The sequence below is a fragment of the Schistocerca americana genome, chromosome X, assembly GCF_021461395.2.
Source record: "Schistocerca americana isolate TAMUIC-IGC-003095 chromosome X, iqSchAmer2.1, whole genome shotgun sequence".
Classification (NCBI taxonomy): Eukaryota; Metazoa; Arthropoda; class Insecta; order Orthoptera; family Acrididae; genus Schistocerca; species Schistocerca americana.
This window is the reverse complement of record NC_060130.1, coordinates 124,251,470-124,370,895: the sequence shown is the minus strand read 5'-3', so window position 1 is coordinate 124,370,895 and position 119,426 is coordinate 124,251,470. Positions and strand designations below refer to the sequence as shown.

Here is a 119,426-nt window from a genome sequence, read left to right as displayed (position 1 = left end):
CGTTTCTCCTCTCCTGCCTCCCCTCGTTTCTCCTCTCCTGCCTCCCCTCGTCTCCCCTCGTCCCCTCTCCTGCCTCCCCTCGTCCCCTCTCCTGCCTCCCCTCGTCTCCTCTCCTGCCTCCCCTCGTCTCCTCTCCTGCCTCCCCTCGTCTCCTCTCCTGCCTCCCCTCGTCTCCTCTCCTGCCTCCCCTCGTCTCCTATCCTGCCTCCCCTCCTGCCTCCCCCTCCTGCCTCCCCTCCTGCCTCCCCCTCCTGCCTCCCCCTCCTGCCTCCCCCTCCTGCCTCCCCTCCTGCCTCCCCCTCCTGCCTCCCCCTCCTGCCTCCCCTCCTGCCTCCCCCTCCTGCCCCCCCCTCCTGCCTCCCCCCCTCCTGCCTCCCCCCCCTCCTGCCTCCCCCCCCTCCTGCCTCCCCCCCTCCTGCCTCCCCCCCTCCTGCCTCCCCCCCTCCTGCCTCCCGCCCCTCCTGCCTCCCCCCCCTCCTGCCTCCCCCCCTCCTGCCTCCCCCCCCTCCTGCCTTCCCCCCCCCTCCTGCCTCCCCCCCCTCCTGCCTCCCCCCTCCTGCCTCCCCCCCTCCTGCCTCCCCCCCTCCTGCCTCCCCCCTCCTGCCTCCCCCCACCCTGCCTCCCCCCCCCCCCACCCTGCCTCCCCCCCCCCCCACCCTGCCTCTCCCCCCCCACCCTGCCTCTCCCCCCCCCACCCTGCCTCTCCCCCCCCACCCTGCCTCTCCCCCCCCACCCTGCCTCTCCCCCCCCCACCCTGCCTCTCCCCCCCCCACCCTGCCTCCCCCCCCACCCTGCCTCACCCTGCCTCTCCCCCCCCCCCACCCTGCCTCTCCCCCCCCCCACCCTGCCTCTCCCCCCCCCCCCCCCACCCTGCCTCTCCCCCCCCACCCTGCCTCTCCCCCCCCCACCCTGCCTCTCCCCCCCCACCCTGCCTCTCCCCCCCCACCCTGCCTCCCCCCCCACCCTGCCTCACCCTGCCTCTCCCCCCCCCCCACCCTGCCTCTCCCCCCCCCCCCCCACCCTGCCTCTCCCCCCCCCACCCTGCCTCTCCCCCCCACCCTGCCTCTCCCCCCCACCCTGCCTCTCCCCCCCACCCTGCCTCTCCCCCCCACCCTGCCTCTCCCCCCCCCACCCTGCCTCTCCCCCCCCCCACCCTGCCTCTCCCCCCCCACATTGCCTCTCCCCCCCCACCCTGCCTCTCCCCCCCCCCCACCCTGCCTCTCCCCCCCCCCCCACCCTGCCTCTCCCCCCCCCACCCTGCCTCTCCCCCCCCCCACCCTGCCTCTCCCCCCCCCCCCCCCCACCCCCTGCCTCTCCCCCCCCCCCCACCCCCTGCCTCTCCCCCCCCCCCCACCCCCTGCCTCTCCCCCCCCCACCCCCTGCCTCTCCCCCCCCCCCCCCCACCCCCTGCCTCTCCCCCCCCACCCCCCTGCCTCTCCCCCCCCCAACCCCCCTGCCTCTCCCCCCCCCAACCCCCCTGCCTCTGCCCCCCCCCCACCCCCCTGCCTCCCCACCCCCCTGCGTCCCCCCCCCCACCCCCCTGCCTCCCCACCCCCCTGCGTCCCCCCCCCACCCCCCTGCCTCCCCCCCTGCCTCCCCCGCCCCCACCCCCTGCCTCCCCCGCCCCCACCCCCCTGCCTCCCCCGCCCCCACCCCCCTGCCTCCCCCGCCCCCACCCCCCTGCCTCCCCCGCCCCCACCCCCCTGCCTCCCCCGCCCCCACCCCCCTGCCTCCCCCGCCCCCACCCCCCTGCCTCCCCCGCCCCCACCCCCCTGCCTCCCCCGCCCCCACCCCCCTGCCTCCCCCGCCCCCACCCCCCTGCCTCCCCCGCCCCCACCCCCCTGCCTCCCCCGCCCCCACCCCCCTGCCTCACCCGCCCCCACCCCCCTGCCTCACCCGCCCCCACCCCCCTGCCTCACCCGCCCCCACCCCCCTGCCTCACCCGCCCCCACCCCCCTGCCTCACCCGCCCCCACCCCCCTGCCTCACCCGCCCCCACCCCCCTGCCTCACCCGCCCCCACCCCCCTGCCTCACCCGCCCCCACCCCCCTGCCTCACCCGCCCCCACCCCCCTGCCTCACCCGCCCCCACCCCCCTGCCTCACCCGCCCCCACCCCCCTGCCTCACCCGCCCCCACCCCCCTGCCTCTCCCCCCCCCACCCCCCTGCCTCTCCCCCCCACCCCCCTGCCTCTCCCCCCCACCCCCCTGCCTCTCCCCCCCACCCCCCTGCCTCTCCCCCCCCACCCCCCTGCCTCCCCTCGTCGTCTCTCCCGCGCCCCCGCCCCATCTCGTCAGGGACTGGCACATGGTTTTGCAGAGGTTGAGGTGCTGGATATCTGATGAGGACCTCACAGCCTCTGGGGTGAGTAGGGCAAAGAACAGTTGTAGAAATAGGGAGAGCAGAAAGAGATCATACTAAAGGTTCATGAACTCAACCAAACATTACACTAAACTAACTCATGTATGAGAAATCATTGGGAGGATTTCAGGTAGTGGTTGGAGGTGCCCTGTTATGCTGTAATGAAGAATGTGTGTCTCCTAACCAGCAAGAAAGATACTGTGCAGACTGTAGTGGAATATTTAACTCAAATCACTGTCACTCCCAGTCAAGATCCAGCTTTCTATTGCTACCAAATGCTTGCTGAGAGGGGCAGTTCGGACTTAACTGAAGCAGTTAAGAAATCTATAACTGCCCCTTCTCTATGTGGAAGTTCAAGCCAACATAGGCTGCATTATGTGACAAGGTGCCACTTCATGACAATATCCTTCACAGAAAGTTGTGGCATCACACTGAAGCTGCTAGGGAGATCCTACTTTAACTTTTTAACTTAATATGATTAGATTAGATTAGATTAATACTAGTTCCTTGGATCATGAATCCGATATTTCGTAATGATGTGGAACGAATCAAATTTTCCAATACACAACGTAATTAAGTTAATTTAACAACCTAATTAAGTTAATATACAACTTTTTTATTTATACTTTTATTTTATTTTTTCTTCATTTATATCTAAAAATTCCTCTATGGAGTAGGAGGAGTTGTCATTCAGAAATTCTTTAAATTTATTCTTAAATTCTTGTTGGTTATCTGTCAGACTTTTGATACTATTTGGTAAGTGACCAAAGACTTTAGTGGCAGTGTAATTCGCCCCTTTCTGTGCCAAAGTTAGATTCAATCTTGAATAGTGAAGATCATCCTTTTTCCTAGTATTGTAGTTATGCACGCTGCTATTACTATTGAATTGGGTTTGGTTGTTAATAATAAATTTCATAAGAGAGTATATACTGAGAAGCTATGGTGAATATCCCTAGATCCTTAAATAAATGTCTGCGGGATGATCTTGGGTGCACTGCAGCTATTATTCTGATTACACGCTTTTGTGCAGTAAATAGTTTATTCCTCAGTGATGAATTACCCCAAAATATGATGCCATATGCAAGCAATGAGTTAAAATAGGCGTAGTAAGCTAATTTACTAAGATGTTTATCATCAAAATTTGCAATGACCCTTATTGCATAAGTAGCTGAACACAAATGTTTCAGCAGATCATCAATGTGTTTCTTCCAGTTTAATCTCTCATCAATGGACACACCTAAAAATTTTGAATATTCTACCTTATCTATATGCTTCTGATTACGGTCTATATTTTTTAATGGCGTCATACCATTAACTGTACGGAACTGTATGTACTGTGTCTTATCAAAATTCAGTGAGAGTCTGTTTACAAGGAACCACTTAGTAATTTTCTGAAAGACATTATTGACAGTTTCATCAGTTATTTCTTGTTTGTCAGGTGCAATTACTATACTTGAATCATCAGCAAAGAGAACTAACTTTGCCTCATGAATATAGAATGGCAAGTCATTAATATGTATTAAGAAGGACCCAAGACTGACCCTTGTGGAACCTCATTCTTGATAGTTCCCCAGTTTGAGGAATGTGCTGATCTTTGCATATTATGAGAACTGCTTATTTCAACTTTCTTCACTCTTCCAGTTAGGTACGAATTAAACCATTTGTGCACTGTCCTACTCTTGCCACAATACTTGAGCTTGTCTAGCAGAATTTCATGGTTTACACAATTAAAAGCCTTTGAGAGATCACAAAAAATCCAAATGGGTGGTGTTCGGTTATTCAGAACAGTTTCCTTCTGCTTGGAATGAAACTATTTTAATCTCACTTCTTATAACGGACAAGGACCAAAGATATCCAAGTAGTTATCACTATGTTGCAATCACCAGCTATGACACATGTGGTAGTGAATATTCAATGCTGCTACTTTCAGATTTTAGAGTCCAGGAAGTTTCTTAGTCACTTTCAGTATTGTTACAGAAGAAGTTGCTCCACTGTTAATAACCTGACCCTGCTACAGACAGCTAAACAGAGTTTCTTACATAGCCAGCACATAACTATAAGTGTTTCTTCGTTTTTTTTTTAAACTTAAGAACCTATGATACTACTTGGAGGCATAATGTCCTCAGACAACTACATGTATGGGGATATGCGTGATGCCTCCAATCTCACTGTATTTGTATGGTCCTTCCTCTTCTCACATAATTTTAGGTACTGAGTCAATTATGTTTTATCAGATCTTTTTATACAAGAAAATTTTAATCTCGCTTCTTATTCTAAGGAAGGACCAATGATGCCCCCAAGTAGGTATCATAGTTGCACTCACAGCAATGTGCCTTGTTAAGTGCTTTTTATTTGTGGATGACATTCCAGTTTTTATTCATCTTCCAATTTTTCAGCAAATACATGCCAGCTGCAGATAACCATAGAGAGACTGGAGGAATAGGCATGAAAAACTGGTTTTAAGATTTAATCAGGCAAATGAATGAATGTTTATAATAATCCCCATTATTTATTGTTCCAGAACTGAAATTGAGGGAAACCTTTTTAAATTTTAAAGTCAGTGAGGTGCAAATGTGTTGCATGCCATGTGTATGGAGCAGACCGTGCAGGTCCCCCCCCCCCCCCCCCCCCCCCAGTTTTATTGTGTTTCTGTACAGTCACAGCATGATTATTGGTATATGGTTCTGTTAGACAATCGTACTGTAAGATCCAAGGTCAAGGATTCACACCACCATCAGGGTATCAGGTTTTCTAGAGGCTCATTTAGAATTATCCTCATTTCAACCTCTGTGCTCAAGTTAGTGAGGCACTCCACCACACCCAATCAGGCAGTAACTACTATTTTTGTGACAAGCATCAAAAATGTATTCAGTTACCCAGCTGCCTGCACACCATACTGTTGTTTGCTCACAGAACAACTTTTCAATAGTCATCTGTGAGAGAGGGGGCCAGTTAGGATCCAAGCAAAGAACCATAATTTGAAAGCAGATGTGGTGAACATTTTTTTACAGTAAGGGAGGTTTCTTTGGAGGCCCAGAGTTGTTTCAGATTTGACTAATATTTAAAAAATCAGCACCCAATATGTGGTTTTTGTACATACATTCAACAATATTTTAGATGAGTATCACATTTTTAAGACTGTATATATGTATGGGAAATCTCTTGGCTGCTCAGTAGCTTTCCTTAAACATGTCTTTATGCAGTGAAATAGCTATTGAACCAGAAGGTGAAGTCCTACTCACACAGATATCTGTGTGATGGTAACCAAGCAAACAGAAGACACCTGATTTCTAGTGGCAGTGAATGTGAACTAGACAACGTATTCATTCTCCCAATATCAGAGCTGTGCTACAGTAATCGATAGCAATATCATTCATCACTTCAGTTCTGTTTACTTTTCTCCACTCATGACTACAACTTGCAAAGTATATTTTTATCTGACAGTGCTGTTATTTCTGTGGTATAATGGTATTATTGTGCTCAGTGTATCATGGTATGCAAAGAAAATATACACTGAAAAATGTTTACCCGGGTGGTACTTACTGTCTAATAAGATCCTGTGACAGTTGCATTGGTGCCATACAATTGCTCGCACTGTGTGCTGAACAGTGAATTACCCATCAGAGGTGTGTCTTCCTCAAACAGTACAATCTAACTCCTGTTTGTTAGATCCCCCAGGTGGCCCACAACTCTTTTGTGGGTACATTTGTGGCACGCACAAGGTGCTGACCTATTGCAGCCTTTCTTCTCTCTTGTGCTGCCTTTTGTTTCCTAAATCCACTCCTTCCCATCCTAGCTTCCCACCTTCCTGCCACCTTTCTCCCTAGGTGCTCGCTTTATGATGACCCAGCTATTCCCTTGGTTTTGCAGTTCCTTTTATGTCTCATGTTTCCACTCTCCCTTTTCTCTCTCCTTATTTTATGTTGTTTTATTTTAAATTTTACATTATTTTATTTTATTTTTTGTCCTCCATAGGATTTGACCTTCCTTTCTAAGTTCTGTTTCCATAGCATGAGTCGTTTGGGGTAGAGCTCCCACCCTAGTGTCTCCAGCATGGGTTCCTCTCCCTCCCACTCCTTCTTCCCTTCCCATTGTATCAGCATACTCTGAAAGGAACCTAACTGGTATACAGTGTGGACCAGAAGAGGTGCTCCAAGTTCTTTCACTACTCTGAGGATGTCTACATTTACCGAGCGAGGTGACGCAGTGGTTAGCACACTCGACTCGCATTCGGGAGGACGACGGTTAAATCCCACGCCCGGCCATCCTGATTTAGGTTTTCCGTGATTTCCCTACATCACTTCAGGCAAATGCCAGGATGGTTCCTTTGAAAGGGCATGGCCGATTTCCTTCCCCATCCTTCCCTAATTTGAGCTTGTGCTCCGTCTCTAATGACCTCATTGTCGACGGGACGTTAAACAGTAATTTCCTCCTCCTGTCTACGTTTACATTACTCACGTTGGCAGCTGTTCTTGATTTGAATTCTGGAATATTTACTTCACTTTCTTTCGTGAAGGAATTTCAGAAGGCTGTGTTAAGTAACTCTGCTTTCACAGCACTGTCATCAATAGTATTTCCAATGCTACCTTGCAGAGAAGACATTATGTCTTGCCTCTAGCGTACTTCATGTATAATGAGAATCTCATTGGATTTTCTCCCAGTTTGAAAACAAAGTTTCATTGTGGAAACCATTATAAGCATTTTACATTGAAGTCTGCATTACATTTTGTTAATTTATTTGGTATAAATTTCTAAACTTCTCTCAATACTATTTCTTTGAATTCAAGCCACATCTGATCTACACTTACATTTTTAATTCGGAAGGAGTGGAGATTGGCCTACGGGAAGGTGTCAAATGAATTTTTATCTGTTTTTTTGAATATGTATATTTTTCATTACTTTTTGCAAGAGTTGGGGTTTCAATACTTAGTCTCACTATAACAACCCTGTGTTGACTAATTCCTGTACCCATTTAGATGCTGGTTATTAGCTCGGGATTATTTGTTGCTAAGAGGTCAAGTGCGTTTTACTACTCGCATGGGCTCATGAACTAACTGCTTGAAATAATTTTCAGATAATGCGTTTAGTACAATTTCTGATAATGTTTTATGCATACCTCTAGATTTAAAGACGAATTTTTGCCAGCATATTGAGAGTAAATTAAGATCACAACGAACTATAATTATTTGAGTGGGGTAAGTGCTTGGAATTAAACTCAAGTTTCCTTTGAACCTTTCAGCAATTGTATCATCTGAATTTTGAGGTCGGTAAAAGGGTCCAATTATTATTTTATGTTATTTGCTAAGAATGAACTCTGCTCATACTTACTCACAGGAGCTATCTACTTCAGTTTCACAAGAAGTTAAATTACGTCTAAGTGTGACAAACGTGGCACCACCAACTGTGTTTAGCCAATCCTTTTGGAACACCATTAGGTTCTTCACAAAAAATTGGCTGATGTTACCTCTGGCTTTAGCCAGATTCCAGTGCCCATAACTATTTGAACATCAGTGGTTTCTATTAGCACTTGGAGCTCTGGTACTTTCCCAACATAGCTACGACAATTGACAACTGTTATACTGATGGTTCCTATATCTATGTTCTTCCTGTATTTGGCCTGCACCCTTTGTGACTGAAGCCCTTTTCATGTTTCCCCGAGACCTTCTATCCCATAAAGCCACCAAGTCCTTGCCACACAGCCCCTGCTACCTGCATAGCTGCCTCCTGCGTGTAGTGGACTCCTGACCCATTCAGCAAAACCCTAAACCCAACCACCCTATGGTGCAAGACAAGAAATCTGCTGCTTACATGGTTGCAGAACCACCTGAGCTTCTGATTCTGATCCTCCACTCGACTCTGTCTCGGTGGTCCACAATGAGTCCTGTCGACTATGCTGCAAATGGTGATCTCTGCTTTCATCCCTCAAGCAATACTGGCAGCCTTTATCGCTTCTGTTAGCTGCACTAAACAAGATAAAATCTCTTTCGATCCAAAGCAACATACATCACCGGTACCAATGTGTGCCACCACGTGCACTTGGCTGCACTTGGCTGCACTTGGCTGCACTTGGCTGCACTTGGCTGCACTTGGCTGCACTTGGCTGCACTTGGCTGCACTTGGCTGCACTTGGCTGCACTTGGCTGCACTTGGCTGCACTTGGCTGCACTTGGCTGCACTTGGCTGCACTTGGCTGCACTTGGCTGCACTTGGCTGCACTTGGCTGCACTTGGCTGCACTTGGCTGCACTTGGCTGCACTTGGCTGCACTTGGCTGCACTTGGCTGCACTTGGCTGCACTTGGCTGCACTTGGCTGCACTTGGCTGCACTTGGCTGCACTTGGCTGCACTTGGCTGCACTTGGCTGCACTTGGCTGCACTTGGCTGCACTTGGCTGCACTTGGCTGCACTTGGCTGCACTTGGCTGCACTTGGCTGCACTTGGCTGCACTTGGCTGCACTTGGCTGCACTTGGCTGCACTTGGCTGCACTTGGCTGCACTTGGCTGCACTTGGCTGCACTTGGCTGCACTTGGCTGCACTTGGCTGCACTTGGCTGCACTTGGCTGCACTTGGCTGCACTTGGCTGCACTTGGCTGCACTTGGCTGCACTTGGCTGCACTTGGCTGCACTTGGCTGCACTTGGCTGCACTTGGCTGCACTTGGCTGCACTTGGCTGCACTTGGCTGCACTTGGCTGCACTTGGCTGCACTTGGCTGCACTTGGCTGCACTTGGCTGCACTTGGCTGCACTTGGCTGCACTTGGCTGCACTTGGCTGCACTTGGCTGCACTTGGCTGCACTTGGCTGCACTTGGCTGCACTTGGCTGCACTTGGCTGCACTTGGCTGCACTTGGCTGCACTTGGCTGCACTTGGCTGCACTTGGCTGCACTTGGCTGCACTTGGCTGCACTTGGCTGCACTTGGCTGCACTTGGCTGCACTTGGCTGCACTTGGCTGCACTTGGCTGCACTTGGCTGCACTTGGCTGCACTTGGCTGCACTTGGCTGCACTTGGCTGCACTTGGCTGCACTTGGCTGCACTTGGCTGCACTTGGCTGCACTTGGCTGCACTTGGCTGCACTTGGCTGCACTTGGCTGCACTTGGCTGCACTTGGCTGCACTTGGCTGCACTTGGCTGCACTTGGCTGCACTTGGCTGCACTTGGCTGCACTTGGCTGCACTTGGCTGCACTTGGCTGCACTTGGCTGCACTTGGCTGCACTTGGCTGCACTTGGCTGCACTTGGCTGAACTTGGCTGCACTTGGCTGCACTTGGCTGAACTTGGCTGCACTTGGCTGCACTTGGCTGCACTTGGCTGCACTTGGCTGCACTTGGCTGCACTTGGCTGCACTTGGCTGCACTTGGCTGCACTTGGCTGCACTTGGCTGCACTTGGCTGCACTTGGCTGCACTTGGCTGCACTTGGCTGCACTTGGCTGCACTTGGCTGCGCCCTGTGCTCCTCGTGGCATCTGGAAGAACCCGTTCCACATCTGGAAAGACTCAATCCAGTATGTACATAGAGTACACATTAGTTTTCTTCCCCTTCCTGGCATCTGTGTCCCTAAGGGCCCCATAATGCACCTAACATTGGAGCTCCCAACTACCAATAATCCTACCCTCTGTGATTTCCCAGATCTTGCTGGCTGAGAGGTTTCCTCTGAAACAGGACAGGCGACTGCATCTATCTGAGATAGTGTCATCCACAGGCAGCATTTGAAACGTGTTTGTCAGACTAACTGAGGAGGTCTTATGTGCAGATCCCTGGGAAGTCTTTCACCATCTGGCATGTGCTGAGGCGACATCCCATTTGACCACAGGTGAGAGGTCAACCTCAGTGCAAGCAGTCACTGGAATGGTCACTGGTGAGGACTGATCAGAGGATTCTGATGTGCTGGACGTCCATTGGATCCCCATGGCCGGCCCCCAACTGTGGTGCCCATACACTGCAGCTTCAAGCTGTTTGCCGGCCACGGTGGCCGAGCAATTCTAGGCGCTTCAGTTTGGAACTGCGCGACTGCTACATTGTGGCCCCCATTGCACTTTCTGCCTCGAGGTGGCCTCCAGCTGCTCCATGGACAGGGCACCTCTCATGCCTTTCTTTCTTCCTTCCCCCCCTTTTCCTTCCTCCTTCCTCCTTCCTTCTTCCTTCTTCCTTCTTCCTTCTTCCTTCTTCCTTCTTCCTTCTTCCTTCTTCCTTCTTCCTTCTTCCTTCTTCCTTCTTCCTTCTTCCTTCTTCCTTCTTCCTTCTTCCTTCTTCCTTCTTCCTTCTTCCTTCTTCCTTCTTCCTTCTTCCTTCTTCCTTCTTCCTTCTTCCTTCTTCCTTCTTCCTTCTTCCTTCTTCCTTCTTCCTTCTTCCTTCTTCCTTCTTCCTTCTTCCTTCTTTCCTTCTTCCTTCTTCCTTCTTCCTTCTTCCTTCTTCCTTCTTCCTTCTTCCTTCTTCCTTCTTCCTTCTTCCTTCCTCGTTTCTCTTGGGCTGGAATGCCACCCTTCAGCATTCTGGCCTGATATGCTGGAGTTGGCACCTATTTGCATATGCAAGTGTTACAGAAATTACCAAATCATAAAACACAGGACTGTTACATTTTAGATATTGCCATGCCATAATAAGAATCAAATCCAGATTCAAACACCCAATGTCAGTGATGCAAAACTCTTAGCCCTGAAGGCACATTTATTATTAATACCAGCATACAGCCATAACCGAACACCTGGACAGAGAGTGATAATATTTATACAAACATAAAGTATCTCAGAATATACAAACATTACAAATGAAATAAATGGCAGAAACTTGAGTTTGAACTGGTGAGCAGCGTCCTGCATCCAGCAATGCTAACTACTACATGTTACCTGGTTCATAGCATTGTTTGCTCTCCTGGTGAAAGATCAACTCACTTTTTTGAAAGTTCTCATCTTAGATTTCAATCTTTTGTGGTCTCCTGGTAGCACTGGGGATCCTTGCATTCTGGTTGTGTTGTCATATTTTCTATAGTGACAAGTGTCAAACATAGCTCCTCCCATCAAAGCTTCACAATAACTGAATGGATCTTCAGTTTCCATGAATAAGATGCCACCATTGCCTATCTGCACATCAGGGTTGTGGTAGGGATTTGTACAGAAGACATTGATGATGTCTCTGCACATTTGTCTTCTTAATGAAGGGTTATAATCCTCAGTTTCATGTATGATGTCTGACACACAAGGAAGTGTATATATACAGCAGAGTAGCACTACAGTATCTTTTCTGAGTGCCTCAGTTTCTGTACATGCGTGAAAATCCATGCAAGCCTCTCCTGGGCTGTATCGCACTAACCAGTCCCTGAAATTGCTGCATTCTGTCTTCCTCCTGAGCATCCAGGCTTCATATGCAGACCAACTCCCTTGCTACCTCAGTCCTGGTTATGTAGTCATCCTGTGTATTGCCCCATTGAAACTGGAACAGTGTATCAATTGTTGTTTTGGTCTCATGACTGTAGAGCAGAAAAAATGGTGCATAGGCTGTAGTGTCTTGCTTTGCTGTGTTGTATGTGAACCTCAAGATGAGCAGTGTAGTATCCCAATCTCTCTGTTTGATATCAGTCTGCATCAAGAGAGTATCTGCTAACATCTTATTGAAGCATCTTGTGGGGCCATTAGTCTGTGTTTGGTAAACAAGTGTCATCCTGTGGGTGATGTCATAATATGTAATTACCTCTGATTCTTCTCTTGACTAAGAAACTTTACACAATCACAAATCATCACACAGGGAGCTCCATGCTTCAGAATGATGATGACCCAGCCAACAGAGAGAATTGTGATCCATCTCAAATGAGAGTGGTTTGCCAAATAAACATGGCAGGAGCTTGTTGATGGCACAAACAACTGCAAGGTATTCTTTCTTGGTTACAGAGTAGTTCATCTCAGAATTGGAGAGTACTTCAGGAGCATAAACTATCATCTCTTCAGTACCTTGTTAGATCTGTACTAAAACTGCACCTATCCTGTAACTATATTGCTAGGGTAAAGCTCCGTCTTGGCATTTTTGCTGTACAATGCCAGGGCTAGAGAGATGTAAGCACCTCCTTAAGGATAAGGAATGATCTTTCTTGCACCTAATTTGAGAAAAATTTGGCGTCTACCTGCAGTAGGTCTAGCAAGGGATGTGCCTAGGTACAGAAGTCATTTGTGAATCACAGGTAACATGAGCAGACTCTCAGTAAACTTCTGACATCATGAACGTGCCAAGAAGTCAGAAAATGAGAGCAGTCACTCATTTTCCCTGGATCTTGAAGAACTCCATCAATGTTCACTAAGTTCCCCCAAGACTTTCACTTCCTGGGTGCTGAAGAGGCACTTTTTTCAGATTCAGGATCACATTTATCCTGCAGGCTGAACACACTTCAAAACTATTGTCATGGAGCTACGATTTTCTTCAAATGTTGTTGAGAAAATGACAGTCATCCAGACAACAAAAATATGTAGTTCATTTAAAGTGTAGAAGCAGGTTGTGCATCATATGCTAAAGGTTGTTGAACCATTACGTAATCCCAATGGCATAATTTTGAACATGTAAGTGCCTTTGGGAGTTACAAAGGCAGTCTTTCTCATTTAGCCTCATCAACCTCGATTTGCCAGTAACTTCCTCCATGTCCATACTAGAGAAATGTTTTTCTGCTCTCAAATAGTATAAGGTGTCATCAGGGGATGACAATGGATAGAAATCTATATTCATGAATTTGTTCTGTCATCAGGAGTCAACAGAAATGCCATGTGCCATTCTTTTCATTCACGAGGATCACAGTAGATGGCCAAGGCCTCCGTTAAGATTCAATGATGTCATCTTGCAGCATCTTCTCCACTTCCTCTTGAATTGTCTGTAGTTCATCTGGCAACACACACTATTTGGTATACTATCCCCAGTGTTACTCTGGTGTTTTACCATGTGCCACTTCATCTGTCTCTTCTCCACTCTGGATTTGAAAGCATTTGAATATATGTGCAGAATGTCTGACGGTCACTGATGTTTATCAGTCAGGCCAGATCCTTTGGCAGTGATAGTAGCTTCCGCCAATATGCCACATGTAGTGGTAATGGAGCAAGATTCTTCATTGATGGACCTAAGCTGTCCTTCCTGGACTGGTTCATCTGTCCCTGTGCACATATATTTAAGGGCACATTGGAGCTGCCTTTGAAAGTTTGGATCAAAGGTCTTCCTTGACCACATATGATGCTTATGATCATTGCTCACATGAAATTTCTTTTGTTGGACTGAGTAGCTTTTGGATATTAGCAAAAGTTTTGTAATTTAACTCGGCATCTAGATTGATTACAGGTACTTGTCTTGCTGATGACGGTGATATAACAGTTTTTTCAGTGGTAAAAACCCATCCAGAGCAATCTTTGTTATGTGTGGTTGTTGAGACAGCTTCATTCTTTTGGGTGTCTGATCTTCCACAGACTATGAATTGCTGCTGATGCCAGCAAGAAATCCAGTCTGAGAATAAAATTCTGACACAATTACAAATTTGGTCCGTATTCTGTCATTGATAGTTATTCTTTCAGTACAGATTCCTGTCAGCTGGACAGATTTCTGATTTTGCAACTTCTATCACAATTACTTTTGCATCTTTTTTAGTGAGCAACAATAACCCTGGGTCAGCGAGTCCCCAGTCAGGTTGGCAATTACTGATGACATCAGTGAGATTTCCTGACGTCTTGGCAACCGTCATCCATGGGGAAGTTTTGCTTGTGGCAGCCTCACCTCCATGGATGGTCACTTTGCTTAGTTTTCCTAAATCAGGCACCCAGGGGATTTGTTTTAATTCTTTTAATTGCTGTCATTTACAAATGGCCTGCCACCTAGTTACTAAGGCAAGTCATATTTTCACAATATGAAATTGTATATGTACAGGGTGTGAAACTTATTTGATGTTTTATATTTATCATCATCCTCGTCATCACCAGTATTCTGCTCTAGGGCAGTTCTTCACATGTAGCTCTTTATGCAGTCCTGTCATTTGCTACCCACTTAGTTATCATAATTGTTTCCTATCCTTATACCATCCACTGTCTGGTTTCTTCTTCTTCTTCTTCTGTTACTGATCCTTCCACAGCATCCATCAGTAAGAAATCCTTTCTCATCCAGGGTCCAAACCCATTTTGTTTCCTCTTCCTGATTACTTTTAAAATTTCTCTCCCTTCCCCCACTATTCTCAACACCACCTCATTTCTTACTTTGTCTACACATTTTGTTCCTTCCATTCACTTCCAAATCCACATCTCAAATGCTTCTATTCATATTTTTTATCTTTCCTCAGTGTCTCTGTCTCACTTCTGTATAATACCATGCTATGGATGAAGCACTTCAGTAGTCTGTTCCTCAGCACCCTGTCCATCCACCAACACAGAACCCTCAGCTTCTTGTTAAATGCATCATTGGCAGTTGCTATACATGTTTTCACCTCCTTATTAATCTCTTGACATTTGTAAGAATGTGTCCTAGATATTTGAAAGCACTAACTTGCTCTATATCTTCCTGTGATAACGCTATATTTGTTCTTACTTGTCTTTCACTTATCTCTATACATATTCTCTTATTAATTCTCATTGTGAATTCCCCGCAGGCCTTATTTAATTCTTTAAACATTCTAGTCATAGTTCTTCTGTTCTCTGCCAATAACACCATATCATCTGAAAATCAAATGCATTCTATCCTCCTCCTACCAACTGCACTCCTCTAATTTTTTTTTCAAACATTTGTGAATCATGTGCTGCAGATATATGTTAAACAGTATTGAGGGGGAGAGAAAAAGCAGCCTTCCCTCACTCACCTTCCAATTGTGTTTTCATGTCTGCTTATTCCTAATTTGTACTCATATTTTCTGTCGCAGGTAAAGATTTTTAATCTGCCTTCAATCCCTCCTGTCAACGTCATTCTCCCTTAGAATGTCCATTGATTTATTCCACTGTAACGTATCCAAAGATTTTTCCAAGTCAATGAGAACAATATAAACTTCTCATTCTCTCTACCTATATTTCTCAGCAGTCCAATTGCATCTCTTGTACTTTTCCCTCTTCTAAATCAATACTGTTCCTCTGCAATACCATTTTCCTGTTTTGCTTGAAGTCTTCTATTTATCATCATTAAGGAAACTTTAGCTAGATAAGAAATCAAACTTCTAGTTCGAAAATCTTCAAATTTCTTGGCATTTCTTTTTTCTTTTCAATTGATAACTCGGAGAAACTCATCCAGTCATTCACCATTTTTATACGTGTTATTACATCGATATGATAACTCTTTCACACCACTATTCCAAAGGTTCTTTAACAATTCTGCTGCCATCAATTCCAATTGATAGATGATTCTTCACCTTTAAAAATGGTTCAAATGGCTCTGAGCACTATGGAACTTAGAATCTGAGGTCATCAGCCTCCTATAACGTAGAACTAATTAAACCCAACTAACCTAAGGACATCACACACATCCATGCCCGAGGCATGATTCGAACCTGTGACCGTAGCAGTGATGCGGTTCTGGACTGAAGCGCCTACAACCGCTCTGCCACCGCGGCCAGTATGCTACACCACTCTTAAAGCCTTTTCTACTTCTCCTTCCAAGATTCAGCATCTTTTGTCCTCTTCTGTAACTCTCATCTCCCCTTCTAATTCAATATCTTTTTATTTTTGATCAGCCTCATCTAAGCACTCTACATGTTCTTGCCACTGTCTCAATACTTCCTTTGGTTTGTGAAGCATAGTACCATCACTTCTTTCTATTCCCTTACTTGTCCGGCTTTGCTTTGCTTCTTACTTGTAGTAAGGATTAAAAATATCACAGCTTTAAATATTTATAGACTTAAAAATAATTTAGAAATGAAAATCTTAAAATTAATGGTTCATGAATAGAATATAGGAATTTAGGAAGGCAGAAAAGAGGTTGACATATCATTATTCTGACATATTATCAATTTAGGAAAAAAATTCTGAAATTGTAAGATGCTTACATTTAAGAAGGAGAAATAAAAGACAATAGACAAGTACATAGATTTCTGTTAGAGATCCCACTACCAAGCTATCTTGTGTGTGAGAGCTTGGTAAATCATAAAGACTATCACATTTAAGGTAGTATAGAAAATAGAGCTTTAATAATCATTTGATAAATTTATATGCACAGGCATGTGTTTGTATTACCCTTCTATTACATTTGCTACAGGTCATATGTGTTTTACATGGGGCATAATCAGTACATTTTATTTGTGCATCTTTGACTTCGTTATTTTGTGTTCCTGGTGTTTGTGTTGTTTGTAAGGTAAAATATTACCTAAGCACAACAACCTTTTGCATCACTTTCATTTTAGGTATTACTTTACCTAAGCTATGTGATTCTACCTAAGCTACAGTATATCTTTTAATTTACACATATTGGTCAAGACGTTTCCACATAGTTTAAAATATTTTATGAAAGTTTATCAATTTCTGTGTTTCTTTATTTAGTCTTATCTTACATCTAGGACTGTACATTAATCTCATTGTATCTGTTTCAGCATCTGAGTTTGTTTCTGTGCTTGGATCTGTGTCATCTCAAGTATCCTGTTCTTGTGTTTGCATGTTTGCTCTTATCTACGTATGTGATTGTTCTTGTTTGTATAACCTGTGTAAGGTACATGACACATTATCGGTTATGCCATTCAGTATGCACCAGTCATCCAGCTGTTACAGAATTTGTCCTATGTTGTCACATTCAGTTCAGGGTCATGTGTGTGAGAGATCATCACAGTGTAAAGTGGCATTTTCTGGAGTTCCTACTCCTCCACAAGTGCACATGGGTGTTTGGCTGAGACCAAACCAATAGAGGTGTTCTGGGTATGAACTATGCCATGTCTCTGATCCATATGTGTAAACCTTATTTGTTCCTTCATGTATAGGAAAAAAGTGTAGATGTGATGCCCCTTTTCTGTCGAATCCCTCTCTATCTACCAGGTATTATTCCACCAGTGGTTTAGTTGGCAACCCCCCCCCCCCCCCCCCCCGCCACTGCTGCTGTAAAAAACACCATTCATTGATGTCTATGAGAAGCTGTGAAGTCTTTTGTTCTGTCTTCTGGAGTTTCCTGATACCACTATGAGCATATCATCAGTGTAGGCTACTACTCCCATTGCTCTACCATTGGCTCAGTAGCTATGTCCTAAAATATGGGCCCACATATGGATCCCTGTATGCATCCTTTGAAGATTTAGCTGGGAGTAGCTGGTACCTCTATTTGTCAGTGTGGGACAGCTACAGTACATTGGGGACTGACCTCGTCCAGGGTATAGTGATTGGCTTCACTCCACAGGTCAACTACAATCGTCTGCAGTTGACTGGTCTGAATAGGTGTGATGATTGATGTTTGGTGATGTAGTAGTCAACACAAACTTGTCCTCTTTCTCTGCAATGGTGCACAGCCTGATCTGGTTGCTAAAAAATACTTTCTCTCTTCCCTTGCTTGTGGTGTATGAGAGAGAGGAGGTCCAGTTATCTTACACAACTCCCGTAGGGACCGCAGTCAGGATTCATTCATACCCCTTTATCCTACTCTCTTTCTGTTGCATTTCCTTGACATGCTGGCACCACTTGATGGATTCCTCAGTTATTGTGACATCCTTTACCAAAAGAGCTTGGTACAGGTTTCCTGCAACTCATAAAATGCAAGATTTTGTCAGCTTCTGTCATATTCAAATTCAAAATCTGATATAAGGCTAAAATATTATGTAGGTTGGTCTGTGTTGTTTCCCCACGAAGATGAGCCCTGTTCTTCAGTTGTTCTTACATTAAGTGGACTTGCTGCTGATTGTCATTAAACATTTTCTTCAGTTCAACCTGGAATTCATCACAGCTATTGAACTTCTCTTCATTACGGTTGAGCGACTGCTGGATTGTACCATCAAAGTAAAAGTACCCATTTGCCATCACATCATGTCATCCCACCTGTAGCATTTTGTGACCCAGTCAAATCTAGTCATGCCCTGACTAGCATCTCCAGAGAAGCACTGATGGATCCCCAGCATGCTGCTGACTTTGCTGCTCATTTGGAATCCATTTTCTCCTGAATATATGGCCATTGGGAATGAAGTACTGTTTGTATTCTGTTCCTGTTGATTTAGGTGATAGCTCCAGACAGGCAATGTAAAAGCTATGTTGATGTAGATGTTTGGAATTATCCAGTGTCTCCACCAAGCAATGACATTCTTAGAACTGAGTCCAAATGTGAAAGCAGAGTCATCAGTGAAGTGTAACACGCAGCAATGAAAGCACATTTATTATGAAAATCAACATACAGCCAGAATAATACCAAGCCCCGGATGAAAAGTGTGGCTATTTATAACACCATTGAATGTTACAGACTATACAAACACAAGACCTTTCCATAATGGATGAATACAAAATAACAAATAATTGCCAGTGGTTGGGTTCAAACTGGTGACCCACAGCACACCACCCAGCAATGCTAACTACTACATGAAATGCATTCAACATACCTTGCTGCATTAGTATTACCCTTGTCTGCTGTGCCCAGAAAATGCTAGTGTGGATGAGCAACTCTTATCTTAACTGCACCTTGGAAGAAGAAGAAGTTTAATTGTTTCTGCAATGAGCTCAGAGAATATTAATCTAACATTCATAAACTAGCTCTAATAGCTGGGCTTTCCTCTGTAAGCAACCTTTTTTAAGTATCTTCTTCAATATTAAAAATGCCTCCACCACCACGTGATGGAGGGGGAAAAAAAAAAAAGACATTGCCCACTTACATGCACAGAGATTCCATGGTCTTCCCCCTGCCTTTGTATGGTTGTTGCTTGTAATATGGTATTTCAGATAAAGTCTAGAACTCATTTCCAGACTAGAGCATGATTTAAGAATCACTTTACTTACAGTAGCAATGAACACTGTCATCAACTGTTGGGAAACCCTATACAAACTCCACCTTACTTGCGGATGATTCCTCTACTTCTCACCTCACATGGCCTGTCAGTTACAGTTGACATTAAAAGTGTGAAACACCAGACTGCAAAAATAGTTTCAATTTACATCTTGAGAAAAAGGTTTGTGTTTATTTCAGTTGGTCTTATTCATTCTTTTAATTTACCAAAATTAACATTACTTAATATTATTCTGTATTCAAACAATTTTTTGAAGTTTCTTGGCTTAGTATTTGCTGCATTGTAATCTTGGCTACCCAACCTTTTCCTCAAGCTTATTTTGAATGTTTATGTACAACTGTTTCCCTTTTGCCTTTCATATTGTAGTTCGATTTAGATATTTAACCATGTTTATGCAATAAATTAAAAACATGCCAGAGTCTTTTTCTTCTTGAACTAGATCATACACAGTGAGGTGAGCAGGTGGAGTGTTTCTGTTCCTTAAGCACACCATTAGCCACGAGTGATCAGAAGTTATGCAAATACATTAATAATGTTCCTCTTTGCAGAAAAGATAATCAAGAGTTAATTGATAAAGAAGAACAAGAGAAGTCTGAACTTCAGAGACTGCTAGGAGAGAAACTGTCACAAGCAGAAATCATTCAAAAAGAAAAAAAGAAATTACTTGAAAATATTGATGAATTAAATCAGTAGGTATTCAATATTATTAATTAACAGGTTAAACATAATTGAATTTGTTTTTTGTTAAAGTTAATTAATTTTACAGAGAGAGAGATCAGCAGGTAATGAAAAAAGACAAGTTGAACCAAAAGTCTGGAAGTTATAATAATGAAGGTGCTGGCCTGAAAGCAGAGGCTGAAGCAGCTGCAGAGAAGCAGGCAAGAATGAATGAATTGCTGCAAGATGAGAAAAAACAGGTGACTGATAATTTCTCTTGTATAGAACAAAAGTATAAACTAAGTTAAGAATCAACCTTTCACCTTAATGTAAGTTGCACTTGTTAATTTGTCCATCCTAATTTTACTGGGTTATTCCTTGAAAAATTCGTTATATTATAAAAATGTTTCATAATATTAAATAGATAACATAACTCAAAATGGAACTATTAGTTTGTTTCAAGTCGTATGTCTCTCTTCCCTATGAAACACTATGAGAGCTTATGCCACATAATCTATTGAAGGAAACTAACTGGACAATGCCAGAAAATTTGCCTGACCTTGCATAGAAAATCACTCAAGCTGCCATGGAGGAAATGACAGAATATGAAAGGTTTATTGCAAATTGCATTTATTGATTTCCTTGCATAATGCACATGGCTAGTGAGGGCAAATGCCCTTGGACAAGATGATGTTCAAGAATGATCCAGGCATAGGTTAAGTGAGAAAAGTAATAATGTGAACGGTAGTCCACCAGAGACTGGTCTCTTAGGAAACAATTTGTTCACTCAGGATGTTTCCATACTGGTAGTATTATGATGATACTCATAACTAGTATTCCGGGAAGCATCAAGCTTAATCTACATCTTGTAAAGCATACTGTGGAAAAAGATTCAACCCCCATATTGCTACAGATGCTTTTTCTTAGTGATGCAACTTATTACAATAGTTGTTTACACAGATGCAGTGTGGTCCATATACCTTTATCAGTCCACAGTCTAATGTGTTGTACTATTATGCAAAGAAGAAAACTGCTCCTGAATGACAGACCTATTTACATTTATCCATATAGAAAGTTTTTGTCAGAACACTAATTCTAATTGTATGTTCACACACATGCCACATCGTGAGAGTGAGTTATTTTCATATTACACTTTACATTTGATGGGCACTGAAGAATTTTGCCATGCACCAAAACAAGTTTTCCTTTATCACCACAACCAGTATCAGCATTATCTACGTGGAAATACTACTGAGTGGATGATCAGTAACCACCTTCTGTGGATTTTGGAAAAGGGAAACATTTCACTTCTTATGTGTCAACCAGAGGTGCGACCCTCCTCTGGTCAGTGATAGTAAACTGAACATACTTGCTGAAGAATGTACCATATAGTCATCTAGAGGTTTCCCACATTTTATCTAAATTGTTTAAGCTGGGAGTAGCTGGTACCTCTATTTAGCTTTCCGTCCTTCCCAACCCCAGATAGTGATCTGCCTCTAATAGCTTCATTATTGACAGGGCATTAAATACTAATCTTTCTTCTTGTATCACCTATGTAAATAATACCTCACTGACATAATCCTTGACCAAGAAAAGGCACATTGCTATATCTCACATTGGGAGATGCTTGATAAGAAATAACAAATACAGGTAAACAAGAACAAATGTTTATTATGACTGCAGTGGAGACATTTAATAACAAAGGAAAACTTTTTTTCAATAAAAATAATAATACTTCTCAGACACTAACAGGTGTATGCTTGGAACACGCAGTGAATAAATGTAGTGGGATGTGAAGACTATGCCACTGATAATCCTTAATGATGGAAACTAAGATTTTGGCATAGTTGGCCAACAGGTACATCTTGGGATGTTAGTGTAAAGTCATAGGTCCCACTGTGTTGGCTTCTGAGCAGACTCTGACTGATGTTTTGCTAAGAGCCAGGGTATGAATTGGTCCATAGCTCCAGTGGACCGAACTTTCAAAGTTTTGACTTGTACTGCCCTATATAGCTTGGCCATGGAGGAATTCAAGCTGATCCAGTTCTGCACACATGGCACAGTGGAGGAAGTAGGTCCCTGGCATGGATGATCTCTGGTGGTGCTTGTCCTGGCATCTGTTGCCCTTTTTGTGATCAATGCAGTCTGGGGAGGCAATATTATCATGTACATATGCAAACCCTTGATGCCTCAGTGTCTTCCCTTTAGGTAATGGTGGGTACGAGAGAGAGATGGTAGTAAATTTCAGTCATTGTTGATTTCCATGGTGTCAGCAGGGCCCCCTGTAGGGTGTGGGTCCCAAGCACTCTAGTTGACATTCATCAGTGTTGGCAGAGGGCAGGGTACTGGGAGAAAAAGGGACCACAGTGTCCCACTGTGGTGCAGATGAACCTCAACATGAGAAAGTCCTGAGTCTGTGTAAGTTTCCAATGGTGGTATCCTGTGGCAGACTTGGTTCAGATGTCTGCAACAGTGCAAACCATCAATGTGTTGTACTGTGACCCATTGCCCATCCCAACTGCTATGTCACTACTCCCGGAGTCCAACAGTGGCCTTGTTGTGAAATGTCAGGACCCAGACATCATCATGGATGCGAAAGTGTCTGAAAGACCATGTGGTACAGGCTCCTGTGGCTGCTGTGGGTGGAGGAGGGAAAGAAATAATCGCTGCAGCCATCCATGGAGTCGTTCAGTTGGACTGGTCCCTTCCTGTGGTGTTGATAGATAGGAGACCAAAAAGGTGGAGAGAGCATCACCAAGAGAGTGGGAATGGTGAAGCTTTGATAGCTGATTCTTAAATGTTCAAACAAACTGCTCCACCAGACTATTGGATGCCCAGTGGAAAGGCACTGTGTGGACAAGACCAATTCCATTGGACTCACAGAAGGATGTGTCCTTGATGAATGTAAACTGAGGCCCATTGGCTATGACAACTGTTTCTGGCTGACCTTCAATCATGAAGGTGTGGGTCGAGGCTTGAATCACATGCTGAGGTGGCATAGAAGACATCTGGGCGATCAGGATGAACTATGAATATGGCGAGGAAAAAGGTGTGCAAAATCCAAGTGGAGTCATGACCATCGTGTCATTGGCTCCAGCCACAGAAAACAGCATCTTGGTGGGGCTGCTTGTTTGATCCGGCAAGATGTGCAGGTATCCACCAAGCAGCAATGTTACTGTCTATCCTGATCCAATATACTTTCTGCCGCACCAGAAATTCAGTCAGTACGATGCCCCAATGTAGCAGGTGTAGAATCTGAACCCATTGTTGGTGGTGAGCCAAAGTCTGTGGTCAGTCAATATGGTAAAATGACCACCATAGACAGTCATGGTATTTTGTTAAGGCAAAGACAAGCCAGAGCTTCTTTTTCTATTTGTTCATAGTTGCATTGGGTCTGCAGCTCGTGGTCTAGTGGCTAGCATTGCTGCCTCTGGATCACTGGGTCCCGGGTTCGGGATTTTCTCTGCCCGGGGACTGGGTGTTTGTGTTGTCCTTATCCTTTCCTCCTCCTCATCATCATCCATGACGGTGGCTAGACTGGACTGTGTAAAGAATTGGAGTGTGAAAAAATTGGGACTTCATAAGGGTGCTGATAACCGCACAGTTGAACACCCCATAAACCCATCATCATCATCATCATCATCATCATTGCCATCATCATAGTTGCATTGGGCTGATGTCAATGAAGGCAACCTGTCCTTCCACTCCATTGATTCTCACACCATAATCAGATACATCGACCACAATGACTATAGGAAGTGATGGATCGTAAGCCATCACAGGTGGTTGAAGCAATGCCCACTTAAAGGCCTAGAAAGCACAGTCACATGTCTTATGCCAGTGCCATGCCATCTTCTTGCATAAGAGATGCTGCAGTGGAGCAGCTATCATTGCAGCATGGGAAATGAATGTACAATAGTGTTACGGCATGCAGTAAGCACCAGCATGCCAGTCAGGAATGGCAGGGAAGAGAAGGCTGTGAGGAGAGATCAGCCAATTGGCAGTTATAGATCAGCAGTCACTGCAAAGGCTGATTATTTTATGTGTTGCCCTTTGCTTGTGACACATCTGTGTAACTGCCAGAGTTAAGTATTGTATTTCAGTAATTGTAATAAAACTCATTAATACAACTTGTTTGTCTAGCAAACCCAATATGCAGTTGATGACAAGGCTGGACAAAAGATTGGCAATGAGGTGAATGAATACCAAAGTGACAACCTGTTCACATTTTGCACCCAGATCCACTAGTTGCCACAGTTTTGTTTTGCCATGGTATTTTGTGTTTTGTTGGCACCTTAATTCTACCTTGTCTTTTCTTTGCAGGGGTGTTTACATGTTTTAATGGAGTCTTATGGTGTTTTTTCTATTCAGTGTTTTCAGGTGGGCATTGTAGGCACTTACTTTATTGCTTGCATTGTCTGTTTATTGCATTTGCTTATTCCAAAATGAGCAACCCATCTTCCCCCCTCTCTTGCTCAGGCACCTCAGCTGCAAACAATAGATGCAATGCAGCTAACACAGATGTTGCAGTTTCAGACACAGCAGATTTCAGTCCTTCTAAGCTCGGTACAGCAGTTATTGGTGAACCAAACACCTGACACAGCCAAACATGCAACAACTGTAGCTCTGAGTGCCATACTGCCTTTTCACCAGGTTAATGAAAAAGAAAGAAGAGGAATGGCTCAAGCGGTTGACACAGTATGAAGCCCACATCATTTCTCACAAAGTATCAGATAGTGTGAAACTAAATTACTTTTTTTCATCAGTGAGAAGTGCAGTTTTTTGCCTCTTTCAGAAATTGTTCCCTAACGTCACTCTGAGTAAACTTTCGTATAACCAGCAAGTGAAAGTGGTGGCAGCTAGGCACAAATTCTTTCATTGCAAGAAAAGGTCAAAACAAACTTATCGTGAGTGGGCAACAGATTTGGAGGGTATGATGAGGAAATGCAAATACAAATGTGCTTGTGGTTCTTTATATTCAGATGTTACGTTGCACGATGCGATCATGTAAAATCTAACTGATGTCAAACTTGGAGAACAGATTTTTAAAGAGTCAGGTCCATCATTTCATCATGTACTGCAAATTCTAGATCAGTACGATTCAAGTGTCATAGCAGACAATAAATTTGAGCAGCCACAAATTTGTCTGGCTGAGTTGTCCCTTGCTCATGACAAGCCCAGTAGGCAGCAACAGCATGTGCGTGCCAAGACATGTTAACAGTCCTCTAAATAGGTGAATGGAATTAAGTCATATCCTCAGTACTATTCACAGCACAAATGCCAAGACTGCTCATCCACACAAGGACAGTGTTATGTTTGCACCAAGAGAGGTCGCGTACAATCCATATGTTTGCAACAGAACTAACATAAGAATTCTGCCCACTCACACATATCTAATTGCAAGGCCCAGTTCAGTGTATTCAAAGCATGCTGCAGACATCAGCAAAACTAGCAATCAAACAGTTTATTCAGTGCTATACCAGTCCAACAAACTTTTTGTTCACTTGCATATTAGTGGAAAACGTGTGAAATTTCAGTTGAACATTTATGCCTCTGTTACATTGCTGAATCATAACACACATGAACTATTAGGCTCTCCACACCTGTCTAAAACTAGCACACACCTGACGGCTTACAATGGACAAGACATTCCCGTTCTTGGAAAATGTACCTTGCCTGCCATGTATCACTCGCATGCATGAACTGTGACTTTCACTGTGGTACAATCACATGGTTGTGAGAATGTATTTGGCCTTGATTCATTTGATTTGTTTGGTTTTCACATCCAGGACAATGTGTTGTCAGTGACTGCATTCAATGCCAAAGACAATGCTGCTTGTTGGAAGAATTCCCTGAGATCTTTTCTGAAGGTTTAGCCAAGGCTAACAATTTTGTGGCACAATTACTACAAAAGACAATGCTCAGCCAAAATTTTGCTGGGCCAGAACTGTTCCCATTGCATTACAGGATAAAGCAGCTGCTAAAATTTAAGAATTACAAGATAGCAGAGCTACTGCATCCATATAAACTAGTCAATGGGCAAGTCCACTGGTTTTTCTCCCCAAACCTTCAGGTCACATTCACCTCTGTGTTGACTAAGTCTGTGGTCAATCCACAAACTGTGAGTGATACCTACTCATTGCCCTGCCCAGAGGATCTTGTGGGCAGATTAGGTTCTGATCACTACTTTTCAAAAATTGATTTGCAAGATATACACTCCTGGAAATTGAAATAAGAACACCGTGAATTCATTGTCCCAGGAAGGGGAAACTTTATTGACACATTCCTGTGGTCAGATACATCACATGATCACACTGACAGAACCACAGGCACATAGACACAAGCAACAGAGCATGCACAATGTCGGCACTAGTACAGTGTATATCCACCTTTCGCAGCCCCCCCTGCGGGTCCGGGGATTAGAATAGGCCCGCGGTATTCCTGCCTGTCGTAAGAGGCGACTAAAAGGAGTCCATCCCCCTCACGGGGGTAGTTCGCGCCTGCGTCCGGAGACGGACGGTTCCACGACCTATCATCGTGGTCCTTTTGGTTTTTTCACTTCTCGTTTCTTCCTTCCTTTTGTTGGTTCCTTTCTTTGCTCTTCTCCACCTCACTGTCTTCCTTACTCTTTCCCTTGCCTTTTTCTCCTTGCCTTCTCATTGCCTTTTTCTCCTTGCCTTCTCATTGCCTTTTTCTCCTTGCCTTCTCATTGCCTTCTTCTCCTTGCCTTCTTCTCCTTGCCTTCTCATTGCCTTCTTCTCCTTGCCTTCTTATTGCCTTCTTCCCCTTGCTTTCTCATTGCCTTCTTCTCCTTGCCTTCTCTGGTCTCCGCCTCGGCGTTTGAGACAGTCTGTCCTCTTTCTCCCTCTCTCTCTTCTTTTTCCTCTTCTTCCTTCCTCCCTGTGCGTGTCTGAAGGCCGACCCACGCGTTCGCACGCGTAGCCGGTGACGGGGTAACGCGTAAGTCCCCGCCCTGGGTAGACATGTAAGGCACGCGCGTACCCCCTGGTAAAGGCCAGGCCCGGGGAGGGGTGATTGCCTGAGCTGATACCTTCTGACCATGCCGATTGGTCCCTCCGTCTGTTTCTCGGGAGGTGTGACCTGAGGTGTAAACATTCACCTAAGGCGGGAGTGCCCTCTGAGAGGGTCCCCACAAGGAAGGAGCGCGCCATCGGAGACGCTGGCAATCATGGGGGATTCCTCCGCAATGGATTCTACTCCATCTCTTTCGACTTCGACCCAAAAACGGAAACGTGACCAGCCAACAGTGACAAAAGTACTACCGCCTGCCCCACAGTTCCTCGTAGTTTCTCGAACTGAGGACGGAAAGGATTTTTCCTCTGTCAACCCTTTCGTTATTCAGAAGGGCGTAGATGCCATAGCCGGATCTGTCAAATCCTGTACCAGGTTGCGTAACGGCACCTTATTACTGGAAACTGAGAATGCCTTTCAGGCACAAAAACTGCTTCGGGCCACCCTCCTGTACACGTTCCCTGTCCGGGTGGAGGCCCACCGAACTTCGAATTCGTCTCGTGGTGTGGTCTATACTGACTCCCTCGACGGATTGACTGACGAGGAGCTTCAATCATTCCTCGCTGAGCAGGGCGTGACGGCTGTCCATAGGGTCATGAAAAAGGTCAACAATGACCTTGTACCGACCCGGACAATTTTCTTGACCTTCGATAGTGTTAAGCTGCCATCGCGCATCAAGGCGGGCTACGAGGTTATTTCTGTTCGCCCCTATATCCCGACACCTACGCGCTGCTACCAGTGTCAGCGTTTCAATCACACTCGACAGTCTTGTTCCAATGCGGCTAAATGTGTCACCTGTGGCAGGGATGCCCATGAGGGTGACTGTCCACCTCCGTCTCCTCGTTGTGTGAACTGTCAGGGTGACCATGCAGCATCCTCCCGCGACTGTCCTGTCTATAAGGAAGAACGCTGTATCCAGGAAATTCGGGTCAAAGAGAAAGTGTCCACCTCGGCTGCTCGCAAGCTATTGGCTAGTAGGAAGCCCACGCTGCTCCCAGCGGGGAAATACAGTACTGTCCTCGCCTCTCCTCGGACTACCCGGGAGGTAGCAACCCAGACATGCGATCTGACCTTCAGCACCACGGTCGTCCGTTCGGCCAGTGCTAAAGATCGCGTCTCCTCTTCCTCCCATCACCCCACAGACACGAGCACCTTCTTCAGCTTCTGCTAAAACGAAGACACCGAAGTCAGATGCACGGGCCTTCAAGAAGGAACCATCCCGTGCAGACTTCCTCCGTACCTCGACCTCACAGCCTTCGACCGGTACTTCCACTACACGTCCTTCCAAAATGGCGCATAGGAAGCACAGTTCTCCTTCCCCGCCACGGCGCATTTCTTCTCTTGCGCCACCCAGCGGCTGCCGCCCCAGGCCGTCATCCGTTTCGCCTGGCCGCACCGCTGGTTGCCGTACATCTGGCCGTTCACTGGCGGAGGAAGCTCCCCCTCCCGGCCATCCTCCCGAGATGGCCGATGACCCTATAGACCCAATGGACGATGACTGTCCGCCTACTGATAGCGGCGGCAGTGCTCGCTCGAAGCCAGGCCCTAAGCGGCCTTCGAGGTGACCACTTCTCTCATCTTTCTTTTCTTACGATGGCACTTATTCACTGGAATATTCACAGCATTCGCTCCAACCGAGAGGACTTGAAGTTGCTGCTCCGCTTGCACCGTCCGCTTGTCGTAGCCCTCCAGGAAACGAAGCTACGCCCATGCGATCAAATTGCCTTGGCACACTACACCTCTGTGCGTTTTGACCTACCCCCTGTGGTAGGTATCCCAGCTCATGGAGGAGTTATGTTGCTGGTCCGGGATGATATTTACTACGATCCCATCACGTTGCACACCGGCCTGCAGGCAGTTGCCATCCGCATTACTCTCCCCACTTTTACGTTTTCCTTTTGTACCGTTTACGCTCCATCGTCATCTGCCGTTACCAGGGCAGACATGACGCAACTTATTGCTCAGCTACCTGCACCATTTTTGTTAACTGGAGACTTCAATGCCCACCATCCCCTTTGGGGCTCTCCAGCATCCTGCCCGAGGGGCTCCTTGTTAGCAGACCTTTTCAACCAGCTCGATCTTGTCTGCCTCAATACTGGCGCCCCTACTTTTCTTTCGGACACATCTCACACCTATTCCCATTTAGACCTCTCTATATGTACTCCCCAACTTGCACGCCGGTTTGAGTGGTATGCACTTTCTGATACATATTCGAGCGACCATTTCCCGTGTGTTATCCATCTCCTGCAGCATACTCCCTCTCCGTGCTCCTCTCGTTGGACCATCTCCAAGGCAGACTGGGAGCTCTTCTCTTCCAGGGCTACCTTTCAGGATCAAACCTTCACAAGCTGCGATCGTCAGGTCGCACACCTCACGGAAGTCATTCTCGCTGCTGCTGAATATTCCATCCCTCACCCTACTTCTTCTCCACGTCGCGTACCGGTCCCCTGGTGGACCGCAGGATGTAGAGATGCTTTACGTGCTCGTCGACGTGCTTTACGCACCTTTAAGCGCCACCCTACAGTGGCGAATTGTATTAATTATAAACGATTACGTGCTCAGTGTCGTCGTATTATTAAAGAAAGCAAGAAAGCCAGCTGGGCTGCTTTCACAAGCACCTTCAACAGTTCTACCCCTTCTTCTGTTGTCTGGGGTAGCCTGCGCCGGCTATCTGGCACTAAGGTCCACTCCCCAGTTTCTGGCTTGAAGGTCGCGAATGAAGTCCTTGTGGCCCCTGAGGCTGTCTCCAATGCCTTCGGCCGCTTTTTCGCCGAGGTTTCGAGCTCCGCTCATTACCACCCTGCCTTCCTCCCCCGCAAACAGGCAGAGGAGGCTAGGCCACCTGACTTCCGCTCCTCGAATTGTGAAAGTTATAATGCCCCATTCACCATGCGGGAACTCGAAACCGCACTTGGCCGATCACGGCCCTCCGCTCCAGGGCCTGATTCTATTCATATTCAGATGCTGAAGAACCTTTCTCCTGCGGGTAAAGGTTTTCTTCTTCGTACATACAATCGCATCTGGATTGAGGGACATGTTCCCGCATGCTGGCGCGAGTCTATTGTTGTCCCGATTCCTAAGCCGGGCAAGGACAAGCACTTGCCTTCCAGTTATCGACCTATCTCGCTTACCAGCTGTGTCTGTAAAGTGATGGAGCGAATGGTTAACTCTCGATTGGTTTGGCTGCTCGAGTCTCGACGCCTACTTACCAATGTACAATGTGGATTTCGAAGGCGCCGCTCTGCTGTTGACCATCTGGTTACCTTGTCGACCTTCATTATGAATAACTTCTTGCGGAAGCGCCCGACCGCGGCTGTGTTCTTTGATTTGGAGAAGGCTTACGACACCTGTTGGAGGGCGGGCATTCTCCGCACCATGCATACATGGGGCTTTCGCGGTCGCCTCCCTCTTTTTATTCATTCCTTTTTAATGGATCGACAGTTTCGGGTACGTGTGGGTTCTGTCCTGTCCGACACCTTTCGCCAGGAGAATGGGGTGCCACAGGGCTCAGTTTTGAGCGTCGCTCTCTTCGCCATCGCGATCAATCCAATAATGGATTGCCTCCCAGCTGATGTATCAGGCTCCCTTTTCGTGGACGATTTTACCATCTATTGCAGCGCGCAGTGTGCACGTGTCCTGGAGCGCTGTCTTCAGCGTTCTCTTGACCGTCTTTACTCCTGGAGTGTCGCCAATGGCTTCCGTTTTTCTGCCGAGAAGACGGTCTGTATTAACTTCTGGCGCTACAAAGAGTTTCTCCCACCGTCCTTACGACTCGGTCCCGTTGCTCTCCCACTCGTGGAGACAATCAAATTTTTAGGCCTTACCTTTGACAGGAAACTTAGCTGGTCTCCACATGTGTCATATTTGGCCGCCCGTTGTACCCGTTCTTTAAATGTCCTCCGTGTTCTCAGTGGTATGTCGTGGGGAGCGGATCGAACCGTCCTACTTCGTCTATATCGGTCGATCGTCCGCTCCAAGCTAGATTATGGGAGCTTCGTATACTCCTCTGCACGGCCATCCATCTTACGCCGCCTCAACTCCATACAACATCGGGGTGTACGACTTGTGATCGGAGCATTTTATACCAGTCCCGTAGAGAGTCTTCATGCTGACGCTGGCGAATTGCCACTCACCTACCGGCGCGATATACTGCTTTGTCGGTATGCCTGTCGGCTACTGTCAATGCCCGACCATCCGTCTTATCGTTCCTTTTTTGACGACTCTCTTGACCTTCAATACGGGTTGTATGTCTCTGCCTTGCTACCCCCTGGAGTTCGCTTTCGTCGCCTCCTTCAACACCTTCATTTTTCACTCCCTGCAACCTTTCGAGTGGGCGAGAGCCGCACGCCACCTTGGCTCCAGGCTCAGGTCCGCGTTCACCTCGACCTCAGCTCGCTCCCAAAAGAGGTCACCCCCGGTTCGGTCTACCACTCCCGTTTTTTGGAACTTCGTTCGAAGTTCAACAACATGACTTTCATTTATACAGATGGCTCTAAGACCAATGACGGGGTCGGGTGTTCCTTTATTGTCGGGGCACAAAGTTTCCAATACCGGCTCCATGGCCATTGTTCGGTCTTCACAGCTGAGCTCTTTGCCCTCTACCAGGCTGTTCTTTACATCTGCCGCCACCGACATTCTGCTTATGTCATCTGCTCAGATTCCCTGAGCGCCATCCAGAGCCTCAGTGATCCGTACCCGGTTCACCCTTTCGTACACCGGATCCAACGCTCTCTTCAGCAGCTGGTGGACGTCGGTACGCCGGTTAGCTTTATGTGGGTTCCTGGCCATGTCGGTATCCCTGGAACGAAGCTGCAGATGCCGCGGCCAAGGCTGCGGTCCTCCAGCCTCGGACAGCTTCTTGTTGTGTCCCTTCGTCCGATTTTAGCAGGGTCATTTGTCGGCGCGTTGTGTCGCTGTGGCATGCCGATTGGGCTGCACTTACCGACAACAAGCTTCGGGCCTTAAAACCTCTTCCCGTGGCTTGGACGTCCTCCTCACGCCCTTCTCGGCGGGAGGAGGTCGTTTTAGCAAGGTTAAGAATTGGACACTGCCGGTTCAGCCATCGCCATCTGCTGACGGCCGCGCCGGCGCCGTTCTGCCCATGTGGGCACTTGCTGACGGTTAGACACATTTTAATGTCCTGTCCTGATCTTAACACACTGCGCCTCGATCTTAACCTGCCTAATACTTTCGATGCCATTTTAGCGGATGACCCACGAGCAGCTGCTCGTGTTCTTTGTTTTATCAATTTGACACACCTCGCTAAGGACATTTGATGATGTTTTTTAATCCTATGCCTGTCAGTCTGTCTTTTATTGTGTTTTCCCTTTTAGTTGTTGTTGTCAACTTGTGCCTCGCGGTGCATTCTTAGAGTAGTCAGGGCGCTAATGACCATTGAAGTTGTGCGCCCGAAAACCACAAAAAAAAAAAAAAAAAAAAAAACCTTTCGCAGCAATGCAGGCTGCTATTCTCCCATGGAGACGATCGTAGAGATGCTGGATGTAGTCCTGTGGAACGGCTTGCCATGCCATTTCCACCTGGCGCCTCAGTTGGACCAGCGTTCGTGCTGGACGTGCAGACCGCGTGAGACGACGCTTCATCCAGTCCCAAACATGCTCAATGGGGGACAGATCCGGAGATCTTGCTGGCCAGGGTAGTTGACTTACACCTTCTAGAGCACGTTGGGTGGCACGGGATACATGCGGACGTGCATTGTCCTGTTGGAACAGCAAGTTCCCTTGCCGGTCTAGGAATGGTAGAACGATGGGTTCGATGACGGTTTGGATGTACCGTGCACTATTCAGTGTCCCCTCGACGATCACCAGTGGTGTATGGCCAGTGTAGGAGATCGCTCCCCACACCATGATGCCGGGTGTTGGCCCTGTGTGCCTCGGTCGTATGCAGTCCTGATTGTGGCGCTCACCTGCACGGCTCCAAACACGCATACGACCATCATTGGCACCAAGGCAGAAGCGACTCTCATCGCTGAAGACGACACGTCTCCATTCATCCAGCCATTCACGCCTGTCGCGACACCACTGGAGGCGGGCTGCACGATGTTGGGGCGTGAGCGGAAGACGGCCTAACGGTGTGCGGGACCGTAGCCCAGCTTCATGGAGACGGTTGCGAATGGTCCTCGCCGATACCCCAGGAGCAACAGTGTCCCTAATTTGCTGGGAAGTGGCGGTGCGGTCCCCTACGGCACTGCGTAGGATCCTACGGTCTTGGCGTGCATCCGTGCGTCGCTGCGGTCCGGTCCCAGGTCGACGGGCACGTGCACCTTCCGCCGACCACTGGCGACAACATCGGTGTACTGTGGAGACCTCACGCCCCACGTGTTGAGCAATTCGGCGGTACGTCCACCCGGCCTCCCGCATGCCCACTATACGCCCTCGCTCAAAGTCCTTCAACTGCACATACGGTTCACGTCCACGCTGTCGCGGCATGCTACCAGTGTTAAAGACTGCGATGGAGCTCCGTATGCCACGGCAAACTGGCTGACACTGACGGCGGCGGTGCACAAATGCTGCGCAGCTAGCGCCATTCGACGGCCAACACCGCGGTTCCTGGTGTGTCCGCTGTGCCGTGCGTGTGATCATTGCTTGTACAGCCCTCTCGCAGTGTCCGGAGCAAGTATGGTGGGTCTGACACGCCGGTGTCAATGTGTTCTTTTTTCCATTTCCAGGAGTGTATATCTTCAAATACCACTAGATGAGAAATCTCAAAGCATGTGTGTTGTGAACACTTATTTGGGCTTGCTTAAATATTTGTGTGTGCCTTTTTCCAATGTTTCTGCACCTACCATTTCCCAACGGCATTTGGAACAACTGACTGCTCAAATACCAAACTGTTTGGACAATATTTTTGTGGCAAGTCTCATACCTGAAGAACACACTCCAAAACTGCATGCTTTATTTCATGTGTTATCTGATGCAGGACTAAAGTGTAGACTGAATGAGTGTAACTTTTTTAAACCTGAGTTGTAGTATCTTGGTCATGTCATAAACAGTCAAGGTGTACATACTCTTCAGTCACATTTATCAGCCATACGTGATCTGCCAGTTCCTTGCAGTGTCACAGAATTGCAGTCAGTCTCATGGAAAATGAACTATTATATTCAGTTCATACCAAATGCTGCACAAATCCCAGCTCTATTGCATTATTTGTGTTGCAAGAATGTCCCCTTTGTTTGTACAGATGAGTGCCAAGAAGCTTTTCAAAAACTAAAATCTGCATTGCTCAATGATCGAGGCTTGGTTAACTTCGATCCTGACAAACCAGTTGTGTTACAAGTTGACGTTTTTTCTTACAGAATCAGTGCATTGCTTTTGCACAGATTTAGTGATAATGACAGGTCTATTGTTTTTGCATCGAAAGTGTTATCTAAAGCTCAGTGTAACTATTCACAAATAGAGTTGGCGGCATTGGGTACTGTGTATGGTGTCACCAAATTGCACCACTATTTGTATGGCAAAAATTCTACTTAGTAACAAATCACAAGCCATTGCAGTGCTTGTTTCATCAGATGAAGGTGGTTCCTGTATGAACTGCCCATAAATTGCAAAGATTGGCTTCATTGTTGTCTCAATACCAGTACAAGATTGTGTATCATCTGATAATACTCAACATGGTAATGCTGATGCACTTTCATGTCTTCCAATTGGCTCTGATACAGACTTTGATGCTTCTGCTGCAACTTGGTGTCACATTGATGCTCATTGCTCTGAATTGCTTCAATCCTTTCCTCTGCACTATAGGAAAATTGCACATGCCATGGAAGCTGATTCCAATTTGAACATTTTGCTAAAATACATTCACACATCTTGGCTTCACCCATTGCTTAGCATAATGAATGCTGTAATGCACCTATACTTTGCACATAGGCATAGCCTTGCTACACAGCAATGTGTGATTCTTTTTCAAAATGACAATGGAAAATCATGTGTATTGATCCCCAAAGTTTTGCAAGAAGTGGTGTTGCATTGCTTCACAAAGGACACTTGGGGATTGTTTGTATGAAACAGTTAGCATGTCAACACTTCACTTGGCAGGGTATGTACACCCAAATAGAACATATTATGTCACAGTGTCAAGCATGTGCGGAAAATCAGTCTGCTTGACCACAAAAATTCCCTGCTTGGCCTCACTCGTAATCACCATGCAATGTGTGCACATAGACTTTGCGGGACCTTTTTGGGACATTAACTGCTTGATTGTGGTTGACTCTTATAGCAAGTTTCCTTTTGCTGTGCCAGTGAACTCAACAAAGTCATGTAGCACAGTTCAAGTGTCGTCCTCTATTTTTGGCCTCAATGGTTTGCCAGAGGTCACAGTGTCGGACAATGGACCTAAGTTCACATCAAATGAATTTGCAACATTCTGTGAATGCAATGGCATACAGCATCTAACTAGTGCACCATTTCATCCACAGTCCAATGGCAAAGCAGAACATTTTGCCAGCAGATGGTGGCCAAACTTTGCTCTGCAAACATCAGGGATGAAGCATTGCAACTGTTTCTCTCCTCCTATCATTTGCATCCATGGATCATTGCCAAAGGAATTGCTTTATGGCCACTGCAATCATACACTCCTCCCCCTGCACTATCTTCTGCAGCATCCAGCACTGAAGGAAGGCCACAAGTATCGCTTTGTGTTGTATCATATTGTGTTTTTCTGGGATGTTAGTGGCAGCAGATGATGGGCGGGGCCTGGGGCCTTGCCACAGTGGTAACACTGGTTCCCGTCAGATCATCAAAGTGCTGTCAGGCTGGGCTAACACTTGGATGGGTGACCATCTGGTCTGTCGAGTGCTGTAGGCAAGAGGGATGCACTCAGCCCTTGTGTGGCAAATGGAGGAGCTACTTGATTGAGAAGTAACGGCTTCAGTCTCATAAACTGACATACAGCCAGGAGAGTGGTGTGCAGACCTTCCAAGGCCTGTTCAGATTGAGTTCAATTGTAGATTTTAGATGATGGGCATGAGGCGAGGTCCTTTGTCAACTTGGCACATGTGTGTATCTCATTTCAGGCCCAGACGGATTGCAGCACCAACATCACAATCAATTTCGCCACTGTCATGTGCACTGTGATCCTTCTGTATCTCTTCCCCCAAATTCACAGATAGCAAGGACAGCACAGCCACAGCAGCTGCCAGAGTGTTTTTTCATGACAGTGTGGGATGACCCCATGGAGACAGATTCTTTGCCTCCTCCATATCCTCTTGTTCTACTGATGAAGCTGGATACACCCACACTGCAGCAGCTGATGCCTTCTATATCTTTGTATGGGCCTTTGGAGCTGGACACACTCCTTCTAGACATTTCCTGGGAGACATTTCCACCAGAGCAAAGACCGGATGGCAGGGTACGACCGGAAGTCTGACGCCCCTGCAGCCACAGTTTCCGGTCCATCAGAGCATCCATGCTCCTGCCTCCCCTCCCATTGTCGTGCTTCATATACAATGACATTCTGTCGCTTTGGGATTGAGAAATGTTATGGCATACAGTGAGCGCCGGCACGCCAGTTGGGAACAACATGGAAGAGAAGGCTGTGAGAAGAGATCAGCAAACTGCATGCTGACAGACCTCCCTTCCAGAATGACAACATGACAGCAGTGGCCTCTAGGTGAAGAGGACATAAGAGCCATGCCCGACTAGTGGCGGCCCAGTTCAATAGCATCTTTAAGATTAGCCACTTTTATAGCAGCATCAATGAGAGTGACTTCAATAGTAGCTCAGTACAGACTTTTGTCAGTTATAGAACAGTGGTCACCACAAAGACTGATTACTTCGTATGTTGTCCTTTTGCTTGCGACACATCTGTGTAATTGTCAAGGTTAAGTATTGTATTTGATTAATTGTAAAAAGACTCGTTAACATGACTTGTTTGTTTGATTGTTTGTCTAGCGAACCGAGTATGCAGGCTTCCTAGACATAACAGATACTAATTCAGGTGGCCCAATAAGGATTAAAGTTGCCTGACATTGTTGGTGGTGGTAAGTCCTGTACAGCCTGGACATACTGCAGCGTCAACCAGATTCCTGAGGTGCTTAAGATATGTCCCAGTTATCCCACAAATGGAACAAAAAATTGGTAGTTCTCCTAATTATAATTAAGATCTGCAGAATAGAGGCTGGAGAAAAGAGCATCTAGATTACCAGCCAGGCCTTTTGAAGACCATCCTGCCATGATAATATCATCTAGGTCATTGGCTGTGCCAGCACTTCCCATGTAAGGTGTTTCAAATATTCTGAAATATTGATGGGGTGCCTGCAGTCTGAAAGGGGAGAGGGCTGTAGTAGAACAGACCAAAAGATGTGGTGATTACTAGCAAATCGTATGACACCTGATCCAGTGAAAGCTGCAGATATGCATCCTTGAGGTCAGTAAGAATCTCGTATATCTTTGGGATGGAGTAAGCATCCACAGTGGATTGCACTTCTATCATGTTCTTGAAATTGCCACATATTCGGAGGGAGCTATCCAGTTTGTTGACCAGTATGGTGGATGTTGCCCACTAACTATTGGAAACAGCTGTCAAGATGCCAGGCTCTTGCAAAATTGCAGCTCCACCTGTAACTTATCCTCAAGGGTGAATGGGACATTCCAAGCCTTTAAAAAGTAGGGTATGGCTATTTGGAGGAGGGTGATAGATGCTTCAAACCTCACAACACCTGTAGTAGGAGGCTCAAACACTGAATGGTACTTCTCGTGAAAAGTGTGGAACTAAGGATTGTCAATGACTGGCAGTATGCTACTAGTCAAATTGTGCATTTCTAGTCCCAAAACAGTAAAGAGGTCAAGTCCTAATATGTCTGTCACCCCTGGGGTATCAACAAGGAAGCCCGTTGGAATATGATGATGAACTCTCCTTTGACTGCCACTATGTCACTGCTGTAACTGCAGAGATGCTGGGAGAATGGTTGTAGTGGAGGAGAGGCTTACTGCTGGTAGGTGTTCCACATGATAGAAGCAGTAGAACTGGTGTCCATCTGGCAGTCAACAAGGTGATCATTGATGAACACCTGGAGGGAAATTTGTTGATCTCAGACAGAAAGATTGGCATGGACGTGAAGCACCTCTGGGGCCACCATGTTTGATTCCTCCATTGGGAAAGTGTCCACTTGAGCTGAAACCACCCACATCTTGGTGGTAGCCCTGCAGACCTCTGTTTTTTGCACGACATGGTGCAGGAGGCATGTGCGGCATGACAAAATAGGCAATGGTGCTGAGAATGTGTGATGAAATGGTTAGTGCAGGAGTGCACCACGCAGGGAATGCCTGTTTACTTATAGGCGGAAAATCTGCAGGGAGCAGGTGTGGCTAAGGTAGCAGGCAGTAGGGTTGACTGCATAGATAGAAGAAGGATCTTGTATGGAACCTGATACAAGAATGAGTGGTCAAATGCTTGAACAATCTGAAGACAAGCCTCCAATGTGGGGTCTTTCAGTTTCAGCACATCTGTCAAAAGCCCCTGATTGAGTGCTTGTACCAGGAGCATGTCCCAAATGACAGACACAGCATAAGACTGTTTACAGGATTTGCTGAAACACCAAAACTGACATTCCTGACAAAGACCTTGGAGCATCACAATCAAATCCTGTTTGGACTGACCCAGTTGCTTATCGCAACTGAAAAATTTGTGCTGCACTGCAGTGATGTGGTCCTCCTCAGAGTCAAAATTTTACTTCCTCATATGATCGGGCATGTGGTTCTCATTCAGGTTTTAGTTGTTGAAGGAGGCAGAAAACCTCTGGTCCGTAATAGTCAAGGAGAAACACACTATGATGGGTGTCTCCTGAGATACCATATGCCAGGAAATACTGCTCAAGGTGCGCACCATAGTTCGTCCAAGGTTTGACTTTGTCAACAGGGAGAAAGGGTAGAGGTGTGCCACAAAGTCCTGTAGCTGTGAGGTCCAGCTGAGCAGGGGATTAGAGCCATCAGCAAATACTGGCGTAAAGCTCACTACCATGGCAACCAAGCCTTGCTTGACCTGCTGCATGCCCCACAGAAAGAGCTACATTTGTTGTGTCATGTCAAAGGGTCCAGATAATGGCTGTTCAGCCTTGGAAAAATGAGAGAAATAAACTGAATATCCAGTGATCTGGGAGAAAAAGGAACAGAAAAAATAATACAACTTCTCAGGCACTAAGTCATATGCCTGGAACACATGGTGAATAAAGGTAGTGAGTCATGAAGACTATGCGACTGATAATGCCTAACAATGGGAGCTGAGCATTTGGCACAGTTGGCCAAGTATGTCTCAGGAAATTGCTGGAAAGTTATTGGCCCCACTGTGGTGGCTTCCGACTGGGCTCTGACTGGTGGGCTGCTAAGAGCTGGTACAGAATTGTCCCACAGCTCCAGTGGAGTGAACTGCCTATGTGTTGGCTTTTGCCACTCTATATAGCCTGTGTGCAGAGGAATTCATGCTGATCGAGTCCTGGACATGTGACATGGTGGAGGAAATAGGTCCCTGGCACGGAAGATCTCTGATGTTACTGGTCCTGCCATCTGTCGTCCTTGTTGTGATCGACAGTCTGTGGAGGCAGTGCCTTGTATGTATGCAAACTCATGATACTTCAGTGTCTGAGAGGCTGCCAATCCCTTTCAATTAACAGCGGATACATGGCACACATGAAATATTTGGAAATATCTACATCTTTAAAGATACTGGGTATTCCAAAAATTTGCCAATTTTATTAGATTATAACTTTGTGGTCAGTATTTAATATATATATATATATATATATATATATATATATATATATATATATATATATATATATATATATATATATAGAGGGAAACATTCCACGTTAGGTCTTTAAATATGTCTGCTTGTGTCTGTATCTATATATATATATATATATATATATATATATGTGTGTGTGTGTGTGTGTGTGTGTGTGTGTGTGTGTGTGTGTGTGTGTGTGTGTGCGCGTCCTTTTTTCCCCGCTAAAGTAAGTCTTTCCGCTCCCGGGATTGGAATGACTCCTCACCCTCTCCCTTAAAACCCACATCCTTTCGTCTTTCCCTCTCCTTCCCTCTTTCCTGATGAGGCAACAGTTTGTTGCGAAAGCTTGAATTTTGCGTGTATGTTTGTGTTTGTTTGTGTGTCTGTCGACCTGCCAGCACTTTCATTTGGTAAGTCGTGTGTGTGTGTGTGTGTGTGTGTGTGTGTGTGTGTGTGTGTGTGTGTGTGTGTGTGTATATATATATATATATATATATATATATATATATAGTTGGAATCCAAGGGGAATTTAAAATGACACACACACACACCATTAAAGTCACATTCCCTGCACAAATTTCCAAAACTTTGAGAGGAGTAATATTACAAAAGAAGAACTTTTTACTTATCTTTGTTATCTTGATTATCTCGTTGTTGTTGATGGCTCAGTCGTGTCTAAGAGTACTTTCTTGCACCTGAAAATTTTGATTTCTTAGATTCGTGCTTACAAAATAACTGTTACAGAGTTGCCTGTTCTCCCATTCTTCTAAATCATGCTGAATTTACAATTTGCACATTCAAAAAACCAGTAATTACATTGTTGGTGACAAGTTTAGCAAACTATGTGTGTTTCCATTAGAGACATGTCCACCACTATTTACATTCTGTGGCACTCACAATATTCCAAAGGCTTTATAAAGCAAAAGAGTTCACAAGACAAAAGATGAATCATTGCCAAAATATATCATTGTTTCATAAATTAATCCAGAAATGAATTTAATTATTAGTGTTAGATTGTGCAATTGATGATATGAATTTTAAGTATACAAGAAATTTCATGATTTTGATTATTCTTAAAGGAAGAGTAATTTTAACCATTAGTACACATCGATTGTAACACATTAATTTCCTTTTTATACATTTTAGTCTGAAATATAATACATCGTATATAAAATCATATGAATTCTTTTAATGAAACAGCTGAGATAATTTTAACCTATGCGAGATTAGAGATTATCATGGTATCAGTTGCCTCTATAAACAAAAGGTAATGTTAGAGTATGATGATTCATTACACATGCTGTTATCAAATTCTTGGTTTGTATGACCGATTATCAACAGAGATTCTTCTAAAGCTGCTGAAGATGTGTAGGAAATCTGCTCTTTCATTATCAAAGTTAATAAATGGATGGCTACAGTTAAATATATAAACATATGGAATGTCCCAAATTGGTAATCACAGAAGTAAATGGAGAGAAAGCACACAAAATGAAATTAGACCAGTATCAGTTAATGATGTATGGAATTTCTTAAATGTTAATTAGAAGAGAGATTAAGTTGTATTTTGCCCAATAAATTAACTGTGATTTGGTGAGCAGGTGGGTGGTCTGGTATTCATGTGCAAACTACCTAGAATAGACCCCCTGCGGGTCCGGGGATTAGAATAGGCCCGAGGTATTCCTGCCTGTCGTAAGAGGTGACTAAAAGGAGTCCATCCCCCTCACGGGGGTAGTTAGCGCCTGCGTCCGGAGACGGACGGTTTCACGACCTATAATCGTGGTCTCTTTGGTTTTTCCCTTCTCGTTTCTTCCTTCTTTTTGTTGGTTCCTTTCCTTGCTCTTCTCCACTTCACTGTCTTCCTTACTCTTTCCCTAGACTTCTCCTTGCCTTCTCATTGCCTTCTTCTCCTTTCCTTCTCATTGCCTTCTTCTCCTTTCCTTCTCATTGCCTTCTTCTCCTTGCCTTCTCATTGCCTTCTTCTCCTTGCCTTCTCTGGTCTCCGCCTCGGCGTTTGAGACAGTCTGTCCTCTTTCTCCCTCTCTCTCTTCTTTTTCCTCTTCTTCCTTCCTCCCTGTGCATGTCTGAAGGCCGACCCACGCGTTCGCACGCGTAGCCGGTGACGGGGTAACGCGTAAGTCCCCGCCCTGGGTAGACATGTAAGGCACGCGCGTACCCCCTGGTAAAGGCCAGGCCCGGGGAGGGGTGATTGCCTGAGCTGATACCTTCTGACCATGCCGATTGGTCCCTCCGTCTGTTTCTCGGGAGGTGTGACCTGAGGTGTAAACATTCACCTAAGGCGGGAGTGCCCTCTGAGAGGGTCCCCACAAGGAAGGAGCGCACCATCGGAGACGCTGGCAATCATGGGGGATTCCTCCCCAATGGATTCTACTCCATCGCTTTCGACTTCGACCCAAAAACGGAAACGTGACCAGCCAACAGTGACAAAAGTACTACCGCCTGCCCCACAGTTCCTCGTAGTTTCTCGATCTGAGGACGGAAAGGATTTTTCCTCTGTCAACCCTTTCGTCATTCAGAAGGGCGTAGATGCCATAGCCGGATCTGTCAAATCTTGTACCAGGTTGCGTAACGGTACCTTATTACTAGAAACTGAGAGTGCCTTTCAGGCGCAAAAACTGCTTCGGGCCACACTCTTGTACACGTTCCCTGTCCGGGTGGAGGCCCACCGCACTTTGAATTAGTCTCGTGGTGTAGTCTATAGTAGCTCCCTCGACGGATTGACTGACGAGGAGCTTCAATCTTTCCTCGCTGAGCAGGGTGTGACGGCTGTCCATCGGGTCATGAAAAAGGTCAACAATGACCTTGTACCGACCCGGACACTTTTCTTGACCTTCGATAGTGTTAAGCTGCCATCGCGCATCAAGGCGGGCTACGAGGTTATTTCTGTTCGCCCCTATGTCCCGACACCTACGCGCTGCTACCAGTGTCAGCGTTTCAATCACACTCGACAGTCTTGCTCCAATGCGGCTAAATGTGTCACTTGTGGCAGGGATGCCCATGAGGGTGACTGTCCACCTCCGTCTCCTCGTTGTGTGAACTGTCAGGGTGCCCATGCCGCATCCTCCCGCGACTGTCCTGTCTATAAGGAAGAACGCTGTATCCAGGAAATTCGAGTCAAAGAGAAAGTGTCCACCTCAGCTGCTCGCAAGCTATTGGCTAGTAGGAAGCCCACGCTGCTCTCAGCGGGGAAATACAGCACTGTCCTCGCCTCTCCTCGGACTACCCGGGAGGTAGCAACCCAGACATGCGATCTGACCTTCAGCACCACGGTCGTCCGTTCGGCCAGTGCTAAGATCGCGCGGTCGACGTCTCCTCTTCCTCCCGTCACCCCACAGACACCAGCCACTTCCTCAGTTTCTGCTAAGTCGAAGACCCCGAAGTCAGATGCACGGGCCTTCAAGAAGGAACCATCCCGTGCAGACTTCCTCCGTCCCTCGACCTCCCAGCCTTCGACTGGTACTTCCACCAAACGTCCTTCTAAAAAGGCGCATAGGAAGCACAGTTCTCCTTCTCCGCCGCAGTGCCTTTCTTCTCCTGCGCCACCCAGCGGTTGCCGCCCCAGGCCGTCATCCGTTTCGCCTGGCCGCACCGCTGGTAGCCGAACATCTGGCCGTTCACCGGCGGAGGAAGCTCCCCCTCCCGGCCATCCTCCCGAGATGGCCGATGACCCTATAGACCCCATGGACGATGACTGTCCGCCTCCTGATAGCGGCGGCAGTGCTCGCTTGAAGCCAGGCCCTAAGCGGCCTTCGAGGTGACCACTTCTATCATCTTCCTTTTCTTACGATGGCACTTATTCACTGGAATATTCGCAGCATTCGCTCCAACCGAGAGGACTTGAAGTTGCTGCTCCGCTTGCATCGTTCGCTCGTCGTAGCCCTCCAGGAAACGAAGCTACGCCCATGCGATCAAATTGCCTTGGCACACTACACCTCTGTGCGTTTTGACCTACCCCCTGTGGTAGGTATCCCAGCTCATGGAGGGGTTATGTTGCTGGTCCGGGATGATATTTACTACGATCCCATCACGTTGCACACCGGAATGCAGGCAGTTGCCATCCGCATTACTCTCCCCACTTTTACGTTTTCCTTTTGTACCGTTTACGCTCCATCGTCATCTGCCGTTACCAGGGCAGACATGACGCAACTTATTGCTCAGCTACCTGCACCATTTTTGTTAACTGGAGACTTCAATGCCCACCATCCCCTTTGGGGCTCTCCAGCATCCTGCCCGAGGGGCTCCTTGTTAGCAGACCTTTTCAACCAGCTCGATCTTGTCTGCCTCAATACTGGCGCCCCTACTTTTCTTTCGGACACATCTCACACCTATTCCCATTTAGACCTCTCTATATGTACTCCCCAACTTGCACGCCGGTTTGAGTGGTATGCACTTGCTGATACATATTCGAGCGACCACTTCCCGTGTGTTATCCATCTCCTGCAGCGTACTCCCTCTCCGTGCTCCTCTAGTTGGGCCGTCTCCAAGGCAGACTGTGGGCTCTTTTCTTCCAGGGCGATCTTTCAGGATCACACCTTCACAAGCTGCGATCGTCAGGTCGCACACCTCACGGAAGTCATTCTCGCTGCTGCTGAATATTCCATCCCTCACTCTACTTCTTCTCCACGTCGCGTACCGGTCCCCTGGTGAACCGCAGCATGTAGAGACGCTTTACGTGCTCGTCGACGTGCTTTACGCACCTTTAAACGCCACCCTACAGTGGCGAATTGTATCAATTATAAACGATTACGTGCTCAGTGTCGTCGTATTATTAAAGAAAGCAAGAAAGCCAGCTGGGCTGCTTTCACAAGCACCTTCAACAGTTTTACTCCTTCTTCTGTTGTCTGGGGTAGCCTGCGCCGGCTATCTGGCACTAAGGTCCACTCCCCAGTTTCTGGCTTGAAGGTCGCGAATGAAGTCCTTGTGGCCCCTGAGGCTGTCTCCAATGCCTTCGGCCGCTTTTTCGCCGAGGTTTCGAGCTCCGCTCATTACCACCCTGCCTTCCTCCCCCGCAAACAGGCAGAGGAGGCTAGGCCACCTGACTTCCGCTCCTCGAATTGTGAAAGTTATAATGCCCCATTCACCGTGCGGGAACTCGAAACCGCACTTGGCCGATCACGGCCCTCCGCTCCAGGGCCTGATTCTATTCATATTCAGATGCTGAAGAACCTTTCTCCTGCGGGTAAAGGTTTTCTTCTTCGTACATACAATCGCATCTGGATTGAGGGACATGTTCCCGCATGCTGGCGCGAGTCTATTGTTGTCCCGATTCCTAAGCCGGGGAAGGACAAGCACTTGCCTTCCAGTTATCGACCTATCTCGCTTACCAGCTGTGTCTGTAAAGTGATGGAGCGAATGGTTAACTCTCGATTGGTTTGGCTGCTCGAGTCTCGACGCCTACTTACCAATGTACAATGTGGATTTCGTAGGCGCCGCTCTGCTGTTGACCATCTGGTTACCTTGTCGACCTTCATTATGAATAACTTCTTGCGGAAGCGCCCGACCGCGGCTGTGTTCTTTGATTTGGAGAAGGCTTATGACACCTGTTGGAGGGCGGGCATTCTCCGCACCATGCATACATGGGGCCTTCGCGGTCGCCTCCCTCTTTTTATTCGTTCCTTTTTACTGGATCGACAGTTTCGGGTACGTGTGGGATCTGTCCTGTCCGACACCTTTCGCCAGGAGAATGGGGTGCCACAGGGCTCAGTTTTGAGCGTCGCTCTCTTCGCCATCGCGATCAATCCAATAATGGATTGCCTCCCAGCTGATGTATCAGGCTCCCTTTTCGTGGACGATTTTACCATCTACTGCAGCGCGCAGTGTACACGTGTCCTGGAGCGCTGTCTTCAGCGTTCTCTTGACCGTCTTTACTCCTGGAGTGTCGCCAATGGCTTCCGTTTTTCTGCCGAGAAGACGGTCTGTATTAACTTCTGGCGCTACAAAGAGTTTCTCCCACCGTCCTTACGACTCGGTCCCGTTGCTCTCCCAATCGTGGAGACAATCAAATTTTTAGGCCTTACCTTTGACAGGAAACTTAGCTGGTCTCCACATGTCATATTTGGCCGCCCGTTGTACCCGTTCTTTAAATGTCCTCCGTGTTCTCAGTGGTATGTCGTGGGGAGCGGATCGAACCGTCCTACTTCGTCTATATCGGTCGATCGTCCGCTCCAAGCTAGATTATGGGAGCTTCGTATACTCCTCTGCACGGCCATCCATCTTACGCCGCCTCAACTCCATACAACATCGGGGTGTACGACTTGTGATCGGAGCATTTTATACCAGTCCCGTAGAGAGTCTTCATGCTGACGCTGGCGAATTGCCACTCACCTACCGGCGCGATATACTGCTTTGTCGGTATGCCTGTCGGCTACTGTCAATGCCCGACCATCCGTCTTATCGTTCCTTTCTTGACGACTCTCTTGACCTTCAATACGGGTTGTATGTCTCTGCCTTGCTACCCCCTGGAGTTCGCTTTCGTCGCCTCCTTCAGCACCTTCATTTTTCACTCCCTGCAATCTTTCGAGTGGGCGAGAGCCGCACGCCACCTTGGCTCCAGGCTCAGGTCCGCGTTCACCTCGACCTCAGCTCGCTCCCAAAAGAGGTCACCCCCGGTTCGGTCTACCACTCCCGTTTTTTGGAACTTCGTTCGAAGTTCATCGACATGACTTTAATTTATACAGATGGCTCTAAGACCAATGACGGGGTCGGGTGTTCCTTTATTGTTGGGGCACAAAGTTTCCAATACCGGCTCCATGGCCATTGTTCGGTCTTCACAGCTGAGCTCTTTGCCCTCTACCAGGCTGTTCTTTACATCTGCCGCCACCGACATTCTGCTTATGTCATCTGCTCAGATTCCCTGAGCGCCATCCAGAGCCTCAGTGATCCGTACCCGGTTCACCCTTTCGTACACCGGATCCAACGCTCTCTTCAGCAGCTGGTGGACGTCGGTACGCCGGTTAGCTTTATGTGGGTTCCTGGCCATGTCGGTATCCCTGGGAACGAAGCTGCAGATGCCGCGGCCAAGGCTGCGGTCCTCCAGCCTCGGACAGCTTCTTGTTGTGTCCCTTCGTCCGATTTTAGCAGGGTCATTTGTCGGCGCGTTGTGTCGCTGTGGCATGCCGATTGGGCTGCACTTACCGACAACAAGCTTCGGGCCTTAAAACCTCTTCCCGTGGCTTGGACGTCCTCCTCACGCCCTTCTCGGCGGGAGGAGGTCGTTTTAGCAAGGTTACGAATTGGACACTGCCGGTTCAGCCATCGCCATCTGCTGACGGCTGCGCCGGCGCCGTTCTGCCCATGTGGGCACTTGCTGACGGTTAGACACATTTTAATGTCCTGTCCAGATCTTAACACACTGCGCCTCGATCTTAACCTGCCTAATACTTTAGATGCCATTTTAGCGGATGACCCACGAGCAGCTGCTCGTGTTCTTTGTTTTATCAATTTGACAAACCTCGCTAAGGACATTTGATGATGTTTTTTAGTCCTATGCCTGTCAGTCTGTCTTTTATTGTGTTTTCCCTTTTAGTTGTTGTTGTCAACTTGTGCCTCGCGGTGCATTCTTAGAGTAGTCAGGGCGCTAATGACCATTGAAGTTGTGCGCCCGAAAACCACAAAAAAAAAAAAAAAAAAAAAAAAAAAAAAAAATACCTAGAATAGGGATTGAGGAAAGGATTAGAGAGGGAGAAAGGTATCTAAAGGAGAAAAATGATTTCCCTTCTTAGTCATATTTTGATATGCATGAAACTAAATGTTAGTCACTGTATTGCCATTGAATTGCAGTTGTGCTTTATTTATGAGATAACTGCAAACTGTGTTTATTGCTAAATTGAAATCATTACAATAGTCCATTCCTTTCATAACATAAGTTTACTCTTAAATAACAGCTATCAGATTATGAAGAGCTGTATGAGAAATATCAAGGGCAGTTGATGAAATTTAAGGATGAAGAAATTCAGATTAATAGTGACTGTATTCAACTTGATGCCCAACTGAAGGAAGCTCTGGAACACGTTAAGGACGATATTGCTAACCTATGTGAGGAAAAGGATTCTCTCCAGTACAAGCTCACTAAAATTCAGGAAGTTGTTGATGGAAAGAAATCACAGGTACTTTCTGTAGTCCATACTGATTGCTAGATAATTCTTTACAATGTCATTTTATATATTAATATTTCTACATACAGATATATAATGTTCAACTAATTATTAACACTATAAGCTATCAAAATGATCTGCAGTTGTAGTTAACTGAGTTTTTTAAACTGATTATTTTGATAAACTTCTCTACTTTAAAACCAATATTGCTACACAAGAAACTGCAAGGAAATGAACTGATATGTAATGGCATATCATTTAAAAACTTATATAATCATACTAGTTGAGAATTTTCTTTAGAAGTGGCTTGTTTGGACTGCAATAATCACTATGAATGATTTGAAATTTCCTCTCAGGTTAGTGGTATTGCTACTGTTACAGAACAATTACAAACATCATCATCTTCATTATATCAATTGAAAATTTTTGCAAATCATCATCTTCCCCACTGAACAGTAAATTTTATTTAAACACATCCAAAAAACTTTCTCATCACCCCAGTGACCAGAACTCCTGAAGATAGACGTTGACTGTGGATATTATATTACAGACACAGTCTGTTTGACTGTTCAGAGATTTCACTAAAGCCACCCAAAGATGTAAACAACCATGCATGAGCAGCGCTTATTAGACAGAGGAGGTCCAACGGAAAATGAGTTCCAGTCATTCCGCCAGGAAGGAGGTACATTGCTCATGTTGCCTGTAGTTCAACCATGTCTATACAGTCAATACCATGGTTTGATGGCATCCGCATTGTTACTTTGTGCCAGGAATGGCTCTCAACAAGGGAAGTGTCCAGGCATCTCAGAGTGAACAAAAGCAATGTTGTTGATACATGGAGGACAAACAGAGAGACAGGAACTATCGATGGCATGCCTCACTCAGGCCATCTGAGGGCTACTACTGTAGTGGATGACTGTTACATACAGATTATGGCTTGGAGGAACCCTGACAGCAATGCCACCATGTTGAATAATGCTTTTTGTGCAGCCACAGGACGCTGTGTTATGACTCAAACTGTGCGCAATGGGCTGCATGATGCACAACGTCACTCCTGATGTGCATGGTGAGGTCCATCTTTGCAACGACAACACCATGCAGCGCAGTACAGATGGGCCCAACAACATGCTGAATGGACCGCTCAGGATTGGCATCATGTTCTCTTCACTGATGAGTGTCACATGTCCTTCAACCAGACAATCATCTGAGATGTGTTTGGAGGCAACCTGGTCAGGCTGAACACCTTAGACACATTGTCCAGTGAGTGCAGCAAGGTGGAGGTTCCCTGCTGTTTTGGGGTGGCATTATTTGGCGGCAAAGTATGCCGCTGGTGGTAATGGAAGGTGCTGTAATGGCTGTACGATAGGTGCATGCCATCCTCTGACTGATAGTGCAACCATATTGGCAGCATATTGGCGAGGCATTCGTCTTCATGGATGACAATTCGCTCGCCAATTGTGGATATCTTGTCAATGCCTTCCTTCAAAATACTGATGTTCGACTAGCGTGGGCAGTGTGTTCGCCAGACATGAACCCTATCAAACATGCCTGGTATAGATTGAAAAGGGCTGTTTATGGATGGTGTGACGCACCAACCACTCCAAGGGATCTACGCTGAATCCCCACTGAGGAGTGGGACAACCTGGACAAACAGTGCTTTGATGAACTTGCGGATAGTATGCCTCGATGAATACAGGCATGCATCAATGCAAGAGGACGTGCTACTGGGTATTAGAGGTACTGGTGTGTACAGCAATCTGGACCACCACCTCTGAAGGTGGTACAACATGCAATGTGGGGTTTTCATGAGCAATAAAAAGGGTGGAAATGATGTTTATGTTGATCTCTATTCCAATTATCTGTACAGGTGGTGGAACTCTCTGAACCGAGGTGATGCAAAACTTTTCTTGATGTTTGTATTTAGATTACGTCAAAACTACGTAAAACTGTGATGCCTGTAAGGCAGAAAAATGATATACAAAATAAACATATGCAAAAATATTAAGAAACTAGTATGAAATTATAGCAAGTGAACATTTTGAAACATTATTAATTTTACAGTTGCGTCATAGCATGTCCAATGATTGCAACCATCTAATACCCTGTGATCCCAATGGGGAATCATGAAGACAAAATTATATCAATTACAGCACACACAGTCATCATATGTGTCTGGAATGAGAAGAATCCCTAACATGTGGTACTGTGCAAAGTACCCCTGACAGTCACGGCACACACACACACACACACACACACACACACACACACACACACACACTCTTGAAGTATTGCAACACCAGCAAAATAGAAAAGCCATCTTTGGAAGCAAAATTATTCATTTAGTAACTCAAATACTAAAATTTTTGTTTTCTGCTTTGGCACAGTCTCTCTTTATTCTGTTTTTCTCTTTTCAGTATGAAGTAGCAAAATCTGAGTTAGAAGTATATGTTCTTCCTGAAAGTACAGAGAAAGAGAAGTTAAAGCTTTTGATTCAGAATCTCGAGAAAATGACTGAACGTCTCTTAAAAACAAAGGAGTAAGTATATTCAACTAGATAACCGTTTTCACAGGAGTATTATGGTATTTTGTACATTCTAAGTGCAATCTAAAAAAAAATAAGATTGATGATCATGACAGTTCAGAATTAAGGCCACATGTCTAATTTTGATAAGTTATCAAAGTTCTTTCTGATTGTGATGTACACAAACACTTTAAAATAGGTAATACAATCTTTATGTAGAATTTATACCCACATGTAATGTTCAGAGTGAAACTCTATATTTTACTCCAGAACTCTTCAACTTCCTTCCCTCAGAAATAAAACAATACAGTGGGTCCTGCTGGAATAAAATTAAACAATCTCACCAAAATATTCTGTAAACTACTTGCTTCTTTTAATTCATGGAATGCTTCTTGACAGTGGTATTGTGAGTGGTAATGCCCTTTTTAAAGAAGTCCTAGTTCTTACAGTACAAGAGGTACTACTACTTGAATGTTAGAGATCATCGTCAGGTTGGATGAAAGACAGATATTGAACCACTTCACAGACATGCTGCTAGATTTTCTACTGGTTGTTTTGATCACTGCGCAAGTGTTATGGGAATTCCTGGATGGAAGAAACAATTCTGTTCATGAAAAACTATTAAGAATTTATAGAGAACCTGCATTTGTGACAGGCTATAGAATGATCTTACTGGCACCCACATCCATCTCACATAAGTACCACAAAGAAAAGATAAGAGACATTAGAGCTTGTATGGAGGCATATAGACACTTGTTTTTCCTTCATTCCATTTCTCTAAGATAGACACCATTTATACTGCAAAAACTCGTGAAGTGTCAAGAACTATATTTATTCATCATCCTTCTGTGTATCACTCCTTTATTGATAGTGAAGGCAATATTAAGTTAATTACAGCATGCACATACAATTACTCAATCCTTCTTCCCATGCTCTGTATTTGACTGGAATAGGAAGAACCTCTAACATGTCATAGTATGCTTGAGTATCCCCAGCCATTCCCTTCATAGTGGTTTATTATGTATGTATGTAGATATACATACATGGATAAATAAGTAGATAAATAGATAACTGGTACCATTTGAAAATTTGAAAATAAGCAGCATGCAACTGTAGCAAAACAGAACCTGAATTTTAAATGGGAAAAGGAGCAGTCTCCCATAGTAGTGGTTCTTCTGTAAACCCCACCTAGGGCAGTGACTGTTTTGTTCTTACATGTGTGTTGACCACAAGGCACTGAACCAACATAGTACAACTTTTTTCTGTGCTGCAATTACTGTCTCTTCTTATTCTATTCCCTCACTCTATCTTTGCCTGCTCTCTTGATGATAATCTAGATCTCACCTTGGTCTTGTTTTGGCTTTTCCTTTTTGAGGCCTTATGTTACTTCCTACCTTTCTTAACTTGTTCTAGTCCCTACCCTTATTTAAAATCCATTCTTCTCCAAATTTCTCTGAAGTATGAATTGTGCAGAAAAGGCCAGATGCTGTGGCACATAGGTACCTGGCAGGGTGCTTCAACCCTGACATCCAGTTCTGGGTGAACCACCTATTAGACTCAGAACCTAATTGGGTAGCCAGTTCATTGGAAGGAACTATCATGAGCCTCCACAACTTCAGTCTACCTAAAAAAGCTGGGATTGTATTGCTGGCATCTGAACTTCAATGTGCATTTATATCAAGGAATAGGTGGTCATTCCCATTGGGGCACTGGTACTTTGGGCAACACTCATAGTGCCAGGTGGCTATTGCCATGGCTGGGTGGTGCCCATTGAGAGAGCTCCTGGTTATAACAGTACACACCAGGCAGTCAGTCTGACATGTAGCTACTCAAACTTATTGTAGCTAGCATTTGTGAGACTCCAGCAGTCTCTCCATTTTGGAACTCTTACTGCGATAGATTCCAGTAAGGCATAGTTCCGACTGGAACTATATGATATTTAATATGATATGCAGTGTGACTCATGATATTCCACAGAAACAACCTGCATCAGTGGAAGCACCTTAACTGGTTCACATTGAGACACCAGTGATAGAACACAGAAACATCTCTGTTGTATCACCCAGCACAACACAGAATGCCAGATTCTCTATGCAACATGAGGAGAATCTCATGTCATCAGATGAACTAAAAAAAATTGTTTTATATAGATAAAGCAAAGCTATGCCCATCTATGTGGATGTGATGTACATGTACACAACAAACAAACAAATAATTAAAATTTCAGAAAAATTGGATGGTTTATTTGAGAGAAATTGCTTTACAAGTTGAGCAGGTCAGTAATGTATTGTTCCTCCACTGGCCCTTGTGCGAGCAGTTACTCTGGTTGACATTGATTGACACAGTTGTTGGATGTCATCATGTGGGATATTGTGCCAAATTCTGTCCAATTGGCATGTTAGATTGTCAAAGTCCCAAGATGGTTGGGGGACCCTACCTATAATGCTTCAAATGTTCTCAACTGTGGAGAGATCTGGCAATCTTACTGGCCAAGGTAGTATTTAGTGAGTACAAAGAAAAACAATAGAAACTCTCCCAATGCACAGATGGGCATTACTGGGGACAGATCCAGAAACATCTTTGGCCTGTAATCTCATTGGTTAGAGTAGAATTGTCTTCAGTGATGAGTCCCACTTTGAACTGAGCCCTGACAACCAGCAAATATGTATCTGAAGATGTGCTGGGTTGCAGCAGGATGCAAACAGGACTGTGACCCACCATATAGTCCAACAACTAGGAGTGATGATCTGAGATGCCACTTCTTATCATAGCAGGACCCCTTTGATTGTCATCTGCAGCACTCTTACAGCACAGAACTGCACTGATGATATTCTATGACCTGTTTTGCTGCCCTTCATGGCAAACCTGGGCCTACAGTTCAGCAAGATAATGTCCACCTACACATGGCAAGAGTTTTCACTACTTATCTTCATGCTTGTCAAACCCTACTTTGGCCAGCAAGAACAATGGATCCTACGCAATTGAGAACATTTGGAGCATTATGGACGGGGCCCTCCAATGATCTCGTGATTTTGACGATCTACAGTAACACACCAAATGGACAGAATTTGGCATGATATCCCTTAGGATGACACCAAACAACTCTATCGATCAATCCTGAGCTGAATAGCTGCTTGCATAAGGGCCAACTGCTCAGTTTGTGAATCTCTTTCTGTTGAATAAATCGCCCATTTTTTCTGAAATTTTAATCACTTGTTTATCTGTACATGTACATCACACCTACTGTGTTGCTACAACAGGATCCAAATATATTACTTATCCTAGTAATTACTTATTTTCAAGGATACCTTTGGTGGATTTTATTTATAGATTGGCAATCATCCATCCTCCCCACAAAGTAGACCACATATGCTCAATAATATTGAAACCTGGTTACTGAGGTGGCCAGGGAAGATGTGACAGTTCATTCTCAGGCTCATAAAACTAAGCCTGGATGATGTGAGCTGTGTGAATAGAGGCCCTGTCATCTTGGAACACTGCATCACCATTGGGGATCAGAAATTGTGATACAGGATGGACCCAAACCAGCAAAATGGCCACATAATTACAGATTCATATCATTAACATCAATATGCAGTAGGATTTTGGAACATACATTGAGTTCAAACATTATGAATTACCTCAAAGAGAATGGTCTATTGACACACAGTTGACACGGATTTAGAAAACATCATTCTCATGAAAGACAACTACCTCTTTATTTACACAAAGTGTTGAGTGCTGTTGACAAGGGATTTCAAATTGATTCCATATTGCTAGATTTCCAGGAGGCTTTCAACACTGTACCTCACAAACAGCTTGCAGTCAAATTGCATACTTATGGAATATCATCTCAGTTACGTGACTGCATTAGTGGTTACCTGTCAGAGAGGTCACAGTTTGTATTACCCGTTGGAAAGTCATTGAATAAAACAGAAGTGATTTCTGGCAGTCCCCAGGCCATCTGCCATTCCTTATCTACACAAATGAATCAGGTGAAAATCTGAGGAGCCGTCTTAGATTGTTTACAGATGATGCTGTTGTTTATCATCTAGTAAAGCCATCAGAAGATCAAGGAACATTGCAACAAAATGTTGAAAAAAATCTGTATGGTGTGAAGATTGGCAGTTGACCATAAATAATGAAAAGTGTGAGGTCATCCACATGAGCACTGAAAGGAATCCATTAAACTTTGATTACACAATAAATCAGTCAAATCTAAAAGCCACAAATTCAACTACATACCTAGGAATTACAATTAGGAACAACTTAAATTGGAAGACCACCTAGAAAATATTGTGGGCAAAGCGAACCAAAGACTGTGTTTTATTGGCAGAACACTTAGAACATGCACTAGATCTACTAAAGAGACTGTCTACACTATGCTTGCCTGTCCTCTTTTGGAATACTGCTACCTGGTGTGGGATTCTTACCAGATAGGATTAATGGAGTACATGAAGAAAGTTCAAAGAAGAGCAGCAAGTCTCGTATATAGAGAAATATTGGAGAGTGTGTCTCTGACATGATACAGGATTTGGGGTGGACATCATTACAACAAATGCATTTTTCACTGTGGTAGAATCTTCTCACAAAATTTCAGTCACCAACTTTCTCCTCCGAATGTGAAAATATTTTGTTGACACCAAGCTACATTGGGAGAAATGATCAACGTAATAAAATAAGGGATATCAGAACTTGCATGGTAAGACATAGGTGTTTGTTTTTTTCCACAAGCTGTTAGAGTCCGAAAAATAATTTTTGTGAAGGTGTTCTATGAAACCTCTACCAAGTACAAAGTGTATTTGCATGGGACCCATCAAGTACGATGATATGGCTCCCAAAGTCATCACTGAACCCCCACCATGTTTCATTCTAGGGATGTAAACTCAGCCAGAAAATGGAAACCGTGTGAAACAAGACCATCCAACCAAATAACATTCTTGCATTGGTCCATAGTCCAGGTTTTGTGGCTTTGGCACCATGTTTTCCTCATATGGGCACTTGAATCATTGATGAGTAGTCTTGGAACTGTAGTTCACACTGCAGTTCCATAATTATGGAGCTGCTTTTGTGTTGTTTTGGTGCTGAAAGTATTAACAAGTGGCACATTCAGTTCTGCAGTGACTTCTGCAGCTGTCATCCCTTTATTTTTCATCACAGTTCTCTTCAGTGACCATGTGTCATGATCATTCACACATTGAGACTTAGAGGATGATGATCTCCCACTTTCCCTGTGTGCTGATAAATCTTCAATTCGGTACTCCTTGAAACACCATACACTTTGGCTACCTTGGTTACAGAAAGCACCCACAATATGAGCATCAACAATTCACCTATGTTTGAATTCCCTTAGCTCTGACATAAGACTTGAAACTACCCAGAACATTGTTTTGACAACACCTGATGCTTACAGCGTATTGAGGACATTCCACAGGTGCCGTTCATTGTCAAATACAATAGTGCAGGCTCCAGGCTTCATTAGCATTTGCATTTACGTTCAAGCATGTATTTCTTCTGGTGTTCCCATATTTTTGTCCATCCACTGTATTTATGTAATTACCACAAAATTTCATTTTATTATATCTTTCATATTAGGGGACTTCAAAAAGTAAGATACACATTATTGTGGCAGGTCAAGTCACTTTAATTGAATGCTCCACTACACTCAAATGTGACACAGAGATATGACACTAGTTTTCAACATTTTCACCAAGTCTCTGCAAATAACTGTCAGAACATCCTACCAATTGTTCAGTTCCTTAATGATAAAAATCCAATAGTTGGTCATAGTCATTCAAGAACCAATGTGCGAACATCTTTATCAGGAAATCTTAGATTGCCTGAACTTTCCCATCCATGGTCAGTGTCAATGTTGGTGGCCTTCCTTATTTAATGGCATCACCCACGTCTGTGCCACCTTGGTTTAATTGTTGGCAACATTTCACATTGGCTGGATGCAACATTGCTTGTGGTCCACAAACTGCCAAAGTTTCATGGTGAATCTGTGTGCAATTCAGATGGTTCTCACACAAGAATCATACCATCCTGTATACTTGAAATTGAGTATATTCCCAGTTGACACACCATTTCACTCCCACAGTGCAATGCATTTGTTATCCAAACCACAGCAGAAGTGTGTGTGTGTGTGTGTGTGTGTGTGTGTGTGTGTGTGTGTGTGTGTGTGTGTGTGTGTAAAAAACCCTCAACACATACTGTCCTCTAATAATGAGCTACTCTTATCCTGCAATGGCCTTAGCACACAATGACAAGCATAACTTACTTTTTGAAGTCCCTGTATAATGGTCTATTCTGTTATTTTTTATGTAACTGTAAAAAACAGTTCCATTTTCCTGCAAAAGAGACAAATTTTGCATCTACACAAATGTGAAACCCTTATGTCCATACAACCCACCAATGAAATGACTTTCTGGTTTTATCTGTCATCTTAGGTAGATGCATGTCATGGAACATCCTTTCTGTTGGCGATGACATAGGCTTTGTTGTTCTGGAGTATTCCCTCATTGGAAATGCATCATCTGTGCCATCACATTCCTCATTTTTTTTCTGGACTCTCATCTTCCTTTTGCATTCTCTTATCAGAATGAGAAAGTATAGGTCATTGCCTAATGTAGAACCAGCTCTGTTTCAAAGACAATATATTGCTGTATTTTTTTTTATGACATAAACTATCACTTAATGATAAATAGTACATATGTTGGAACTTAAATAGTGACAACACTGCTTTGCAAACACTATGCAATGGACTCTACTATTGTTGCTGATACCACACATTGTTGACCTACCTTACCTACGAGCAAATGGACTCACATGTCCCACATCACTGGCGAGTGCACAATCAAGGGAAACACAGTCACTTGTGAGTGAGCAGTCTAACGTAATGGTGGCACTACATTTGCGAAACAGGAACAACAGAGCTGGATCAAGATTGAATGTGCCAGAGGTCATACAGCATGACAGTGTCATAAAGGTCTTCAAGAGGCATGTGGGGAATCAGTATTGCCATACAGAACAGTGGCACATTGGGTAAAAACCTTCAAAAAAGGTTGGCAAACTGTGGCAGACATGCATCAGGCAGGTTGTCCTTGCGTTTCTGAAGTAGTAGTGCATGCTGTTAGTGCATAAGTGGACAGTGATCAATGCCATATGATTCGTGAGCTTCCCCACAAAACCGGATTAGCATAAAACTGTGTCTCACGACCTGAAGGAACACCTGGGCATACAAAAAATAGTATCCTAATGGGTTCCGCATGATTTCATGGAAATGCAGAAATGGATGCGTTGCGGTGCTGCTCAGATGCCCTTGGAGGTCTGAGTGTGAAGGAAAGGCTTTCTTATGCGAAATCATAACACTGGATGAGACATGAGCCACATCGTATGAGCCAAAACTGAAATGCCAATCCAACAAATGGCGTCATTATGGGTCACCGCGAAAGTAGAAAGTGCATCAGAGTCCTAGTATGGTGAAAGTTATGGTGATTCTCATGTATGACTGTGATGGTGTTATCCTAACGCATTACATTCCTTCACAGCAGACTGTCAGTGAACAGTATTACTGTTCATTTTTGGAGCATCACCTGTGACCAGCTTTGTGAAAGAAGTGGCAACACTTTCTGCGCAACCCACCCATCATTTTGCACAACAATGTGAGGGGCCCATACAGCACAAGCTTGGCTACTCTGGTCCATGTACTGTGCCATTCATCATACACCCAGACTTACATCCTTGTGACTTTGATTTGATCTCGAAGATGAAGGAACCACTTCGTGGCATTTGCTTCAGAACTGTTCCAGATATTCGACAGGCAGTAGACCGCTCCATTTGCACCATCACCAGAACAGGCTCTGCTAATGGTATGCTACACCTTCTGCATTGCTGGCAACGGGTTCTACACAACACTGGCGACTACTTTGAAGGACAGTAACAGGGAAAACATGTAACTCCTTTGTATCAGTTGTGAATAAATAGTTGACATTATTTAAGTTCCAACCCTCGTATATAAGCATGTTACAGTATATTGTGGAGATACGACTAAAACAAGCTGAAATTACCATATTTCTTGAAGCCATGCTAAAATAGTGATAAACAGCTTTCTACAATAGAGTCTGAAACCTACTGGGAGCTTGCAGAAATGAAAAAAAAGTGATGCACAGAAAGCACATGCAAATGGTGGAAAGTACCTCCTACAGTGATGCACAGTAGCTGTAGTTAATTGCCTGAGCTATAAAAAAATAAGTCAAGGCTAACACATATGATAAATGAGGACTGAGGACAACTCACTGAATAGTGGAGACATTTGTTAATAAGCAGACACACAAAAAAATGAAAAATTTGCTAGATTTTGGACAAAATGTTTAATGAACTAAAGTATAAATCCAGGTGTGTGCATGCTGCCCCCCTGCCCCCACTACTCCCCTGTCCATTCACTACTCCCCACCATCCCTTCCACTTACCCCTGCTGCCGAGCACCCCCTCCCTCCCCACTCGTAGTGGTGACCATACTTTGCAAGCCACCTGACTGTGTGTGGCAGAGAGTACCTTGAGTTTATCTATCAGTTCTCCCTTCTATTCCAGTCTCGTATTGTTCGTGGAAAGAAAGATTGTTGGTATGCTTCTGTGTGAGCTCTAATCTCTCTGATTTTATCCTCATGGTATCTTCGGGAGATATATGTAGGTGGTGTAGGAGGGAGCAATATACTGCTCCTTGATGAAGGTTGTGGTTGTTGTTGTTGTGGTCTTCAGTCCTGGGACTGGTTTGATGCAGCTCTCCATGCTACTCTATCCTGTGCAAGCTTCTTCATCTCCCAGTACCTACTGCAACCTACATCCTTCTGAATCTGCTTGGTGTATTCATCTCTTGTTCTCCCTCTACGACTTTTACCCTCCACGCTGCCCTCCAATACTAAATTGGTGGTCCCTTGATGCCTCAGAACATGTCCTACTAACCGATCCCTTCTTCTAGTCAGGTTGTGCCACAAACTTCTCTTCTCCCCAATCCTATTCAGTACCTCCTCATTAGTTATGTGATCTACCCATCTAATTTTCAGCACTCTTCTGTAGCACCACATTTCGAAAGCTTCTATTCTCTTCTTGTCTGAACTATTTATCATCCATGTGTCACTTCCATACATGGCTACACTCCATACAAATACTTTCAGAAACGACTTCCTGACACTTCAGTCTATACTCGATGTTAGCAAATTTCTCTTCTTCAGAAACGCTTTCCTTCCCATTACCAGTCTACATTTTATATCCTCTCTACGTCGACCATCATCAGTTATTTTGCTCCCCAAATAGCAAAACTCCTTTACTACTTTAATTGTCTCATTTCCTAATCTAATACCCTCAACATCACCCGACTTAATTCGACTACATTCCCTTATCCTCGTTTTGCTTTTGTTGATGTTCATCTTATATCCTCCCTTCAAGACACTTTCCATTCCGTTCAACTGCTCTTCCAAGTCCTTTGCTGTCTCTGACAGAATTACAATGTCATCGGTGAACCTCAACATTTTTAATTCTTCTCCATGGATTTTAATACCTACTCCGAATTTTTCTTTTGTGTCCTTCACTGCTTGCTCAATATACAGATTGAATAACATCGGGGGGAGGCTACAACCCTGTCTCACTCCCTTCCTAACCACTGCTTCCCTTTCATGCCCCTCAACTCTTATAACTGCCATTTGGTTTATATACAAATTGTAAATAGCCTTTTGCTCCCTATATTTTACCCCTGCCACCTTCAGAATTTGAAAGAGAGTATTCCACTCAACATTGTCAAAAGCTTTCTCTAAGTCTACAAATGCTAGAAATGTAGGTTTGCATTTCCTTAATCTAACTTTGAAGATACGCCGTAGGGTATCTTCCCTAAGGTCGGCTTCTACTAGTTTTTCCATTCGTCTGTAAAGAATTCGCGTTAGTATTTTGCAGCCGTGACATATTAAACTGATAGTTCAGTAATTTTCACATCTGTCAACACCTGCTTTCTTTGGGATTGGAATTATTATATTCTTCTTGAAGTCTGAGGATATTTCACCTGTCTCATACAACTTGCTCACCAGATGGTAGAGTTTTGTCAGGACTGGCTCTCCCAAGGCCGTCAGTAGTTGTAATGGAATGTTGTCTACTCCCGGGTCCTTGTTTCGACTCAGGTCTTTCAGTGCTCTGTCAAACTCTTCATGCAGTATCGTATCTCCCATTTCATCTTCATGTACATCCTCTTCCATTTCCATAATATTGTCCTCAAGTACATCGCGTTGTATAGACCCTCTGTATGCTTCTTCCACCTTTCTGCTTTCCCTTCTTTGCTTCGAACTGGGTTTCCATCTGAGCTCTTGGTATTCATACAAGTGGTTCTCTTACCTCCAAAGGTCTCTTTAATTTTCCTGTAGGCAGTATCTATCTTACCCCTAGGGAAATAAGCCTCTATATCCTTACATTTATCCTCCAGCCATCCCTGCTTACCCATTTTGCACTTCCTGTCGATCTCATTTTTGAGACGTTTATATTCCTTTTTTCCTGCTTCATTTACCACATGTTTGTACTTTCTCCTTTCATCAATTAAATTCAGTGTTTCTTCTGTTACCCAAGGATTTGTACTAGCCCTCGTCTTTTTACCTACTTGATCCTCTGCTGCCTTCACTACTTCATCCCTCAAAGCTACCCATTCTTCTTCTACTGTATTTTTTTCCCCAATTCCTGCCATATGTTCCCTTACAGTCTCCCTGAAACTCTGTATAACCTCTGGTTTAGTCAGTTTATCCAGGTCCCATTTCCTTAAATTGCCACTTTTTTGCAGTTTCTTCAGTTTTAATCTACAGTTTGATGAAGGTATGTTCTCGAAACTTCAACAAAGGCCCATACCGTCTCTCTTGCAGAGTCTTACACTGGAGTTTATCTATCATTTCTGTAAAGCTTTCATGATTACTTAATGATCCTGTAACGAAACGCGCTGCTCTCCGTTGGATCTTCCCTATCTCTTCTATCAACCCTATCTGGTACGGATCCAACACAGGTGAGCAGTATTCAAGCAGTGGGCGAACAAGTGTACTGTAGCCTACTTCCTTTGTTTTTGGACTGAATTTCCTTAGGATTCTTCCAATGAATCTGTCTGGCATCTGCTTTATTGATGATTTATTTTATATGGTCATTTCATTTTAAATCACTCCTAATGCCTACTCCCAGATAATTTATGGAATTAACTGCTTCCAGTTGCTGACCTGCTATATCGTAGCTAAATGATAAGGGATCTTTCAGTGTATTTGCAGCACATTACACTTGTCTACATTGAGATTCAATTGCCATTCCCTGCACCATGCGTCAATTCGTTGCAGATGCTCCTGCATTTCAGTACAATTTTCCATTGTTACAACATGTCGATGTACTACAGCATCATCCACTAAAAGCCCCAGTGAATTTCCGACGTTATCCGCAAGGTCATTTATGTATAATGTGAATAGCAATGGTCCTACAACACTCCCCTGCGGCACACCTGAAATCAGTTCGGAAGACTTCTCTCCATTGAGAATGACATGCTGCGTTCCGTTATCTAGGAACTCTTCAATCCAATCACACAATTGGTGTGATAGTTCATATGCTCTTACTTTGTTCATTAAACAACTGTGGGGAACTGTATCAAATGCCTTGCGGAAGTCAAGAAACACAGCATCTACCTGGGAACCCATGTCTATGGCCCTCTGAATCTTACATTAGGCAGCCTAAAAAGCTTAATGCCAGCATTGCAGTTTGGCAGGTACACTAGGGTGAGAGTTTATGTCTAGGTGAGAGGCAGAAGATGTAGGGGATAGGACTGCACGAGGAAGTGGCTGCAGGTTCATTGAAGAGGGATGTGACACACAAGAGCTTGCGAGTTCATGAGACACCCAATGATGAGAAGGGATGATCCGGTAGGGTACAGGACAGTGAAAGGGGGCAATGATGGTGAAGTGCCACACAAACTCACAGGCTCTAGTGCCCATGTGTCACATTCCTATCTTGTGCTCCTGCTGCCTCTCCCTCGTGCATATACCTTTGCTGAAAGTTAGCAAAGTTTTCATTCTTTTTTGTGAGCCTGTCAACCATGCATTACCTCTATGCTGAGTTGTCTCCTTTATTCTTAAAAATTTACTAAGTAGTTAGTGATTTGATGTGTCTTATGAGTTGCAGATACAAACTGAGTGAATGTGAATTCTTCTGAATTGTCAAATTACCCATGGTGTCAAAATTTGTGATGTTGAAAACTCAAAGTGTCAGGTGTTACTCACAGTAGTGAATGATTGTTAATTGATCTAAACAGCATTCTACTTCTGTCACCTTGCAGTCGCTATAACACAGTAATATTTGTGAAGTTTATAACAAGAAAATGACACACAAACCTTTCAATAATATGTAGGGGCCGTCAGCCATTTCATTAACTTGATCAGTTTTCTTAGGAGTCAATGACAAAACTTCATTCTTCTAGGGAAAAACAACAAATGCTGGAAAGACTCCCTGTTGTGGAAAAGGATTTAATGCTGGCGAAAGATGAAAAGAAACAACTGGCACATGAAGAGGAAATATGTTCAAAACAACTGCATGTTATTCAAATGAAATTACATGAAGCTCATCAAACAATGACAAAATCAGTTTCAAGTAATAAAGTTGTCGAATATTTGACGAACTGCAAGTTGGAGAATAAGTTACCAGGTTTCTTTGGAAGATTGGTAAGTCATTGTACAGGAAAGATGCAATTTTCATCGACTTTTTCCCAATTGATGTGTGTAATTCTTAAAGCTATCTCAACTTTTTCATGTGAAACATTGCAGGGAGACCTTGGTGCCATAGACGAGATGTACGATGTGCCAGTTTCAACAGCCTGTGGATTTTTAAACCACATGGTAGTTGATACAGTGAAAACAGCACAGGAAAGCATTGAGCTGTTGCGTCAGTCAAACATCGGCCAGGCATCATTCATTGTTCTTGAATACCAACAAAAGTATCATTCACCCTGTTACAATCGGCCAGAAACGTTTGTATTCCCTTCTTTAGTTAATGCCAGCCAGTCGGTTTTAAGAATTAGAATTAATAAGTGCCATGCACTTTAGTGAATATATGGTTTTGTTTTTTTGTCAGTTTGTCAATAAGAAATTAATAGTTTGACTAAAGAAGAGCTGGGAAGGAAGATGTAGAGATGGGGAGGCTGAAGAGCCAGTTACTGTAAACCTGTGGCAAATATGCATAATTTATTGTACCAAATTAACACCACCACTGTAATTGCCAGGGCAGTTATAATATGCTGAATAACATCTTTTGTGTTAGCAGAAGACCCAACACCATGTTACAAGTGGAGGCCGAAATGCACACGTTTTAGCTCATGCAGGCTGGCGTAAGGAGGGAAGAACTATACTGACGTCAGGTCTGGAACATGACAAGGAATGAGAATTCAGAAAGCGGACGTAATTAGTTTGATACTTAGCTTTAATCCATTAATGATGAACGTTGCTCTTGATGGTACATGATTCACAATATTATCTGTTCAGAATACATTCTTGAAGATAGTAATTATAGTAACTGAATATGGTGCCTTGCTAGGTCGGAGCAAGTGATGTAGGTGAAGGCTATGCTAAACTGTCATCTCTGCAAATGAGTGTGTATGTAGACAGTGAACCTTCGCTAGCAAAGTCAGCTGTACAACTGGGTTGAGTGCTAGGGAGTCTCTCTAGACTAGACCCGCCGTGTGGCGGTGCTCGGTCTGCAATCACTGATAATGGCGACATGCGGGTCCAACGTATACTAATGGACCGGGGCCGATTTAAAGGCTACCACCTAGCAAGTATGGTGTCTGGCGGTAACACCACAACATCTATAATGGTATTGAAGATATCATACAACATATTTGCTATCAACATAGTGCAAATAAATTAAAAGTTTATTTAAACATATTAATACTTGATGCTTCAAAAGATTCAGTAGTGTGGTTTCACAATTTAAACATGCATTTGTTATATAATGTCAACTGGTTATGAAGGTACCTTCATAGATCCAATCTCTCACACTTGGCAGGGTAGTGCAGGGTTTCACTGGTTCAAACCCCACATATAGCCATCCTGATTTAGGTTTCCCATAATTTCCCTAAATCTCTTAAGGCAAATTCTGGGAAGGTTCCTTCAAAAGGGCATGGCCACTTTCCTTTTTCATCCTTCCCTAATTTGAGCTTGTGCTCCATCTCTAACGATCTCATTGTCAAAGCGACGTTAAACACTAATCTCCCTCTCCTCCAATCACACACAGGACATTTTTTGATTCATTTACTAATACCCATGACATAGAGTTATTCATGAGATGATGTAAAGCTTCGTAGCTGCTTGTGACTCTGACAATTTAGTCACCATGACTTGTAACAAGCCAATGTGATCATTGCTAATTTACGTCATATTTATTTTTATAGTCAGTATTGATTGGATCACTGGCAGCAGTGTGTAAATCATTTGACACACTGATTTTACAGTCTAGTGACTACTTTCTAAAAATTGTCCTTAACCCCCCCAAGTCGGCATGCCTGCATATAAAGTGCGCCAACCAACATTAAAATGATTTTGCGCGGTTCCATTTTTGTTTCACAGCTGCAAACCCATACCTATTCCTTAATTACTCCTTTGGGTAGCACAGCAATAAATTTTGTTGTCATGTGTCCAAGCAAGCAGCAGTAATATAAAATAAAAGTAATCTAGGCGAGAAAAAATTTATGATCTGTGCAAAAAAAATGACCCCACCTACCAACATAATCCCACACCGAAGCAGTTGTCTAAGAGATAATTAGTAATCAAATAAGTGGCTGGCTGAGATTTGATACAACTGCACTGTTTAATGCTTTGAGTGGCCCATTACTGTCTCTGTAACACCTGTCCTTGGCAACAGTGTGTTACAGTAAAACTTTATTACAGTATTGTTTAATATAACAGTGGTTTAGCTCATATTATGTAAGTTTCTTTTCTTGTTATTTATTTATTTAATTAAATTAAGATTAAACTGTAATTTTGATAATACATGTTTACCTTGGTAACATAAAGACAGCTATTCTATACATGTGTACAAAGTGCTCCACACACCCACTTGTATTACGAAAAATGGTGCCCCTGCTCGAGGGATAATGTTATGAATGGGAAGGAAACTTACCCATAGTAATGACTGCGCTATAATATTTATTACTTGATGTTGTTAGTAGGGCAATGACAACAAAGTCAATTAAAAATATATTGTGGTATTCCTTTGCCATTTTACCTGGATGTAATTGTCAAATTTGCTTACTTTTCAAGTGTACATAAAAGAAAAAAAAATCAATATTTTTCAGGCCTGAGAATGCACCACGGTTAATTGACTTAATCAAATTAGCAGATGAGAGAGTTCGTGTGGCATTTTACTTTGCTCTACGTAACACACTTGTTGCAAATGATGTAGCACAAGCAACAAGAGTTGCTTTTTCTGGAGGAAATCGTAACAGAGTAGTTACTTTACAAGGACACATCATTGAAGCTACAGGTGATTAATTCAGAATTATTATCAACTGTCTCCCATGTTTAATATGACTAATTTTGTAGAAATTTTGAACATCGAGTGTAGTTATGTAAGTGGGTGCCACAGGTGGGACTAAACAGCACTGCCATTCCAAACCTGCAACACATATTCACATGAAGTGCTTCCTTTTTCACAGTGAAGTTTAGATGCACAAAATTTCCAGAATCCACTATAAGCTAACATACACTGATCTTCAGACAACCTTGAGCACTAAAGACAATCAAATGAAGTGACAGCAATACTTCACTCGAGGATTCAATAATTTATGAGTTACTTTATGCATTATAACTGTTTTGCAAACTCTGTAAAAAAAACTGGTATCCTCTGCTGAGTAACTGCCTATCACCCACACACACTTCATTAATAAAGGTCAGGGGCACTCTCTCACATGATCAATAGAATGATGCCACTAAACAATGAAAAATTGCAGACACTTTGTAGAGTAATGGTGTGCTGGGTTATATGATACTGTAATGACAGTGTGTGTGTGTGTGTGTGTGTGTGTGTGTGTGTGTGTGTGTGTGTGTGTGTGTGTGTGTGTGTGTCTGGATGATCATGAATATGTACAAAGGAAGGACAAAACATTTTAGGCATTCATCTGTTAGTTTGCAAAATATTGTAAGAAATCTCACTGATGCAATTTCAGAATATTCGTTCGGTAAGTGATATCACTACATTGTTCATGAAAATGACTGACATGTAGATGGAAAAGAAATAATAAATTGTGGTGGACTTCCTAAATTTTGAATGAACATTATAGCCCTATAAATTGGATATGCATGCATGCACATGCACTGACACACTGTAAACTGCCTCCTGCAGCTTACTTAATTCAACTGCTATGATGTTGCTTCAGTAGCAGGTGTACAACTGCTATGATGTTGTTTCAGTAGCAGGTGTACATCTAATTTTCCATAATAACTATTTGTTTCCAAGACTTGTGCCTGCAGTCCAGTTATTACTGTGTATCAGATGATTTTTTTTAAATAAATGACTACCAAAACGCATAGCAGTTGCAGTTCTTTTACCAATTTTTGAATGTGTTGACAAATTTTAAAAATTAAACTGACAGTGTGCATTAAAAAAACTGGGTCAAGACTGTGCTCATATTCTCTCTGCCATGGTCCGTTAAATATAATCAATGCAGCACTGATGGTGTCTGTCAACTACACATGCAGCATCACACACCACTCATACCTTTGCAGAAGAAACATTTAAATGAGCCACGATGACCCTCTGCTATAGAGGGCTTGCCATATGCCGCCAGGTTGCATTACTGCAAATAGACCACAGAGTACAAAGTTATAGAGCTGCTAAAAGTTTTGGGATTGTGATATGCACATACACAGATAGTGGTAGTATATCATACACAAATTATAAACGGGCAGTGCATAGGCAGAGCTGTCACTTGTACTCAGGTGAATCAGGCGAAAAGGTTTCAGACCTGATTGTGGCCACACAGTGGGAATTAAGAGAATTCAAATGCAGAATGATAGTTTGAGCTAGGTGCATGGGACATTCTATTTCAGAAATCATTAGGGAATTCAATATTCTGAGCTATTTAGCTTAAAGAATGTGCTATGAATACCAAATTTCAGGCATTACCTCTCACCATGGACAATGCAGTGGCTGACACTTTCACATAATGATCAAGAGCAGTGACATTTGTGTAGAGTTGTCAGCACTAGCAGATGAGCAACATTGCATGAAGTACTGGAGAAATCAATGTGAGATGTACAATGCACACATCTGTTAGGACAGTGCAGTGAAATATGACATTAATGGGCAATGACAGTAGATGACTGACGTGAGCACCTTTGCTACCACCACATCATCTCCTGCAGCACCTCTCCTGGGCTCATGACCATATCAGTTGGACCATAAATGACTGGGAAACCATAGCCTGGTAAGATCAGTCCCAATTTCATTTGGTAAGAGCACCCATAAACCACAGACCTTGCCATTGGTGGGGAGGCTCGCATGCCTCAGCGATACAGATGGCCGTATCGTAGGTGCAACCACAATGGAGGGGTATCTGTTGAGAGGACAGACAAACGTGTGGTTCCTGAAGAGGGGCAGCAGCCTTTTCAGTAGTTGCAGGGGCAACAGTCTGGATGATTGACTGATCTGGCCTTGTAACACTAACCAAAACGGCCTTGCTGTGCTGGTACTGTGAACGGCTGAAAGCAAGGGGAAACCACAGCCGTAATTTTTCCCGAGGGCATGCAGCTTTACTGTATGGTTAAATGATGATGGCGTCCTCTTGGGTAAAATATTCCAGAGGTAAAATAAACCCCCATTCGGATCTCTGGGCAGGGACTACTCAAGAGGACGTCGTTACCAGGAAAAGAAAACTGGCATTCTATGGATTGGAACGTGGAATGTCAGATCCCTTAATCGGGCAGGTAGGTTAGAAAATTTAAAAAGGGAAATGGATAGATTAAAGTTAGATATAGTGGGAATTAGTGAAGTTCGGTGGCAGGAGGAACAAAACTTTTGGTCAGGTGAATACAGGGTTAAATATACAAAATCAAATAGGGGTAATGCAGGAGTAGGTTTAATAATGAATAAAAAAAATAGGGGTGCGGGTAAGTTACTACAAAAAAGCACAGTGAACGCATTATTGTGGCCAAAATAGACAAAAAGCCCACGCCTACTACAGTAGTACAAGTTTATATGCCAACTAGCTCTGCAGATGATGAAGAAATTGATGAAATGTATGACGAGATAAAAGAAATTACTCAGGTAGTGAAAGGAGACGAAAATTTAATAGACATGGGTGACTGGAATTTGAGAGTAGGAAAAGGGGGAGAAGGAAACATGGTAGGTGAATATGGATTGGGCGTAAGAAATGAAAGAGGAAGCTGTCTGGTAGAATTTTGCACAGAGCATAACTTAATCATAGCTAACACTTGGTTCAAGACTCAGAAAAGAAGGTTGTATATGTGAAAGAAGCCTGGAGGTACTGACAGATTTCAGATAGATTATATAATGGTAAGAGAGAGATTTAGGAACCAGGTTGTAAATTTTAAGACATTTCCAGGAGCAGATGTGGACTCTGACTACAATCTATTTGTTATGAACTGTAGATTAAAACTAAAGAAACTGCAAAAAGGTGGGAATTTAAGGAGATGGGACCTGGATAAACTGACTAAACCAGAGGTTTTACAGTGTTTCAGGGAGAGCATAAGGGAACAATTGACAGGAATTGGGGAAAGAAATACAGTAGAAGAAGAATGGGTAGCTTTGAGGGATGAAGTAGTGAAGGCAGCAGATGATCAAGTAGGTAAAAAGACGAGGGCTAGTAGAAATCCTTGAGTAACAGAAGAAATATTGAATTTAATTGATGAAAGAAGAAAATATAAAAATGCAGTAAGTGAAGCAGGCAAAAAGGAAAACAAACGTCTCAAAAATGAGATCGACAGGAAGTGGAAAATGGCTAAGCAGGGATGGCTAGAGGACAAATGTAAGGATGTAGAGGCTTATCTCACTAGGTGCAAGATAGATACTGCCTACAGGTAAATTAAAGAGGCCTTTGGAGAAAAGAGAGCCGGTTGTGTGAATATCAAGAGCTCAGGTGGATACACAGTTCTAAGTAAAGAAAGGAAAGCAGAAAGGTGGAAGGAGTATATAGAGTGTCTATACAAGGGTGGTGTACTTGAGGACAATATTATGGGAATGGAAGAGGATGTAGATGAAGATGAAATGGGAGATAAGATACTGTGTGAAGAGTTTGACAGAGCACTGAAAGACCTGAGTCGAAACAAGGCCCCCGGAGTAGACAACATTCCATTACAGCTACTGACGGCCTTGGGAGAGCCAGTCCTGACAAAACTCTACCATCTGGTGAGCAAGATGTATGAGACAGGCGAAATACCCTCAGACTTCAAGAAGAATATAATAATTCCAAACCCAAAGAAAGTTGGGGTTGACAGATGTGAAAATTACTGAACTATCAGTTTAATAAGTCACAGCTGCAAAATAATAACACTAATTCTTTACAGACGAATGGAAAAACAGGTGGAAGCTGATCTCGGGGAAGATCAGTTTTGATTCCGTAGAAATATGGCAACACGTGAGGCAATACTGACCCTATGACTTGTCTTAGAAGCTAGATTAAGGAAAAGCAAACCCATGTTTCTAGCATTTGTAGAGATAGAGAAAGCTTTTGACAATGTTGACTGGAATACTCTCTTTCAAATTCTGAAGGTGGCAGGGGTAAAATATAGGAAGCAAAAGGCTATTTACAATTTGTACCGAAACCAAATGGCAGTTACAAGAGTCGAGGGACATGGAAGGGAAGCAGTGGTTGGGAAGGGAGTGAGACAGGGTTGTAGCCTCCCCCCAATGTTATTCAATCTGTATATTGAGCAAGCAGTAAAGGAAAGAAAAGAAAAATTTGGAATAGGTTTTAAAATCCATGGGGAGGAAATAGAAACTTTGAGGTTCGCTGATGACATTGTAATTCTGTCAGAGACAGCAAAGGACTTGGAAGAGCAGTTGAACGAAATGGATAGTGTCTTCAAGGGAGGATATAAGGTGAACATCAACAAGAGCAAAACGAGGATAATAGAACGTATTCTAATTAAATCTGGTGATGCTGAGGGAATTAGATTAGGAAATATAATGAAACTGAAAGTGCAGATAATCTCACGTTTGAAAATGTAAATAATCGGTGAAAAGCAGTGTAAAATATCAATAGTTAGGAAGCCACTCAACCAGTGACACACAGTGTAAATACATAAAAGCTGGCATTGCAGCTATTCACCAATAAGTAATGTGAATAATGTTGTGTACTAACACAGGGAAGAGAGACTATGAGATTTGTGGTCATCTGCAACTACATCTACATATATACTCCACAAGCCACTGTAAGGTGCATGGCAATGGGTACCCTGTACTACTACTACTACTACTACTACTACTACTACTACTACTACTACTACTACGTGTCATTTCTTCTCCTGTTCCACATGCAAATAGAGTAAGGGCAAAAGGACTGTCTGTCCACCTCCGTATGAGCCCTAATTTCTCTTATCTTTGTGGTTCTTACACATGATGTATGTTGGCAGGAGCAGAATCATTCAGCAGTCACTTTCAAATGACAGCTATCTAAATTTTCTCAATAGTGTTTCCTGAAAGTAACAGCACCTTCCCTCCAGGGATTCCCATTTGAGTTCCTGATGCATCTCCACAACACTTATGTGTTGTTCAAACGTACCGGTAACAAATCTAACAGCCCCCCTCTGAATAGCTTCAATGTGTTACTTCAATCTGACCTGGAATGGATCCCAAACACTCAAGCAGTACTCAAGAATAGATTGCACAAGTGTCCTATATGCAGTCTCCTTTACAAGTGAACCACTCTTTCCTAAAATTCTCCCAGTAAACTGAAGTTGACTATTTGCCTTCCATACTACAGTTTTTGCATGCTTGTTCCACCACTTATCACTTTGCAAAGTTGTCCCCAGACATTTAAATTGCTTGATTGTGTCAAGCTGGACACTAGTAATACTGTATACAAATATTACAGGTTTGTTCTTCCTACTAATCTGCATTAACTTGCATTTTTCCACATTTAGGGCTAGCTGCCATTCATCACTCCAATTGTAAATATTGTTTGTCATCTTGTATCTTCCTACAGTCATTCAACTTTGACACCTTACTGTAAACAATGGAATCATCAGCAAACAACTGCAGACTGCTGCCCATCATGTCTGCCAAATCATTTATGTATACAGAGAACAGCAGCGGTCCCATTACACTTCCCTATGGCACTCGTGACAATACCCTTGTTTCAGATGAACACCCGCCATTGAGGACAGAATACTGGATTATATTATTTACGAAGTATTCAAGCCACTCGCATATCTGTGAACTTACTCTGTATGCTCATACCTTCATTAACAGGCTGCAGTGGGGCATTGTGTCAAATGCTTTCCAGAAATCTAGAAATATGGAATCTGCTTGTTGCACTTCATTCATAGTTCTCAGTATATCATATGAGAAAGAGGCAAGCTGAGTTTCTCATGAGCAATGCTTTCTAAAAGGATACTGATCTGTGGAAATATGCTGCTTAGCCTCAAGAAAGCTTATTACATTCAAATTGAGAATGTGTTCGTGGATTCTGCTGTAGACAGAAGTTAGGGATATCAGTCTGTAATTTTGCGGGTCCATTCTTTTACCTTTCTTATATACTGGTGTCACCTGCACTTTTTTTTTACAGTCACTTGAGGCTATGTGCTGGACAAGAGACACACTATAAATGCAAGCTAGGTAAGGGGCCAATATCATAGAGTAATCTTCATAAAATTGAACTGGGATTCCATTTGGATCTGGTGATTTATTTGTTTTCAAATCTTTCATTTGCTTCTCTACACCAGGTATGCTTATTTCTATGTCATCCATATGGGAGTCTTTGTCATGGTCAAATGACTGTATGTTTGTACAGTTCTCCTGTGTGAATGATTTCTTGAACGTGAAATTTAAAACTTTGGCTTTTGTTTTGCTATCTTAAACAGCCACACCAGACTGGTCAACAAGGGAGTGAATGGAAGCATTAGACTTGCTTTATCTGTCTTACATAAGACCTGAATTTTCTCGGGTTCCTGGCTAGATCTTTCATTAAGGTGTAATGCATAGATATTTTCACAGACACACAAATCTCTGCTAACCTTTGTTCATCAGCATTTGTGTGTTTCCTTTTGAACCTAGAGTGCAACAGCCTCTCCTTTCTTAGCACCTTACAAATTTTATTATTAAACCATCCATCTTTCATCCACTTACTAGGCACATAACTCTCCAGACCACAATTTATAATCTGCTTAAACTTTACCCTTAATTCCTCTCCATCCAGCTTACTGCTACTAAGTGATGCCAATCCATGGTCAAAGCTAGATGTTAATAACTGCTTATCTGCTCTACATAGCATAAAACTTTCCTAGCCTTCTTGACTGATTTATTAACTTTTGTAATCACAGTTGCTATAATGAAACCATGATTTCTAATCCCCATTTATATACTGACATTGTCAATAAGGCCCAGTCTATTTGTAGCTACAAGGTTAAAGGTATTTCCATTGTGTGTGGGCTGCCAAGCTAACTGCTCAAGTCACGTTTTAAAAAAAAAAGTGTTCAGAAGTATTTTGCATGATTGTCTGTCTGTAACCCCCCTCCCCCTCCCCCCCACACCCCCACAATGAATCCATTGATGTCCCAGTCTGTACTCAGCAGGCTGAAGTCACCTCCAACTAGTATTGAACGATTTGAATATTTACGCACTACTGACCATAGACTTGCTTTGAATGAATCTAGAACAGCCACACTCAATTTCGACCTCAATGGAGACAACATTTTTGTCAACTGCAATGAAAACTCCCCCTCTCATGGCCTCTAATCTGTCTTTCTAAAACATGTACCATGACTTGCTAAAGATCTCAGTTTTCCACTCTGGGTTTTAGCCAGCTCCCAGTCCCAAGAATAATTTGAGTGCAAGAACTTTCCTGGAGGGCAGTAAATTTGGGAACTTTATTATAAATACTTCAAAAGTTGACTGATAAAGTTCTAACAGTCGAAATGTCTTTATTCTGAACCCCATTTGACTTCTCTTGCTGTTAACTGACTGGCGAGTGTTCATCAGGGCACCTCAAACTACCGCCTAGACAAAAAAAAAAAACCTCCATGTGCACTCCACAAGTAATCTGCTACCAAAGTAGCTGCTTCCTTTGTGTAGTGCACCCCTGACCCATCAAGAGGCGGCCTATAAAGCCCCACACAAAAACACAGGTCCAGAAATCTGCAGCCATGACTGTCACAGAGTTGACGAAGCCTTTGGTTGATACACTCCACTCAGCTTGCGGCATCGCTGGGTTACAATTCACGTAACCGCTTACTGCTTCTTCCGTCGTACTGTCAACCACAAAATTCCACCTACCTCTGTATGGCATCTGGCCACCAACCCGCTTCTCTGCAACATAGATACTCTTCTGGCAATGTTAAAAGCAGCGTTGAAGAAAAACATCATCAATACTTTTGTTAGCACAGTCCGCATTAACTCTGTATCTAAATGTTATGTAAATATCTTATAACAATTTTTGAGTGGAGGGCGATTGTTTCATTTATTAGAAAAATGTCAAAATTTGGCAATTAGTTCTTTATTTGCTTTAGATACCAAATTAAATAGGTGCCATGAGCTCACATTTAAAACTAACAGCTAATATCATTGTCCTCATCTCACAACTCACACCATCTAGTACACATGCAAGACACCCAGAAATGTACCAAAGTTCAACCTGAATTGTTGAGATTTTCACAGTTTATACTCAGCTACAACATGAGTTTTACATTCAGTCCTTTCCGGTGGGTTTCTTTAAAAGAAGTTGCTTGCCAATTACTCCATAAAAAATTACAAAATATGTCAGGCAGAATTCTTTACAAAGGCCAAGACTTGACACACATTTATCTCTCCAACTAATTTCTTCACAAAGCTCAAATTTTCCAATCTGTCCGTAAATGCATCTGATTTCATGGCGATATAAAACAAACACAAAATAGCAGTACCTTCTTCATTTTACACGTAGCTTTTTTGGTAACATTCAACATGACTTGTGCGTCAGACAGTGAGAGTACAACTGCCTCCATGCCGTTGCTCACAGCCCAACATCTTCTGGGTTGTCTCCTTCTCGCCTTGTGCGCACTCTTCTTCTTCGCGCTCACGACAACTGTGGACCCTTTCAACATCTAAAATCCAGCACGGTAGCCAGTCCGTTGTGGTGGGGTCGTCATATACCCTCTTGGTGGTAGCCCCCTGACCACGCAGGGTTCGCACTACAGATGCCAGAGCTGTTTCCTCCCCATGCATGCCAAGGAGTATGTGCCCATCTTGTCTGGGGCACCTGTTGCTTTGGCTGGGTGGCGCCCTTGGGGAGAGCCCTCATTCAGAGTAGGTGGCATCTGGGCGGATGTGGCGCAATGAAGCGCAATAAATCACACCAAGCTGGTGGTCGCACGGCCACCAGCGTCTCTAAGCGAGGTAGAGTAGACTTTGATGCTGTGCAATATGACCCTCAGTCGTTCCCCTCGTTGGCTGCGCCATGGGAGGGACGCCGATCTAGTGCCAAGCGGGAGCGTTACGTACCGCAATACCTTGTCTGCAGCAGGACTGATGGTGACTCCTTTCTTACGACGAAGCCTCTGTTTTTTGTGGAACACCTGGAGGATAAGTTTGGGGAAGTGGCGGGGTTGTCTAAAATGAGGAATGGGTCCATCCTCCTCAAGACGTCCTCCCCAGCCAAGTCACGAGCGTTGCTCTTGTGTGATAAGCTGGCGGACGTCCCTGTTACCGTCACTCCCCACAGTAGCTTAAATATGGTCCAGGGGATTATTTACCATCGTGACCTCTTGTTACAATCCGATGACGAGCTGAGAGCCGACTTGGAATGACGTGGTGTACATTTTGTCCGTTGTGTACATAGAGGACCCAAGACTAACAGGGTGGCCACCGGTGCCTTTATCTTGGCCTTCGAGGGTGATGTCTTGCCCGAGAAGGTCAAGGTGATGGTTTACCATTGCGACGTCAAGCCATACGTCCCTCCCCCAATGCGGTGCTTCCAGTGCTGGAAGTTTGGGCATATGTCCTCCCGTTGCCCATCCAGTGCTACATGTCGAGATTGCGGACGCCCCTCTCATCCCGATTCTCCATGTGTGCCTCCGCCTGTATGTGTCAACTATGGGGAGCACCACTCTCCATGCTTGTTGAATTGCCCCGTTCTTCATAAGGAGCGGAAGATCATGGAATTTAAGACTCTGGACCGGCTTACTTATCGAGAGGCAAAACTGAAATATGAAAGGTTGTATCCTGCTTCCATTCGAACATCTTATGCTGCAGCCACGTTATCGTCGCCCACGCAAGCGACGGTTGTCGCCTCATCTGTGCCGCCTTCATTGGGCCCTCGGGGCCGTGTATCTCTGTCTGCCCCCCTTGTGTCTGGGGCAAGCCTTCATCTGTTGCCCCCTTAGCAGTTGGGGGCAAACCCTCTTCTGTCGCTCCCCCCACGCTTACTTCGTGAGTGACATCTGCTCCACAACCGGGAGGCTCAATCCCTCCCCCTCCTTCTCTGCCGGCGTTGCCTCTGCCAGTTCCTCTCTCACGGAAGGGGTCCCTCGGGGCTCTCCCTTCCTCCATTTCTTCTCCTACCCAGCCGGATGTCAGCCAGTGGCTGAAGGTTCCGCCACCTGCTGGTCATAAGGCTTCTGCGTCATCGTCAGCCTCCGACGCTCCTTCAGAGAAGCTCTCCCAGCCCTCTCACCCTAAGGGCCAACTTGAGAAGACGTTCCGGCATGTGTCCAAGAAGAAGGACGTTCCGGCAGTTTCAGCACCGCCTGCTGTACATAGTCCTGGCTCCGGGGATGAGGTGGAGATCCTCGCCTCTGCCGCGGATCTCGCCCTCACGGAACCCTTGGGGGCGTCTCTTATGGACTCAGCTGACTCTCCCCCGGTGGCAGCAGTTGGCTCTGAGGCGCTGTCTGCCTCTTAGTCGCCTTCACCCCCTCCCAGTCCCTTCCTGCTTCCATTCTCCAATGGAACTGCGGCGGTTATTTCCGCCACCTGCCTGAGCTCCAGATGCTTCTGAGTGTTTCCCCTGTTCTCTGCATTGCTCTGCAGGAAACTTGGTTTCCTGCAATGCGGACCCCCGCCCTTCGCGGTTATCGGGGATACTATAAGAACCGTGCTGCCTGTCAACGAACGTCAGGTGGGGTTATCCTCTTTGTTCACCACTCTGTCTGTAGCTCACCAGTACCCTTTCAGACGCCTTTAGAGGCAGTTGATGCCAGGGTTGAGCTCTCGCCGGCTATTACTGTTTGCTCTGTTTACATTCCTCCGGATGGGGAGCACCCCCGACATGTCTTGGCTGCGCTGCTGGCTCAACTCCCGCCACCATTGCTGCTTCTGGGCCATTTCAATGCCCACAACCCTCTATGGGGTGGGACTGTCTCTGATGACCGTGGTCGGGCCGTGGAGCATTTGTTGGCTCAGCTCGACCTTAGCCTCTTGAACACCGGTGCTCCCACGCATTTCAGTGTGGCCCATGGCTCGTTCTCGGCCATCGATCTCTCTCTTTGCAGCCCCGGACCTGTCCCACCCTGACCTGTGCAGTAGTGACCATTTTCCCGTCTATTTGTCACTGCCCCAGTGTCATTCTTCTGGGCACCTGCCCTGCTGGGCTCTCCATAGGGCTGACTGGGCGGCTTTTACTTCCGCTGCAACCATTGAGTCTCCCCCACAGGGTGACATTGACGAGGTGGTCCGCGTCTTAACCACGTCAATTATTTCGGCGGCTGAGGCTGCCATCCCCTGCTCTTCTGGCCTCCCTCGGAGGAAGGCTGTACCCTGGTGGTCGCCGGAGATTGCTGAGGCTATTCGCGACCGTTGGCGGGCTGTCCAGCGTCGTAGGCGGCACCCGTCTCTAGAGACCCTCATCGCCTTTAAGAGGCTCCGTGCCTTGGCCCGTCGTCTTATTGCACGGCGTAAGCAGGAGTGCTGGGAGAGGTATGTCTCATCCTTGGATTCCCATGTCTCCCCCTCGCTCCTGTGGTCCCGGGTCCGGCGGATTTACGGATACCAGACCCCTATGGGTGTCCCTGGGCTCTCCTTGGACGCCGCTGTCTGCACCGACCCTGCCGCCATTGCTGAACGGCTTGCCGCGCACTTTGCTCAGAGCTCTGCGACTGCATCTTATCCCCCCGCCTTTCGCTCTCTAAAGGAGCGAGCCGAGCGGACGCCGTTCTCATTCCGCATGCGCCGTTCTGAAAAATACAATGCTCCTTTCAGCGAGAGGGAATTCCTCGCTGCCCTCGCCGATTGCTCTGATACAGCACCAGGACCAGCCTGCATCCACGCGCAGATGCTGAAGCATCTCACCAGACACACATTCTCACGATATTTAAACGCATTTGGAGCGAAGGCGTGTTCCCGTCGCAATGGTGAGAGGGTGTTATTGTCCCCATCCTGAAGCCTGGTGCGGACCCACTGGCGGTGGACAGCTATCGTCCCATTACCCTCACCAACATTTTGTGCAAATTGCTCGAACGTATGGTGGGGCGGCGTTTATGTTGGGTCCTTGAGTCACACGGTCTCCTCGCTCCATCCAAGGGTGGCTTCCGTCGGGGCCGGTCTGCAGCGGACAATTTGGTGCGGCTGGAATCTGCTATCCGTACGGCCTTTGCCCAACGTCAGCATCTCGTTGCTGTATTTTTCTATCTGCGGAAGGCGTATGACACCACGTGGAGGCATCACATCCTTGCTACGTTACATGACTGAGGTCTTCGTGGTCAGCTCCCAGCTTTTTTTCAAACTTTTTTATTGCGCCGCTCTTTCCGGTTGCAAGTGGGTGCCCCCTCTAGTTCCTCTTATATACAGGAAAATGGGGTCCCACAGGGCTCGGTGTTGAGCATCTCCTTATTTCTGGTGGCCATTAATGGTCTGGCTGCAGCCGTGGGGTCGTCGGTGTCTCCTTCTTTCTATGCCAACGACTTCTGCATCTCCTTTAGCTCCACGAATACTGAAGTCGCCGAATGCAGGCTGCAGGTAGCCATTCGCAAGGCAGCATCATGGGCTCTGACTCACGGTTTTCAGTTCTCTGCAGCCAAGACTCGAGTTATGTACTTCTGCAGGCGTCAGACCAAAACAAATTACGTTTTGCCATTTGTGCACACAGGTTCATCCTTGAGTACACCATCACAGGCACTCCTGTCTGTGATGCAGCATCAAGGGTAACCGCAGCCGTGGTCTCTGAGCTGATGGGCCATGCTGCTGCAAACGTTGTCAAGCTGTTCATGCAGATGGTTGTTGTCTTGCAAACATCCGCATCTGTTGACTCGGGGATTGAGACATGGCTGCACGATCTGTTACAGCCATGCGGATAAGATGCCTGTCATCTTGAGTGCTAGTGATACGAGGCTGTTGGGTTCCAGCACGGCATTCCGTATTACCCTCCAGAACCCACCGATTCCATATTCTGCTAACAGTCATTGGATCTCGACCAACATGAGCAGCAATGTCGTGATATGATAAACCGCAATCACAATAGGCTACAATCCGATCTTTATCAAAGTCGGAAACATGATGGTACGCATTTCTCCTCCTTACACAAGGCATCACAACAGCGTTTCACCAGGCAACGCTGGTCAACTGCTGTCTGTGTATGAGAAATTGGTTGGAAACTTTCCTCATGTCAGCATGTTGAAGGTGTCACCACTGGCGCCCACCTTGTGTGAATGCTCTGAAAAGCTAATCATTTGCATATCATAGCATCTTCTTCCTCTCAGTCAAATTTCGCGTCTGTAGCACATCATTTTCATGGTGTAGCAATTTTAATGGCCAGTAGTGTAGTTCCTTTTTCACTCACATGTCAAACATTTCAACAAGTTCATTGAACACTGCTGCTTTTATATACAGTACCTACTCTTCCAAACTCTATATTGTAATTCCTGGTCGATAAAGCACCAATTGCAGCATTGCTTGGCTAAAATTCGTGTAACTGCTTACTGCTTCTTTTGTCATACTGTCGACCTCAAAAGTCCCACCTACCTCAGTATAGCGTCTGGTCACCAAGCCACTTCTCTGCAATGTAGATACTTTTCTGGCAATGTTAAAAGCAGCGTTGATGAAAAACATCATCAATACTTATGTTAGCACAGTCTGCATTAACTCTGTAGCGAAATGTCATGCAAACATGTTATACAAATTTTTGGGTGGGGGGAGATTGTTTCATCTCTTAGAAAACTGTAAAAATTGGGCAAAGAGTTCATTATTTGCTTTAGATGCCAAATTAAATAGGTGCCATCAGCCCGCATTTAAAACTAACAGCTAATATCACTGTCCTCATCTCACAGCTCATACCCTCTAGTACTCGTGCAAGACAGCCAGAAATGTACCAAAGTTCAACTTGAATTATTATGCAGTTTTCACTGTTTATACTAAGCTACAACATAAGTTTTACATTTGGTGTTTTTCAGTGAATTTCTTTAAAAGAAGTTGCTCACCAACTATTCCATAAATGGTTATAAAATATGCCACGCAGATTTCTTCACAAAGGCCGAGACTTGACACACATTTATCTCTCCAACTAATTCCTTCACAAAACTCAAATTTTCACAATCTGTCTGTCAAATGCATCTGCCTTCACAGCGATATAAAATGAACACAAAATAACAGCACCTTCTTCATTTTACATATAACTTTTTCGGTAACATTCAACATGACCTGCGCATCTGACAGCGAGACTACGACTGCCTCCATGCTGTTGCGCACATCACATATACTACTTGATAGAGTGCGGGAAAGACTTCACTCTGATTGGTTGATCAAATTAACAGCCAATCAGATCAATCTTTCAAGATCATATTAGCACCTAAACTGTTTTACTCCAATCAACATTCACAGATGCATTTACATCATTTTATGCTGCAAATAGTAATAAAATGTCTAACCAAACAAAACCAAACGAAAACTAATCTTGAATTAACTTTCAAAAAAACTTTACTCTTCAAATAACTATTGTGGCAGCCTTCTTACAAAAACAAGCACACTTGGACATACGTCATCAGCAAGTAAGGGGAATTACAGCTTTTGTTGCAACAGCTTGTTGCACACTTTCCCTTGACCAAGTAACATAATGTTCAACAGGAGATAATATTGAATCTTTACATATGTTCCACATGCACACTCTCAGTAATTTACGCAACAAAGTAAATAGTTATTAAATGAATATCAATTCCTAATGAATTCTCTATTCCGAAAATGAAAAATAATTTATCTTATTTAAGTATAAAAATTCAAACATACTGTCCTAACATTTTGTAAACTCTAGTTACGTTTCCAACTGATAGCAAAGGACAAACTGTTATGCATCCGAACTGACTTTCATCTTACTAGTGCCGTTTTTAAATATCAAAAGACTAAATAAAAAGTTTTTTCGAAATTGAATAAGATTTAGTATTGTTTATTTAAATGCTTAAGGGTTTGAATATTCTGTCTCTGGAACTGACACAAGTGGCGCTTCCCATGGTTGTGTTAGCAACAGGTGTGAGTGAATCACACCGAGATACAAGCGGCTGTCACCGCCACCAACTACAAAGCTATGAGCCCGTACTGCAAGGTAGTTTACTTCAATAAAATGCTATTGTGGTTTGACTCGTGATGTTACAAGCTCAATCAACTCTGGAAACATTGCTGCTGATTGCAAGCTCTTCTTGCACCCTGTGGCTGAGGCCAGCATCACCACCTCCACCAGCTGCCTGTATGAACTGAGGATCACCTCAGTACCATGCAACAGGCATTGTTTGTGCTGGAATGAGCCACAACTTGCAGATGACTGCACCCTGTATGCTCGATAGCCACTGGCAAGGCTGGTTCCACATCTCAGATGAGGCACCCCACAGGCATATTGAGTGAACATCCGCTTTCTTTCCAGCCCTGAATCCTATCTGCCTAAGAGGCTCCATTACGAGCCTAACATTGGAGCTCCTAATAACCAGTAAACCCTTCCCCTGTGAGCCTGCTTGGACCCTGCTGAAGGAGCATCCACCTGTCCACTCACAGGATGAATGGGCAAGGCCAGGTGGCCAGTCTCCACATTGGTCCTCTGCCTTGAGCAATGCGAACATGTTACCACCTGCCAATCACCTTGCTGTGAGGGCAGATTCACCTTGTTGTGTGCACTAGGAGGCACCTCGGAAGCAGAGCCTGAGGGCAAAAGAAGTGATATCTGAGGTGTCCTGTGTGATGCACCAGATTCTCTGCCTCTGTTGCAACCTGAGGCAGCAGCCCGAACGTGACTGACTGTAGCCAACAGCACGTTCAACTGTTCACAAACTTTGGCCATCTACTCCTGCATCTGCATGCAGCATGTACACATCCAATCCATCTTAGCAAGACTAACTGAAGAAGTGAACTATAAAAGCAGTTGATCTTAGATATGTAGCTTGCAACCCTCCTGCCATGGGACCAAAGCATGCTGATGCGTTAAAGAGCTACATAGCTCGTTGTTCAGTGAGCAACTACTGTGCTAAAGACTGAATGAATTTACACTTACAAAAACGCAAGTTAATCCTCTTAAACAGAGAAACATGCATGAAATTTAATAAATGTACTATGTGGAAAACACAGAAAAAGATAAACCCTTAACTTGCCACTCTGTAGGCATACTCATATCACAGACAAGAGCTGGAACCTGACTAGTCAATCTGCAATTTCCGAGTGGTGAGGAGCAAATGCAGAAAGACAAATTCCCAATGAAGGCAGGTTGATGACTTGAATTAAGGCCAAACACTGTCACAATGCACCTATGAGAGGCACGGTTTCTGGGATTTGGTAGGATGCTTGCAGCAGGAGACCCATGGAATTCAGGGATCTGATTAACTCCATGGGAGTAGGCACTAACGGAGGTAGCAGACACTGGCAGCATGTTAGGTACAAACTTGAGAGCAGCACTCAAAGTGAAAAAACAGGCATGTTTGCACCATCATGGTTCTTTACAGACCCAAGCTTTTGTATTCAAAGGGAATTCTCACTCAGATCATTGAGGCATTGAATCCATGTTGCTTCTGGCCAGCCTCAGTAAGCTTTACTGAGGCTGGCCAGAAGAAACATGAAGTCAATGCCCCAATGATCCGAGTGAGAATTCCCTTTGAATATAAAAGCTTAGATCTTTAAAGAATCATGATGGTGCAGTGTTATTCCCTTCCTATAGTCATCCTACCAATCCACCAGCACTTAAGAAGCTTCAGCTAATCTGACAAGTTGCTCTGCACCTTCAGGGCACCACTGGCCAACCATATTTAGATTCCTCCCATTCTCCTAATTGGTAGGTAGGTATGTTTCTGGACTTTAAATTAACAAACTCCAAGTTTGGTAGCAGTAGCGTTCAGCTGGAAACTAAACATCACTGCCACTCCTATTATGGCCAGTAACAACAATGTTTTACATCACTTGGCCCCACCCTCAGTCCTTTTTTGGGTGAGGACTGCTGCAGTAGCAATCTGACCTGTGTAAACCCACTGACATTGCAGTCCTTAGGAGCATGTATCAAGCTTGCTGCCCCTGCTAAGATGTGCCTTTTCATGGCCATCTTTTACTGTGAGGCTGTACGACAGTGTCTAGGTGGTGGATGGTATTACCAGTTAATTCTCTGAAGTGAAAGTTCTCCCCTGTAACAGCTGCTCAGAGTGTCTGCAATTTTCAGGGCTCCAGTGCTACTATTTAGCTACAGTAACCTAAAAACTACCACCTTTGTCTGCTCTGTGCATTGTATCTCTGATTTCCTATTTTGGAATGGCCTTGATGACTCCAGTAACCTTAATCTAATACAGACATACTTACTCTTAATCAGTCATCTCTTACTGTAATTTTACAATACACACTAACAAACAACTATCTTGATCTTTAAAATCAGTGTTAATCAGTAATTCCCATACATATGACAACACCTAATCCATACATTGCAGATTAAATCCTTTCTTAGAAATAAATGCTGGAATTTTGGACTTGATTTGTTAAACTGTACATTTTTTTGTGTGTTTCTGAGTTGCTCTGCTGCTACACATCATAAAGCACAGTACATTGACTGACAGAAGTGTTTTTGTATACATAGTAAATATTTCATAACACTTGCTAAATCAACATTTCTGTAGAGAATTCATTTACAACATATTTGCAATGAAATGTGCAAGAGCTGTCAGTATTCTTTGTCCTAATTTGGATTTGTGATTTTTACAGGTGAAATGACAGGTGGTGGCCATACTGTGAAAAAAGGTCTAATGAGTCAAAAAGTACCTGAAGCTCCAGTTACTCAGCAAACTGTGGAGGACCTTGGAAAAAAGATCCAAGAATGCCAGAAAAAACTTGAAGAGTTTACTAGGAAAATTCATGAGATTGACAAAAAAATGTGTTTCCTTACACCAGAGATAAATAATATGAAAACCAAAACACAAAAGTTGGAAACTGAAATTATGGTAAGGTGTTTTCAGGCATGCTATATCAGAGGTAATATCCTGAGTTAGTCTTACTTCTCTTTGAAATTGTCTCCATGTCCTACTTTTGCCCATTTCTAAAATAAAACATCTCATCCTGAATGTCTAGATTTGAGAACAGTCATTTTATACACTTTGTAATGAATCAGAGATGTCCCATTATTTTGATTAGAGTGCATATGAGGAGATGATGTAATAAATGTTTCTCTTACAAGTTTGTCTCATGATTTTCACAACATAGACCTTACAGCTATTTTGAACAGTAAATAAATTCTGAATCAGTCTCTTGGGAAAGACACAGATATCAAAGCCCTGCTGACTAATACTGTTAAGGTGTATGGATAAACCTTTCAAAAATTTTACTTGCATTTTCATTAGGATAAAATTAACTTTTTTTACTTGGTTTTGTGTAACTTGACTTGATTCCAAATTTATCATGAAGTAACAAAATGTCCATATTTTTTTTATAATCTGATATTTTTGCATAAATATTTTATTCACATATTTGCTATTCATGAACAGTTTCTTGCCACTTAAGACAATTATTTTCAGACACTTCAGAGAGAACACCCAAAACTCGAGCATGAAGTAAAGAATCAGGAAAAGAGAGTGTTAGAAGTTACAGTTGATCCAGCAAAAGTTGCAGCTCTCACATTGGTTATGGGAAAAGCCAAAAAAGGTATGTTAAGTCATTCACAAAAGTTGTGAAGAAGTTATGTTTATGTCAGCAAGAGTTTTAGAACAGAGCAGGACTCCAGTCAAATCTGTGTAAAGAATATGACAAAATGTAACTTGACAAAAATTTAAATATGAAGCATATCTCAGTCATCTCATTTCTGTACTCACTGCAGCTCATAGACATCTTGTCATACTGAGTGAGGTGGTGCAGTGGTTAGGACACTGGACTCGCATTCAGGTGGACAATGGTTCAAACACGCATCCGGCTTTCCTGATTTAGGTTTCTTGTGATTTCCCTAAACTACTTCAGGGAAATGCTGGGATGGTTCCTTTGAAAGGATATGACTGACTTCCTTCCCCATCCTTGCCTAATGTAAGGGGACTGATGACCTTGCTGTCCGGTCCCTTCCCCACAAATCAACTTCTACACAGTTTGGATTCAACAAGTCTTTGGTAGGTTTCTAGAAGTGTGTGGCACTAGCCACAAGTCACACAATTCTCATAAACTATGGCGGTTTGTGGGAGTGGAGCTGGTGTCCAATAGCATCTCAGATGTCTTCCATTGTGGTTCATATCATGCAAATTTGGCTGGAGAGATATCAACTTAAGTTTACTGTCGTGCTCTTCATACCACTGTAGCGTGATTCTGGTACTGTGATATGGACAGTTAGCCTGCTGGAAGATTCCATCACCATCAAGGTCAACATCAAGCCTGAAGGGATACAGGTGCTATGCATGAATGTTCAAATAGTCCACATCTGTGTTGGTGTGTTCAATTTCTACAAGTCTGTTGTATCACCAGTTGAAAGTCTTCCCTAGTATAATACAGCCTTTACTGGCCTGCATCCATGGCAAAATGTTAGTTTGGAGCAACTAAACATAGTGCATACAGTTTCTGATATGGAACCATTGTAGATGTAAAATTTTATTGTCACACAGTAGTTGAACAGTCTTTGCAGGACTATGGTGGATGAAAAGCCTACTGGGAAGTGTCAAGATCTTGCATGGAAAATGTTTAAGAATAACATCCACTGTCTCAGATACTGAAACATGAAAACTTGTTAATTCACTCTATAATTTCCTGTAGTATCTTACTTTGGGGCAGCTCTATACTCTTTTGTTTACAGATTTTCCATCCAGTATTCTGTAAATACATACTGACTCATTCCATGAACAAGTAGCTTTGACTGACTTGGTTCTATGGCCAGTAGATAAAATATTTAATGAGGCATGAATTTATCTCAAAAAGACAGCTTAGACCCCATATAAGAGGCAGTGTTTGTTGAAATAGACAAAAATATTGTGTCTGTGAAGGTAAAATTAAGTCTGACTGTGAAGTTGTCTGGACATACATGATTAGCCATGGTGAACTCAAGTTAATCATTGGATGTTTTTATTGGCCATCCAATTTTCTTGTGACAGTTGTATAATCATTCAAACAAAGTCTGTGTTACATAGCATAGAAATACTGCAGTCACATAATATTAGTTGGAGGCAACATTGACCTACAGAGTATAGACTGATATGTTCGTGGATTTATTGCAGGTACTGTGGACAATCTGTCTTGAGAAGTAGTCATGGACACATTTTTCCAAGACTGTCTTCAGCTGCTAGTTCAACAATTCACTCTCTATGAAAGTATTTTAGTCCCTATAGCTACAAGCATGCCTGATCTTATCAGCAGTGTCAGTATAGAGATAGGGACTAGCAATCATGTCATCATAGTGACTATGACCACTGAAGTTCATAATTCCATCAAGTAAGTTAAGAGAGTTTTCATTATGGGAAGAGCTGATAACATTGTTAACATTCTACTTAATCAATGAATGGACGTAATTTAGTTCAAATATGGTGGATGTAGAGGAATTTTGGATTAAGGTTAAATTGTTTGCAAACCATGCTCTTGAGAAGGATGTGCAAAATAAGGGTATTGAGGATGGAAAAGACAACTGTGGTTGAATTACAAAATTCAGGGATTGGTGTGGAAGCAAAGATTGTTGCATTCTCAGGTCAAAAAAGAATGCAGAAATAATAATAAGATTGATGTCAAAGCATATAATTTCCACCATCGTGGCTTAGTGAAGGAACTTGCTGGGAACCTGAGAAAATTCTTGTCCCACATGAAATGGCTAAGTGGATTGAAGGACTCTATCCAGTCACTCATTGACCAATCTGATGTGGCTAAAAAAGACAGCAAAAGGAAAACTGAAGTTTTAAATTTTTAAACTTTTTTTCTAAGATGCCTCTGAAAAATTTGTAGTTATTACAATAATCTGCAAAAAGATATCATCACCATACAGTCAGACTGGCTCTAATGTTAATGACAAATATTTTTTTAAGTTCATTAAGCTAACTGGAGACTTAGCACTTAAAAATTTCAACCTAATTCACCAATTAAATCTGAAAATTGTTCAGGTGAACTGCATGTTGTATCGGTTGCATGAGGCTGTGGATCAATTGGAAATGTTACATACAGCCAAGGCCAACATGCCCATTGATGCAATATGAACCAAGTTAGTAATTAACAAACTGAAACAGTCACTGGAAGCAACTTGTGTATACAGTACTAATGACAGATCACAATGAGTGCTAATCAATTAACACTGATAAGTATGGGCATTTTTTCCAGATACTTTTATATATTTATTTTGATCCAACATCAACTGATTACAAATTTTTTTTTTTTTTGTTCCAGTCTTCTGGATAAGTCAGAGCCTTACTTACTAGGGTTACATATTATTGGCTGGCACTTTTATCTACACAACTTTTTCTAAATTTAGTTGAGAGAACAGAGTTACATATATGGACTATACATAAAAAAAATGTGTTATTGCCATACTTAGATCAAGGAATCTACAGTTTGTAACACAGTATTCATATCTGACATTCAACTATATACAGTTTGTGACACAGTCTAAGATCTGAGATTACAAATATTTTTAGATAGATGGTCTTCCATCATATGAGTGTACTAAATCTAGAAACTCGTCTATTGAATATACAGGATTGTTTAGGAGCCATCATTTTAATTTCATTTTTAGTTTCGGAATGGGCAATTTGGAGATATTAGGATGGAAGCCATTCAGTAGTTTTATGCCTACATAGTGAGGGCTTTTCTCATAAAGTGTTGTTCTATGAGAGTTGATGTGGGGTCTCTCTACCTCTAGTGTTGTGATCGTGTATTTCTTTATTAAGTGTTTTGTTACTGTTTACTGCCGTAATGATTATCTTCAGCACATAAAGTTCCTTCTTTTGTAAGATAAATACACTTTTCATATTACCTTTACTGGTGGATCCCCATACCTCTATCCCATAACTTAGATGGGATTCAAATAGTGCAAAATATATTTGCCTCAGAGTGCTGGTGCTACAAAAAGGTGTCAGTTTTTTTAGGACATATATGGTAGTACATAGCATTTTGCAAATATCATTCACGTGATCAGACCAGTTTAACTCTGCATCAAGTGTCAAGCCAAGAAATTTGGTCGAGTATTGTTTTTTAATGTATTTGTCACCCATTAAGATTTGGTTTTCATGAGTTTTTTGCCTCCCTAGATCAAATTCAATATAGACAGATTTATTTGTGTTTAATTGCTATGTACCTCAGCAGGAAAGTAACTTCTCTGAACAAAGCTGTTATTCTTCCTCTTTCAAGTACGTATTTGCCTTTACTGATTTCAGAGACCATTATAATGGTTTATGAACCAAAGAAATTAAAACTTATTTCGATATAAACTTTTAGTATTTGTAACTTATGTCCCAAAGTTTAAATATTCTGCTAACTTGTAGTAGTAGTATTAGTAGTAGTAGTAGTAGTAGTAGTAGTAGTAGTAGTAGTTAACAACCCCAGCCAGGTTAATATAATTTCCATTGAAATACTTTTTGTTTCTAGCACTGTGGTTGTGAATTTCACAGTATAAACAGACTCCACTTTTATTATTAATCACGAACACTATTCATCAGTAAATGAATTGCCACATAAGTGCAAAAAGCATGAAGTTCCTGCAAAAAACTTTTTCAAAATACTTCGCAATTACCTTTACATAATACTCCTACTGCAAATGTCTGTAGAATAAATAAATTTTTTTTATTTTAACTGCATTTCCCTAGAAGATTATGCTGCAGGGCAGCAGTGAGTGTGGACACATCTAAAGCGTACTAGCAATATTGTATGTAGGTCAACACATTGTGAGAGTTTTCAAAGTACAAAGTGGGCATAATTAAACTTTCCTGATGTAAACTACATAAAAACAGGAGTTCAGAGACATACTATGAGTGATTTAATTTTTATCAATCCAGAAACTACAACTTCAGAAAGAAGTTCTTGTGTATATACAGGGTGACGATTATTGAACTATATGAAAAATCAACATACATTGGTTACAACCTATGGTATGCACACACACACACACACACACACACACACACACACACACACACACACACACACACACACACACACACACTTTATTCATCATGTAAACATCACTACAGATATTCAGATTTAGGTTATGACCTGATCCATATACCTCCCATCATTGGCAATAATGTGACATAGACAAATAGTGAAATCCTGCACGACCTGCTGAAGTGTCAGAATATCAATGCTTTCAATGACCTTCTGAATAGATGTTTTCAGCTCAGAAATGGTTTTGGGGTTATTTCTGTGCACTCTATCTTTAATAATGCCCCACAAAAAGGAGTTGCATATGTTCAGATCTGAAGGATATTGCAGCCAATCAAAACCCATGCTAGTGGCCTTTGGATACCCCAGAGCCAAAATTCGGTCCCCAAAGTGCTCCTCCAGGACATCAAACACTCCTGTTTTGATGGGGTCAAGATTCATCTTGCATGAACCACATCTTGTCAAAATCAGGGTCACTTTGGATAATGGGGATGAAATCATCTTCCAAAACCTTCATGTGCCATTCAGTAGTCACCACGCCATCAAGGAATATCATATCAGTTTTTCTGTGACTGGACATTGCACAACATACAGGCAACTATAGAGGGTAAAGAGACTTCTTGATTGTGAAATGTGGACTCTGTCCCCCAAATGCACCAATTTTGCTTTTTGATAAACCTATCCAAATGAAAGTGGGCTTCGTCACTAAACCAAACCATACCAATTCCAAATATGCCCCATGGCCAACGGTGAAGTTTGAAAATCCTACTGCAAACCATTCCAAAGTTATTGTGATTTTATTGTGTATAGTTCGAGACCAACCTGTCGCACAAGTCGTGGGAGATGGGCAACGGCTTGAAGTATGGGATTGCCTTCAGAAGCGAGGTACAGTGGGGACTGCGTGTGCCCTGGGACTGCTACGGTAGCTGTAAAGGTCCTACAGGAATCATGAAAAGTGATGGCTAACGGGGCTCTGGTGAAGCTATCATAGGCCTATCAAGCCAGTAGTGGAATGTGATTTCTGCTTTCAAAAATAGAATGGACCTCAGAAAGGACGGATTGAATTGACAACAAACTGTCTATAAACAAGGGCTAAAATTTGGGACATTAAATATACAAACATTGACTGGAAAGGTGGAGGAGATGGTAGACATGATGGAGAGAAGGAAGTTAGATCTATTGGGGTTAGCTGAAATGAGATGGAAAGGAGAAGGAAGAAGAGAACTGAGGAAAGGCTACTGACTGTACTGGAATGGAAATGAGGGGGGAAGGAGAAATGGAGTTGGAATAGTAGTAAGAGGTGGATTAAAAGAGGAAGTGAAGAAAATAAATGATAGGATGATGAAGACCAAAATATCACTCGAGGATACAACCATAGAGGTAATAAAAGTGTATGCGCCACAGGTGGGTTGCACTTCTGAGGAGAAGCAAGAGTTTGAAGAGGAAATGTAGAAGCAGAGGGGAATGAAGAATATGATAGTAATGGGGGGTTTAAACACACATGTTGGAAGAGAAAGACAAGGCTGCGAAAGTGTACTTGAACCAGAGGGTTGGGGCTGCCGAAATGAGGAAGGTGAAAGACTGTTGGAGTTCTGTCAAAGGAACGGCTTGCTGGTTGGGAACTCTTTGTTCAGGAAAAGAGAGAGCCACAAAATTACCTGGTACAGTCAAGACTTACAGAGAAAATCGGTAACTGATTACTTCCTGTACGATAGTGAGATGAATAGGAACATCATTGACATTAAGGTAATACCATCAGAGGCATTGAATAGTGACCACCATTTGCTGGTAATGAACCTGAGAGGGACTTAGGATAATAAAGGGACAGGAAAGCAGGAAAGACACATAAGGGTGTGGAAGTAGGAGGAAGAAAGCAGGCTACAGTATCTGCAAGTAGTAGAGCAAAGCATTCCAAAGGATGAACCAAAAATGGTAGAAGAGGAATGGGGTAGATTCAAGGGAACATTAGTAAGTGTGGCAGAAGCAATATGTGGGAGGACAAGCAACGAAAGGGATGGAAAGAAACACCCTGGTGGAATGATAAAACAAAGGATATAGTACAGAAGAAGAATGGAGCTTTGGGTATGGTTCCATAAGAGAACAGTTGAGTCAAGAAAAGAGTATGAGACAATAAAGAAAGAAGCAAAAAGAGTGGTGGTGGAGGAAAGAAGAAAGTGAGTGGAACAGTGGATCAGAATGATGGAGGAGGATAGTGAAGGTTAAAAAAAAAGTGTTATATAGGATGATTAAAAGTAAGAGGAAGAATGGTTCTACAGATTATGCTCAAAAAGTGAACAAAAGTGGACAAATGTAAAGAAAGAGGAGGAACTCAATAATACACTCCTGGAAATTGAAATAAGAACACCGTGAATTCATTGTCCCAGGAAGGGGAAACTTTGGCACATTCCTGGGGTCAGATACATCACATGATCACACTGACAGAACCACAGGCACATAGACACAGGTAACAGAGCATGCACAATGTCGGCACTAGTACAGTGTATATCCACCTTTCGCAGCAATGCAGGCTGCTATTCTCCCATGGAGACGATCGTAGAGATGCTGGATGTAGTCCTGTGGAACGGCTTGCCATGCCATTTACACCTGGCGCCTCAGTTGGACCAGCGTTCGTGCTGGACGTGCAGACCGCGTGAGACGACGCTTCATCCAGTCCCAAACATGCTCAATGGGGGACAGATCCGGAGATCTTGCTGGCCAGGGTAGTTGACTTACACCTTCTAGAGCACGTTGGGTGGCACGGGATACATGCGGACGTGCATTGTCCTGTTGGAACAGCAAGTTCCCTTGCCGGTCTAGGAATGGTAGAACGATGGGTTCGATGACGGTTTGGATGTACCGTGCACTATTCAGTGTCCCCTCGACGATCACCAGTGGTGTACAGCCAGTGTAGGAGATCGCTCCCCACACCATGATGCCGGGTGTTGGCCCTGTGTGCCTCGGTCGTATGCAGTCCTGATTGTGGCGCTCACCTGCACGGCGCCAAACACGCATACGACCATCATTGGCACCAAGGCAGAAGCGACTCTCATCGCTGAAGACGACACATCTCCATTCGTCCCTCCATTCATGCCTGTCGCGACACCACTGGAGGCGGGCTGCACGATGTTGGGGCATGAGCGGAAGACGGCCTAACGGTGTGCGGGACCGTAGCCCAGCTTCATGGAGACGGTTGCGAATGGTCCTCGCCGATACCCCAGGAGCAACAGTGTCCCTAATTTGCTGGGAAGTGGCGGTGTGGTCCCCTACGGCACTGCGTAGGATCCTACGGTCTTGGCGTGCATCCGCGCATCGCTGCGGTCCGGTCCCAGGTCTACGGGCACGTGCACCTTCCGCCGACCACTGGCGACAACATCGATGTACTGTGGAGACCTCACGCCCCACGTGTTGAGCAATTCGGCGGTACGTCCACCCGGCCTCCCGCATGCCCACTATACGCCCTCGCTCAAAGTCCGTCAGCTGCACATATGGTTCACGTCCACGCTGTCGCGGCTTGCTACCAGTGTTAAAGACTGCGATGGAGCTCCGTATGCCACGGCAAACTGGATGACACTGACGGCGGCGGTGCACAAATGCTGCACAGCTAGCGCCATTCGACGGCCAACACCGCGGTTCCTGGTGTGTCCGCTGTGCCGTGCGTGTGATCATTGCTTGTACAGCCCTCTCGCAGTGTCCGGAGCAAGTATGGTGGGTCTGACACACCGGTGTCAATGTGTTCTTTTTTCCATTTCCAGGAGTGTATGTGGAAGGAGTATTTTTGAAGAACTCCTGAACCTGAATATAGACCTGGATGAGGAAGAACAAGCCAATGAGAAAAAATAGGAGGAACAGCAAGTAGAAAAAGACCTTATTTGGGGGGGGGGGGGGGAGTGGAAGAGGCATTGGGCAATTTGAAGGGAGGGAAGTCGCCAGCTCTGGATGAGGTAAGTGTACAGATAGTGAGAGCAGCAGGAGAGGTGGGGATACAATGGCTGTATTGAGTAATGAAAATTGTGTGGAGACAGAAGATGATCCCAGAAAACTGGAAGAAGGAATAATTGTTCCGATCTTTAAGAAGGGCAAAAGGAAGAATGAGAGAAGAGCAACATGACTTCAGAACAGGAAAGTCCACAGTGGATCTAATTTTTGCTTTGAGACAACTGCAGGAACAGCACTGTGAATATGGAACAGATCTGCTAATGACCTTCCTGGACATTGAAAAAGCATATGATAGTGTGCATAGAAGCAAAGTGTGGAAAGCCCTGGGTAACAGAGGAGATGCAAAACGGATTATTTGGAGGATAAGAGAAATGTACCATGGAAGTTTGAGCTGTGTGAAAGTGGGAGGAGAGAGATCAGCTTGGATTGAACAGAAGAATGGCTTGAGGCAGGGAAGTGCACTTTCACCATTATTATTCATTGTAGTGATGGATGATATAATGAGTACAGTAGCACAAGTAATTGGTGAAGGAAAGATGAAAGCTATGGTGTTTGCAGGTGATCTGATGATTTGGGAGAGTAAGGAGGAGGAAGTACAAGAGCAGTTGGACATATTGGAACAAACAGTACAAGAATATGGTATGAAATTTAGTATAAGAAAGAGTGAGATGGTTATCACAGCAAGAAAGGAGGAGAGAGGAACAACTGGAATAACAGTTAGTGGGGAATGATTGAGGAGAATGGAGAGTTTAAAGTACCTAGGAAGCTTGATACAGGAAGATGGAAAAAAATGACAGAGAAATAAATGAGTGGGGGAGAAAATTGGAAACATTTCAGAAGAGTGTCAGTAGCCTGATATGGATCAACGACGTACTCCAAATCAGTAAAGAGGTTATATACTGGTCATTCTATGTCCTGATCCAGACATATTCATCAGAAACCTGGGTTATGAAAGGAAGAGAGAAAAGCAAAGTAAAAGCTAGTGAGATGAAATTCTTGAGAAATGGTATTGGAGTGACAGAGACAGGCAGGTTAAGAAATGAGATGATCAGAGAGGTGGAACCATTACAGGAGGAGACAGAGAAATCAAGCCTGAGATGGTATGGATATGTTAAGAGAGTGGAGGACAAGAGGATACCCAGGAGAATACACGAGATGAAACTGGAAGGAAAGAGACCAAGAGAAGACTGAGAGACAGATGGCTGAAAGGAGTAGAGGAATGCGTCCAGAGGAAAGGAGAAGACTGGACCAAGGTGAAGAGATGGTGGCAAGACAGATGATGGAGAGTCCTATGTTCCATACAGTCCTGGCCAGAGGATGGAAACTGTCCAAGATGATGATGATGATGATGATGATGATGATGATGATGATGATGATGATGATGATGATGAAATAACTTCAAGAAAATAGGCTGACTTCATACACTCTAATACAGTTCTTAACTGTTTCATTAATTAAACTATAATATGTTCACAAATCACATCTCTCAACTGACTTGCCTAATATAATAATCATCTTTCTACAAAACACTGTGAAAAGGACTAGTAATGAACAACACTATGATACTGCTCAGTTAAAAAAAGCTATTTGTTTATGTTAAATTGGGGTTTAATAACAATGCATTAGAGCTAAAAGCAACTTTCTCATCAATGTTATAAGCACTTGGTACAGTTTGTGCTAGCTTTACAATATAGTGTACTCTCAGCAATGTCATTATGAGAATTCCTTAGATGGGTTGAAGCATTGAGTCTAAATGAAAAGCAATATTAGCTGAGTGAACACTTAGATCCAATTACTAATGTAGTAAAACAGACTTAGCAGCTTTGTATGTGCAGGCTCCAAATAAATTTGCAGTTGTTGAAGATTTTGGTAACCCTGTAACAAACTGGAATATTTGGTTTAATAATAATGTATACAAAATAGCTTCCTCTGATTCTCAATTCTTTTAAGCAATAATATTATCATATGAAGAGGATCAATTGCTACTTACCATATAGTGGAGGTGTTTAGTCACAGACAGGCACAACAAAAGACTGCTATACGTTTAAGCATTTGGCCAAAAGAACTCCTTCCAAACTAGTTGATGTTTTGGAAGAACACATTTTGATCAAAAACTTAAATGTGTAGCAGTCTTTTCATTACCTGTCTGCAACTCATCATCATCTAAATGGTGAGTAGCAGTCTCTCTCTTTCATAATGTTGTTGTTATTCCATTCTGGACATTCCATTATACAGTTTTGTAAACAGGTTTTCTATCAACTAAATTATAATTAAAATATACTACAGTGACATGCTAATTAGTTAGGACAAGATGATTAAACTATAACTGTGCACATTTATTACTATATGTATATTACAGTTAGTAGCTAACTGAATATTAATAACTAATGTGTCCTCCTTTTGCTTTAATGAGCTTCTGAACATGTTGTGGCATAGATTTGACCAGGTTAGAGCAAATATTTCAATGTTTGTCATGAGACCACTCTTTTACAACATTTACTAACATGCAGTCTTTTGTTGAATAGTCCATGTTGCCAAGATGCATTTTCACATTACTCCACAAATTCTCGATGGGGTTTAAGTCTGGTTTATTGCGGGGTCACTAAAGCACATTAATGTTGTTTCTTCCATGAATGTATTGACTGCTTTAGAAGTGTGACACAGAGCCAGATCATATTGATATGTTCCTCCTTCATTTACAAAGGTCTGTAGGAATGGCACAATCCTGCAGCTAAGGATTTCCATGTATTTGGTTGAAATTGACATGCCATCAACAGGAACTAGTGCCCCAGGGCCCCTTGCAATGAAGAAACCACAAAACATTTTTTTTGTTGTGGGCAGAGTATTTTACAATCTCCTTGAGATGGTCAGCTCTCACTGAACCATGGGCACTTCCCCTAACAACTCTTGCTCTGTATCCTTGAACAGTAAAACGTGATTTGTTACTGAAAATTACATGTTTCCAGTCATTGAAGGTCCAAGATGTATATATTTTGGCCCATGCCAATCATTTTTTCTTAATGGTAGGTGTTAACAAATGTTTCTTCTTCATTGTATTTCACGCCTTCCACTCACGATCAAGAAGACTATGCCATACTGCTGAACAGTCAGTTTCAGCTCCAGCAGCCAATAAATCTCCATGAATGTCCATACTTAACTTGTGAGGACAAATTCTACTGTTAATAAATAGTTTGGTCACTTATAGGGGTGGATTTTAGTTTCCATTTACATCTGTCTTTTCTCTTTGGAAACAATGGCGCAGTATTACTATATGCCCTGAGATGTCTTGAAATACTAAATGTTCCCACGCCAGCAACAGAGGCACAGTCTCCTATAGTCACAGATGTATGTTCATGAAAAGCAACTATTTTTGCCAGCTTGTTAGGTGAAATATCAATTTTAACACAAACACAAAGTTTTCCTTTTGAGAGCACAGGAATAACAAATGCTGTTTCAACATATACAAGCACTCAACTGAACTGGAGGGGACTGACGACTGTTGTTCATAGTTAAGGCAACATCAGTGCACTAAGAGTCCAACAATTTGGCAGATGAAATTCATTACAGCTAACGAGCGTAAATTCTTTTTAAAACATGAGCTGGTCCCAGTTAATTTCCACACTACTCTAGAATGTTTATTGCTATTCCTACAGGTTGTATATAATTTAAATGTATACATTTCACTTAAGAAGCAGTAGTCTAAAACACAATAGTGGCAGACATTCCTAATCAATTGCTCATATACAACACAGAGAGCCATTACCTTGTATTTCATTACCTAAAGAAATACAATTTTATTTAATTATTTATGTACTTATTTATTTATTTTACAAATTCCATGTCTTACTGTTTGTTAATGTTTAGGAAATATTGAACTGGAGTATTGTATTTGAAAAAACCTCACAACAGAATAAGGTGGTTGACATATTCATAGAACCTGAACATCATACATAAGTATGTTAGTTTTACTATTCAACATAACGCAAATGTCCGAGTTCAACTTGTTTCCATTCCAGTAAATAATTTAAGGAGTACTTATATGTAGTCAAAATTGCATTTTTTTATTTCTGTTAAAGTATGTTGGTGTATCAGAAAGTGTCACTATATTTATTATATTATGTACGACAAATGGTTGATGTACTGAATAGAGAATTATCTCCTACAATTATGAAAGTGTAAACTTACTAATGATTTCATCTGAATGTTAGTTGCATTTCTCAAAAATCTTACACAGTTCACATTATCATCTATTCATTTGATGGATATTTATGAGATTTGTACCTAGACAGGAGGAGACAATACAGTTGTGAAGCTATGAAAATGGAACATTTGGGCAATGTTTGTAAAGGTTCAAAGACCAATAAATTCACAAACTGATTTTTGAAAAAAATAGTTCTCAGATCCCTGCACTTGCAGTTACTTCATGGTTGTTCTGCTTTAGCTGTGACCTTGACCTAAGTGGGTAGGTGCTGTTCTACCAAAGCAAAGGTCCAAGGTGCAATCATTAGTCTGTCATACTTCTACTTGTTTCAGTTATTGCAACTTTCACTATAACGTTAGGTAACTCAGTTCAAATGTTGCAGGAAGACATGGACATACCACATCGAGTACATCCATGACTAGTAAAATTGAACTTCATGGTCAGAATATTCTAATTTTTAAATGTAACGACAGCTTCAATGCTATTTATTGTTAACCATAATCTGCTATACTGGATGAAGAATTTGTTCTTTCAGATTATGATGATGCAATGCAAAAGGCCCAGGAAGTGAGTTCAGAGGTGAACTGCTTAAGTAATGAAATAGAGGATAAGATTAACAATAGAGTTGGCGTAATTAAGAAAAATGTAGAAGAAAACAAAAAGAAACTATCAAGCAAGTGCTATGAAATAACAAAAACAAAAGCTGATATTAAAAGAGCTGAAAGGTGAGTTATGGTAATCAGATCAAATTTCATATTATATAACAACACACTACATTTTAGGATTTTGCTTTTGTACAGATTTACAGATGAATTTGGTATAGTTGCTCACCCACTTGTTCAGGGTGTCATACCAAAAATAGGACTACTGCAGCAACAGACAGAAATTAATGTAAACATGATTACCAGATTTGGGTTAATTCTACCAACAGTATTTAATATTTGACACATCATCTTGGTAATTTTTAACATTTTTATGCAGAAACAGCAACTGATATTGTTTATATAAAAATATACAGCCTACAGTTGCAGGTTAACTTTATCGTTTACTTAGGTTTCAACATTAGTAATAATGTCTTCTTCAGAACTGCCAAAAGTAAATATTATAATGTGCTAGTAAATTACATTAGATATGGTCATCCTACAGGATGCAATGTTTTGTTGTACTTACATATAATATTATTTAAATGTTTGCCTAAAACAAGCCATGTCCTAAGTCAACTTTATAAAACTTGATGCATAACCAAAAGGTTTTGTCACATCTATTACACTTATATATCTTATATATACATCATCTTGGGGCATCTGAATAAAAGGGACATTTTATGAAGTTATGAACAAATGAAGAATGTCCGCATTGTAGATGGCTAAAAATTTGATACCTACACAAGTACCTGCAAGTATAAATGTGAAATGTGATGATGGAAGCTAATAAATTCGTTACACACCAAAAAATTTCAATAATTCAAATGTATTATTAAGGGTGTTATATAACAAAAACAGTAAAATTCATAAGATATTAAATGTTAATGGAGAACCATTAGCAGATTATAAATAAATGAGAGCACCTACTGATAGGGATTACATGAAATTTTTATAAATGATTATCAATTCATAATTCATATTGATGTATGTACATTGAAGGAATAAACTGATGTAAACATTTTCTCTTAAACATTGACTGGGCACCCCTGGGTACAAAGCTCACCAACAAAAAGTACCTGTGCTTTTTACCATCCCATTTTTGTTTTACAGTTGTGAACCCATGCCTGTTCCTTCATTATTGCTTCGTCTAACACTGTGATAAGTAGTGTTGTCATATTTCCAAGTGAGCAGCATTAATACAAAATAAACAGCAAGCTCAGTCAGGAAAAAATTTACAATCCATGCAAGAAAATTCCCCAGACTTCACACTACCAAGTCCTCCAATGAGATAGTTGTCTATGAGATAATGGGGATCGAGATGTTAAATACAGTAATATCGAACCCAACATTAAGTATCTGCTCATTTATAATGAATTAACTTTATTTTGATCATGTAGGTACAAACACACCCGCTCGAATACAGAGTTCGGAACACAATGAGATCAACAGTTTTCAAAGAAGTTCGTTCTCAAAGATGAGGCGGTCGATTCTTGCAGTCGATAACTGCCACGAGATAATTAGTAATTGATTAAGAATTGGGCTGCAATCTGATACTTCTGTGCCATTTAATCCTTTGAGTGGATCATTAATGTGGGGCAACTTTTGTACATAGCAACAGTGTGATGTAAAGGAAGTGTATTTTGTTGTTGTTTAATTAAACAGGGATTTAGCTCGCATAATATAAGTTTCTTTTATCATTGTTTAATTAAACTAAGATTACAGTGTGAGTTTGCTCATATATGTTTACCTTGGTATCATAAAAACAGGTATTCTTTATATGTGTAGAAATTATGTCCCACACCTGCTTGTATTACAAAAATTGAGATGCCCACTCTAGGGTTAACTTTAAAATGAGTTTGTTTGAAGGCCTAGAATCAGCACTCCAGATAAACATTTTTGTACACTTTAGTGGCTATATGAGTGTGCACCAAAGTGTGGTACTTCTGGCCCATATAAAGAGAACTTATAGAAAGTAATGAACGGGCAACATAGTTTCAAGGCAGACCTACTGGCTGAGTGGAGGGAAGCATATAATGTGACAATGTCAACTGAAAATTTAATGTATTTACAGATGGATTTCTATCGATGTTTATCATCTGTTTTCTGTAGTAAGCTATAAAATATAGCACTAATGACATTAAAAAGTCTTTGGATGGCTAAAGGCATCAAAATATTATGTGCAAGTAAAAGGAAATTGTACAGAATGATTAGAAGAAACATAGAAATGATATTTATTTCATATTATGAGAAATACTGTGCTTTTTAAGGAAAGATGTTAAAGAATTAAAGAAACCTCTTTGTAATGTCAGAAATTAATCATTCAAATAATGAAATTAATATAATGGAAGGAAACATTCCACGTGGGAAAAATTATATATAAAAACAAAGATGAGGTGACTTACCGAACAAAAGCGCTGGCAGGTCGATAGACACACAAACAAACACAAACATACACACAAAATTCAAGCTTTCGCAACAAACTGTTGCCTCATCAGGAAAGAGGGAAGGAGAGGGGAAGACCAAAGGAAGTGGGTTTTAAGGGAGAGGCAACAGTTTGTTGCGAAAGCTTGAATTTTGTGTGTATGTTTGTGTTTGTTTGTGTGTCTATCGACCTGCCAGCGCTTTTGTTCGGTAAGTCACCTCATCTTTGTTTTTATATAAAATAATGAAATTAAATTTATATGCAAAACTTTTTAACAAAAATGAGTACTTTGTTATTAATGATGCAGCCAAATAACAAACAATAGCAGTCAGGTAGCCAATGTATTTAATGATCATTTCTTGGAAGTAACTGAGAAGATTGGCATTGGCAGCTCAAGGAATAAAGAAATAGAATATATGCAAGAAGCAATGCTAAAGCCTCATAAATACAGGCCAATCACAATAACACTATAATCTGCCCAATAAATTAAGAATGTAACTAACCCTCTCAGAAACAAAAATTCTCATGTAGTTAAGCATATCTCAGGGAACATATTAAAAATCGTGTTCTTCACATACATCACAAGGGATATTTCCTGTCTGGCTGTGAAATATGCTACTGCTGAACCTCTTTACAAGAAAGAAAAGAAGGCATGGATTGATAATTATGAATCAGACACTCGACTTGAAACCTCCTTAGAGGTATTTGAAAATCTTATGCATGCAAGAACAAGTACACTCTTCCCTCTCAAAATATGATAGATATTCAATCTCAATTTGTATTTCATAAGTTTATGTCCACATGACATGCAATTTTTACAGTTCAACAATCAGGTGGTATAAAATGTAAAAGACAAATTATGCCAATTGCTATTTTCTTTGACATGACATGACATGACATGACATGACATGACATGACATTACATTAATATTTGTTCCGTAGATCATTATACGACATTTTGTAATGATGTGGAATGTGTCAGTTTAACATAAGTTTTCTTTACATGACATATCTTTTTTTTCAGTTACTACTTCATATCTAAAAATTCATCTATTGAGTAGGCATTGTCATTAAGAAATTCTTTTAATTTGTTTTTAAATGCTGGTTGGCTATCTATCAGACTTTTAATGCTTTTTGGTAAATTATTAGAGATTTTTGTGGTAGCATAATTCACCCCTTTTTGTGCCAAAGTAAGATTTAACCCAGAATAGTGAAGATCATCCTTTGTTCTAGTGTTGTAGCCATGCACTTTGCTATTATTTTTGAAATGGGATGGATTATTAATTATAAATTTCATAAGTGAATATATGTATTGTGGAGGTAATGTGAATATCCCAAAGGGTAAATAAGGGCCTGTGAGGTGATCTTGGGTGGGCTCCAGCTATTATTCTGAGTACATGCTTTTGTGAAAAGAATACTTTTCTCTTAATGATGAATTACCTCAAAATATGATGTCATATGAAAGCAGTGATATGCAATAACCCTAATAGCATAAGAAGCTGAACCTAAACATTCCAGCTGATCATCACTGTGTTTCTTCCAATTCAATTTCTCATAAAAGCCCTCACCCAGAAATTTGGAATATTTTGCCTTAGCAACAGCCTTCTGTTCAAAGTCCATATTTATCAATGGTGTTATGCCATTCACTGTATAGAACTGTGTATACTAGATTTTCTCAAAATTTAGTGAGAGTCTATTTGCAGAGAACCACTTAATAATCTTCTGAAAGATGTTGTTGTTGTGGTCTTCAGTCCTGAGACTGGTTTGATGCAGCTCTCCATGCTACTCTATCCTGTGCAAGCTTCTTCATCTCCCAGTACCTACTGCAACCTACATCCTTCTGAATCTGCTTAGTGTACACATCTCTTGGTCTCCCCCTACGATTTTTACCCTCCACGCTGCCCTCCAATACTAAATTGGTGATCCCTTGATGCCTCAGAACATGTCCTACCAACCGATCCCTTCTTCTGGTCAAGTTGTGCCACAAACTTCTCTTCTCCCCAATCCTATTCAATACTTCCTCATTAGTTATGTGATCTACCCATCTAATTTTCAGCATTCTTCTGTAGCACCACATTTCGACAGCTTCTATTCTCTTCTTGTCCAAACTATTTACCGTCCATGTTTCACTTCCATACATGGCTACACTCCATATAAATACTTTCAGAAACGACTTCCTGACACTTAAATCTATACTCGATGTTAACAAATTTCTCTTCTTCAGAAACGCTTTCCTTTCCATTGCCAGTCTACATTCGATATCCTCTCTACTTCGACCATCATGAGTTATTTTGCTCCCCAAATAGCAAAACTCCTTTACTACTTTAAGTGTCTCATTTCCTAATCTAATTCCCTCAGCATCACCCAACTTAATTCGACTACATTCCATGGTCCTCGTTTTGCCTTTGTTGATGTTCATCTTATATCCTCCCTTCAGGACACCATCCATTCTGTTCAACTGGTCTTCAAAGTCCTTTGCTGTCTCTGACAGAATTACAATGTCATCGGTGAACCTCAACATTTTTATTTCTTCTCCATGGATTTTAATACCTACTCTGAATTTTTCGTTTGTTTCCTTTACTGCTTGCTCAATATACAGATTGAATAACATCGGGGAGAGGCTACAACCCTGTCTTACTCCCTTCCCAACCACTGTTTCCCTTTCTTGTCCCTTGACTCTTATAACTGCCATCTGGTTTCTGTACAAATTGTAAATAGCCTTTCGCTCCCTGTATTTTCCCCTTTGAAAGAGAGTATTCCAGTCAACATTGTCAAAAGCTTTCTCTAAGTCTACAAATGCTAGAAACGTAGGTTTGCCTTTCCTTAATCTTTCTTCTAAGATAAGTCGTAAGGTCAGTATTGCCTCACGTGTTCCAATATTTCTACGGAATCCAAACTGATCTTCCCCGAGGTCGGCTTCTACTAGTTTTTCCATTCGTCTGTAAAGAATTCGAGTTAGTATTTTGCAGCTGTGACTTATTAAACTGATTGTTCGGTAATTTTCACATCTGTCTACACCTGCTTTCTTTGGGATTGGAATTATTATATTCTTCTTGAAGTCTGAGGGTATTTCGCCTGTCTCATACATCTTGCTCACCAGATGGTAGAGTTTTGTCAGGACTGGCCCTCCCAAGGCCGTCAGTAGTTCCAATGGAATGTTGTCTACTCCGGGGGCCTTGTTTCGACTCGGGTCTTTCAGTGCTCTGTCAAACTCTTCACACAGTATCGTATCTCCCATTTCATCTTCATGTACATCCTCTTCCATTTCCATAATATTGTCCTCAAGTAGATCGCGTTGTATAGACCCTCTATATGCTTCTTCCACCTTTCTGCTTTCCCTTCTTTGCTTCGAACTGGGTTTCCATCTGAGCTCTTGATATTCATACAACCGGCTCTCTTTTCTCCAAAGGTCTCTTTAATTTTCCTGTAGGCAGTATCTATCTTACCCCTAGTGAGATAAGCCTCTACATCCTTACATTTGTCCTCTAGCCATCCCTGCTTAGCCATTTTCCACTTCCTGTTGATATCATTTTTGAGACGTTTGTATTCCTTTTTGCCTGCTTCATTTACTGCATTTTTATATTTTCTCCTTTCATCAATTAAATTCAATATTTCTTCTGTTACCTAAGGATTTCTACTAGCCCTCGTCCTTTTACCTACTTGATCCTCTGCTGCCTTCACTACTTCATCCCTCAAAGCTACCCATTCTTCTTCTACTGTATTTCTTTCCCCCATTCCTGTCAATTGTTCCCTTATGCTCTCCCTGAAACTCTGTACAACCTCTGGTTCTTTCAGTTTATCCAGGCCTCATCTCCTTAAATTCCCACCTTTTTGCAGTTTCTTCAGTTTTAATCTACAGGTCATAACCAATAGATTGTGGTCAGAGTCCACATCTGCCCCTGGAAATGTCTTACAATTTAAAACCTGGTTCCTAAATCTCTGTCTTACCATTATATAATCTATCTGATACCTTTTAGTATCTCCAGGGTTCTTCCACGTATACAACCTTCTATCATGATTCTTAAACCAAGTGTTAGCTATGATTATGTTGAGCTCTGTGCAAAATTCTACCAGGTGGCTTCCTCTTTCATTTCTTAGCCCCAATCCATATTCACCTACTACGTTTCCTTCTCTCCCTTTTCCTACACTCGAATTCCAGTCACCCATGACTATTAAATTTTCGTCTCCCTTCACTATCTGAATAATTTCTTTTATTTCATCATACATTTCTTCAATTTCTTCGTCATCTGCAGAGCTAGTTGGCATATAAACTTGTACTACTGTAGTAGGCACGGGCTTCGTGTCTATCTTGGCCACTATAATACTTCACTATGCTGTTTGTAGTAGCTTACCCGCGCTCCTACTTTTTTATTTATTATGAAACCTACTCCTGCATTACCCCTATTTGACTTTGTATTTATAACCCTGTATTCACCTGACCAGAAGTCTTGTTCCTCCTGCCACCGAACTTCACTAATTCCCACTATATCTAACTTTAACCTATCCATTTCCCTTTTTAAATTTTCTAACCTACCTGCCCAATTAAGGGATCTGACATTCCACGCTCGGATCCGTAGAACGCCAGTTTTCTTTCTCCTGATAACGACATCCTCTTGAGTAGTCCCCGCCCGGAGATCCGAATGGGGGACTATTTTACCTCCGGAATATTTTACCCAAGAGGACGTCATCATCATTTAATCATACAGTAAAAGCTGCATGCCCTCGGGAAAAATTACAGTCGTAGTTTCCCCTTGCTTTCAGCCGTTCGCAGTACCAGCACAGCAAGGCCGTTTTGGTTATTGTTACAAGGCCAGCTCAGTCAATCATCCAGACTGTTGCCCTTGCAACTACTGAAAAGGCTGCTGCCCCTCTTCAGGAACCACACGTTTGTCTGGCCTCTCAACAGATACCCCTCCATTGTGGTTCTACCTACGGTAGTACAGCTATCTGTATCGCTGAGGCACGCAAGCCTCCCCACCAACGGCAAGGTCCATGGTTCATGGGGGAAGTTCTGAAAGATATTATTTACAATTTCCTCAGCTAAGTCTTGTTTATTGGGTGTGATTTCTATACTTGTATTATCAGCAAAAAGAACTAGCTTTGCCTCTTCATGAATATAGAGTGGCAAGTCATTAATATATATTAAGGGATGTTGGAACACCCTATCCCAATAATGTTAAATTTAGTAACTTGGCTTCCCTTTATTTCAGAAACAACTGTAGTCATTGACATGAAACTTGTACAGGACATTAAACTGTGTATTCTGAGTCTACTGAACTACAATAATTGTATTTTAGCCACTACTTTTGCAAATACAATTTTTTAATTACACAGTTAAAATTGTGTGTACTTTTTTTACGTTATCCTAAATAATTTTAATGTACATAACATTATGTTCTTGTTTAAGTTCAGTAGATTCAGGATATATATGTTGTTACTCCCTGAAAATTTGAAGTGGTTTCTGAGATTTATAGAAAAATGCAACAGAAAATGTAAATTTTCAGGAATGCCTTCTAAAGCTTCAAAAGACTGTAACTCACTAAATACATGCTTAATTAATTTTTTATTTTTAGTCACTCAGAAGCACCCTGCATCATACTGTATATCATCCTCTTGATTTTTTCCAAGTTTCTTCTTCTTTTCTTCTTTCCGGACTCAGTGGCCAATTGTGCTGCATACTCTGCTTTATCAATGCAAACCTTCCAGAATGATATTTTCACTCTGCAGTGGAGTGTGCGCACTTGCAAGTGAATGGCAAAGTTCCCGAGTTCAAGTTTCGGTGCAGCAGACAGTGTTAATCTGTTGGGAAGTTTCAGTGCAAACCTTGTCCCCTGTTCAAGTTTTCTGATGCAGTTTACTCCAGGATTAATTCCCATATGCTGTAGCACTTTCACCCTACCAATGTTGCCATCATTAAGAGCAACAACAGCGTCAGTGACCCCTCACTTTAGTTTCTTCATTCCAACAGAAACATTTTTTGGTAAGCAAGTCCATATAAGATTATTGATTGGGATTTTGAGTCTAACCATGTACACACTTCTTCAATAATTCAGGATTTGCCAGGTCTCTGTAAATAGGTTTTATGATATCCATAACTGCTGCTGGGATGGAATGTTTGTGGCTGTATGAACTGTTTGAGTACTGGGCATTGCAGTAATGGCATCATTAATCACGTCCACGTCCAGGAGGGCAAAGGTGGTGTATTGGTTTTCATCAGTTGACAGTCTGTGGAAGAAGGTAGCCCATACTGCCTGCCTCATTTTCAACAAATCCTCAGTATTAATTCTAATGGCCATCCCATAATACTCTTGTAGTTCATCAATCATTTTGTCTATCAGCCTGCCTCTTATGGTTTTACCATCATAAAGATTCTTGTCTCTCAAAATTTGTTTCAACTTCCTCAACCTGGGGCCGATCCTCTTCTGGCCACAACCAACACATTCCAGTTTTCTGATAATGCTTTTGAGTCTACATCACCTAAGAACTTACTGTAACACACTCCCATTTCATTCACAGATTGACTAAATATTTCAATAGCTGCAGAGGCCTCCATATCACCACTTGCCCCTTCATAATTTCTGTCAGAGATATACCCTTGCCAGCCGGTGTGGCCGTGCGGTTCAAGGTGCTTCAGTCTGGAATTACGTGACCGCTACGGTCTCAGGTTCGAATCCTGCCTGGAGCATGGATGTGTGTGATGTCCTTAGGTTAGTTAGGTTTAAGTAGTTCTACATTCTAGGGGACTGATGACCACAGATGTTAAGTCCCATAGTGCTCAGAGCCATTTTTGATATACCCTTCTTCATTCCCTGATTTAAGCTTATAACATGGTTTAGTTAAACCCTGGAAATCTGTTACCTTTCTAGTATCCACACTGGTCACCATAGCAACAGAATCCTTAGAACTGTAGTCGCACTTCTGCCAACCAAGTTCCATCAAAAACTACTGGTATATCAGTCATACCATCATTTATTTCAACATCATCTTTTGCAACACCCTTCATTGACTCACAAGCAACAGATTCCACAGCAGCTCCAATAAATCCTGATACTTGTCGAATTTACAAGGTGGGTGTGGAATATTCATCACAGCACACATTTTTTCTGCTGCACTGTGTCCTTTGCCAAAAACTCTCAATCCATAAAACCACCTAACATTTACTTCAAAATAATTATCTTTGCACTTACCAGAATTCCAAAATGAATGAGTATATTTATGACTGGCACAATTAATGATGAGTTTCCTAACTAGCCATTTGATACCTCACTGTCTTCATGTAAACTAACTAGCCCTCCACTATTTTACAACACACACATTCACCTAACAGCCTTGTTAGGATGTCTAAATCTATCCGAATATAATCTATCCTATGATTTACATCACTTTCGTTTTGAGAAAACTGTGTATCACAACATTATTTTTAATCTTCAAAGCACTAATGGGTGTTCCTCTAGATACTGATGAGTTTGCCTGTATTTCATTGTTGGTAACTTTACACACCACATGTTGAACATAAAATTTAAAAATTTAAAAAATAAAAAAAATTAATTTAAAAAAAGTCATGTATTATTGTTTTTCCTGACGTGTTTTACATCCTGGAAGGCCCCCTCACTTTGGATAAATTGGAATGAAAGTAAATATAATGCAATCTAAACTAATGTTTCCCTTTATTCAAAAATCTATTACCATGAAACCCATGCATATGCAATGAGAATATTGTACAATGCTACCAGTATGGGCATAAGAAAAGTAGTATATTGCAGCTACTTTGAGTCAGCAATATGGTGTGGAATTGTATTTTGGGGTAACTCAAACCATATGTGTTGAATACTAAAACTTCAGAAGACTGTCATTAGTAACATGCACAATGTAGGACGAAGAAAATCATGTCGCCCACTCCTAAAGAATCTGAGTATACTAAGTGTTCCCTCACTATACATATATGAGCTGATTATCTTTGGACACAGTAACCCTGATTTATTTGTAGCAAATCATTTTCAACATGATTACAACACAAGAAATCAAAATAATTTTATGCTGCCCACCCACCATTTAAAACTTTCTCCACATTATATGGGTATGAAAATTTATAAGAAAGTGAAAAGAAGAGAATTGCTCAGCATAAATTTAGAAAAACTGAAAAAAATCCTTATATGAGAAACTAGTGCAGAAATGTTACTATTAATTAGAAGAATTCATAAATGACAACCTGAAAATTTGAGCAGTACTTAGGACTGTTAATCTTAAAAGTTTGTTACTTTTGAAGAAAAATTATTAATTGCTTAATTAAGCAATTATTCAGTACTGTATATTATGGTACTGGTTTTATATGGAAAGTTGCCAACCATTTATTGTGTTTTGACAAGTCTCTTGTACTTTTAAGTCAATGGCTTGAAATTGTATGTTACGACACAATAAACTTCTGCGTCTACTTCTGCTACTACTTCTTAAAAACACTTCATTTGGCGCCATACTTTAATTTTTGAGAGATTTACCAATCTATTCATCACTTTTCCTCAGAAAAACATTACTATGATACAATACAATACTGTTTGTGACAGTGCTACCAATACAAACATGTAATTTAACCTTTATAACACAGCAATTCACAGCCTTCTATATAAAAAATTAACAAATTTATTAGATCTTGAAGTAAGGCACATAAAAATTTTAACATTTTCAGCCGGTGTAGATTATATTTTAAAAAAATAAAATAAAATGCTTCATAATTTTATTTGGAAAATTGCAAATTTTATAATGATATAAAGATCCAAAAACGTGAAAAAGTTTTTTCCATTGTAACTCGCCTTAATAATAATAATAATAATAATAATAATAATAATAATAATAATAATAATAATAATAATAATATTATATATGTATTTCTGGTTAAAGAAGTTCACCTCAACACATTCACATCTAACTAAATTATTTAGCAGTTACATTGCAGACCCATACACATTCCCTGATACACTTACACATGGAATAACTTATCTGAAACCTAAAGATCAAGCAGACACAGCGAACCCAGCTAAATATCGCCCCATAACATGCCTACCAACAATATACAAAATATTAACTTCAGTCATTAAACAGAAACTAGTGACACATACAACACAGAACAAAATTATAAATGAAGAACAAAAAGGCTGTTGCAAAGGAGCAGGAGGATGTAAAGAGCAACTGATAATAGATGCAGAGGTGACATATCAAGCTAAAACTAAACAAAGGTCGCTACACTACGCATACATCGATTACCAAAAAGCTTTTGATAGTGTACCCCACTCATGGTTACTACAAATATTGGAAATATATAAAGTAGATCCTAAATTGATACAGTTCCTAAACATAGCAATGAAAAACTGGAAAACCACACTTAATATCCAAACAAATTCAAATATCATCACATCACAGCCAATACAGATTAAGCGTGGAATATACCAAGAATACTCATTAAGTCCTTTCTGGTTCTGCCTTGCTCTGAACCCACTATCCAACATGCTAAATAATACAAATTATGGTTACAATATTACTGGAACATACCCACACAAAATCACACATTTGCTATACATGGATGATCTAAAACTACTGGCAGCAACAAATCAACAACTCAACCAATTACTAAAGATAACAGAAGTATTTAGCAATGATATAAATATGGCTTTTGGAACAGACAAATGTAAGAAGAATAGCATAGTCAAGGGAAAACACACTAAACAAAAAGATTACATATTGGATAACCACAGCGACTGCATAGAAGCGATGGAAAAAACAGATGCCTATAAATATCTAGGATACAGACAAAAAATAGGAATAGATGATAGAAATATTAAGGAAGAGCTAAAAGAAAAATATAGACAAAGACTAACAAAAATACTGAAAACAGAATTGACAGCAAGAAACAAGACAAAAGCTATAAATACCTATGCTATACCAATATTGACCTACTCATTTGGAGTAGTGAAATGGAGTAACACAGACCTAGAAGCACTCAATACACTTACACGATCACAATGCCACAAATATAGAATACATCACATACATTCAGCAACAGAAAGATTCACATTGAGAAGAAAGGAAGGAGGAAGGGGATTTATCGACATAAAAAACCTACATTATGGACAGGTAGACAATTTAAGAAAATTCTTTCTAGAATGAGCAGAAACTAGCAAAATACACAAAGCAATCACCCACATAAATACATCGGCTACACCACTACAATTTCATAACCACCTCTACAACCCTTTAGATCACATAACATCAACAGACACAAAGAAAGTAAATTGGAAAAAGAAAACACTACATGGCAAGCACCCGTATCATCTAACACAGCCACACATCAATCAAGACGCATCCAACACATGGCTAAGAAGAGGCAATATATACAGTGAGACAGAAGGATTCATGATTGCAATACAGGATCAAACAATAAACACCAGATATTACAGCAAGCATATTATTAAAGATCCCAATACCACAACAGATAAATGCAGACTTTGCAAACAACAAATAGAAACAGTAGATCACATCACAAGCGGATGTACAATACTAGCAAATACAGAATACCCCAGAAGACATGACAATGTAGCAAAAATAATACATCAACAACTTGCCATACAACATAAACTAATAGAACAACACATTCCCATATACAAGTATGCACCACAAAATGTACTGGAGAATGATGAATACAAATTATACTGGAACAGAACCATTATAACAGATAAAACAACGCCACATAACAAACCTGACATCATACTCACCAATAAAAAGAAGAAATTAACACAACTAATTGAAATATCCATACCCAATACAGCAAATATACAGAAGAAAACAGGAGAAAAAATTGAAAAATACATCCAACTGGCTGAGGAAGTCAAGGACATGTGGCATCAGGATAAAGTTGACATTATACCAATTATACTTTCAACTACAGGAGTCATACCACGCAATATCCACCAGTACATCAATGCAATACAGCTACATCCAAACTTATATATACAACTTCAGAAATCCGTAATTATTGATACATGTTCAATTACCCGAAAGTTCCTAAACGCAATGTAACATATACCGTACAGTTAAAAGGAAGTGACGCTTGATCAAGGTCCGCGTCACTTTCATTCCGAACCAAACCTAAGGTCTGAGAAAGGAAAGACAATAATAATAATAATAATAATAATAATAATAATAATAATAATAATAATAATAATAATAATAATAATAATAATAATAATCCCTGTGGAGGCCCGGGAAAAGAATAGGCCTTCAGTATGTTCTGCCAGTCATAAAAGGCGACAAAAAGAAAACCACTAATAGGGCTAACCCCCCCCCTTTTAGTGTAATTAGTTGGTTCAGGACAGAACTAATGAAGCCTCGGACAAGCGCTGTCATAGTCGGGGACGACGCTTGAACCCTATGCCCGTCCACAATGGTAACGACACTGCTAGCCACACGGAAACTGATTTAAATCCAAATAGAGGTGTTTTGCAGGATATGCTTTCTGCAACCACTCTAGAAGGAAAACAAAGACAGAGGATGAGATGGTCAGATGAAGTTAACCAACATGAGGGAATATGGTATAGTTGTAGGTAAACAACTAGAATTCTCCATATACAGATTTATTCACACTTAGCGTCTACACAGATACAAGTCCAGAGGCTAACTCGGTTAGCATCCAACATGCTCTCCAAAGCCCTCTCCTCAAAGATAGCACACTTACGCACAGAACAAATATCGATTTTTATGGCGCTCTACACCACAAACACCTCATGTTCTGTTATTACCAAGCAACAAACTTAGGAACCAACACAACTGGATACAGATCACAAGCATACACAAAATTTATTACCAGAGACCTGGAATTAAAATTTTTAACAGAGCAACAACTGGCTGATCAGATCCGTGTAATAATAAAAAATAACAGGATACCTCAGTCAGAATTAGAAAACATCAAACAACAAGTACAACAAATACTGGAACAAAATAATGTGCAATCAGAAGAAGACAAAAATAGAGTAATGGACTCAAACATCCCAGAGCAAACAAACAAAGATCTCCATGCATCAATTAAACAATCAGAGGAAAATGAAAACTTAAGACAGCCACCAGAACAAGCACAAATACAACATGAAGTGATACACATGTTAGATATAGAACAAAAATTTCAGCTAACATATATAGAATACAAAGACACAAATACAGACATTAGACCATTCTTGCATAGACCACCAAATAACCCACAAGTCGAAACAACAATAACTATCAACACAATCATACACAACAAAATAAATGAAAATACAACTATGGAAGAGTTGCAACTACTGGTTTATACAGGAGCATTCACTACACTAAATATACACACTAGGCAGAGATCAGAACCAACCAACACACAGAAGAAACCCACAAAACCAGCATGGCAACACAGGCTACAGATCAGAATAGAAAAACTGAGAAAAGACATCGGACAGCTAACACAATTTATAAGAAATGAAATATCAGACAAAAAACGAAAAAGGTAAGGTAAAATCTCACAACAAGAAGCGATAGAGCAGTTAGATGAAAAGAAGCAGAAATTACAGGCATTGGCCAAACAACTTAGAAGATACAAAGAAAGTGAAAATAGAAGGAAACAAAACCAAACATTCAATACAAACCAAAAGAAATTTTATCAGACAATAGATAACACACACATTAAAATAGACAACCCACCAAACATAACAGACATGGAACACTTCTGGAGCAACATATGGTCAAACCCGGTGCTACATAACAGGCATGCATGGTGGATACAAGCAGAAGCAGAAACAGACGCATACAAGATGATACCACAAATGCCCGAAGTGATAATTTCGCAAAATGAAGTCACCTGAGCAATTAATTCTACGCACAATTGGAAAGCCCCTGGAAAAGATTACATAGTAAATTTCTGGCTAAAGGAGTTCACCTAAACACATTCACATCTAACTAAATTATTTAACAGTTACATTGCAGACCCATACACATTTCGTGATACACTTACATAAGGAATAACTTATCTGAAACCTAAAGATCAAGCAGACACAGCAAACCCAGCAAAATATCACCCCATAACATGCCTACCAACAATATACAAAATATTAACTTCAGTCATTACACAGAAATTAATGACACATACAACACAGAACAGAATTGTAAATGAAGAACAAAAAGTCTGTTGCCAAGGAGCACGAGGATGTAAAGAGCAAATGATAATAGATGCAGATGTGCCATATCAAGCTAAAACTAAACAAAGGTCACTACACAATGCATACATTGATTACCAAAAAGCTTTTGCTGGTGTACCCCCACTCATGGTTACTACAAATATTGGAAATATACAAAGTAGATCCTAAATTGATACAGTTCCTAAACATAGTAATGAAAAATTGGAAAACCACACTTAATATCCAAACAAACTCAAAAATATCACATCAGAACCAATACAGGTTAAGTGTGGAATATACCAAGGAGACTCATTAAGTCCTTTCTGGTTCTGCCTTGCTCTGAACCCACTATCCAACATGCTTAATAATACAAATTATGGATACAATATCACTGGAACATACCAACACAAAATCACACATTTGCTATACATGGATGATCTAAAACTACTGGCAGCAACAAATCAACAACTCAACCAATTACTAAAGATAACAGAAGTATTCAGCAATGATATAAATATGGCTTTTGGAACAGACAAATGTAAATAAAATAGCATAGTCAATGGAAAACGCATTAAACAAGAAGATTACATATTGGATAACCACAGCGACTGCATAGAACCAATGGAGAAAAACAGATGCCTATAAATATCTAGGATACAGACAAATAATAGGAATAGATAATACAAATATTAAAGAAGAACTAAAAGAAAAATATAGACAAAGAGTAACAAAAATACTGAAAACAGAATTGACAGCAAGAAACAAGACAAAAGCTATAAATACTTATGCTATACCAATATTGACCTACTCATTTGGAGTAGTGAAATGGAGTAACACAGACCTAGAAGCACTCAATACACTTACATGATCACAATGTCACAAATATAGAATACATCACATACATTCAGCAACAGAAAGATTCACATTGAGAAGAAAGGAAGGAGGAAGGGGATTTATCGACATAAAAAACCTACATTATGAACAGGTAGACAATTTAAGAAAATTGTTTATAGAATGAGCAGAAACTAGCAAAATACACAAACCAATTATTCATATAAATACATCGGCTACACCATTGCAATTTCATAACCACTGCTACAACCCTTTAGATCACATAACATCAACAGATACAAAGAAAGTAAATTGGAAAAAGAAAACATTACATGGCAAGCACCCGTATCATCTAACACAGCCACACATTGATCAAGACGCATCCAACACATGGCTAAGAAAAGGCAATATATACTGTGAGACGGAAGGATTTGTGATTGCAATACAGGATCAAACAATAAACACCATATAATACAGCAAGCATATTATTAAAGATACCAATACCACAACAGATAAATGCAGACTTTGCAAACAACAAATAGAAATAGTAGATCACATCACAAGCAGATGTACAATACTAGCAAATACAGAATACCCCAGAAGACATGACAATGTAGCAAAAATAATACATAAACTACTTGCCATACAACATAAACTAATAAAACAACACGTTTCCACATACAAGTATGCACCACAAAATGTACTGGAGAATGATGAATACAAATTATACTGGAACAGAACCATTATAACAGATAAAACAACACCACATAACAAACCTGACATCATACTCGCCAATAAAAAGAAGAAATAACACAACTAATCGAAATATCCATACCCAATACAACAAATATACAGAAGAAAACAGGAGAAAAAATTGGAAAATACATCCAAGTGGCTGGGAAAGTCAAAGACATGTGGCATCAGCATAAAGTTCACATCATACCCATTATACTGTCAACTACAGGAGTCATACCACACAATATCCACCAGTACATCAACGCAATACAGCTACATCCAAACGTATATATACAACTACAGAAATCTGTAATTATTGATACGAATTCAATTACCCGAAAGTTCCTAAATGCAATGTAACAAATACCGTACAGTTAAAAGGAAGTCACGCTTGATCAAGGTCCTTGTCACTTTCCATTTTTAACCAGACATAACGTCTGATAAAGGAAGGAAATAATTATAATAGAACTGAGACTAAACCCTGTGGGACACCTCTTGATACCTCCCAGTTCAAGGATTTGGCTGATTTTTGCAGACTACCTGTACTGTTAATTTAACCCTTCTGCATTCTTCGAGTTAAATGTGAATTAAAGCATTTGTGCACTGTTCACTCATACCAAAGTACTTAAAGCTGATCTAGAAGCTTTTCATGTTTCACACAGTCAAAAGCCTTTGAGAGATCTCAATGGGTGATATTCAGTTATTTAGAGCATTTAATAGTTGATCAGAGGATGCATATATAGCATTTGATGTTTAGAGCCTTTCTGAAAATGAAATTGACATTTTGTTAGTGCTTCAGTTTTACAAAATGTGAAGCTACTCTTGAAGACATTACTTTTTCAAGAAATTTGTATAAAGCTGTCGAAAGTGAGATTGGGCAGTAGTTGTTAGCATCAGACCTATCTCCTTTTTTATGCAATGCTTGAACAATAGCATATTTCAGTCTATCCAAGAAAATGCATTGTTTCAGTGAGCTACCACATATGTGGCTGAGTGTCCTACTTATCTCTTGGGAACAAGCTTTTAGTACTCTATTGGAAATGCCATCAATTCCATGAAAGCATTTACTTTAAAGTGAATTTATTATATTCCTAATTTCAGTAAGAATGGTGGGCTGAATTTCAATTGTATCAAATTGCATAGGTATTGCCTCTTCCATATATAACCTCACATTTTGTAATGAAGAGCTAGATCCCATTTTTTCTATGACACTTAAAAATGATTATTAAAATATTTTCTAGTTCTGAATTATTGTTAAAATTTTTATTGAGTTTGATAAAAAATAGTCTTCCTGTGCTCTGTTGTCCTGTTTCTATGTTAACAATATTCCAAATTGTTTTAATTTTATTATCAGAGATGCTAATCTCAGACATACTGTAGATACTTCTGGATACTGATGATCTACCATTATATGGCGAGAGATGGGAACATGTAATGCACCAAGGAACTCTGTCAAACATGGATTGATTGGTGGTCCAGGTATTATGTTGTGAGGAGGCATAATGTTGCATGGGAGCACATACCTCCAAATCTTTGAACATGGTACCACCAACAGTTAATGTTATTGTGACCCTGTACTCCTTCCCCATTTGTGTCTTTTCAGGGATGCATTCAGCCCTGACTTCATTTTTATGGATGACTGTATTGTTGTCACTTGGGGTCACATTGTGAATAGAAGGCTGAGTATGGAGTGTGTGTGAGTGGTCCTGTTCACAGCCAGAGGCATTAGTGGCACAGTGATATCTGTAGTAATATTTATTGATCATGTAAAGGGTACAGAGTTATAAGTGTATCCAAATGGATGGTTGGCAGCCTGGTGTAAATGTGTGTGCCACAAGGAAGTGCTAATGCTACGTTAGCAAGATGTGATATCACACCACAGATGAGTGCCACGGCCATGTGCAGTATTGGTGGCAATGGAAGTGACAAGGAGGTGTCACCAGCCCAGAAGTTCTGTGATGCAGTGCAACTTCCACCTCAGCACTCTGGAAGACAGTTCATCATATGCTTCAGTGGAGGTTGCTGACTATGGTCCATGATGTCAGTTGTTGTGAAGACGGTCCTGGTTATCCACCATGGATGAACCAAGACAGCAGCAGATGCTCATAAATTGACCAGGAGCCTATGTGAAGGTGCAATGCCTGGTTGGTGAGGGGATGACAGCTTGCAGATAACCTGCAATGATCCATAGTAGAAGAGGGATGGCTGCATCCTCGTCTTCTCATCCATGATGACTCAGTGGACAGGAACAGCAGGCCATGGCTATGATATCCTTGCGTATTCTCGTATTTGAGAGGAGTAATATTGTTTATTGATAGCTGTAGAGTATAAATTCACGGAGTCGTTAGATATTAGCAGTAGGATGGATAGGGTGTCTGCGTGCTGCGTGCGGGCACAGGAGGAACCGGCCGCGGTTCACGAGCAGCTGAGCATGCTGTTGGCCATGGTCAGCCGTCTTCAGGCTGCTGCCTCAAGGTGCAGTGACGGCGGAGGTTCTGGCGAGTGACTTGAGACACCCCAGGTGTCGCTTGCTGCGTCCGCTGACTCTGCTGCTGAGGCACCTTCTACTGTACCCAGCACGTTGGGGCCGCCCTTACCTCAGGGTGAGTGGCAGACTGCAACGCACTTGCGCCACTTCAGGCAGAGGATCAATGTGAAGGCTGTCTGGCTGGCCTCACCCATTCATCCTGCCAGTGGGCAGGTGGCCACTCCTTCAGCAGGGCCTGAGCAGGCACACGGGGGCAAAGGCTTGCTGGTTATTAGGAACTCCAACGTTAGGTGGGTGATGGAGCCCCTTAGGAAAATGGCGTACAGGGCTGGAAAGAAATCCAACGTGCACTCGGTTTGTCTGCCGGGGGGCCTCATTCAAGATGTGGAGGCAGCCTTGCCTGCAGTTATCGAGCATATGGGGTGCAGTCGTCTGCAAGTAGTTGCTCACATTGGCACCAATGGTGCCTGTCGCTTGGGTTCTGACGTGATCCTCTGTTCGTACAGGTGGCTGGCGGATTTGGTGAAGACCACTGGCCTCGCACGTGGGGTGCAAGCAGAGCTCTCTATTTGCAGCATCGTTCCCAGAGTGGATCGGGGTCCTTTGGTTTGGAGCCGAGTGCAGGGTCTCAACCAGAAGCTTCGTCGACTGTGTGACGGTCTTGGCTGCAGATTACTAGACTTGCGCTATTGAGTGGGGAATTGTAGAACACCCCTAGATTGGTCAGGGGTGCACTACACAAAGGAAGTGGCTACTCAGATAGCAGATTATTTGTGGTGTGCACATGGGTTTTTCTTAGGCTAGGCAGTAGTGTGAGGTGTCCTGATGAACACTCAACAGTCGACTTGCAGGCAGGGAAATCAGGATGCGCTCAGTGTAAAGACACTTCATCTATCAAGATATTAGCAGTAAACGTTCAGAGTGTTCGGAATAAAGTTCCTGAATTTACTGCCCTCCAGGAAGCGTGTGGCACGCAAATTATTCTCGGAACTGAGACCTGGCTGAACCCTGAGATATTTAGTGAGGGTTGGAACATGTATCGGAAAGACAGATTAGACACCGTAGGAGGTAGTGTCGTCATTGCAGTTGACTAAAATAATGTCTCTACTGAGGTCGAAGTAGAGGGTGATAGTGAAGTTATCTGGACACATTTAACAGGACTAGGGGAAATAAAGTTAATTGTGGGGTGTTATTACCGGCCACCAGGTTCCACCCTGACAGTTATAGAATCATTCAAAGGGAGTCTACATTCTGTATCGCAGAAGTACCCGGATCATGGTATATTAGTCAGAGGCAACTTCAACCTACCTAGTATAGACTGGGATGTCTGTGTGTTCATTACAGGTGGTACAGACAAGCCGTCGTGTGAATTACTTTTGAACACATTATCCGAAAACTGTCTTGAGCAGCTAAATCGACAGCCAATGCGTAATGGAAATATTTTAGATCTGGTAGCCACAAACAGACCAGGCCTCATTGACAGTGTCAGTGTTGAGACAGGGATTAGTGATCATGATGTTGTCATTATGACTATGGTTATGAAAGTTAAAGTCAGTCAGTCAAGAAGGCTAGGAGAGTATTCTTACTACGAAGAGCAGACAAGCAGTTGTTAGCATCCCACTAAGTAAATGAATTGACTTCATTTACTTCCAATACGATGGATGTGGAAGAATTATGGGCAAATTTAAAACACATTGTAAATCACGCATTGGACAAGTATGTGCCAAAAAAGTGAGTTACTGATGTAAAAGACCCACCGTGGTTTAACAGCACAATATGAAGAATGCTCAGGAAGCAAGGGCAGTTGCACTCGTGGTACAAGAAAGATCGGGAGAATGAGGACAGGCAAATGTTAGTAGAGATTCGTGCTGCTGTAAAAAGAGTGATGCATGAAGCATACAACCACTACCACTGTCATACCTTAGCACAAGATCTTTCTGAAAACCCAAGGAAATTCTGGTCTTCCGTAAAATCGGTAAGTGGGTTGAAGG

General features: G+C 42.6%; 1 protein-coding gene across 1 annotated transcript; it reads left to right on the top strand.

Annotated features, from left to right (window-relative positions):
• Positions 1-19,308: 19,308 nt before the first annotated feature.
• On the top strand, positions 19,309-87,316 carry LOC124555848 (structural maintenance of chromosomes protein 4-like). The gene is made up of 11 exons (XM_047129914.1): positions 19,309-19,415; positions 19,802-19,942; positions 20,020-20,170; positions 47,582-47,803; positions 50,206-50,327; positions 62,791-63,031; positions 63,134-63,303; positions 65,659-65,846; positions 83,658-83,893; positions 84,464-84,590; positions 87,285-87,316. Exons 1-11 carry the CDS (start codon positions 19,309-19,311, stop codon positions 87,314-87,316), a joined length of 1,737 nt encoding a protein of 578 aa, XP_046985870.1.
• The last annotated feature ends 32,110 nt before the right edge of the window (positions 87,317-119,426 follow it).

What these genes read in the sequence shown, in the direction of transcription:
- LOC124555848 (XM_047129914.1), top strand. Translation starts at nt 19,309, where the DNA reads ATGATTCCTCTACTTCTCACCTCACATGGCCTGTCAGTTACAGTTGAC. An exon ending in CAGGTTTCTTTGGAAGATTG is followed by an intron (nt 63,032 to 63,133) that starts GTAAGTCATTGT and finishes GAAACATTGCAG; the next exon opens with GGAGACCTTGGTGCCATAGA. An exon ending in GTTCTTGAATACCAACAAAA is followed by an intron (nt 63,304 to 65,658) that starts GTATCATTCACC and finishes AATATTTTTCAG; the next exon opens with GCCTGAGAATGCACCACGGT.